The sequence below is a fragment of the Nannobrachium achirus genome, assembly GCF_963921795.1.
Source record: "Nannobrachium achirus genome assembly, chromosome: 3".
NCBI lineage: Eukaryota > Metazoa > Chordata > Actinopteri > Myctophiformes > Myctophidae > Nannobrachium > Nannobrachium achirus.
The window spans coordinates 48,482,389-48,626,567 of NC_137812.1; the positions used below are offsets into that span (position 1 = coordinate 48,482,389).

The 144,179-nt window shown below is 42.7% G+C and overlaps 6 protein-coding genes across 9 annotated transcripts in view; 5 read left to right on the forward strand and 1 right to left on the reverse strand.

The window, feature by feature from the left end:
* Positions 1–8,207, forward strand: part of LOC308281290 (cytoplasmic phosphatidylinositol transfer protein 1-like) — a 104,035-nt gene extending 95,828 nt beyond the window's left edge. The window contains exon 8 of the mRNA XM_080721433.1: positions 1,022–8,207. Coding sequence (XP_080577559.1) covers positions 1,022–1,377 — 356 coding nt within the window. The 3' untranslated portion in view covers positions 1,378–8,207. The remainder of the gene's footprint in view (positions 1–1,021) is intronic.
* A 5,322-nt stretch (positions 8,208–13,529) lies between these two features.
* nol11 (nucleolar protein 11) lies at positions 13,530–27,440 on the forward strand (the record flags this gene model as incomplete). Its single annotated transcript, XM_080721274.1, has 18 exons — positions 13,530–13,679; positions 15,078–15,191; positions 15,633–15,689; positions 16,045–16,193; positions 16,429–16,486; positions 17,038–17,179; positions 18,584–18,790; positions 19,621–19,697; positions 20,606–20,729; positions 20,976–21,067; positions 21,299–21,370; positions 22,214–22,398; positions 23,255–23,380; positions 23,816–24,052; positions 25,302–25,380; positions 25,812–25,904; positions 26,278–26,385; positions 26,876–27,440. 18 exons carry the CDS (start codon positions 13,530–13,532, stop codon positions 26,987–26,989), a joined length of 2,184 nt encoding a protein of 727 aa, XP_080577400.1. The 3' UTR covers positions 26,990–27,440.
* Positions 27,441–39,705: 12,265 nt separating this feature from the next.
* On the forward strand, positions 39,706–103,111 carry LOC308280832 (nucleosome-remodeling factor subunit BPTF-like). Of its 4 annotated transcripts, none has more exons than XM_080720966.1 (36): positions 39,706–40,478; positions 42,383–43,205; positions 45,575–45,626; positions 45,962–46,130; positions 50,249–50,506; positions 50,917–51,126; positions 52,303–52,491; positions 53,842–54,008; positions 55,345–55,524; positions 56,271–56,452; positions 56,653–56,784; positions 58,854–58,983; positions 59,606–59,741; positions 60,223–60,708; positions 61,007–62,987; positions 68,267–68,391; positions 69,466–69,618; positions 70,133–70,283; positions 73,171–73,210; positions 73,925–74,150; positions 76,840–77,037; positions 81,455–81,585; positions 81,686–81,800; positions 82,385–82,584; positions 83,153–83,369; positions 84,434–84,720; positions 85,269–85,388; positions 86,356–86,517; positions 87,563–87,645; positions 90,639–90,864; positions 91,619–91,980; positions 92,742–92,915; positions 93,172–93,364; positions 97,776–97,860; positions 100,164–100,350; positions 103,051–103,111. In XM_080720966.1, exons 1-36 carry the CDS (start codon positions 39,923–39,925, stop codon positions 103,085–103,087), a joined length of 9,123 nt encoding a protein of 3,040 aa, XP_080577092.1. In that variant the 5' UTR covers positions 39,706–39,922; the 3' UTR covers positions 103,088–103,111. The 4 variants fall into 4 exon arrangements, with proteins under 4 accessions (XP_080577092.1, XP_080577089.1, XP_080577090.1 ...); XM_080720963.1 differs by having other exon boundaries at positions 39,806–40,478; positions 69,490–69,618; XM_080720964.1 differs by lacking the exon at positions 103,051–103,111 and adding an exon at positions 102,050–102,937 and having other exon boundaries at positions 39,806–40,478.
* Positions 103,112–110,150: 7,039 nt separating this feature from the next.
* On the reverse strand, positions 110,151–113,713 carry LOC308282304 (UPF0450 protein C17orf58 homolog; the record flags this gene model as incomplete). The annotated part of the gene is made up of 4 exons (XM_080722651.1): positions 110,151–110,338; positions 111,242–111,433; positions 112,260–112,346; positions 113,059–113,713. The coding sequence occupies 4 exons, from the start codon at positions 113,711–113,713 to the stop codon at positions 110,151–110,153; spliced, it is 1,122 nt and encodes a 373-aa protein (XP_080578777.1).
* A 3,377-nt stretch (positions 113,714–117,090) lies between these two features.
* On the forward strand, positions 117,091–124,704 carry LOC308280961 (importin subunit alpha-1-like). The gene is made up of 11 exons (XM_080720997.1): positions 117,091–117,102; positions 117,433–117,536; positions 117,677–117,820; positions 119,498–119,577; positions 120,898–121,166; positions 121,730–121,824; positions 122,122–122,385; positions 122,587–122,820; positions 123,550–123,732; positions 124,279–124,428; positions 124,533–124,704. Exons 2-11 carry the CDS (start codon positions 117,468–117,470, stop codon positions 124,617–124,619), a joined length of 1,575 nt encoding a protein of 524 aa, XP_080577123.1. The 5' UTR covers positions 117,091–117,102; positions 117,433–117,467; the 3' UTR covers positions 124,620–124,704.
* A 3,828-nt stretch (positions 124,705–128,532) lies between these two features.
* Positions 128,533–144,179, forward strand: part of LOC308281630 (E3 ubiquitin-protein ligase SMURF2-like) — a 114,024-nt gene continuing 98,377 nt past the window's right edge. Inside the window, exon 1 of the mRNA XM_080721859.1 lies at positions 128,533–128,989. Coding sequence (XP_080577985.1) covers positions 128,938–128,989 — 52 coding nt within the window. The 5' untranslated portion in view covers positions 128,533–128,937. The remainder of the gene's footprint in view (positions 128,990–144,179) is intronic.

The window sequence follows — 144,179 nt, forward strand, 5'->3', positions numbered from 1 at the left end:
TTAGTTCATTTTGGGAAACCATGAACTTAGTTCAAAATATAGAATTATGAACTATGAAATGAACTAGTTCATTTTAGAAGTTCTGAACTTGAACTTGAACTAGTTCGTTTTTAAAGTGAACTTTCCCAACACTGGACATGACCACATTCACACACATCCACTCACCCTGACCTATGTTGTTTAATTATGCAGGGAGGCAACCATTAAAGACCTGTAGACTGGGAAACTTTGAAATATGTACAGAATGTTGGATCCAACCACCTGGTCTGTCTTTTTCCCCCTGTCCAATTCGTTTTGTTTTCCACATCCTAAGCATATCATACCACCTCTCTCGACTGACAAAGTTTCAAAGTTCTCTCCCGTGTCATCAAAATAGTAGTGTGCTCAGTAAAGCCAGCCTGCTACTTCAGTACACAGCATTACCCATAACCTGATCTGTCCTCACCACAGAGTGAGGTTCTCCTTATAAATCTAGCTTCTATTGGGTTTCTATGTAAATGTGTTTTTATGTGTTCTGTCTGGATGTGATTTGTTGTGTTTTTTTAATGTACCCCTTTAATAGATTTCTGCACATGCAAGCAATGACAGAATCTCTACCTGTTGCTTGCAAGAGGTTGACAAAGTATTTTCAATTAAATTCAGTTATTAGTTTCTCGCCTTAAAACAACATTTGTGTTCAGCATGTGATTATAGTTCCCTCTTGCTTTATGCTGCAGTATTAGCGCTACAATGCCTTTGTTTTATGACCGTTGTCTCCCTCTACCGCAGAGAGGTAATTGCAAAGATGTCTGAACTACCATAAAGATGGCTGTGTCCAATCTAGTGTGCCGTCTAGTCTTGTGTAGCCAGACAATCAGTGGTCTCATATATTCATTACAATGACAAGAAATCTATTATTTGCAATATTGCTTTCTGCATGCGTTGGGCAATGAGTAATATTCTAATAGGCAGCCTTTACCTACTGTATGAAGGTTATGACATTCTCTCATTGTAGCCCCTTTCTATCTCTCTTCAAAATCAGACATGACGATGGATGAGGTGAGAGAGTTTGAGCGCGCCATCCAGGAGGCCACCAACGAGAAGATTGGGATGTTTCCCCCATCAATCTCCATCACCGAGACACCCCTGTCCTCTTGCACCCACACTGGTCCTGCCAGTGCCCCTGCCACCCCTATGTGCACTGACGCGCCTGAGTTCCTCTCAGTTTCCAAGGACCGGCCTCGCAAGAAGTCTGCCCCAGAATCCCTGACCCTACTTGACCCAGTCTCCACTGGTGTCTCCAAAAGCTCCTCTCTGAGCCCACCTGCGTCAAACCACTTCCTGTCAGTCACGCCTCCTCCTGCCGACTCTGACCACGCTCAGTTAGAGGGGGAGTAGAGAGGCCTTGGGATGCTTTCCTCCCTTCTGCTTTACCTTTTTCCTTCGCCCATTGTCTTAGTAGCTCAATGAGACTATAGTCTAACCTCTACACAGCAGTGCCCAGACCTTCCAAGTTCTCTAGCCATATCCCAGGATTCAGGCCCCTCGCACACGCACACGCAAACGCACACTCACACGCACACACACACACACACACACACACACACACACACACACACACACACACACACACACACACACACACACACACACACACACACACACACACACACACACACGCGTGCCAACTTCTAGGTCCAGAATTTCCACACCAGACAGTCTTTATTTTCCACTAACCTTCGCTCTGACCAGGCAGCTGTAGGCTCAGCCACCATGGTGGTTGACTTCCTCTTCCTGTAAATCTAACTAATAAGATTTCTTGTTTTGTTGTGCCACTCATTTAAGCAGTGTTCATTTGTTCAAATAAGTTATAAATTAAGTGACCAGTTCATTTCAAACCACAATCTTTTATTGACTGGTGAGAAAAACATAATTGACTCAAGGAAATAACAATCAGACTTTACAGACTACAGAAGAATTTGAATGACAGAAATCTGTTCATAATTATGTGCAGTCTCGTAATGCAGTGGTTCTCAGGTTCTCAACCTGTGGGTCGGGACCCCCAGGGGTCCCCAGATGATTAACTTAATGTGCAACATTGTTTTCTCACTCAACAGTAAACAAAAACTTTAAGTGTATAGAGGGTATCTGCACATTTCTAAAGTGATAATATAAGGACTTTTTAATACCTCTGAAATGACAAATTAAACTTTGGCCAAATTGTCAAATATTAGAGGCAGAAATTGTGAAAATAGCCGATCTACATGCTCACAATGCCCCCCGAGGCGTTGTGAGCAGTGCTGTGTTCTACCTGTCACGTGGGTTTACGGAGTATGCTGTGATAGACATTTCTTTGAAAAAGTGTATGCCCTCTTGAACCTTTCAGAGTAGCGTATCTGATAGGCATTATGCACTGGCGTAGTGCTGGCCACACGAATAGTCGCGGATCATAGATTATAGTATGCCCTAAAAGAAAGTCTAGAACACACCACTGGTTGTGAGCATGTGGATCTGCTATTTTCACAATAGAACTGTGTTATACAAAATGTAATTTCTCAACTCTTAATGCTCTTAATGGGTGGGGGGGGGGGGGTTCCCCCAAATATGATTATTTTGGGGGTCGCGGCCTGAAAAGGTTGAGAACCACTGTGTTAATGAAGAGCTGCTTTACTTCCTCTAGTGAACCACCTGCAAAGCGAGAGTGTGGCAGTGAAAACTAGACACATTTTGTGCACACTTGTTTGCAATGTATTTTGTATTATCACCGCTGAGCGAGATGTTATCCCGCTTATTACCCGGCTACTCAATAAAATTATTAATTTGACTCAAAACTAAAATCAAAACAAAGTATTTCCATGTTTACAGACTGATGAAACGCCTGAAAGTATTCCACAAGTGTTGCGCTGGGGGCACGCCCAGCGCAACACGGTCGCCTTGGAAAACAAGGAAGTGCTGATCAAATAGAATCCATTTTCTGATACTGCGTCGTCTATTTCTCGCCTCAAATGTTTTGAAAAACATCCTTGAGAGCAACGTTTAGTTGTAAATGACGCTGTGTGTTTGTTTACATGGCTGGCATGTTGGATACGGCACTAAATTCACACAGCGCAGCCTGATAGGCAGCGGTCCGTCATAGAGCTTGACCAATCAGAATCAAGCATTCAACCAAGCCGGGTAATAATACATAATAACAATCTGATTGTCAATTATTAAAAATAGATAAAATAAAAGGTCACTAAATAGGCCTACAACAGGCCTCGCCAGTCTAGTTTTTAGTTGAAAGTAAATTCTAAATTAAAAATCAAACCTCGGTTCGAAGTGGAGCGGTGAATTTGAGCAGCTGTACCCTATGTGAGTGAGTGAGTGAGTGTAAACTGTGCCTGTGAGTGAGTGGTGAGTGTGCCTGGCCTGCACAAAACAGCGCCCCTCCTTTAACTAGTGTGTTGTGTGTGGCCACTCAAGGTATTGCCCAGGCTACGGACAGGGCCAGCCAGCCACCCACCCACCCACCCAGCCAGCCAGCCAGCCACATACCCACGGATATACCTGTTCATTGGGAGCGCTTTCACCGCTCCAAAAATCCAAACGTATTTAGTAGCTGTTGTAAGCTAAATTCACACATTCAAAGCCATGCACACACAGTAAAGTCCTGAATGTTAAGGACATTTCACACCAGGAGCGTTTATAAATTTGCACGGTTAATTCACATGACTTTTTACTGCTGTTTGTGTCATGTGTACATCTATAAATATTACACTGCAGTAAAGCAAAGTAATTACTTTTTTGAATAAAAGCATGTGTATGCATCACCGCCAAATTATAGTCGTGAAACATTCGCATCATCACGCTCCCGGTGTGTAAAGACTTTTTAGGGTCCATTTTATACTATCAGCATTTTACTGTGTTGATACCAATTACATTAATGTCAGCCACACACTGATGGCCCATCCCATTCACACTGGCCTCAGGTCCTTCTCTCATCACTTTCTCATCCTTCAACGTCAGTCAGTACAACAGCCAAACAGAACATCCCATTCTAACTGGCCTCAGATGCTTCTCACATCACATGAACCTTCAACAGATACCAGATCAGTACAATCACTGAATCACCTCAGGTCTCCCTGACTCTATACACCCTGAGTTATACTTGGTTGTGCATACTGTAGTGTAGGTGTTACCCACCGAAAAGCACCGGAAGTATAAATCAGGCTTGTCCAGCTCACACTGAAGACAGGGACTATAACGTCGTTGTCGGGTGGAAACTTTGTATGTCCAAGACCGTTCGTTTTGTATTTATCATTTTAAAAATGAACCAAACTAGTGAAAATAGCAGATCTACAAGCACACAATGCCTCGCACCGCGAGGCGTTGTGTGCTTGTAGATCGGCTGTTTTCACTACTTTTGTGCGACAGCCTTGTATGATGAAGCAGGGCTTTACTTGGTGAAAAAACGTACGATTTGAAACTTGGAGATACAAGGTTTCTGCCCGACAGTGACGATAAGGTATACCATTTACCTTCTACTCCCTCAGCAGACGTTACAACCCAGGAACTAATACCAGGCTACTTAATATTTGAAGGTTTTACAAAACATCAGCACATATGGAACATTTTCATATTAACATTTTAGGTTAAGTTACTGTTATATAAGCTTTTGACAATGTAATGATATCACATCATTGTTACACTGTGTACCACCTAAATTTAAAATGGCCTTACTCTCGTTTAAAATGTATTTTAAAGGTATTGGAAGTGCCCAACAATACTTTGGGGGAAATTTCCAAATATATGATGTACTTACAAAGCTGTGAGAATGCAATATAAGCACAAACAAATACATTTGCACACTCTTACATTGTGTTGTCACTCATACAGAAGTACATGATGCATATGGGATATTTTCAGTGAGTAAATACACAGTCCCAATATAAACATAGTATAGTATTTTTCCATAGGCTAATAGATAGGACATTTACCCTGGAATTAACCAATTGAGGAGTTCAATTAACTTTATCATTGCACATCATACCCAATTTGACAGCGATGCAATTGCAACAGCAAATGAACATACATGTTAACTGAAAAGAATGCTGGGTATTTCATGTGATGTAAATGTAACCCAATCTTATAAAACCAACAAAGAGGTCTAATGTTATGTGTAGGAACATGGCCATTTGGGGGACTTTTCAATTACTCAGTGGTTGCTCCTTGAACCTGTCTGAAGGTTACAGGGAACGTCCATTGGGTGGGGACAGGGCACTTGCATCAAAGTGATCTTATGCTGTCCTTTCTTTGAAGTGCATTGATTGCGTTGTGTTCGCAGGCATGCTGACAATATTGCTTGCCAGTGTTGGTTATATATTATATATTATATATTAAAGCCAGCATTTTTTTTCATTGGCTTAGAAGAATGTGTTTAAAAGAGGACCATACTTTGCAGCATCATTTGTTTGTACTTGGCTTGTTCTGCTATAGCTGCTATCTGAAACCCTATCAGGTAAGCAGACACAGGAGGACAGCATGTATTTCTGTAATGGAAACCCCCCCTCTTTCTTTAACAATTACATCTATCAAAGAAGGGGCTCTGATATGATGCATGGAATGCCCACAGACATACATGATATGTTAAGTGTATGTGTAGATATTGTAAATTGCTGGATGTGTATTTGGTAATGCAAATGTATGGAGAAAGTGAATTCCACCTCTGCAAGCTCCATAGTATGCCTAATTTACACTCTGTAGCATGGCGCTGTCGTGCGATGGAGTATAGATTAAGCTAGTTGTGTACAATAGAGGAGCAGAGTTTGGTGGAAAATGTTAAGCACGTCGCAAGACCCTACAAACTCTCAACTCAGTGCCTCTTGCATGCAACAAATGTATCGTCTATGTATGCCAAACCCTCCGAACATATTTCAGATATGAAAACACATTTTGGTGTTTCACTTAACCTGTCAATTTGTTTTTTAATCAAGAATAAACTAATCGCTTTAACGCATTTTTACGAATAATGGAAATATTCCACCGATTTACATAGCCACGCCTATACTGCTTGATCAAATCCTTCACTCAGTCCTATCAAGTCACATCAATGTAACAGGGATATAGTGTGTTGACGCTGCATTTTGTAATAATGTTAATAATAAACTATTTATAAAGCACTTTTCAAATCAGAAAGGCAAAGTGCAAAGTGCTTTGCAAGATAAATTACAGCCATAAGGGAAAAACAACAGCCAGTTAAAACTCAAATGGTAAAATACACAACAATAAAACAAATAAAATCAATATTCAACATATTGAGTCAAATGTAAAAGTACAGCATGCAAGGAAATACGCGTGGTTAATATAGGCAATAACATTTTTGAAAAGGCCTTGGTGTATGTTTTCAGGAGTGATTTAAAAGATGCCACGACTATGCTAGCCTTGGATTCTCATGCAGGGCATTCCAGACCACAATCACCCAAGGTGACGAGACACGTTTTGGGAACAACCAAGAGAGCCTACATGAGGATCTAGGACACAAATAAACACTTAAAGGAGTAGATTACTTATTTTCTATCAGTTACAAACCCCAGGAAGCCTTGAATTCATGGAAATTGTTTTGTTTTTGTCTCCAGTAGCAGACTCCATTGCAGGTCATTTGAGTCTCCTACCAGAGACTCCACTGGTCATCAAATGATTGACTCAGGAATGCGACCCAAACAAAACAATGTCCATGAATGCAAGGCTTCATGGGCAGGGTTCCCACGGTCATGAAATTCCTGGAAATATTTTGAAATTAGAAAAATATTATTTCAGCACTAGAAAAGTTTGGGAATTGATCAAGGGTCCTGGAAGGTCCTGGAAAAAATAGCTATGCATTGTTTTTGATTATTGATTTTGTTAACTCATTTACTGCCACCATAAATCAACTTTGAGGGTTCCCTGCCACAATTTTTGACTTGGCTTGTGCATGTCCATCGTGCACGATCCGCATGCACGCCACGGTTCGTTCGCAGCGTGCACGCTTTCTTTTTGCTACACTGCCTTTCTTTGGGCATTGCACATAGGAGTAAGCAACTCGTTATTGCTCTGAATTATTGTTACATAGTCCTGGAAATTGAGTTAAATATTCTGGAAAGGTTTTGGAAATTCATTGGTAAAACTGTGTGGGAACCCTGCATGGGGTTTGTAACTTAAAGAAAATAAGTCATTTTTTGGTTGAACATTGAAAATGATGTCCTGAATATTTGTGCAGTTAATATTCCAAACTTGCTCATCAACAAAGTATTGTGACTTAGGAAGGATAAACAGGCCTTCTCCCTGGTAATACCATTGACTCATTGTAAAATGCATTTTGCACAAGTTGACAATGAAGGATTGCGCAACAGCAGAGTGAAATCTAGTTTTGTTGGATCAATGTCCTTCACTTTAAAACAATAACCTAATAGAGCATGTAGAAGGGACAGAGTCCAGCTGATGGTCTAGCCCACAAATATTGTTAAAAAACGCATTTTCACTAGCCGTTATTTAAAAAATAATATATATGCCTCTCTAGCTATTTATTTCCGATGGTAGCTTTTAATGGTAGGTCTTTTTGTTCTGATTTAATTCCTTCTGTTATATGCCACGTTACATTGGCCTGCTGTTTGAATATAAGATCATGTATATTTCTATCTCTGCTGTTGACTATCTCTCTTGACAATAACTCAGAAATCCAGGGACATGTTTGATCTATCATGGGCTATGAAATCATATAATGCAACATATCTAATATAGTCCAATCCAATAGTATAACATCACGCTGGTATTTTGTTGAAAGAGTAACATATTCGATTGTAAATACTGTAGTGGCTTGTATTGGTTTTCTTACATTGTTTTCATTCCAAATAACAATAAAGATGTCACTTGAATTTGTTTTAAAAAACAAGAAATATATCATGATGCATTGTGGTATGGATTATGTAATGTTACATCTTTAAAGGACAATTTTTGGAGACGTGTATTAAATATCGTTTTGTTTTCGCTCAGATCAGGCTTAATTCAGAATGTCACTGAAATGGATCATTGAATGTCATATTGAATCCTCCTCATCTATTTTTGGATATTACGTTCAGTTGAGTTCCCACCAGGGACGTGCTGGGCCCCTGATTCAGCCCGAGAAAAAGAGTTGGAGAGGCCCTAATTATTTTTTAATATATATATTTCGTTGTTGTCAGGTGGAAACCTTATATGTCCAAAACCGTTTCTTTTGTATTTATCATTTAAAAATGATTTTAACTAGTGAAAACAGCCGATCTACAAGCACACAACACCTCGCACCGCGAGGCGTTGTGTGCTTGTAGATCTGCTGTTTTCACTACTTTTGTGCAACGGCCTTGTATGATGAAGCAGGGAAGAAATGTATTGAAACTTGGAGATATGAGGTTTCTGCCCGACAGTGACGATTTACTTTGTTGGCCGCCCAGCCCCCAAAATGGAACGAAGGCCGATATTTTATTTTTAATGTTTTCCTAATGGCCGGCCTGGACCGGCCGGGAATGAACCGGCCGTTCGGGAGTTGTCCCGCTTTTCCCAATGGCCAGCACGTCCCTGGTTCCCACTCCTCGTGACAGCAGTGCACTTTGATTTTCCTGTTGCTTTTCGTAACCCTGCAGGACAAAATAATTTGTAACAGCTGTGAAATATTAAAGCTCCAACAGGGTTACTGCTCTGATGTTTGCTTGCCATGCTGAGTCAGTGGTAATTTACTTTTCTGTTGTGCTTCTTTTTGTAGTAAAACTGCTGTGGTTTGATTTTGTGGCTGCTGTAGCCTATACCATTCAAAAGAAAAACTTAAATCTGTTCATAATAATTATTTCTCTGCATAAAAGGACCAAGCTTTTCTTTTTTGCTCCCTCCCTTGTGTGCTGTCTCAAGTGCCATCCTTGTTCGTCGGCTGCTGGAAGTTGCTCTGGCTGGGTTCTTCCACTTTTATTAACTTTTATTCATATTTGTCATATTTTTACTGCCATTTGACGTTCATTTGGTTGTATTTGTTTCACCTTTTTTTGTTCAAAAATCTTGTAGTAAATAAAGTTTACTTGCTACAGTAATCCATTGTTTGTTTTATATTGAAATATAGAAGAAAACACCATGAGATCCAATCAGTTAAATAGGTGGTGCATGGTTACCAGGTCTAGTCTGATCTTCCACACTCACATCCAACACAGCTGCCTTGTTGAGTCTCAAGTAGGCCTAGATTTTATTTCCATTTCCATTAAACTATATAGTTAAAGTGATCCGCATAAATAATGAAATCATACTCAATACATTCCGTGTAACATGAATCAGCATCTTGCATTAACACCATAAAGATTGGCATTAGAAAGTAAACAATATATAAAGTGCATATAAAACCAGTATAAAACCAGTGCAATCCACAAAAATATATTAAAATGTGATAACAATAAATTTACCCCCATTGATTCCGGATGGTGACCCGTTTCGAAACGGGTCACCATCCGGAATCAATGGGGGTAAATTTACTCAAATCAAAATGTTGTCTTAGGAATGTGACAAAAACCAAAAAATATTATTGAACTCTACTCTCCATGGCCTGAGTAATCAATAGAAAAAAAGTCATTTTGGGGGTGAACTACTCCTTTAAAGGAACAAAATGTGTCCTTTACCATGCAGTTCAATAAGGGACACGTCTTTCAGTTTCCTTATTTCACGAGACAGTTGGTACTGGCAACATTAAACAACTGCACCTGATCAATTTTCTTTGTTTGTTTGTTTGTTTGTTTGTTTCTTTCTTCAGGGGAGCCCTTTGAGAGCAAGCTCTCCTTTTCAAGGACGACCTGAACACAGCATACAAAACACAATTCAAGTAAACGAATCACAGTATGCCTACAATGTTAGTGCAAAATTATAGTTGACAGGGTGACCTGTCCTGTCTGTTATGGTCCCGTAACAACATTGGTTCTCATGGGGTCTGGGCACCCCCAGAGGACCTTGAGGGAGTTCCAGGGGGTCCCCAGCGAAATGATATAATTATAGGAACCAAATGGACCCGAAATTAACATTGATTTTATAATATAAAAATATTGGGGTCTCAGAAATAGAAATACCATTAAATGGGGGTCCGTAGCCTAATTCATGTCAATATTCGGGTCCTTGAAATTAAAATGGTTCAGAATCACTGCTAAAGCCGTAAAGATATTCTCTATGGGGGTCCTTATATAAATACATATATTTTCAAATGGAGCCTGCAGGCTAAAAAGTGTCAATTTGGGCACAGGCCCCAGCCCCCAGGGTTCCTTTACATGAAACAGTTTGAGAACCACTGCGTTACAACGGCTAGTTCCATTCCTTGATTCTGATTGGCTGGTTTCCCTTAATTGTTGTGGTATATGAGACTATAACCCACACTTGAATCAGTTTATATCAAACCCAGTTGTGTTATTTCTTTCCACAGTGTTCCACAGTGCACCTATCTGCACCTGTGTTGTTGGCAAAAGGCTGGGAACTACTTTCTTGTAGCTGGGGACTACTTTCTTTCATGTTGCCATATTGTAACCGTTTTAGAAAAGTAATAAGCCACACGAGGCTTGTGGTTACCTGTATTTTACACCGGCTGAGAGGGTTGGAGACACGAGGCTGCGCCTTGTGTCTCCCTACAGCCCCTACACCGCGGTGTAGTCTTTTTAAGTCATAAAACTACAACATTGCGTCATTACTCGCGGTGAAGAGCTATCCACCGCGAACCCCGACACCTCTCTGTTTTTACTTTCAGACAGATCGACCCATCACCCCGTTCACTGATTGCTCGATCTAGACCAGTCAGTCACAGTGATAGTACTTCACCGTGACTGATGATGACCTCCACTTGTTTTCTCACTTTAGGTGGATAGCTTTACGCCTAAAGTTTGCGGTGATAGGCTCTTCACCGCAGACTCTGATAAGAGCTTACGCCTCTCAGCCGGTGTAAAATACCAGGTAACCACTTAGCCTGGGGCCAGCCTATAATGCAGCTAACTAGTAACTGCGTATAACTAACTAGTAACTTGTTTTAACATGGCTGGGATGTCTAGCTCAGCTAAGCTAGGCTAGTAACCACTCGCCTCTTGTGGCTTATTGCCTCAATAGATGGCGGTAATGCAACGTTACAGATGCTAACTGCCATAAAACCCCAACGTAAGAAGAAGAATGGGCCGATGATGTGTGAATCTCGCGAGATCGGACTGCTCTGTTTTCTCTCCCCTCAAACAGAGGAGCCCCTAGATGCAGACCTATGGGCGTACCTCACCTCGACAACAGGCAGGATGTGACGCACCTCAACGCTTGGCAGGATGTGACGTCACCTCCACAAGGCTCCATGGCCGACTCTCCACACCCTCTAGCCCGACCTGGGACACCCTCCTCGGCCACTTTCCGCCCAGAGCCGGCCTCTATACCTCCGTGACGGAGGGTCCGCGGACCCCCAGAGCACCAGGGCCGACGTGCCGGACCCTCAGCCCGACTTGGGACACCCTCCTGAGGGGGGCGCCACCCAGCAGCGGCATCTATACCTCCGTGACGGAGGGTGTTCCCACTTTGTGCGGGAGAGTTTTTCAAAGGCAGGGACAGGGGAGATCAGCCCAGGGGCTCCTTGGAACGGACCTAGCTCGGGCTAGGAGCGACCGTTCGAGGCGGGACTGGTACCCACGCGTCCGGCTCGGGGCCCCGGAGCCAGCCGTGGTGGAGCGCCGCCTGGCGGACGCACCGCGGTACTGCAGGCGGCGGAAATAAGGCCACAGCTCGGCCCCAGAGCCACCTGCAGGGACGGGGCCGGCTCCCAGGGGGTCCCCGAGGGGTCCCCCACGCTCGGGGACCCCCGCGGACCACCTCGCAGCCCAAAAAAACCCGGCCGAAACGGCCAAACCCAGCCCGTCCACCGCATCTATAGCGGATACCCAAGCTCGTGGCCGTGGGGCTATATTGTATATTTACTGTATGTATACCATTGTGTTTCATGTGTATAAAACATATTGTGCATTCAATAATATGCTATTAAAATAATAGATGAATATGATCATGCTTTTATTTTAAACATGCATGTACCACTGCCATTTATAAACATAGTTTATTAACTGACAACCAATACTATCAATCTAGCACAAACAATCTGCCAATTACACAATAATCATGTAAACAAGCTATTCAAAAGAGGCAGATATTTTATATTTAAAGACAAAATATATTTTTTTCTTTCTTTTTAAAAATACAATACAGATATAGATTTTATATAATTATTATTATTATTGTTCAACAATTTCGGGGACCCCAGTATCCCCGCGGACCCCCTAGGAGTCACAGACCCCCTGTTGAAGAACCCTGGTGTAAAGCCTTTTATATCCATGTGTTACTTCGAAACATGAAGACGAACGGCGCTGCAGGGTTAGCACTATGGGTTAGCAGCTGGACTGGTCCAGGGTCTCCCTTAGCCATAAATTATAACTTCCAGTAGAGGGCGCTAATATGCGGAGGTTACGTCTCTCCTGGAGTTATAAAGCAGAGTCAAATAGCTCTGGCTGGTTGAGCCTCCACGTCCCTAATCGCCTCAAAACATGTTTAAATCATGAAGTTGCTCACCTCATCGTCGAAACAGCTTTATATCTACCTATGAGCCCACTCGTTGGCATGTGTTAGTCCATATGTTTCTAATAAATTAATGTTTACTAAAACTTCTCCGAGACTCGCGTTTCCTCGTCGGAATCCTTCCGCCTTCAGAACGCTTCAGAACTACAGAACGTTGGAATACTTCCGCATACAATAAAACGTCATGTCCTAGTATGAGCGAATCGCAACGGCGATCAACGTCACGTGATGTTCGGCCATTTTTACCCAAGCAGTTCAAAAACAAGGAAAGCGATGAGACTCGGTGAAGTTTTAGTAAACATTAATTTATTAGAAACATATGGACTAACACATGCCATCGAGTGGGCTCATAGGTAGATATAAAGCTGTTTCGACGATGAGGTGAGCAACTTCATGATTTAAACATGTTTTGAGGCGATTAGGGACGTGGAGGCTCAACCAGCCAGAGCTATTTGACTCTGCTTTATAACTCCAGGAGAGACGTAACCTCCGCATATTAGCGCCCTCTACTGGAAGTTATAATTTATGGCTAGGTCTCCCTCATGCTCTGCAAGGAAGCAGCCTCTAACACAGGACCAAGAATTCCACTGCCCTACTAGTGCTACACTCTAGTCAAAATAAACTAAACTACTTCGCTATTCACAAAAACAAAGGTTATTTTGTGTTGTTGAAAGTGTATTCTCGAGAGTGGAAAACCTCTCAGCACCCCATCCACGCTGTAAAATACACTTTATGAGCAGAAAATAAAATAAAAAGTGCGCAAGTGACTTCTTGCCGCTTGTGGAGGTCACGTGATGTCTCTGCCTTGTGGAGGTGCCCTCTTGGCTGTCGTCTCTGCTCCTCTGCCTTGGAGGAATGAGGTCACTTCCTGCCTCCCATTGAGCTTCCTGTCTCCCATTGAGCTCCATGGGCTACAGGAGTCTGCGCTTGGGTGCTCTCGGGCTCAAACAAGCATGGCCGCGCTGTACGAGGGCTACACGTTGTGCGCGCTCACACAAACGCAAAATGTTTCCAATGATTCAGGAATCCAGGGGATCGAAGTGGAGAGGGACAGCGACCACGTCCTTGTCACTGACTCCAGCAGATCTGTCACTCTGTACAAGGTAAACTACACTAATATGGGCTGAGCAGCATGTCCTGAGCTACATGGTAGCTGGGCTCTCGAAAACAAACGTGACAGCACAGCAGATAGCCTACTTAACTATAGCTATAACTATAACTATAACCACTAGGCGTGTGTACTCTACTGTAGCTGTGTCTGCTGCTGTTCATGAAGCAAAGCCCTGCGATCAGCCCGTTCTCCCTGAAAATAAATGCCTTTTGAAAGATCGCAGATTCTCGTTTAATGTTGTGACGACACGACACCGTTATTACCCATACTTTTTCAATGGCGTAGACCGGTGCTCTCAACCAGTGGTCCTTCAGGGTGTTCCAGGTGGTCCCCAGCTAAATAATTCAGAGTTGGTAACCAAATGGACCCTAATAGATCTGTAACTCTTGAGTTACCAAATGGGTTTCATCAAATGGGTTTCATTTTACGCTTTCAAGAGTTAAATTATTGTTTAACATCTGCTGCATTACTTAATTTACGATAAGTCAAATGTATTGTTTATTTTGATCAACGTTTGCCTAAGCCTACCACACCAATAAAGGATGGAATTGTGGACGAAATCTTATCCAACGACAACAAAATATTCAAAGTTTTGGGTCTGAGAGGCTAAATTTCAGGTGCCATGGCATTGGTCCGACTTCTCATTGTTCCTACATCCCATTAGTCAGAATCTGGTGAAAATACTATGCCTAAACCTAACCCTAACCTCAGTAAAACTATGCCTAAACCTAACCCTAACCACAGTAAAACTATGCCTAAACCTATCCCTAACCAAAGTAGGACTAATGAGATGTAGGACTAATGAGATGTAGGACTTATGGGCAGTCCCCAAATCTCAATCTTATAATGGTCCTTGTTATGAAAAGGGTTGAAAACCACTGGCATAGACCACTGAGGGTCAACCCCCACACTGCATAGAGACCCCCCCCCCCTTTCTTCTGTGCATTTCCCCTTCTCTTCCATGATGTTATATTTGACTCTACAGTCTGCAAGCAAGTCATTGGACCAGAAAATCTGGCATAGGTCACTACCTTGATTATGTTCTGTCATGTTGGACCGGGTCTAGGTCATGCTGTAGCATTGTATGGCCTGAAGCTGGTCGACAGACTTAGTTTGGGCTGCCAGGCCAACAAAAGTGAACATGACCGTAATCCAAGTCAATAACATGAATCTCAATTTGATGTGTGTGTTTAGGCTGGTGATATTGATCACTATTCACTAGTAATATTATCAATAGTAATAATGATTATCAATAGTAGTAACAATGATTTATTGTAATGTCCAAAACTAGCACTTATATTATGTTAGTTCGCAACAGTGTCGACTGTTGAATCTGACACCCCTGACACCCCTTTTGATAACCATACGGACTGACTCTTATTCTATTAAGGTTTCAGACCAGAAGCCGCTTGGCAGCTGGACGGTGAAACAAGGACAAACTCTGACGTGTTCAGCAGTTTACAACTCCCAGACCCAGGAGTATGTGGCCGTCTCAGACAATAAGGTAGGATGTTCCAACCTTCCTTGTTGTGACACCGGTTTGTTTGATTGTTTGAATAATTTATAAACATGTTTGATAACTCGTACGGCAGTACAGTCAAGAAAACTCTTCTAAAAGGATGATAGATAAAACCCAGAGGGGCTTGTGGTCCATTGACATTTAACGATTGCTTCCTATTAGGACTGCGCTATATTTCACTTAGGCAGTGGGGTTTCTGGAGACATTATGTCACCCCATGAGTCATCAGGGTTTATCTTGGTCCACTGATGAGATGATGAAGGCTCTCCAAGCTAAAACACAATGGCAGCTGTAGTGTCTTTAATCTTTGCCTGGCCATGTCATAATAAAGGCTTTTAATTAATAATTCAATGCTGCCTATTTGCATTTGTGGCATGATGTTATACTCAGCAAGTAATACACAGTTTTCTGTTTTTCTTTTCATAGGTTATCAGAGTTTGGAAGGAGGAAGACATACACTTAGACAAGACCTTCAAAGCAACTGTGAGTGACGTTCTTCCCTTTCCTACAATGCACACTGCCATTTTCACATTTCTGAACCATAGCAGACCCAGAGGATGGGCTGTAGTCCCAACCAACCATGACAAAAGTGCACAACAAACTCGACTGGATATATTATTCTGTAGGACCCCCTCTAAAATGAGATGCTGCATCTCAAAGGGCAATCCTCTCAATAAATTCCGACCAATTCCGTCAGCCTTGACTAAAACTGAGACGGCATGTTTCAAATTGAAGCAATTACACACATCACACAAACTTTTATGTAAGTGAGAGACGGTGCCACACAACACAGTGCAACTGAGGCTTAACACGCTGCTGTCTCCCTGGACACATCCAGGTGTCTTCAGATGTGTGCAGGGTCCATGCTGCCCCAGGATCAGAGCCAGTGGTTCTGTTCCAGAGAGGTGCGGTCAGACCTTTGGACTCGCTCCTATCAGCTCCCCAGCAGCCCATAGAAGAGGTTCTGGCACAGGAGGAAGTTATCAGGTGAGTCGTGACGTTAGTCAGAGTCCTGTATTTTTCCGGTGTTGTAGAGTCGCTGTGACTTCAATGGCTTCCTTGAAAATCAAATAAACCCAAGTTATGCTTTGGAAAATGTTTGTCAGTAATTTCGAGAAAGTGGGCTGAACATGCAAGACCTCCTCCTGTATGGTGCTTATGATGATACTAAAAAAGAAAATCTCTGTTGAAGTGTTGATGCATTGCCTTTTGTGGCCTTTAGGTGGAGCACCAACATCATGGCAGAGGCTCAGCACTTTGTCATCTTCACAACTGAACAGGTGAAGCTGATTTATCTTTTGTCTCTGAAGGTCAGAGACAGTTTTTGCTCCCATCTGTTTGTCTGTCCGTCGGTGTTTCCATGTGCCCGTGAGCTGCCACTCTCTTGCACAGCTGGACTGATTGGCATGAAACTTTGCACGCACGCAATTCTTTTCCCCCTGGATTCCTTGGGTTTGGATTATGACCCAACTCCCCTATCACTTCTCCTACAGATTTTGTCCAAAACTCACACAAATCAGTACACATTATCTATGTGGTAACATGAACACGATGCACCTCTCTATGCATTACGATTGGCTACTATTGTCTTTTTTTGCAGGAAGTTTTGCACAAAATGCAAATCGTGAACCATTACTACCATTCCTTCGATCATGATGCAATTCCCCATATAGACACCGGACTAGATTTTCTGCCATTTTGTGTTTTCTTCAAAACAGTTTTTGCTACTACTACTCTATTTATGTTTCCCAGACTCAAAGTAATAACTGCATTATGAAATCAGCATTATTTGTTGATTGATTTCATGTTATACTGTTGTGTCTTACTACAGAAGGGGGATCAGTTCCTTTACTTACAAAGATTGAAGCCTAACACACTGCAGAGATACAAGCTGGAGAGAGAGGAGCCTGGTCTCTCCCCACTCAGCTTCTCTGCTACATTCCGGAACAAAAGCATCAGCCTGCTTTATCTCTGTAAGTACAACTGGTTCTAATGACAGCATTTTTCAATATAACATTGTTTTGGCAAACACAGATTAAAGATCCCATGAATGGGTAATTATAATAATCATTACGTGGCCCTCATACCTACCAGTACGTCGCACCTCCGAGCCAACCAATATGCCTATATACCCTGTGGAAAACTATTGGTCCATGGATTGTTTACTTGACCGGAGGGTTATTATTAAATTCACGTTAAGATCAGATTAAGCATGTTGCGCTGTTGCGGCAATCTCCCACCCTCTCAACCCTTCAAGATGCAGAAACCCTAGAAACCAGTCTCCTGTAATCCTGTCTGGAAATCATACGTCTGACTAGTAGTTTTTGATCAGGATGTGAACTGATTTGGTCTGCATTGGGGGCAAGATTGTTTACAATGTGTAAGGGAAATGAAAATGCTTGGCACACTGTCTCTTTCTAGTGGATGGTTCTAGGGCAGGCAGCCTCAAGGCGTAATGAGTTTACATTTTGTTACATACTGTATTACATCACAAAACACAAGAACATCAGCGTCTCTATTTTTGGGTGAACATTTGGCAAGAAATGCTGATCTACAAGCTGTCAACATGTGTTGTGAGATTGTAGATCTTATATTTACAATTGGCTTAGAGGCCACGCCCACTTCAAGCACGGACATGAAGCCTCCACAAAACGGACATGCTTGAAGCCTATACTCACACAGGCACTGAGAGAGAGAGAGAGAGAGGGAGAGGGAAGGGGAGAGGAGCGGGCAGTGTATCGAATTACATTTACAACAGAGAGGGAGGGCTGTGTGTCACACACACACACACACACACACACACACACACACACACACACACACACACACACACCGGAAGTGCGTCCGGCGGTCAAATATGTCCGACCGGAAACGTGCGCTGCGCCACAATAGTTCCGCCACAATAGTTCCGCCACAATAAAACCCCACAATATACATATATATATATATATATATATATATATATATATTTTTTTATTTTTTTTTACTTTTTTTTTTTAATTTATTTTTTATTTTTTTCAAAAACCTTTTTTTTTTTTTACGTTTTTTAGTAAAGAAGCGGGCGTGGACTCTAGATGTGAGCGGCCCGAAGGGCCGCGAACCTCTAGTAGGCTAAAATCAGTGAACAGATTTGGCATAGAGGGGAAAAGGTGAACCAAGTAAAAAGCTCTGGGGGACCCTGGTCAACGAAATAGGGTTAATAGAAGTGTTTATATATTACACACAACACTCTTTTGTGTGTTTTTAAATTAGGAGCAGTATAGCTACAAAGCCAGTCCTATCTGGAGGGACCCTGACATTATGTTCTACAAGCAGCTGATGTTGTCAATGACACATACTGCAGTTGTACATAACTCTATCCATCTCCCTCTACCCAGACCCGAACGGTCATGTGTACCAGAGTGAGGTTTCTGTGCAGGGCAATGCGACTGAACAGGGGGCCCAGGTGCTGGCCCTGCCCCGTAACCTGCTTCTGAAGCTGCCCGTTGGAGAGGGTCTGCTGGGAGCTGCCTCAGCACTGGCCCTGGATGAAGCCCACGTGGCTGTGGTAGGGGTCCCACACCCCTCTGCTGGGGCCGGCAAAGGTAAATATCCTGACTTCAAATATTCATCATCTACTTACCTACTTCAAATATTCATTGAGCACCATACATGATGACCATCCTTTTGAAAGATAGAGGCTCTCGCGTCAACCTCGCTTTCCACCACATAGACCCATAGACATGTGTTATTTCTCCATTGTCTCCTAAAGAGATTTTCCTTCCCCCCCGGTTACGTCATCGACGTGTCAGGTGACGTCCAAAAATAAAACCGAAATAAGTGGTGACCCACAGGCCAGCAAACAGCGCCATCCAGCGTAAAAAGATTGTGACATCTCACTGTCATGATATGTCAGCTATATCCATATATGGTGGATTCATATTCGAGTGATGTCAGCGCTTTAAGTGTCTCCTGGCTCCATATATAGAGCTCTAGATTAACCTGGTCCAGATATGGCGTTTGTGATGTCACACTTGGATAGGTTAGTAAGATATCTATATCCATCTATCTATTGATCGTACCAATATTCAGTGGGTAACTATGGCGACCTATCAAATAGCCACATATGATGTGAGAGTGAGTGAAAGTCTTGGATTACATTCGGTACATACATACTCGGTCTCCATTCTTTCACTGTTGTTACTGTTTCCTTGTCCATCTTCCAATGTAAATGTATGCACTCTCACCCTTGAAAGAACATGTTTCATATAGACACACACACACACACACACACACACACACACACACACACACACACACACACACACTTGTGTTTCTAGACTTGCAAACAAGTTGGTTCAGAGCTTTGTGAATCTTAATATCTCCTGCTAGCACGTGCAGTTTCTGAATGAATTCTCTGTCCTTGTTTCCTAAGACTTCCTGTGCATCTGGAATACCAATTTCCAGACACTTCAGGCGGGAAAGGAGATGGCAGGCAAACTCTACGGACAGGTAGGAATGCTACAATATGAACATGAACAAACTATGGACAGGTAGGAATGCTACAATATGAACATGAACAAACTGTGGACAGGTAGGAATGCTACAATATGAACATGGTGCAGAGTTTGGTTATTGTCTCATTTTTGTTTCCAGTGATATGCTTTTATAGCTGTTTTCTTTCCTTCTTTTTTTTTACCAAATGCAGTCAAAAATGTACATTGGTTCAAAACTTTTGTTGGCTTTGCACACAGATGCGATTTTTCGCACGGAAAAAGCGGACGATTTCATTTTTTTAAAGAAAACAATGATTCTCTATGACCTCATGCACACAGGCTCCGATTTTTTTCTGATCAAACCCAGTTCGATTTGTGCGGCTTTTCGCATGCGGTAAAAACTCATTGCCTGTGTGCAAAGGCTTTTAGGGAGGGAAACCTGAGTCTAATAGAATTGTTCAGTACATTTTAGTGATTTTATTCATCATTATTAAGATTTTAATATTGAAGCCAAAGTTCCCTGTCCTTGTAGCTGCTCTGTGCTAATGAAGGACTGTATGACTTTGGTAGAACATCCCATCTGCTCTCCACAGTGACTGGGCTTGCAGTCCCTCATCACAACTTTATAGCAGTTTACACTATTAAAACACACAGACCCTGCAGCTCTTCATTATAATCTGATCGTCCTCTAGCAGCAATATATTGTTCATTTTTTAGATTGATCGCTTTGTGCCATCGGGGGGGGGGGGGGGGGGGGGGACACACATAAACCATGCCCTTTGTTAGATAAATGAGCTACAAATTACAAAATCATTCCAACTTAACTTTGTTGTTGTCTTATAAATTGTTGACACGTTTTATTTTTGCAGTTTAGTTTTTTACTGTGTAAAGGTTTTTGCATTAATTTGAATTTCTCCGGTTTAGCTGTGGAGTTACTCTGGGAAGCTGTTTATTCCCCATGGGAAGGCCCTCTCTGTTATCCCATTCGAGTGTGCCAAGTCTTCCCTAGCCTCAGCTCTGGGTAAATTAAAGAAGGCTGGGACTGAAGGTAAGGAGACATCATGGCAACATAATGCCAACATCAAAGCAGCTTGACTCATCCAAACATTGGTTCCATGCAATATTTACGCATACTCTACTTCCTCAATCTGTTTGCACAAAATAAATGAGAAAAGATGATTAAAAAAAAAGAGAAATGCTGAACAAATGTATCCAACTCTTTGATCTAGTAATATATTACATGATTTTCTATTGTGTTCATGGGTGGAAATTAAAATCATTCTTTTTATCCTAGAGTCTAAAGCTCCAGTGTTGGTGCCATCTTGGCCATCTATTCTTCATGGAGAGAAGACCCAGCCTTCAAGAGCAGTGGAGACGAGGAAGTCTGTAAGTAACTTTGTCTTAAGTTAAGCGACATGCAAAGTCACACTTCATTTTCAACCCTCCGTTGGCTTCCCTATGGATAATTTCAAGCTAATTTAGAGTTAAGTCCCCAAATAAAAAACGTATGACAACTGTCTCGAAAAAGTCAAACTTCTTCTGACAATCCAAGTTAATTCTAGACAATTTGAAATTTGATAAACAACCCCCAAAAATAAAATGATGCTCTTTTTTCAGAAATTGAGCCGGAAGAGCCAGTCAGCAGTAGCACCTGGCTTTACAGTTGACCAAGTTCTGGAGCTTATCAAGGTAAGAAATGGTTATTGGGTGAAGGATATTCTAACCTGCATCACTTCTTGAAGTATAGCTCTAGTTGGCACAAAATGGATAAAAAAGCGAGAAATTGATTCTGACCTACACTACTTTACTGTTGGATAGCGCTGAGCTTGGTTATTCTTTCATGTTCTTTTGCAGTGAGATTCTGTAATAGCTGTGTTTGTTTGACCAGATGGACATTGGTTCAAGACGTGGTTATACTGATAGGATATTATTTGCTACTTTTAATAGGGGTGAGTTGGGGTGAGAAACCCGAGTCTAATAGAATTGTTCTGTGCGTTTTAGTTATTTACTTGAACGTCATTATTTTAATTGTAATATGGAGGCCAAGGTTCCCTGTCCTTGTAGCTGCTTTGTGCTAATGAAGGACTGTATGACTTTGGTAGAACATCCCATCTGCTCTCCACAGTGACCGGGCTTGCAGTCCCTCATCACAACTTTATAGCAGTTTACACTAACTATTAAAACACACTGACCCTGCAGCAATGTATTGTTCTTTTTTCTTTCTTTTTTTGATAGACCGCTTTGTACTCTCAGCTGGTGAACATCAACAAGTGAATTTAAGACACTTTTAAAGCACTGTAAAATATACATACACAGTTTAAATTGGTTCAGCTCTGTCCAAACTACAATATGGCTTCATTCAGATGTTTGGGGCAGGTACTGTCATTAAGTCACCTGTTCGGTGCTGCCAAGATGTTGTGACACCCTGAACCGAACCGATTTAAACTTGGTTCTATAAGTGAAGTATGCATCAGCCCTTACTTTTCTATAGTTACTGTGCAAGACCTAACAGTGTCTTTTTCTGTTCCTCAGAATGCACCGGCCGAGGAGTTGGAGAAGGAGGTAAAAGGGCTCCTCTCCAGAACAGATATCCAGGACCTGCAGACATCAGTGGGGCTACTGGCCTCGGGCCTGGTGTCGCGGAGCTTGACCGATACAGCCTTCTACACCCCAAGCTCCCTGGCACAGCTGGTTCACACACAGTGCCTCTGCCACAGGTCAGTAAGGTGATAGAGCCCGCTCAACATGCAATTCCAATTTGGGTTACGGTTGATTGGAATGTTGCATTCATGCTCTATGGTATGGTTTTGAAGCCAATTATGGCTAAACTAAAAAGCAGACGAGTCGACATATAGTCATAGAACTGATCATGGAGGACGATGAGTTTGAGAACCTGTCACACCTACCTGGACTACAGGAGGCCATGCAGAGAATACACCCCATCCACATAGAGTAGGCGCTGCAGTGTAAAAGGTCAGCATCACTGAGAAACTCACCTGGGATGTTCACACTTGAATTGGTGTTGGAGAAGGCACAACAACGCCTCTACTTTCTCAGGTGAATGAAGAAGGTCAGCATGGTCCCTAGGGTCCTGCAGGCCTTTTACAGAGGCACCACAAGCATCCTGACTGTCTGTATCACTGCTTGGTATGGGAACTGCACTATCTTCATAACCATAAAGCAATGCAAAGAGTTTTGCAGACAGATGAGTGGATGTGACCTTCTCTCCATCCAAACTTTCTAGGATGAACGCTGTGTCATTCAAATCCTGCAAAATCATCAAAGCTGCAAGCTACCCCAAACACAGACCTTTCAGATGATGCCACATAGGAAGTGGCTACATGGCGTTGTAGCCACAAGGCCACTGGCAGCAGGCCTCCCCACTTCCCAGACAATTTGACACTTGAGCGGAAAATAAATAGTTTTCTTATGTACCTGTACCCAAGATTTAACAAAAGGTTGGGACACATGCGTACGGACACATGCTATTCTAAGCAGCTCACCCCTGGTGCACTATGCTGTACAATTATACCATACGTTTGTGTAAAATGTATCTGTTATGGTATTCCACAGTGTGTGTCCCAGCCTTATTCTGTTGGCCCTGGAGAGGAACGACTATTCCCTATGTCAGAGCTCCCTGCAGCTGTTTCCAGATGTGCCCGAAGCTGTTACCTGTGCTTGTCTCAAAACCTTCATCAGGTAAACTCACATTTTACTGTCTTTTGCACAGACTTTTTAAAGACTTGAAATTGATTTCAGAAAAGAAATAAACGCTTGCACACTGAGGGCTCCAGTGTGACAACTGTGCTTTATTGCACCAAATAAAATAGTTTCGTTTCGAGCACACAGCTCTTCTACAGACTGTGTGCTCGAAACGTCACTCATTTATTTGGTGCAATAAAACACAATTGTGACATTAGAGCCCTCAGTGTGCGAGCGTTTATTTATTTCTTTTCTGTAGTGTAGTCGTTGTTCAGCACCTGCCAAACTTGGGTTAGGGATGTGCATGCATGTCTGCTCTCTTTTTTAAATTGAGTTCAGCAATTCATGCTATTCTACCTTATTATCATATACTGAACATAATTGCTTCTCTATTCCTGAGCAGCCATGTTGCTATGTGTGTTCTCATTGCAGCATTCCAGACAGTGACACAGAGATTGGAGGACTAGAGCCTGATAGTCTCTCCTTCATGGAAACCGTCATTGCAGCGTGTCGAAGCCAAGGAGGCGTGCAGAATGGTTTTAGTCCTGACAGTTCTGATCCCAGCGGTGGAGGCCAAGCTCCAGTGAAGACCACAGCAGATGACAAGGAAAAGACGTCGGGCCAACCAGGGCAGACCTGTCCAGTGGGCCTGCATAAGGCTGTGCTACTGTATCCTCTCCTCTGTCTACATACTGATTCAGGGACAAAGTAGTCTCGCATGGCCAGACGGTTGCCTCTGCGATTTGGTCAAATGCTCCCAGCATACAGTCTGGCAAAGCAGAAAGATAAAAATGAGTGCGAGATGAAAGCGGAAATGAAACCCCCACGTCACTTCCGTTTCAGTCTCACATCACACATATTTATCATTATATAAATAAAAATCATATAAGCATGTTTAACTTTCTGCTTAGCAGAAATGACATTTTAAAATATATTTTCTTGAACGGTAATGCCCGTTTCCATTACTCGCCGTTCGGGAGCTGCTGTTCCAGACTCTATATAGCATTCAGAGATTGTGGAATAGTTGTCTGGCTACGCGAGACTAGGGAGGGACAAAGTGGTTAGGAATTGATTACTAAATTAAATATTGTCTAAAAATGGATATGTTTGATATGCAGGACATTTTTAATAGGTCAAGGCTGTCTACTAACTCTACCATTTTACTTGAGGCCCAGTTCATAATCAGCTAGTCTAGTACACTAGTAAACCTCCCATACACGTACTGTACATATAGTACAGTATACAGTACTAGATAGATGGATACATAGAGCTTTATTGATCCCACAAGGGACATTTTATTGCTATAGCTGTACTGTAGCATTTGAACTGTAGTGTCCAAATAGATGAATAATTAGTGTAAACTACTGTAGATTAACCACATGAACCCCAGTGCGATTGGAAAGAATAGGTGAAAATTCAGGGCAATAACCCATCTACAAGTTCAAAATGAGTCACGTTGCCACGTGTGGTGAGCTTGAAGATTGGGTATTTGGTGTAAACAAGGAGTGGACCAAATATTGGAGTTGGTCCCAAAGAAAATTTGATTGTTTCAGATCAACAGGTGTGTGTGTGTGTGTGTGTGTGTGTGTGTGTGTGTGTGTGTGTGTGTGTGTGTGTGTGTGTGTGTGTGTGTGTGTGTGTGTGTGTGTGTGTGTGTGTGTGTGTGTGTGTGTGTGTGTGTGTGTGTGTGTGTGTGTGTGTGTGTGTGTGTGTGTGTGTGTGAGAGAGAGACAGTAGTATCTAGTCAAAGGTTTTAGTCTGTTGCGTCTTCAGCTGCCACAAACCTGTTTATTTTGTGTCGTTCAAAAACATGACAAACTGCCAAATAAACCAATCTAAGGAAAAATCATGAAATTTACAAACATTAAAAGAGAATATCAAAAACTGTGAAGGTGTTAATGTCTTAACAAAAAAACAGCAATGAGATCCTACAGTCGTCTTACAGTGACACCTTTATCCTCCCACATCTAAAAGACCTCTCAGCTCCTCAAGTCATTGTGAGTAAAATGTGCCTACTTGTGCTCCCTGAATTGTATTGCACCTTCTTAGTTTATACCTTGTGCTAGTCTAGCAATCAATGTTTTTTTTTTTTTTTTTTCAGTTGTGAATAAGTCATTTTTGTCAGTTGTGAATCAGTTATTTTTGTCCAGCAACACACTGTAAAACTAAACATAAATGAGGCTTAAAGGAGTAGTTCGCCACAAAAAATCGTATTGGGCTTAGGAAAAACAAAAATCTCATCTCCATGAATTCAAGGCTTCATGGCGTGTGTATCCATCCATCCATCCATTGATAGATAGATTGATAGAAATTAAGTATTATTATTATTTTAGGTGAACTACTTACGAGGCAATTAACCAGCCCTTTTCAAATTCCCTCAATTCCTACCAGCCCTTGAAATTCCACTCTTTTCCATCTCCCCCTACAGCTTTTTCTCCAGTACCTGCAGTTTCTTTATGTGAAATATTCCCAAGATGCCTTTCCACAAATGCATGGGTTGAGATCACCAACATTGACACAGGTTTGTATCCCATTGGTACTATTTCTACAGAATAATTTCTGTAGAAGGATGGTAATCACATATTTCCCTTTTCATTTCTTCATGTTCATTGCATTATCAGTGGTCTAATCAGAACAATAGAAAAACAAGACTATTAATGTTGTGGCTTCCTTGTGAAATCTGTAGCTATTGATAGCAAGTTACTAGGTGTGCAGTTTGTAAATTGTCATAATGCCATCAATATGATTGTAGCCCAAATATGGAGTTGGGTAAAATGGTGGGTTTCCATGGCAACAACCGATTCAATCTTGAATAATCCTGGGGCACCCGATGTGTTAAATTGATATTCCATATAGATTGAATTATAAACATTTTCCTTTATTGGCTCCTCTAGATCATGGATTGGGTATGCTTGATGTTGGATGCTCATTTCACTATGCTGGTGATGTCTCCAGAGGCCAAAGGCCTTCTAATGAACCTCCAAAGTTTTGTCAAGTCCCAGGTATGTATCCATGTTGCTTATCTCTGTGGTGTGAGTGATTTGATACCCATGTATATTAAGCTGCTAATTGTGGTTATTTTTCTAAATTAGGTCAGTTTGTGTCTTGATTGTACCTAAGGTTGAGTTTAAACCAGGGTAGAATTTGGCCAGATTACTTGCAGATATATGTAACCTATGTAGAACCGTAAAACTGTCCAGACATTGAAACTTTTGCTTTCTAAATACTCATTATGGCAAAAGAACTGCATGTCACTTAATAATTAAACCTTTCACAGCTTATGAGTTATAACATAAATGAAATTACTTGCATTATAACAAGTTCATCAACTACATTCCGTTTATTTAATTAATTAACTTTATTTAGTCTTTGTTCTCATTGTTTGTATTAGAAATATATAAATTGTGGCTATAATTACTTTTTAAATTTTGGTTAAACATACTAAAGCTTCCTGTCTGAAACTTAAATCTTAAACTTCTTATCCCTTTTCAGATGAGACTTTTCTCTGAACTGGGAAAGCTGGAAGGAAGCCTCAAAGAGCTCCATAAGATGAAGGCGCAGAAGGAAATTGGACAATACTCCATCGAAGTTATCGAGCTGTTTTAGGATAATAATTACAGATCATTTTTAATAAAAAAATGTTGACTGTCTCCTCTCCTTCCCACATTTGACCTGCTCAATTTGTGATTGTACAGTGTTGTATTATGTGTACTGTTTTAATTGGCATACATGCTGTACAGTATTTTGCCCACCAGAACGATTCATGAAGAGTTTTATGTAAACAATTGCTTGTGTAATGTAGGCATTGTTAAAATGCAGAACCCCTCAAGTAATTTTTTAGCCTGGTCAGTCTTATCAATAAGTATTTTATCTATACATATGTCTGTCTGTCTATCTCTGTAAGCTTTCAGAGACAGCCCTGTTACATTCAAAACAGTATATAGCCTGGCTCGCTAAGGGCTAATCTTAACTTTGATAATAAACAATTGAGATCTAACTGTACTGTATTGTATGTGTCAAACTAAGAATGTAAATCTATAGATTTGCAGCACGTTTTATGGGATACGTTATGTGTTGCATATCGTATGACACTATTTTTTGTATTAAATGGAAATGTGTTGAAGGGATTTAGACTGAATTTGTGTGACATTTCAGTGCAGAAGGCGTTCCTCTATTGCAGGGGTGCATTTTGCAAATGGATACGTTATATATTATATATTAGTTTAATTTATATACATTTATTCGTGGATATATTTTCTCCATTGACTTTAATTAAAAATAAACTTCCCCAATATGGAGATGACTAACATCATAGATGTCGTGACATCTTTCTAGTTTACCATTTGTTCATGTTAAAGGAGTAGTTCACCCACAAAAAAAAATCTATACATTATCAAGCTCGACTATGCAATTTGTGGGCAGGTGTTGTTAATCACCTCAGGGACGTGCTGGCCATTGGGAAAAGCGGGACAACTCCCGTACGGCCGGTTCATTCCCGGCCGGTCCAGGCCGACCATTAGGGGAAAAAAATATATAAAATGTCTGCTTTCGTTCCATTTTGGGGGCTGGGCGGCCAACCAAGTAAATCGTCACTGTCGGGCAGAAACCTTGTATCTCCAAGTTTCAAATCTATAATTTTTTTTCGCAAAGCACTGCTTCATCATACAAGGCCGTTGCACAAAAGTAGTGAAAACAGCAGATCTACAAGCACTGCTTGTAGATCGGCTGTTTTCACAAGTTTAAATCATTTTTAAAATGATAAATACAAACATACAGACATAAAAGGTTTCCACCCGACAACGACGAAATATAACTCACTGGCTTGTCACTTTGTCACAAATCTTTGAGTAGCAGCAGTGCTATAGAGAGAGATCTCCCTCAATAGCGCACAATGAGGGCCTCTCCAACTCTTTTTCCCGGGCTGAATCAGGGGCCCAGCACGTCCTGTCTGACAGACATCAGAGTGATGGCTGTCTCTGATGCAACGAGTTTGACACTTGTATGACCCAATCAATGTGCACAACCACTTAAGAAGTTCAATGGATCAATTAAGAGTTCCAGGAATCAATAAAGAGTTCAAAAGAAAAAACGTCGTTGTCGGCAGGATTCGAACCTGCGCGGGAAGATCCCAATGGATTTCTAGTCCATCGCCTTAACCACTCGGCCACGACAACATGTTACAACATACCTATTTATTATAATTTTTCAATATTCTTACCGTTAACAACCTCTACTGTAAGGTTATTATATTATAATCAATGAATTGCTCTTATAATTGATACAAAGGTGGCCTACTCAGTGGTTAATTAGCAGATAGACAACAGCTGAGTAGGTTTAGGAGGCTGTTCATAATCATAAGGTCTGTTTTTGATGTTCTGAAAAGAGCTTTTCAAAAGGCGGAAACATACGAGTTACATTTTGTTTACTGCTCGGCGTTGTTGGTATAGAAATGGTTATGGAACGTATTTATTCATTCAACGTCCTTATGTGCATAATGTGACATGCAACTATTTGCTGTATTTATATGTAATGCATATCGATAGAAACTAGTCACTTTAAACCACATTAGATTAAGCCAATGCGTGTTAAGATACCTTTGCATTTCATCAGTTGTGTATATAACTTTATGAATCTTTGCACCAAGTCTAAAATGACTTTAAAGCATGAAGGTTTGCAAAAACAGCTTTCGATGTCATGTCGGACATAATGCTTACGGTATCTTTTGCCTCGCTTTGCAACGACGACGACCAATGGAGGCGAAGTGCTAGTGCTTGTTATGTGACTGGCGGTGGTGTAAAGTAACTAAGTACATTTACTCAAGTACTGTACAAGTACAATTTTGAGGTATTTGTACTTGAGAAGGGTGCCCTCACACCAATCCGCGTTCCACCAATGCATTTCAATGTGAGTGAAGCGGTTTCATGCCAGCAGAGGATTTCTGCAAAAAACGCTCCCTTCTCAGACATTGAAATGCATTGGCGGAACGCGGATTCCACTCTCAGGGTGCCCTCACACCAAAATACCTAGAGTGGAATTCGCCAATGCATTTCAATGAGAATGGAGCGTTTTTTTGCCAGCAGAGGATTTCTGCAAAAAACGCTCCCTTCTCAGACATTGAAATGCATTGGCGGAACGCGGATTCCACTCTCAGGGTGCCCTCACACCAAAATACCTAGAGTGGAATTCGCCAATGCATTTCAATGAGAATGGAGCGTTTATTTGCCAGTAGAGGATTTCTGCAAAAAAACGTTCCATTCTCATTGAAATGCATTGGCGGATTCCACTCTAGGTATTTTGGTGTGAGCCCCCCGGGGCACCCTTACTTGAGTATTTCCAATTTTCAGTACTTTTACTTCTACTCCACTACTTCTCAACCTCAGAGGCAAATATAGTACAAATATAGATCTGCTATTTTCAAAAGATATTTGAAAACTTGTGAAAATGGGACATTCAAGTGTCCACTGGAAGCAACTGTGTCTAGGCACTCGTTTACTCACTTCAGCATTTCCCCAAAAACGGTCTTCTTTAATTAAAATAATTCACTCCAGAGTCCAGACGGTTGTAAAAAAACACACAAAGTTTGTTTACTCTTCAAAAACAAAAAGAATATTCCACAGGTTACAAAGAGGGTGAAAATGAGGGTGACAACAACGATGGTAAGAAAACAGTTTGCTTCCACACTACAAACAGTCTGACACTGACTGACTCTGTCCCACTGTGACTGATCAAAGGAGTAGTGTCTAATCATCATCAATACAGTACACCTGGGGGCGCCTGCTGGCCTAGTGGTCAAGGCGCATATCACATACTAGGGCTAGGCTATGATGCCTGCTGGCGTCGCCGGTTCGATTCCCGATCAGGTGTAGGACATCCACATGTCATTCCCTGGTCATTCCCCATATCTCTCTCCCCATTTCCTGTCAGTCTACTGTCCTATCAAATAAAGGCATAAAAAGCCCGCCCAAAAAATTAAATAATAAAGTACACCTGATCAACACGAATTATCAAAGGTCACCATGGCTTGGATCAATAGGCTACTTGTACATAGAAATGCAATGAAATATATGATCTTAGCAGGGTCAGGGTACTAAAGTATCGTTAGATTTTCAATAGGAATTCAATTTTAAAAAATCATTTTTCTCTCAATTTTCTAATTTTCTAGCTCCCCATAAAATCAAATATTGGTTCATTTTTCCAATTTTCTAGCTTGCAAAAAAATCAGGAAAATGCTTCAATTTTTTAAATGTGTGATTCATATTTGTCATTATTTGATTTGGAACCGACAAAGGAAAAACATCTTTAAAAAAGGTATTTTTCATTTTTTTACCACATTACGAATATCAAAAAATGGACCAATTTTTCCAATTTTCTAGCTTGCAAAAAAATCAGGAAAATGCTTAAAATTTTTTAAATGTGTGATTCGTCTTTGTCATTATTTGATTTGGAACCGACAAAGGAAAAACATCTTGAAAAAGGTATTTCTTAATTTCTTACCCCATTACAACAATCAAAAAATGGGCCCATTTTTCCAATTTTCTAGCCCACAAAAAAATCAGGAAAATGCTTAAAATGTGCTCAATTTTTTGAATGTGTGATTCATATTTTGGCATTATTTGATTTGGAACCGACAAACAAAAAATAGGCCCATTATTAAATTTTCAAGTCCAGGAAAGAAATCGTCATCATGAATGTCACGTGACCACGTGTCAAGTCACATGGTACACAACTTCAAAATAAAAGCTGTAGGCTAGTCTAACATCCAACAAGTAATAGGATCAACATGCAGGCAGGCAGGCAGGGGGTCCATGAGGGGTTTACAAGGGGGTCCATGGCTGGTTCCCAAAGTGTGGTTTGGGGACCCCCAGGGTTTCTATGGCTGGTTCACAACAGCCTGGTACACGTACAGCCATGGCTGGTTCCCAAAGTGTGGTTCGGGGACCTCTGGAGGTCCATGACGGATTTCCAAGGGGGTCCATGGCTGGTTCTCAAAGTGTGGTTCGGGGACCTCTGGGGGTCCCTGAGGGGTTTCCAAGGGGGTCCATGGCTGGTTAGCAATAAGTGTGTTTAATTGCGACCGTAGTAGGTCGCAGTTACTTTTACACTCTCTACTATCCAAACCTCCACCAGCCGTCAACCTGTCCTTCCCTCCGTCACGTCACTCGTCACACGTCACACTTTCCCCCTACTCATATCTCCGCCACCGTTGCCCCGATCCATGCCAAAATTTCCATACAAACTCCTTGCCTGCCAAACTACAACCTCGAAGGACCCCCGGAGCTCCAGGGACCCCCAGGTCCCTGGGGGACCCCCAGGTGTAAAGAATGACCAAATGTGCAAAAAAGACCACCCCAACGGGGCTGCTCACGGGGAATTCCCGGGGACCACCGACTCCTGGTGCTCCAGAACGGATGCAAAAGTGGTGGTGCCCCCAGTGGAGGACCCCCTCCACTGCAGCTCACATAAAATGCCTTAACTCGGGCTAGGAGCGACCGGGAGAGCCGGGGCCGGTACCTATTCGTCCGCCTCGGCGGCGCGGAGACCCCACCTCTCATTTCTCATATGGCCCTCTTCTAGCGCCACCATGAGGCCGATTCTGCAAAACACATTTTTGGACACTGCTCCTAAAATTTTTGCCCTAAAATCACACAAATCGGTACACAGTATGTCTACACTCATGTCATCAACTTGGATCTGTCCCATATAGCGCCACCTTCAGGCCGATTTTTTAAAACACATTTTTGGACACTGCTCCTACAATCTTTGCCCTAAAATCACGCAAATCGCTACACAGTATGTCTACACTCATCTCATCAACATGGATCCGTCCCATATAGCGCCACCTTCAGGCCGATTTTTTAAAACACATTTTTGGACACTGCTCCTACAGATTTTGCCCTAAAATCACGCAAATCGCTACACAGAGACACTGCTCCTACAGATTTTGCCCTAAAATCACACAAATCGCACAGTATCTCTACAGTCATGTAACCAGTAAGACTCCCTAATCGGGAGATAAGCGACCGTAGGTCACATGTATACACAAAGAGGGCTGTAACTGCCATTGGTTCCTAGTTGTGTGGGCAATGTGTAGACATACTGTGTACCGATGTGCGTGATTTTAGGGCAAAATCTGTAGGAGCAGTGTCCAAAAATGTGTTTTGCAAGAATCGGCCTCATGGTGGCGCTAGAAGAGGGCCATGTGAGAAATGAGGGGTGGGGTCTCCGCGTTGCCTTGGCGGACGAATAGGTACCGGCCCCGGCTCTCCCGGACGCTCCTAGCCCGAGTTACGGCATTTTATGTGAGCTGCAGTGGAGGGGGTCCTCCACTGGGGGCGCCACCACTTTGGCATCCGTTCTGGAGCAGCAGGAGTCGGTGGTCCCCGGGAATTCCCCGTGAGCAGCCCCGTTGGGGTGGTCATTTGGTCATTTTTGCATATTTGGTCATTTTTTACATATGGGGGTCCCCCAGGGTCCGGGGGTCCTTGGAGGTTGTAGTTTGGCAGGCAAGGAGCGTGTGTGCAAAATTTGGCATGGATCGGGCCAACGGTTGCGGAGATATGAGCAGGGCAATAGTGTGACGTGTGAGGTGTGACAGACAGAGGGACAGACAGACAGACAGACAGACGGACAGTTTGTGCAGGCTGTGATAGTAAGTAGCGACCTACGGTCGCAATTACACTTATTGCTAACCAGCCATGGACCCCTTTGGAAACCCCTCAGGGACCCCCAGAGGTCCCCGAACCACATTTATTGCTAACCAGCCATGGACGGTCAGGGTACTAAAGTATTGTTCGATTTTCAATAGGAATTCAATTTTAAAAAATCATTTTTCTCTCAATTTTTTAATTTTCCAGCTCCCCATAAAATCAAATATTGGTTCATTTTTCCAATTTTCTAGCTTGCAAAAAAATCAGGAAAATGCTTCAATTTTGCTTCAATTTTTTAAATGTGTGATTCGTCTTTGTCATTATTTGATTTGGAACCGACAAAGGAAAAACATCTTTAAAAAAGGTATTTTTCATTTTTTACCACATTACGAATATCAAAAAATGGACCAATTTTTCAAATGTTCTAGCTTGCAAAGAAATCAGGAAAATGCTTCAATTTTTTAAATGTGTGATTCGTCTTTGTCATTATTTGATTTGGAACCAACAAAGGAAAAACATCTTGAAAAAGGTATTTCTTAATTTCTTACCCCATTACAACAATCAAAAAATGGGCCCATTTTTCCAATTTTCTAGCCCACAAAAAAGTCAGGAAAATGCTTAAAATTTGCTCAATTTTTTGAATGTGTGATTCATATTTTGGCATTATTTGATTTGGAACCGACAAACAAAAAATAGGCCCATTATTCAATTTTCAAGTCCAGGAAAGAAATCGTCATCATGAATGTCACGTGACCACGTGTCAAGTCACATGGTACACAACTTCAAAATAAAAGCTGTAGGCTAGTCTAACATCCAACAAGTAATAGGATCAACATGCAGGCAGGCAGGGGGTCCATGAGGGGTTTACAAGGGGGTCCATGGCTGGTTCCCAAAGTGTGGTTTGGGGACCCCCAGGGTTTCTATGGCTGGTTCACAACAGCCTGGTACACGTACAGCCATGGCTGGTTCCCAAAGTGTGGTTCGGGGACCTCTGGAGGTCCATGACGGATTTCCAAGGGGGTCCATGGCTGGTTCTCAAAGTGTGGTTCGGGGACCTCTGGGGGTCCCTGAGGGGTTTCCAAGGGGGTCCATGGCTGGTTAGCAATAAGTGTGTTTAATTGCGACCGTAGTAGGTCGCAGTTACTTTTACACTCTCTACTATCCAAACCTCCACCAGCCGTCAGCCTGTCCTTCCCTCCGTCACGTCACTCGTCACACGTCACACTTTCCCCCTACTCATATCTCCGCCACCGTTGCCCCGATCCATGCCAAAATTTCCATACAAACTCCTTGCCTGCCAAACTACAACCTCGAAGGACCCCCGGAGCTCCAGGGACCCCCAGGTCCCTGGGGGACCCCCAGGTGTAAAAAATGACCAAATGTGCAAAAAAGACCACCCCAAAGGGGCTGCTCACGGGGAATTCCCGGGGACCACCGACTCCTGGTGCTCCAGAACGGATGCAAAAGTGGTGGCGCCCCCAGTGGAGGACCCCCTCCACTGCAGCTCACATAAAATGCCTTAACTCGGGCTAGGAGCGACCGGGAGAGCCGGGGCCGGTACCTATTCGTCCGCCTCGGCAGCGCGGAGACCCCACCTCTCATTTCTCATATGGCCCTCTTCTAGCGCCACCATGAGGCCGATTCTGCAAAACACATTTTTGGACACTGCTCCTAAAATTTTTGCCCTAAAATCACACAAATCGGTACACAGTATGTCTACACTCATGTCATCAACTTGGATCTGTCCCATATAGCGCCACCTTCAGGCCGATTTTTTAAAACACATTTTTGGACACTGCTCCTACAATCTTTGCCCTAAAATCACGCAAATCGCTACACAGTATGTCTACACTCATCTCATCAACATGGATCTGTCCCATTTAGCGCCACCTTCAGGCCGATTTTTTTAAACACATTTTTGGACACTGCTCCTACAGATTTTGCCCTAAAATCACACAAATCGCACAGTATCTCTACAGTCATGTAATCAAAACGCATCTGTCCCATCCAGCGCCACCATCAGGACGATTTTGGTAAAACAAACTTTTGGCCTTTTTGTGGAGATAAGCGACCAACGGTCGCTTATCTCCCGATTAGGGAGTCTTACTGGTAGTGTAATAGGTGAAATAGTGTAATAGTGCATTCTTATCAAAACCTCCACCAGCTGTCAGTCTGTCAGTCAGTCTGTCAGTCAGACTTTCAGTCACACTTTTGCCCTTCTCATAGTGGTTTTGGCTGCCAAACCACTACCCCATTTCTCCCTCTTCTAGCGCCACCATGAGGCCGCTTCTTGCAAAACACATACTTTTTTGGACACTGCTCCTACAAATTCTGCCCTAAAATCACGTAAAGCGGTACACATTATGTCTACACTCATGTCATCAGCATGGATCTGTCCGAGATAGCGCCACCATCAGGGCATCCTAAAATCACGCTTTGCTGTGATTTTACGCTTTGCGTGATTTTACGGCAAAATCTGTAAAAGCAGAGTCCAAAAATGTCTTTGAAAAATCGCCCTGATGGTGGCGCTATCTTGGACAGTGTCAACCCAGTGTAGACATACTGTGTACCGCTTTGCGTGATTTTAGGGCAAAATTTGTAGGAGCAGTGTCCAAAAATGTGTTTTGCAAGAAGCGGCCTCATGGTGGCGCTAGAAGAGGGAGAAATGGGGGTAGTGGTTTGGCAGCCAAAATCACTATGAGAAGGGAAAAAGTGTGACTGAAAGTCTGACTGACAGACTGACTGACAGACTGACAGCTGGTGGAGGTTTTGATAGTAACTGCAACCTGACGGTCGCAATGATATTATTACACTTATTACAATATTACACTATTACCCTTATTGCGCTATTACACTACCAGTAAGACTCCCTAATAGGGTGATTTTAGGGCAGTGTCCAAAAATGTGTTTTCAAAAATCGGCCTGAAGGTGGCGCTATATGGGACAGATCCATGTTGATGACACGAGTGTAGACATACTGTGTACCGATTTGCGTGATTTTAGGACAAAAAATTTAGGAGCTGTGTCCAAAAATTTGTTTTGCAAGAATCGGCCTCATGGTGGCGCTAGAAGAGGGTCATGTGTGAATTGATGGGTGGAGGTTGTGGTTTGGCAGGCAAGGAGTATGTGTGCAAAATTTGGCATGGATCTGGGCAACGGTTGCGGAGATATGAGCAGGGCAAAAGTGTGACGTGTGACAGACAGACAGACAGACAGACTGACGGACGGACGGACGGACGGACGGACGGACGGACGGACGGACTCACAGCTGGTCGAGGTTTTGATAGTAACTGCGACATAACGGTCGCAATAACATTTATGCTATTTCAATATTACAAGTAATGCACTATTACACTATTTCACCTATTACACTACCAGTAAGACTCCCTAATCGGGAGATAAGCGACCGTAGGTCACATGTATACACAAAGAGGGCTGTAACTGCCATTGGTTCCTAGTTGTGTGGGCAATGTGTAGACATACTGTGTACCGATGTGCGTGATTTTAGGGCAAAATCTGTAGGAGCAGTGTCCAAAAATGTGTTTAGCAAGAATCGGCCTCATGGTGGCGCTAGAAGAGGGCCATGTGAGAAATGAGGGGTGGGGTCTCCGCGTTGCCTTGGCGGACGAATAGGTACCGGCCCCGGCTCTCCCGGACGCTCCTAGCCCGAGTTACGGCATTTTATGTGAGCTGCAGTGGAGGGGGTCCTCCACTGGGGGCGCCACCACTTTGGCATCCGTTCTGGAGCAGCAGGAGTCGGTGGTCCCCGGGAATTCCCCGTGAGCAGCCCCGTTGGGGTGGTCATTTGGTCATTTTTGCATATTTGGTCATTTTTTACATCTGGGGGTCCCCCAGGGACCTGGGGGTCCCTGGAGGTCGGGGGTCCATGGAGGTTGTAGTTTGGCAGGCAAGGAGCGTGTGTGCAAAATTTGGCATGGATCGGGCCAACGGTTGCGGAGATATGAGCAGGGCAATAGTGTGACGTGTGAGGTGTGACAGACAGAGGGACAGACAGACAGACAGACAGACAGACGGACAGTTTGTGCAGGCTGTGATAGTAAGTAGCGACCTACGGTCGCAATTACACTTATTGCTAACCAGCCATGGACCCCTTTGGAAACCCCTCAGGGACCCCCAGAGGTCCCCGAACCACATTTATTGCTAACCAGCCATGGACCCCCTTGGAAATCCGTCATGGACCTCAAGAGGTCCCCGAACTACACTTTGGGAACCAGCCATGGCTGTACGTGTACCAGGCTGTTGTGAACCAGCCATAGAAACCCTGGGGGTCCGCAAACCACACTTTGGGAACCAGCCATGGACCCCCTTGTAAACCCCTCATGGACCCCCTGCCTGCCTGCATGTTGATCCTATTACTTGGATGTTAGACTAGCCTACAGCTTTTATTTTGAAGTTGTGTACCATGTGACTTGACACGTGGTCACGTGACATTCATGATGACGATTTCTTTCCTGGACTTGAAAATTGAATAATGGGCCTATTTTTTGTTTGTCGGTTCCAAATCAAATAATGCCAAAATATGAATCACACATTCAAAAAATTGAGCAAATTTTAAGCATTTTCCTGATTTTTTTGTGGGCTAGAAAATTGGAAAAATGGGCCCATTTTTTGATTGTTGTAATGGGGTAAGAAATTAAGAAATACCTTTTTCAAGATGTTTTTCCTTTGTCGGTTCCAAATCAAATAATGACAAAGACGAATCACACATTTAAAAAATTTAAGCATTTTCCTGATGTTTTTGCAAGCTAGAAAATTGGAAAAATTGGTCCATTTTTTGATATTCGTAATGTGGTAAAAAAATGAAAAATACCTTTTTTAAAGATGTTTTTCCTTTGTCGGTTCCAAATCAAATAATGACAAATATGAATCACACATTTAAAAAATTGAAGCATTTTCCTGATTTTTTTGCAAGCTAGAAAATTTAAAAAATTGGTCAATTTTTTGATATTCGTAATGTGGTAAAAAATGAAAAATACCTTTTTTAAAGATGTTTTTCCTTTGTCGGTTCCAAATCAAATAATGACAAAGACGAATCACACATTTAAAAAATTGAAGCAAAATTGAAGCATTTTCCTGATTTTTTTGCAAGCTAGAAAATTGGAAAAATGAACCAATATTTGATTTTATGGGGAGCTGGAAAATTAGAAAATTGAGAGAAAAATGATTTTTTAAAATTGAATTCCTATTGAAAATCGAACGATACTTTAGTACCCTGACCCATGGACCCCCTTGGAAATCCATCATGGACCTCAAGAGGTCCCCGAACCACACTTTGGGAACCAGCCATGGCTGTACGTGTACCAGGCTGTTGTGAACCAGCCATAGAAACCCTGGGGGTCCGCAAACCACACTTTGGGAACCAGCCATGGACCCCCTTGTAAACCCCTCATGGACCCCCTGCCTGCCTGCATGTTGATCCTATTACTTGGATGTTAGACTAGCCTAGCCTACAGCTTTTATTTTGAAGTTGTGTACCATGTGACTTGACACGTGGTCACGTGACATTCATGATGACGATTTCTTTCCTGGACTTGAAAATTGAATAATGGGCCTATTTTTTGTTTGTCGGTTCCAAATCAAATAATGCCAAAATATGAATCACACATTCAAAAAATTGAGCAAATTTTAAGCATTTTCCTGATTTTTTTGTGGGCTAGAAAATTGGAAAAATGGGCCCATTTTTTGATTGTTGTAATGGGGTAAGAAATTAAGAAATACCTTTTTCAAGATGTTTTTCCTTTGTCGGTTCCAAATCAAATAATGACAAAGACGAATCACACATTTAAAAAATTTAAGCATTTTCCTGATTTTTTTGCAAGCTAGAAAATTGGAAAAATTGGTCCATTTTTTGATATTCGTAATGTGGTAAAAAAATGAAAAATACCTTTTTTAAAGATGTTTTTCCTTTGTCGGTTCCAAATCAAATAATGACAAATATGAATCACACATTTAAAAAATTGAAGCATTTTCCTGATTTTTTTGCAAGCTAGAAAATTGGAAAAATGAACCAATATTTGATTTTATGGGGAGCTAGAAAATTAGAAAATTGAGAGAAAAATGATTTTTTAAAATTGAATTCCTATTGAAAATCTAACGATACTTTAGTACCCTGACCTAGCAGGTATTAATTTTCTTCAATTATTTAGGCTATGTTTGATACTTTAAGAAGTAGCCTAATTTGTTATACTAATACTTTTACTCAAGTACAAGCTGATAAGCGGATTCTGCCAATGCATTTCAATGGGAATGTTAAAATCCGCAAATGGCAGATTTCTCCAAAAATCCGCTCCATTCCCATTGAAATGTTTTGGCAGAATGGTGTAACACCACCGTGCCCTTAAGTTGGCCTTAAGTATTTGCAGTATTGATACTTTTACTTGAGTAAAACCTTTGAGTACTTACACACGACACACTGTCTTGCACGTAGTATTGAACCTGCCTGCGATTCTAACCTCCACTAAACACCATTCTACCACAATACTACGCTACAGCGGGGTGTCAGGTTGGCGTGGATAAACTATTTTTATGAACTAAACAAGGCTATCGTAGAATAGCGTGTCACGTGACCGCCCCGTACGTACACACACACACAAACGCCCGCACACGGGCGCGCGCGCACGCACGGCACAGGCCTCGCTGGTGTGTTTTCAACGGAGGGAGAGCCGAGAAGAAAAAATGGCGTCTGCAGGCGACCCAAAGCGGGACACCGGCCGTTCGGTTTGAGCTTTCCGCCCGAAATCGAGCCCGGGGCTTGTTGGGACTGACCGGGACCCTCGCAACATTGGATATTATTTTCAGCCGTTTTTCCGCGGGTTGCGTCGGGCACTCCTGCAGCGAGATTGAAGCCGAGGAGAAGCCGCTCTCTCCTACAATGAGGGGGAGAAGAGGAAGGCCGCCCAAACAGGCAGCGGCGATGCGGGACGCATCTCCGGGGCCAGTCCGCGGCTCCAGCAGAGGCAGCAGGAGCCGGGGGGCGCGGGGCCGGGGACGGGGCAGGGGCAGGGGCCGGGGACGAGGCGGCGGTTCCGGGGAACCGGAGGTGGAGGTGACCGCCCGGGATAACTTTAATTCGTCCAGGGGCCGCGGGAAAGTTGCAGGCTCCTCCGCGGCGGGATCGCGGGGCGCCAGGGGAGGAGGAGGAGGCAGGGCGAGAGGCCGGGGGTCCAGGGGAGGACGCGGCGGCAGCAGACCGCGGCGGCAGCCCGTGGTGGTCTACGATGACAACAGCGACGAGGAGGAGGACAATATAAGCTACAGATCGGACGACGACGAGGACGAAGAGCTCCTGAACGAGCACCCAGCCTCGTCGGATCCGGAGGAAGAGGAGGCCGACTCTGATAATCTGGAGGAATTAGAAGATGATGATCGTGGCAGCTACTGCTCGGACACCAGCTTCAAGAGCCACAGCACGCACGGCAGCAACACAGGTAAACAACACGGGGGGCTGCAGATGCGTTTGTGTTGGCGATGCACGCCAAAATGCAAGGCTTTCACATGTTTTTAAACTCCATTTGAGAAAGGTTAGCTGCATTGTTCAAAATGGAGATTGCATGGAGAAACGGGCCTTTGTTTACCGTGTGCTGCTCTGCTGGCCGCTGGAGATGGGCACATTCACGCATGCTGCTGCTGTAGCACCAAGCATGTTTCTGTTATTTTGACAGATCAGCAACTTTTTATTTAGCAAAACAAGCCCTGTTAAAGGGCTATGCTAATATACGGCCAATGTTTTTTTTCCTGGGTTATCATACGTGCTGCGCTTGAAGTGTCTTCCTTTCAGAGGAGTATATAGAGCACATTTTCATTTAGTTTCTCGTTCGATATTTCGTTCATTCATTCATTCATTTAGCGCGATGTTTGCCAAACATCAGCCCTGGCTCCATATATAAATATCATATGCACATAAATTAGCATGTTTTTCGTTTGGCTCGACCTACTAGCTTGTAGTTTAGACGGAATTGCAAATGTATTCATGTCTGACTGTTGTCAGACACAATTAATAACAAAGCAGAACAAAGTTAATAGTCATTTAAATGTAACAAGACTTAAATGTTATTTTACCTTGGCTTGATTTCTACCTTGTTGGGCTTGATTTCAGTTTGTTATAAACTTGTTGTTTGCGTAATGTAAGTAATACGGAGTTTGACAGGCCATTGTTTTGAAAAGAGGCGCTATAATTTCACCTGTTGCCAAAGCCCAGCTCATTACAATATTACGTACTGTGTTGCACCGTTACCATGACAATCAGTCTCTTAGATCAAACAGTGTGCCTGTTTATTTATGTTTTTCCCCTTGTTTATCTGACAAGTCAAAACTAATTGTCCTTTCGGTTGTTTAACTTTATTTACACTTTTTTCTTTTTTTCATCAGACCTTTTTTTTTAGAATTTAATTTTTGGATTTAATGAAATGTTTTCAATAAGTTGTTGGAGGCATATGTACAACACACCTCATTTCATTGAACAGACTAATTTATACCTTATCTTGATTTGTTGAGCCACAACTGCTCTGGGCTCAAGTCAATCTTTAAATAGTTTTGGGAAGATTACACAAATATCCTAATAACTGAAGTGGCCAGTCTGTCACGTGCTTTGCTCATAGATACGTGAAAGCATTGTGTCCTGTCTGTGATAAATACACATTATGCCTCGGCTCAAACACATGCACCACTTATAGAGGTCTTGTTAATATGCAGGTGTCCAGGTTCACAAGAAGAGATTTAAAAGTCCTTTTGGAACTCATATCAGAGTGTCTGGGGAGAGGACTATGCTTGTTTTCCCTCCTAATCCCACTTCTCATGTCACTCTCCGGCATTATACATTATAGTCCATTGACAGCGGCTGATTTCGGACAAATCACAAATCAGATGGTCTGCTCGTTCTACGCATCTCAAATGATTCTCGCAGGACACAGTAAACTCTCGAAGTCTTGTTATTTATTTTCACAGTTCAACACGTCTAGTCATCATCCTCAAGAGCTTATTGAGTGTATCACTAATACATTATGATGGAGAGTGAGAATTCCAGCTCATGTAGCTAATAGGTTCAGGCATAAGGCTAACACCAACTGAATACTAGTCATGGTGAGGTATGCAGCTTAATCCGCAATGGTAGACAGCCTAACCCTAACCTCACGAAAACATGAATGTTCCCAAACTACCATATTTTCCCTGATGTCTAAAAGAGAAAATTACAAAAAGTGTACATATTGAAATATCTGCCACTTTTTATAATTTCTTTTTCTTTTTTCTTCAAGAATCATATACTAACAAATTGGATGGTTTGCACTGCACATCACACATTGATCTAATCTTTAATTTTGTGTTTGTCTGTTAGGGCGGAAGCGGAGCCGGGTGCCGCGGCCAATCTCCCCCGTCTTGGAGGCGAAGGACGTGCCTCCTCTCGAACTCCCCAAGTCGTCAGAGGACCTCCTGATCGACTCCTCGCAGCTCCTCAACGTGTCCGCCGTCTACGAGGTCCTCCGCAATTTTGGCTCGGTGCTACGCCTCTCGCCGTTCCGCTTCGAGGACTTCTGTGCGGCACTGGCTGGCCAGGAGCAATGCACGCTGCTGGCGGAGACGCACATCTCCCTGCTCAAAGCCATCTTGCGAGAGGAGGACACATCCAACACCACGTTTGGCCCCGCCGACCTCAAGGACTCGGTCAACTCCACGTTGTACTTTGTGGACGGCATGACGTGGCCTGAGGTGGTGCGGGCGTACTGCGAGAGTGACCCCGAGTACCGGTACACCCTGCCCTGCCAGGAGAGCGAGGACTACCCGTACGAGCCGCTGGAGAGCAAGGTCAAGGTCCTCCAGTTTCTTGTGGACCAGTTCCTGGCCACCAATATCGCCCGGGAGGAGCTGATGTCTGAGGGCGTGGTGGCGTACGACGACCACTGTCGCGTGTGCCACCGGCTGGGTGACCTTCTCTGCTGTGAGACGTGCTCGGCCGTCTACCACTTGGAGTGCGTGAAGCCACCGCTGCAGGAGGTGCCCGAGGATGAGTGGCAGTGTGAGGTGTGTGTGGCACACAAGGTACCCGGTGTGGTGGACTGTGTGCCAGAGGTGCAGAAGAGCCGGCCCTACATCCGCCAACTGCCCATCGGCCATGACCGGCACCACCGCAAGTACTGGTTCCTCGACCGTCGCATCATGGTGTAAGTTGCTTTACTTTTTAGTGTCATACGTTTTCTCTTTAAAAACGTGATGAATCCTGCACTTTCATTTCCTGGATGCAGTACCCCACTAGTTAGATACACTATCACATGGGCATGGAGAGCAACAGTGGTTGGGTGGGAGGCTTTTCAGAATTTTGATTTAGTGACCGAAACATCAGCAGTGCAGGTGTATATAAAGCCAGTTAAGATGGGCTTGAAGCTGGACTGCTACTCAACCCCATGACCATTGACTCGCACTACTGGCTGTTAAATTGTCTAGTGACTCTAGCCTACAGTCAGGGCAGAAGACAAGAGTGCAGGCGAATTGATGTATGTGGCTTACTCTAGGTGGTAAGCTGGTTTCAAGTTCATGGGATGAAAATTGAAAAACCTGTTCATCGGTTCCACTCTGAAAACTGTAAAAGTGGTGATGATTAGCCTTCATTTCGCCTTAAACTGCACCAAACTCACCAAACTATCGTTAGTAGTCACAAAGCCACTTCTCAGTGTGATGGTAGTAGACCTCGAACAGATGGGATGGAGGAATAATGTCAATCTGTCAATTCCTTTTTGAAGAATATCTGTCTGCTTCCATTGCACATTTTATGTAGTGACATACACACTGATACTGTAGTGACATTGATGTCTGTTACCATGTTTGCATGCTTTTATTATTTATTAATACAAACATTTTTACAAGGCTCATTTCTATTCTGAGACCGTTGATTAACTAGGGCACCACAAACACAGAAGCACCCCAAGGTTGAGGTTATTGAATATTACTGAGCCATTTGCATTTGCCCTACATCAGGACTTAATATATTTGCATATTGTCAGTATTTAGACTTATACGTCAGTACTCAGTATTAAGACACCATAGTTCTTCATTTGAGTGGTTAGCTAGCTTCCATTTATAAATAAGATACAAAAAATACTTATAGTTAGTTGGTTAATTGCTTTTGTGGTCTGCTTAGCAACTGAATACTCCACTATCTTCTGTATTGAATAAAAACTTGCATAGACAAACTCTCAGCATGCCCTCTACAAGGTGTGTGTAGCAACGTAATGTCAGCAGTATTGGGTCCATACGTTAGCATATTATCTAGCTATTGAACAGTCCCGGATGGCATGGATGCTGGGTCAGCAGCCGGCAGCCCGCTACATAAACCATAAAAAGGACTGTGGATCACCTCTACAACAGAGGATTTGAACTACTGTGTGTGAGCCCTGGGCTCCTCTATCATTGGTTCTCGCTCCCCTGGCTCCCTCTCACCACCAAATCTCAGCAGGTGTTATCATGTAATAGATCTTCACTGTCCCTGTGGAGAATGTGTACGCATACATTCTCCACTCTCTGTGGCTCTGTTCGCATAAGCACATGCATTTCTGCGAGCACATAACACGCGCGGGTGTAGGAAACGCAATCGTGTATCTGTGTGTCACTGCAAGCGACGTGCACACAGTGGCAGGTTTGTGTGAGTGGGTGACTGAGAGTGCAATAAACGTGCATGCAAGGATGTTGGATACAGGATACAGTAGTACATGTGTGTGTGTGTGGACTGTGTGCCCATGTGTGTCAAGTGAATTCCTGGGAGGATGCTGAATAGACAGTATTGTGAGAAGGTGTCCCTGAGGCCCCGTGGTCCCTGGCAAGGACCACACTGTGCAAAAAGCTGTCAGTGTCAACCTTCCACTCTTGGGAATATCTGTCATTGCACTGGACACACGTTTCTTTAGGCCATGTTCTAAATAAGCATGGATCACCCCTGTACCGCATGCAGTATGCCCTGATGTATTTTCACGCGAAACTGAATGAGTTGTTTGGGTTGCATCTGCAACCCAAACATTTTCGTTGCATATTCCTATTTCCTAGTGTTCTTCACAAATACATTGTTTTTTTATGTGTAATGATGAAAATAAAATGGAGTTACTGTAAAAGCTGAGCATCTGCACATGCATGTGCAGTTATGCACTTGTTCAGATATCGGACCTTTTTATAAATTATTTATACATCTCTATCCATTCCCATCCCCCGCCCCCCAACACACACACACACACACACACACACACACACACACACACACACACACACACACACACACACACACACACACACACACACACATTGTTATACAGTACAGAGTGTTTGGTGTAGCACTAGCAGTGATATAGCTGTAGATAAAGTCGGATAGTGTCGGTTTAAAAATGTACCTGTAGGAACTTTCTGTGGGTAAACTCCACTCCCCTGATTGTAGCTGATGAAACTAAGTGCATACTTTTCCACTCTCTCTCTCTCTCCTCCCTCTTGTCCTCAATTCCTCCCCCCTCTATTTCCCCCACCTGTCCTTTCACTCCTGTCCCGTCTGCAGTGAGGAGGAAGGTGAGCAGGAGGGAAAAGCCATCTGGTACTACAGCACTAAGGTAAGTCTTCTTTTTTACAAACAGTTTCATTTTTAAATATACATGTATGTATTAATTAATAGTGTGTGTGACTGTGTGTGTCCTCGCTGTTTTTTTGTAATTCATCACTTATGCATTGTTTGATAACTCCTCGCTCCTCCCCTTTCTCCACCACCTCCACTCTCTCTGTGTGTCTGTGTGTGTGTGTGTGTGTGTGTGTGTGTGTGTGTGTGTGTGTGTGTGTGTGTGTGTGTGTGTGTGTGTGTGTGTGTGTGTGTGTGTGTGTGTGTGTGTGTGTGTGTGTGTGTGTGTGTGTGTCTCTCCCTCTTCCCTGTCTTTTGTGACCTCCTTTGCAGGTCCAGCTGGCAGACCTCATCGACTGCATCGACAAGCAGTACTGGGAGAGGGACCTGTACGCTGCGCTGGAGGAGATGAGAGACGAGGTCCATGTCCACATGGACATCACAGAGGACCTGACCAACAAGGCCCGTGGCAGCAACAAGTGTTTCCTCACAGCAGCCAACGGTATGTTTGTCTGTAATGGAGGGTGTTGTTGATGATAATGAAGGAGGAAGGAAACTTAGGGAAGCAATGGCGGGATTCAAACCCAGGCCGCGGCACTCAGTTGTGGGTACACAGCAAACTCTTGAGTTGATTAACACTCAGGATTTCACTGCATACATCTGGCTCTGGAGACAAAAGCTCCTCAGCCCCTTTTCCTCACAATAGATCATTGTTAAAGTATCTTCATGAGCGGCTCTGTGTTCTACAACAAGATCCCGGTTGCTGTTTTCTCTCTCATTGCGTCTGAGGCGGCGAGAAGGGTCGCTTTTCTGTTCTCTCAAATACGTTTTCTTTCTGTGGCTATATCCTATCTCTCTCTCTGTTTGTTTCTTTCTTTCTTTCTCTCTGTTGCCAATTGCCATCTATTTTTCTTTCCGTCTCACTGACACACTTCTGCCCTCAGACTCTCACTCACTGTGCTGTGTCTTCTCCCAATACCAATGAATGCCACCCAGTCATAGATACGTAACTGAGCCATAGGAACCAGCACTGCCATTATGTAACCTAAACCCTCTTCCCGGGCTGGCAGCCCTCCAATTACCCCTCAGTCCTCTGCTACTTCCACTCTGCCAGTATCCAGAGCTAGTGAGAAGCATAGCGCTCGTTTCTTTGTGTGATTGTGATTTTTAAATGATTGTTAATAAAGCAGAAATGTTATATTTAAAATAAGTTAACATTACGTTGGAGGGAGGTGGTATTTCACCAAAGTTTCAGGATGGTTTTGATCCGGGGATGTTGCATTGTGATTCTGTCTTACGCGCACATGGCTAGTTAATATCCCCCTGAACACAATGAATGAAAATGATTCTTTTTTGTGCGTCAATGGTGCGTCAAAGTCAAGATTGTATTATGGAACTTGCCAGCCGCCAGACGTTAACTCCAGCAAAAAATAAAAGACGACACCCTTGAAAAAGGAGGAAATCTCCCAAGCACCTGTTATACAATGGACAAAATATGATAAATATTTCCTCCATTCCCTTTGGAAGAATCAACTAGAGAAGTTTGATATCTACTTAAAAACTGCATATCCAGGGTTTGTGTTTTTTGGGACTGTATCCAGCCGTGCGTGCTAATACTTAAGCACTGCATGTTTATTTTGAAGTTGTCATGTAGTGTTGTAGCTGTCAAGTAGCCATCAGTCAAAATGGGATTTAGGCCGCTTCCCCAACCGTCTCTTTGGCAGCTCAGCCATGAGGGTAGATGTCACAAAATCATTTTTTGTCAGTCTGGTTCCACTCGACTGACGAATTTCACACAATGCTCTATGAAGGCTTACACACACGCGCGCACACACACACACACACACACACACACACACACACACACACACACACACACACACACACACACACACACACACACACACACACACACACACACACACACACACACACACGCAGGATTGCATGCATTTGGTTGTGTGTGTTTCATTGTACTGGCAGTTGACATATAGCATGAATTGTATGCAGTATAAGGTTCTTTCTTTTATAGCTTGTAGCTTTATAGCATTTACACTTACGGTAAGTTAGCTTTTTGTTTTGGATGCCCAACTGAGTAAATTCATCCATCCTAGCAAAAACTGATGCATATATTGATGCATACCCTCCCCATGGCCACACACTCAACCACACCCATGATACATTCACCTACCTCTTATCAACTTTGTTTTGTTTTACAACAAGGGTTCATATTTTAGATTGTAATTAGAGAAAAGAAAAGATTAGTGTTAAAATGTTTATTCATTTACTGCTTTCTATTGTTTTAGAGATTTTAACGATTTTGATTTCAGTGGGTGGGCTCATGCGTGCAAGTGGCTAAATGTGTATTTTTAGACACAATAAGCCCATTCCCAAGATGCACCACAATCTTTCATGGGCAGATGTGACTTATGTGAGCTTGTAGTGTTACTGTAAATGGTAATAAAGAAATCACCAGCTTGTTGTGTTTAAAAATACATATTTAGCCACTTGTACGCAATGAAAATGGCTAAAATGGCTAAAACGATAGAAAGCAGTAAATGAAAACATTTGAACACTCTTTATTTTCTTTAATCTAATTACAATCTAAAATATGAACCCTTGTTGTAAAAAAACAAAGTTGTCCTTTAATTCAATTCATTCAACTTACTGTCCCTTCACATACTGGTAATTCTTCTGATCTTAATGAATCTGACACAGGCTCTTACTGATCACTAAACTGTTTCTATAGCAACTTTCAGTACATAAATATAATGTAATTGTGAAAGGGCTTTCCCTACACAGTTAATGTAGCTAAGATAGATATATAGATACCTTTTATTAATCCTGTTGGGGAATTTCAGTCGCCCAGATACAGCACAGCCATTAAGAGTTACAGAGTTAAAGATACAGAGTAAAGAAAGTACTGTTGGATACAGTCTAATAAAAAGGTATGAAATAACAAGAAACTTCATCAATAAACTACAGTATACCCTAGTATACAGCATATACAAGTATACACCTAAAGCCCCGTTTTCACTGAGTCAAACTTCTGGAAGTTTTTTCCAAAATTACGGGAATTTTGAAATTCACACCATGTGAAAACGGCCACTTATTTTGTCTTCCGTGAGTTTTGGTGTCCCAAACGTGACGGGAAAATACCTAGTAATTTTTGATGAAAGTACTGGGAGAATAGAAGTTTCCCCACAGTGAAAACGGCATACCGTGATTTTTACTTTTTTCGGACAAGCAGGTGCACGCAAGGAGCCAATATTAACAGTTAAAGCATTGTAATTGGGATTGAAAGCTTCAGAATCCATATTGCATTCGAATGTTATGTAAGCCTGCCAAACACAGAAGACAGACGTCTATTTCTTTCTACAATCTCCAGCCTATAGGCCTACGATACGGCCGCGGTGCTGAGAAATGCAAGCTTAATGCTAGATCAATTCATGGTTCAAAATTATTTGTAGGCTATTCTATAGCCTATTTGTAATTAAGCTGTGTGGGTTTTGATACAAGTCCGCTCTGGAGACAGGAGTACAGGACGCGATGCACTCGTAATGTGATGAAAGCTTTTGTCTGATTGGGACGCAATGCGCTCATTTGGCCTATGCTGTGATGAAAGTTGGAAGCTACCAACTCAAAGAGCGGCATCATTAGTTAATAGTTTCTCGTCGTAAAGTGTTTTACTGAGTGAGCAGCGAGAGAGTGGATGACCAGCATCCATTGGTGACGCGTGAAGAAAAAAAAACAAGCCCACAATCCCACATGCAACACGTTGCATAAGCGATCCTTTCTGAACCTTATGTGACACATAAGGTTCACATGTGTTGTTTCATGAAGAATATTTCTTGTAACTTGTTAAATCCATTGGTGAGAGAGAAAAGAGAGACAAACAGACGTGAGTCGCTGCTGCTTTAGCAAGCGTCCAGACAGTCAGTGTGGTGCGCACTGGTTGCCATGTCTGCTAATTATAAGCGACTATGGTCTTGATTTCCGTAAAGTTGCTTGTTATATTGATCGTTTCTGGCTGCGTTTTATTTGTTGTGATCTTTTAGATCGGTAATTGTCAAGTAGCTGATGTGGCGATGCTTATAATTTTAAATTGCTTGTGTGGCCTAGATAATATCACTTTTTGGGGCTTATTTTCGTACACCTGGTTGCTTATTTCTCTCGCAAAGTCTGGCAACACGGACTTATACCGCGACAATGCTGTAGTGAAAACGAGGTATTTTATAGCTATGCCAGCATTTTTGCTCATGTGAAAACACCCAAAAAACTAAACTCCCGGCAAGTTGAAAATGATTATGCTAATTATTTTGCAGGAAAAATTCCGGAACTGTAGTGAAAACATGCCTTATACAACTATCCTGCACAATGCATCCTGCACAACACCAGGTTACAGTGTCCTCGTGCAGTATCCTGCCCAAAAGAAAAACTCTGTCAAACCGTGAAACCAGTACACACAGTTTAAAGAAAATTGACCTTGTCCACAGTGCAATCAGTAACTGTGAAATTGTCAGGTCCTATCTGAAAACTGAGTTTTCAAATACATCAAGGTAGTCACACGTATCATGCTCAGCCCTGTTAACATCATCATCCATCTCTCTCTCTGTCCAGAGGAGATCCTGGACAGGATGCGGGCCAAACAGGAGGAGGAGCTGGAGGAGGTAAAGAGGCGTGCAGCAGAAGAGTCCCTAAAGGCACGTCTGGAGCGGGAGAAAGAGGAGGTGGACGTGGAGAAGCAGGAGGATGGGGAGGCCAAGCTAAAAGAAGAGGGACCACAGGCCGAGGAGGAGGAGGAGGTGAAGGAGGAGGCCAAGAATGGAGACGAAGCTGCCTCCCAAGAGGAGACGACGGAGGCCCTTAAGACGACAGGTAACTTTATATTATGACGACTAGATGACAGTGATGATGACAATGGCTTTTAATAGAATTCTTACACAAACCACCAGAAACTGTCTTAATAGTCATTATAATTCTTACACAAACCACAAGAAACAGTCTTAATAGTCATTAAGTAAGATGAAATGATCTCGGTAGATTAGCGTTGGTTTTATGTATAGACCATGTTTAGCGTCTCTCCATAATATCCACAGGAGGAACTGTCCGTAGCAGGTTAACCTGTTTCTCATTCAAAATTATCAAGTTCAGCTCTGGCCTAATTGCATATCTAGGTTGTAAGCAGTGTTTACTGTCTCTGTTGTATCCAAAGGTTACCCATGTGCATTTATTATCAACTCAAGAAAGAATGCCAAATTTATAACATTGATGCCGTTGATCTGTAGTCGGAGAGGCTCCACCTACTGGTCAGGAGGGCAATTGCAGCAATAGTTTGTCAGAGGGATGTAAACCTTCAGCAGCTGCCGTTCCAGCTCCAACCCTCCCCACCGGCGAGAGCCCTAGCCTGGCCGTGGAGGCTCCACCCCACCCTGCCTCAACCACAGAGGCTGTGGGAGAGCAACTTTCTACTGCAAAAGGCATTGAAGAGAGCCAAGGTATACAGGACACTCCAGGATCTGTTGCTTTAGTGGTGAAAATTTGGACAAGTTTACACCAGATCAGCAACGCCATGCAGGATTGTATAAACAAAGATGCACGCTAGTTATTGCCACATGGTCTCTGGCCTTGCTTGTTCTTTCACACTTTTATGTGCTTGGCTGTTCTTTATCCAGTGCCCATCTATCCCCCAGTCTGACCCTAAAGCCACATGTCCCAGCGTTTTCCCGTTCATTCCACTTGGCTGATGTAGTGACGTTCCTTTCATTTCTTTCCTCCTCCAATTTTAGCTGCAACGATTTTGTGCACCTTTGGTTACTCTGCTTTCTTGAGTGCTTGCAACTTTGGCTTTCGCTAAGAACAGACGGAAAAGCAGAATGCATGAAATGTCATTGTCATTGTGGTGAATGGCACTGTGCTTCAGCCAGTTAGGGCTGCTGTAACCTCACCTCACCTGCTGTAATTGTTCCTTTCACACTAACCAAGGCTTTCTTGGTTAGGTTGCTTTCATTTTACACGGTAGCCTCATTGGAGAACAGGAGCCTTGCTGATTCACATCTGTTTTGATTTCATTATTGGCAAGTGAACCTAGAAGCTGCCATCATCTTCCATCATCTTTATACATTGTGACATTTTGAGTGTTAATTTAACACTGAGTTAACACTCTGGACTTTATGGTGTAGTCACTACTGGCATGCTCTGTGTGCAAGTTGCACATGGTGGTGCTTGACGCTTTCAGCCTGCTTGGCTATTTTATTTATAATTGTATTTACTTTAATTTTAATTTGTAATTTAGGCCAGACTCTGTCTGCTTCAGTAGCCCATTGCTTGTCTGACTGTATTTCCTATTTGAGTTGTTGGGTATGTGCACATCTCGCTGCTTATCACTAGGGGGAGCCCCAACCTTACCATTTACTTCTTGAGGCTGTCTCTCTAACTAAGGAGGGAACAACCTCTTCTTGTGCTTGACCTGCAGTTGAGAGGTCATGTTTGGCAGCTAACCTTGTTTGGGTCTCATTCACTGTAATGCATTCATGTCAGTGCATTCATGACATATTGTGTCTTGCTGAAACATTTTTAAAAGAGCCATTAAAGACGCATCAGATGTCGTCGCATGACAAATGACAGCAGCAAGCCAAACTTATTCTGTGTTCTATTCTATCTATGCTTTGCAGCAGAGAAACCGGCGTCGGAGTCGGTCCCACTCAGCGGGGAGGGGGTCCCCAGCCTGAGCCAGCTGTCCCAGCCCAGTGAGGAGAACAGTAACAGCAGCACGGGGATGGGGGCCCACCCCAGGTGCCCTGAGCCCCCTGACCTGGCTGATAAGTCCTCCCAATCATCCATGGCCAGCTTCGATGACACAGGTCTGACCCGTCAGCAGCAACACCCTTCTGTTTTGTCTTGTGGTGGTGACCACTTCTCCCTGTGACTTCACCTTTATAACGCAATGACGCTTTTGTAGAGGTTTGGGTTGTATAGTTATCTTGTCATGATGTGACTACTAGACCAATTGCAGATATCTTGCTCCATTAATTAGAAATTAATATACCTGAAAAAGTCTTCACATTGGCTTACATTGCACGGTGAAACAGCTCTGTTTTGCTTGCATTTGTTGAGGTAATAAGATATTGACTTTGAGAGTTGTTTCCCCGTACAATGCTTGTCAATTAGACTATTTTTGGATTAGGATTTAGAGTTAGAAGATATCGCTGTGGACTAGCCCATTTAGGCCTACGATTATTGACTGCTTTAACTATTGAAACATAGCAGATATACAAGCTCACAGCGCGGCACCGAGTGCCGCGCTGCGAGCTTGTAGATCTGCTATTTTTGAAAAATCATGATATTTCTTTGCAAGTCTTTGAATATATCTATTTAAAAGCGAACATTTGTAACTCAAATATTTGCTTCTGGGTGGTCCCTGGAACAACATATTTTAGATGGGGGTCCGTGGCCAAATACCTGTAATTTGGGGGTCCTTGATATGAAAAAGTTTGAGAACAACATGATTTAGAAGAAGGATTTAGAAGTCGGGTCAAAGATCGGGTCAAAGATATTCAAAGACTTGCACTCATTTTCACGATTTAAAAAAAATAGCAGATCTACAAGCTCGCGGCACTCGGTGCCGCGCTGTGAGCTTGTATATCTGCTATTTTTCTAAAGTTAAAGCATAAAATAATGGTTAAAGTGGTTAAAATCTAACGCGACTCGGGCGCATTCCAGGTATTTGAGAGCTAGTTGCATCATGACAAGGTAACCATACAACCAAATCACACTTCCACCTACTTAGTATTGGCTATAGGTTGAGCTGCACAAAGCTCTCTCCACCGTGACACAAGTGAAAGCACTCGTTACTAGTAATTGAGCGAACAAGTGTATCATCCACTTAACTAATGATCATTTCACAAAACGTTCTTGTGTGCAATATCTTAGGAAAGCACTATATCAACACATCATCAATATTCGGTCAAACATATTGCGATTCATGGCAGTAGTCCAAATATTCGTTTGTGAGAAGTAATTAAAGTGTATTTGCCAATTGCCATGAACAAAGTCTGACAAAATCTTAAGGTTTTTAGATTTGATCAAAGATTCCAAAATAGTGGTTAGCAATTGGCATTGCTTTTAGGAGTGTTGTTGTAGTACACAATAGACCTACTATTATCATGATGTAACAGTTTACGTGACCTGTAAATCTTAACTTGTGCTTCCAGGTGATGGTAAAGACGGAGAGACACCGGGGCCTGGCGGTAAGAGGTCTGCGTCCACGCGAATGGTGACACGACTCAGGAACCCCGAAAGTAAACTGAGCCAGCTCAAGAACCAGCAGGTGGCCGCCGCTGTTCATGAAGCCAACAAGGGCTTCAAGGAGGGCAAGGAGGTGAGAACCATACATCTGGAGCAGCGTGAAGTCATGTATAGATGTTAAAGTAAACTTCCTAAATTGGGGGTGTATACAGTATGACAAGCATCTGTGCGTTATGTTACATCACACTGTGTTTGGCAGGTGGCCCAACGGACTAGGCAATCGCAGAGCAGTTGTCCCTCCTTGCTAAGGGATGTAGTCTATCCTCGTTTGGCCTTACAACTGACTTTAACTGGCCAATCGCAGAGTGGTCGTGCCTCCAGACTTTGGCCTTGCTTGTTCTAAAACGTAATTATCTGTTTGTCCCGATCAAGTTGTCTTTGCTCCTGATTTGAGTAAGTTAAGCGAGTAAGATATCTACGAACAGTCTCAATTCGATATTTAGTTTCCGAGATAATACGGCCATGTACAGCTGCATGGTGTACTGTAAACTTCAAGTAGGCTTCATTAAATCATGTAAAACCACTCCAATTTTGGTAAAATATGCTCGACGCCCCTTGAAACACTCACATTGCAGTCATACGTTGCTGTCAGACTGCTTTCACTTTCGATTACAAAATTACTCAAAACATTTTGTTTTCAAATATGTCATACAACCACTCCAATTTAGGTCAAATGATGCTTGATTCCCCCTGAAACACTTGCATTGCAGACATTATACGTTGCTGTTTCACTGCTTTCACCTTTAATCATCCAAAACACGTTATTTTCACATTTGTCATGCTTGGTCTGCAACACTACATAATATGCTATAATTAAAACATTTTCAAGTAAATAGAGTGCAAAGTACTACAAAGTCACTAGGATAGCAGGCCAAAATCAAACCTATCTATCTAAATATCTATATTTTGTTGCATACGTGAACAAGTTTCCAACATACACTATATCTGGATAACATTACTTGCATATGCATCTTTTTACCGCAAATAAAATCGTCAACCTGTATGAATGAGGCATTGTTTATTCGTCAAGCTCACTTTGTGCAAGGAGGACCTTAAGGGTGTTAAGGAGTAAAGTTTCTGTCCACCACCATGGATACACGTTTGAATCCTCTGAAGTTACAGTACATCCTCCCGGTGAAACCTCTCACTGTCAGCTGAAAAGATGCACTTGGCGATGTCACTTTTGTTGGTGAGACCAAAATCAAATAGTAGGATTCAGCAGTGACTGAGACTACATAGGGGAATTGGCATTGTCCTGACTGAGGGAGAGGGGGGTAGTCATTCATATCTTGAAGAGCCATGAGGGATTAGGCGAGTCTTGGGAGTTTGAAATGATTAAATTAAATTATTTTGATCAATGTTATGTTGTTGTCGAGCCTGCTGTGTTAACGGATGAATTCATCCCTCAGGTGCTGGTAGTGACCCCTCAGGGTGACGTCACGCGGCTCAGCACACGCAGCTCCAAAGAGGTGGTGATGAAGGGAACCATTAGCAACTACTTCAAGTTGGGCCAGGAGGGCAAGTACCGCGTCTACCACAACCAGTACAGTACCAACGCCCTGGCCCTCAACAAACACCAGCACAGAGAGGCAAGCAGGCTGGCTCTCCTACACTATTGGCTTACATATTAAAGGGATAATTCAGGGTAGCTAGTCAGTAGGTACTGACTGGCAGCATGTGCAATATCTGGCCCAAATGTAAAAACCTGAACTATCTTCAATATTATGTTTGATTCATTTGTGTGATTGCTGAATGAAATCTTCTCTTTCCCTCTGCTTCCCTCCTCACCAAAAGACCAAATTACTTTTGGTGTTCTTGTTCTATTGATTTAAAAATTTGCCAACTAAAATAAAGGAAGGTAATTTTACCAGCTCTTTGTGCAGACCCAACTGTGACTAGGGATGGGATGATGAGCGATATTATCGTTTATCGTGATAAAAAACACTCACGATAATCCTATCGTGGAGATTTAATTTATCGTGATATCATCCTCTGTCATGCACTGGGATCAATTCACCTTTTATTTGCCGAGCTGCATATCCGGTACCACTTAAACCTTCTATAATTGGTAAAAGGTACTTATAATATATGTACTTTATACAGTCTTTTTTCACTCTATCAAATGTCTTTTCCAAAAAATAGCTGATCTACAAGATCTTGTAGATCTACTATTTTTTGGCAAATGTTCCGCCCCAGGATAATGGATGTTAGGGATGTTTTGAGTATCGCGATAATATCGTAAATCGCTATTTATGTGGTCACAATCATCGTGATACGACATTTTCATATCGTCCCATCCCTAACTGTGACCCAACTTATACTTCTTTCCGACCAGGACCACGACAAGAGGCGGCATCTCTCCCACAAGTTCTGCATGACGCCAGCAGGGGACTTCAAATGGAACGGCTCCATTCATGGCTCCAAGGTCCTGACCATCTCTACGCTGAGACTCACCATCATTCAGCTGGAGAACAACGTCCCTGCACCTTTCATGCATCCCAACTGGGCTTCGCACCGGTAGGGAAGACAGTGAATTCGCTTCCCCCCCCCCCTCCCTCCTATTGCTGTATACATTTCCAGAATCTAGAACACGTACCATTTACTACTAACTGACTTGTATCTCCTTTATAATAAGAATATAATTGAAACAAGATCGAGGAACAATAAAACCAAAGCTAAGTTGTTGTTTTTTGTTTGTTTTTGTTTTTCTTTGACAGGACCAATTGGATCAAGGCAGTTCAGATGTGCAGTAAGGCCAGGGAGTTTGCCCTGGCTCTGGCCATCCTAGAATGTGCCATTAAACCTGTTGCTATGCTGCCTTTGTGGAAGGATGGACTGGGTCACACCAGGTACACACAAAGAAACTCACTCACTCACTCACTCACTCACTCACTCACTCACTCACTCACTCACTCACTCACACACACACACACACACACACACACACACACACACACACACTCACAAACACTGAACCAAGATTGACTTGCATTTTCTCTATCTCATAACCCTAGGATTTCTTCTTTTTATTTTTTACGAGACAAATTAAATTTAAAAGCAAAATATTTGAAAGCCTTTCAGAGGATGTCTTTTACGTTTTGAGTGCATGGACGGCATTGGACACACACACAGGATGTGTGGCCAAGCAGGGCCAGCTCTATGCAGGCCGAGGTGATCAGTAGCAGATCACATCAAGTAGCCCACCCCCGGCGTGAAGCATAATATTTAGACTAGGACTCTGCTACCTGCACCACCTACCTCCGCCTGTGCTGCAGCCTCTGCACCACACCGCTCCTTTAAAGACCTGAGCCACAATCTACACAGGGTCAGCGCTAAGAGTGTTGTGTGAGCCCTGCATCAAAGCTAATGTGGGAAGGTGTGTGTAAGTTTAGTGAGTCTGGGAGCGCTGTGCATCTCAGTTACGGTATGTGTTAGGGCATTCACCAAGTATTCGAATATTCGAATATTAAGTCACTATTCGACGTTGTTCACCAAAGTCGAATATTCGCTTATTTTTTTTTATTGTTTTCTCTTTAAAAATATATATAGTTTATAAAGCTTGGCTACTAGATAGGAAGTCATAAGAATGAGTTGTCAATGCTCCTGGTGGATGAATTTGTTAATGCTCTATACCAGGGGTTCTCAAACCTTTTTAGGCTGTGACAAGCACTTGGAATTGTAGGTATTACATTTAATGTGACTCGGTTCCTCAGATAAATATTGTGAAAATAGCAGATCTACATGCTCACAACGCCTCACGTTGCAAGGCGTTGTGAGCATGTAGATCGGCTATTTTCACAATGTTCGCCTCTTGCTTACTTAATATTTGACAGTTTGGCCAGTCCTGTCGAATATTCAACTATTCGAATACTTTGAGGTCGAATAATTCGAATACTAAAAATCACTATTCGTGAATCCCCTAGTATGTGTACACCGTATGTGTGTGTACGTTTGATATATTACCTGATTTTTGATCAAGACACACATGCTCAAGAAAGTGCGATTGGAACGTCTTATCAATAAAACAACTATTCATACTTGACTAAGCTAAGGCTCAGTATGTAGTATATTTTAGATTTCTGAACTTGTAATTCTCTCAAATGACTTGTGTTCCCAAGAGGCTCTGGTGATTTGTGTAGGTCATATTTCACATTTCAGGAAAGAGCGAGTTCGGCACTCACCGCAGCATCGTGTGCTGGATGAAAAACATGCTGTGCTCTGTTCAGCTGCATTCAGTGTTTTATTTAAGGGATGCACGGGTGCATTTTGTGCATAATTATTTGAAAGCTGTATGAAACGGGACATTTTATCTTTGTCCAGTCAGAATGGTCAGAATTCAGGACTTCACTGAACTGTCAGGCTTGAGTAGAAAAGTGGAGCAATTGATATATGTTCCACATTACATTGTATGACAATTATGTTCTTTTCCCGCTGCATAGTATGATCTCACATCTCTACCCTCACTATAGCTGTTTAATATATCGATATGATCAGTATTGTGGTATGAGACGAAATGTCCTAAACATTACATTACAGTGATCGTATTTTCTATAGTATTTTCTGATCTTAACCCATTAGGACCTGAGGCCGATTCTGCAAATGCCTTTTAAATCAGTAGTTCTCACACTTATAAGATTTTTCAAAAATGTTCAAAAATATCTGATGTACAAGCTTGTAGCACGGGACGAAGTGGTGCATCACCCAGGTGATGCAACGATACCAAAAACATCCAGCAAACAAAAACGATACCATTTTCAGCCTGTAATACCTATTGTAAATGCCGTCACAGGCTCACAAGAGACATTTTTGTTCTTGCAATAACGCAGAATTGACTATTTGTATGTCCCTAAATAACGCGTATTCAAATCTACCTAATTGAAGGCTGTTCTGATTTTTGCATGACGCCGGCATGTTGCAGGTTACACCGTATGACATCCATAGAGCGTGAGGAGAAAGAGAAGGTGAAGAAGAGAGAGAGGAAGCTGGAAGAGGAGGAGACGATGCAGCAGGCCACCTGGGTCAAATACACCTTCCCCATCAAACATCAGGTAGGATAAGGGACACGCCCTTCCCCATCAAACATCAGGTATGATAGCAGACGTATGTGCAATTATATACATCTTGCCTACGTTGCAGATGGTCACTTTTATCTTCTCCACTCGCCCTGGGAGCGCTGACTTGACTTGGACTTCAAAAGCACTCTGTTCAAATGTAGATGTAGGGCTATTTCAATCCAGGAGTTGGTTCAGACCTGGGAGACTCTCATGGAGTGTTGAGCACACAAACAAGCAGCCATGCGCTATCTTCTGACCCCTGTTTACACATCACACTGGAGCTGCTTTCATGTCCAAGACCACAACCGTACTAGATTTCCCTCCCGACTGAATCCATCCAACATTACTTCTAATGACCAGGACGTGTTTAATTACAGCTTCCTGTGCCCCGTGTGTGTATTTGTATGTGTGGCCTGCGTGCATGTGTATGACCTCTTTCAAGCACGTTGAGTGAACTGATTGATGGTCACTTAACCAGTGTGTGAATCACCTCTGTTCTCTCTTTTCTCCTCACTAACCTCCTTTCATCTGTCCTTCCCCTCTCTGGCCTCTACTTTTTCCACTTACTTACTTTTCTTTTCTTTCTTTTTTTTTTGTCTTTCTCCGCTGTGTGCAGGTTTGGAAGCAGAAAGGAGAGGAGTATCGTGTCACAGGCTATGGGGGCTGGAGTTGGGTCAGTAAGACCCATGTACAGCGGTTTGTCCCCAAACTGCCTGGCAACACCAACCCCAACTACCGCAAAGAACTGGAAGGTTTGTCTCCGCACAAAATGTGGTTTACTATCGTTTCTTTCACTGAAGGTCTCTTTGACTTTACGTGAGTGAATTTGACTCTGCCACCACAGCCGATATGTGTCCCACTGTAAATGTAATTTAAGTCTCCTTAAGCCTGTAAATGTAATTTAAGTCTCCTTAAGCCCCTCTGATCTATGTTGAAATTTAGCCAGATGTTTTTAGGATTAGGAGTCAAGAATCTTGTGGAATATGTCATTATACAAATACTTTATATATTTTAGTTCAATAGTATGGTGTTTAAAAGATACATTTACATTTTGTTTTGATTATTAGTCTCATAATAGGACATTTTATTAGTCAAAATTAGACATAGTTTTATCCTATTTTCATTTTCAGAATTTCTGTAAAAAACTAAACTGATTGTGCTCTGTTATAGTCAAATTATTAGTTTGAACTTGTAATGGACCGATTAAAAAAACAACCCTTACCTCTTCCATAGATGCCAAACTGGGCAAAAAATGTACTCTGCTGGACTTGAGTCGACGGCAAGGTGTGGCAGCAGCAGAACCTCAGGGAACAGCAGCCCGTAGTGGAGAGAAGGAAGATGGGGACTCATTATGCACTTCTAAGACCTCAACAGATGGCCCGTCTGAGGAGAAGATGGAGGACGGAAAGACAGAGGAGGCGGGACGGGAACAGAAGGTGGAGGACAGAAAGACGGAGGAGGCGGGACGGGAACAGAAGGTGGAGGACAGAAAGACGGAGGAGGCGGGACAGGAAGAGAAGGTGGAGGACAGAAAGACGGAGGAGGCGGGACAGGAACAGAAGGTGGAGGACAGAAAGATGGAGGAGACGGGACAGGAAGAGAAGGTGGACGATGGGAAGAAGAAGGCAGAGGAAGAGAAGATGGAGGTCCCGTCAGTGGAAGAGGCAGCTGAGAAGATGGAAGTGGACCCCGCAGACTCAGGACCAGATGAAGGAAAAGGTTTGATGGATTTGATTCCGCTCATCGCATCACTTACAGTGTTTCTTGTTTTTTTTTTATGTTTGAATGTCTAATAATCGTCCCATGTCATTATGAAACTCCCATATCTTATCAACCACGTAGGTTTTCCTGAACATAACCAAGTTGAAGACAACATGTGTATGTGCTCTTGAAATATGTTGCAGACAATGTACAAAGTGGAATCCTTTCCTTCCCTTGAAAATAGTCTCTGGTGGTTAAAAGTACTTGTATCCATAGGACACTCGAAATGAAATCTCAGTTTTTCTCTTCCCACCAGGGACCAAGACGGTGCAAGAGGAAGAATCCATAAAGGCAGAGCACACCGAAAGCTCTGAACGTCCCTTCAACTACGACGTAGTGGACGTCAGCAAAGGCTTCCTCACCCGCATCGCCTACAAGAAGGTGGTCAAGGCCTCCAAGCTGGATGGCTTATTAGAGCGCCGTGTTAAGCAGCATGCCATGGAGGAAAAACAGAGGCTACAAGCCCTGACCTCCAAACCTCAGGAACCTACTCAACCTGCAGGCACTCCGCTTCGGCCACGGCAACTCCTCCAGCCCCGGGCTCTGGTCCCGGAACCGCTCACATCAGGTGTTACCGTAAAAGTGGAGAAAACCTCCACAACGCCTGCCCCTGGGTCAGCCGAGGTCAAAGAGGAGATTAAGGCTGAACTTTCTAAAGTTGTAGACAGGACTACTGTGCCCCCTCTTCCTCGCTCTGTTCCAGACAACACGTCCAACGACACTGCAGGTGGAGCATCATCTTCACCACAGAACCAAACTGCCACAATGCCCCAGACAGAGCAGGGAGACTTGGGGGAAAGGACTACAGGGCCTGCAGGGGATAGTTTGGACACTTCAAGGCAAGAGGTTAAAGAAATAACACCTCAGCCGCCTCACTGTTTGTTAACGCAACAAACAGTTAGCTCACCTTCGGACATTACCAAGTCTTCTAGTTGCAACACGGCGCCCAAGGTGGGCTCCCTGAACTCGGAATCAACGAGTACACAAAACTCAGAAACGATCAGCTCTGAACATCCGAGCACAGAGGAGAATGGCACGGGGCCAAAGGTGAACAATGAGATCACACAAGGCATTGGACAAAGTAGAACTGAGGGCATTAGCACGGGCACTACCCAGCAACTTCCTCTTTGCCGTCAGGTGAATGGGAAAGACACTTTGGAGACCAAAGACATGCTGTCTAAGTCTTTGGTGGCTCCGAACCATGAAGCACTCGACAACAATGCTGATGTCAAGATGAACAACACGGGTAAAGGCGAAGGAGATTGTCTAGTCAGTTCGCCAAAGGACAATGGCCAGCTGAAGGCCTTGGTGAATGGAGACGTGGCCGCAGTAACCGATGCGGTCAGGGTGAAGGAGCCCAACTCGTCTCCCAGGATAGAGGCGGAGAGCAAGGTAATAGTATCAGATATGGATTACCAGCCTCCAGTGAAGGCGGCCAGAGTGGAGAACAATATAGATGCACTTGAAGCGGACACTCGGAGCACGGCTCAGCACAACCAATCGGTATCGAGCGCGTTGTCGGAGACCAAACACACTCCAGTGGTCAAGGTCATTAGAATGCCACCCTCTCCGATACCCTCGGCGGAAGAATCCAGTCTGAGTAACGATTTTGCAGAGGAGAACAGCAACAGTGGCACGACGGACCCCTTCAAAGCCGTCCTCACCCAGGTAACCACCACTATGACCACATCCACCACGACAGTTACCACAGAGACGAAGGTTGTTACGGTGCCGTCATGCTCGTCTGGAGACGTGCCAACGCCCGCGGCGTCGACCACGGAGAGCAGTGCGGTGTCCACCCTCACTACAATGACCAAAACAACCGTGACCAAAATCCGCTCGCCAACGCCCGACAGTCAGTCAGAGGACAGCCAGAGTGAAACGGTCACACAGGAGCAAAAGATGACGCTACTGTCCTCCACCAGTAAGTCAGTCACAGATCCCAATGGGAAAACCTCAGAAGAGCTCTCCTCCTCATTGTCAACCAAGTCTCGCGTGCGCCTCCTCAAGTTTTCACGTACCAAGAAGACGCGCTCGGATACCGCCTTACCATCGTACCGCAAATTTGTCACCAAGAGCTGCCGGAAGAGTATTTTCGTGCTACCGAATGACGACCTTAAAGTGTTGGCGAGGCGGGGCGGATTCCGAGAAGTGCCCATCTTCAGCTACAACGCCAAGCCATCTGCGGATATTTGGCCGTATCCCTCACCCAGGCCTACATTTGGCATCACATGGAGGTAGGCAGTCTCTGTCTCACACAGGCACACACGCGCACGCACACACACACACACACACACACACACACACACACACACACACACACACACACACACACACACACACACACACACACACACACACTCTCACACAAATATATAGACTTTATATTGAGAGAAATATCATTTCACTAAGCCACAGTCATCTGAGGGATGCACAACCCTTTAATCTACAAGCAAATGTAAACCAAAGAGAAAACCAAAAGACATTACATTTTTCTCAGTCTTGGAAGATGCCCTTGATACAAGTATTTGACAGCCAAATAAGATTTGCAAATTAATAAAACGGAAATTAGAGCTCTGTTCATGATCTGTGGCTCAGATAAAAAAAGAAATATGGGCAGCAGTTATGAGAGTTGGAACCGTGAGCACACTCATCGCAACAGTGAATGCTAGCCAAAAGTTCACATTTTAGGAAGTCAACGTTTAAAAATAAATAAATAATAAGAACAAAGAAAATCAAATAAGTGGATGAAATATTGTTGTCAAGCTGATTTTAGACTTGCTGCAGCCGTGAAGCTGTCTAAGTCTAACAAATAAAACATTTTGAGTTTGGTTAACTTACTAAACGGGGATTTTCCTAGTACTAAACGTTTACAAAATAGCATTTGGTTATTCTATTAAATACATATTTTAATTGAGATTTTGTTGCATCCATATTACTGTCATGTCTTAGATGGGTTACTAAAATGTTGCTTTTAACAAGCAAATACAAACGCATGACAATTAAGTTACCGTACAAGGCAAGGGTGATTTGCGGGCCTGTCACTCTGATTTGCACAGTGCTGGTCACCGGCCGCTGGCATGATGTGGCATTGTTCACTTCGCAGTGCAATGAGCGAATTTAGCCTTTTTAAAGCTGAGTACTTTGTTTTGATGGGAAATCACGTCCAATACAAACACCTGGATGTGAATCGCTCATGTTTAGGCCTGGCACGAATCTCTCACGATATGACATTTTACATGACGATTAATTGTCACTCAAATAATTGCGATTAACGATTTGTGTATTTGTCGTTGACAATTACATTTCTGTTTGGCTTTTAGGCTTTGAAGTTGCACATGGCAGATATGACACATAACTTAAATATACAAAGAAATTACTGACAAATGTATCAACTTTCTACTTAAAAAATTACATTGATAGTGGAAATAGCCGATCTACAAGCTCACAACGCGTCGCGATGCGGCGCGTTGTGAGCTTGTAGATCTGCTATTTCCACTATTTCTGAAAATGTTTGTCAATGTATGGACATTTTTCAACATTCACGATTATGACAAAATATTTGCGATTATGTCAAATAATTACGATCAGACGATTATGTAATAATTGTGACAGCCCTACTCATGTTCTTACTGCCTGGCTGCTGCCTCTGTGATCCGCTCGATTTGAAGAAATAATCCAGCGTTTGAGGTGAAAACAAGGAGGATGCAGAGCAGGCCTACGTTTTCAATCACAACTGATTGGCTGAAGATCCAATCCTGCATGACATGTTATGGTTTCAACTTTTAAGGGAAGCTGGTCATTCAGTATTGTGCTTCAAACCAGCTCGCTAGAGTCAGTGACTGTATTATTTGACCTACAGTATGTTTGCACAGCGCACTGGCATGATGTAATAAAAAAAAAAAAAAAGATTTTAAATGGCTTTCATATACTCTTAATATTTTTTTCAAATGAAATTTGCCCTTATATTGTAGATTGAAATGTGCTCAGTTTTGGGCTATTTTCTAGGTGTATTTCAATTAATTAATACATTTTCTGAAATGTGTACACATCCCTAAAAAAGTATTCTTGTCTACTTGGGCTGCAAGTACCTTAGATATAATGTCATCAGCATGTCTCGGTTCCTTTACTTGCCAGTGTACACCACTTTAAAACTCATTTTCCATCTCTTAAGCTTAAGGTTTTAAAGGTTATATGGTGGCTTTGGAAGTTGTCCAAGGTTTGTCGTTATTTAATGTGTCAAAACGCTGGAGAAAAACACCTGCCTTTTTAGTCACAGTGGTGTTAAGAAGAACGATTAATTTTCCACCCGCAAGTCTGAGCCATGTCTAACGGTACAGAATTGATTTACTGAAAAGAAAAGGGGAATGGAAGGGAATTCATCACTAATACCTTAGACTTCTAACCGTCTTAATTATTAGCCGACTGTGAAAGTTCAGCAAGAAAGTGGTTCTTAAATGTTCCCAGGACCTGACTATTATTATTATTATTAATTTTGACCATTCTGTAACACCACATAGCATGGGGCTCTGCTGATTTGTGGTCGTAGAGAATTACACACATGGGGTGTTGCGGTCAAATTGCCTTCCCCATCCACTTTATTTAAAATCTACTGTTAAAAAAGTGAGGTGACAGAGTCACAGAGGGGAGGCAATCCTCGCCCTTCATCGCCCCCTCAAACCCACTGCTTTCACAGCCGCGTCGTGTCGACTTGTTGTCCCGTTTATGTCTTCCTCCTCCCCTCCCCGTCTGCCATCCGTGGCTTTGGCCCGTGGCCGTGTTATTATGGCTGGGAGCCACGTGTCACACAGAGAGACCTCTGGTTCAGCTTGAAAGCGGGGACCTCAAGAGTTCCAGAGCCGACGTGAATCATCTGGCGGTCGGAGAAGTGTCAGGATCGTCCGTGTTGTGCAATGCAGGGCCGAGAGATGTCCTCCTGTCCTCCACTGTCTGTGGTCAGTCGCTGGAAAGGGGATATCTTTTCCCCTTTCTCCCTGTCCCCATGTGTTTATGGATGCTCAACGTGTTTTTAACCCATTTAGAACGGGTACACATTAATGTGTATCATTATTTTATGCTTTAACTATTGAAAAATAGCAGATATACAAGCTCACAGCGCGGCACCGAGTGCCGCGCTGCGAGCTTGTAGATCTGCTATTTTTGAAAAATCGTGAAAATTAGAATTTTGACCCGATTCTATAAGTGTCTTTTGAATCCTTCTAAGATTTTTTGAAAAACCTATGTTTCTATGTCGGCAATCTGGCCAGCCATCGTCAAAGAAAAGGAGCTCAGTTAGTCTGTTCTTGAGAGACTACTATGTCAGTGGTTCTCAAACCTTTTCATGTGAAGGACCCCCAAAATGATATTTATTTGGCCACGGACACCCATCTCAAAATATTAAGTTCCAGGGACCACCCAGAAGCAAAATTTGAGTTACAAACGTTCGCTTTGAAAATACATATATTCAAAGATTTGCACACATTTTCACGACTTTTTGAAAAATAGCAGATCTACAAGCTCGTAGTGCCGCGCTGCGAGCTTGTATATCTGCTATTTTTCACTGGTTAAAGCATTCAATAATTCTAGGCCTAAATGGGTTTAACTGACCATAAAGAACGTCAGGCTCATTGTTGGGACTTGGGACAGTGACCACAGACGAGGAAGGAAGGAATGCGTTCATTTTACCTCAAAGAAATGACTGTATATAATGACTCATTAAAGGATACACTCCTGTCATCCTATTTTATGTTTATTTATTGTATTATTCCTAACGGTTTTGGTAACGCCCTAAAACAGTTTATTGAGTTAAAGCGGCCACATTCATCACTTTGAACATTGTGGAGCTGACACTTTTGTGCCTTTGTCAGTATTCATAAGTAATAATCTCTGAAACCTCAAAAGATCACTATGTAACATGATTTATTAAAGGTGGCAAGCAGTCATTCTATGACTAAATCACAGCCTTGAGTCCAGTATAGTGGTACCTCTTGTTCCAAGGATGACGTTCATCCGTGTTGTCCACACACCGCTGAGCGTAGGTCATCACCACCATGGCGCCAGGACCATGAAACGGGGCAAGAAGTACCCCAATGGACGATACTCCTGAAACGGCGAGATGTGGTTGAGTTATAGCCTGACACTTCAGTCCGCACATCACCCCCCCCTGTTGGTGGGTGGTTTGTAGTGTGGACTGAAGCTGCACATATTTTAATCTATTTCAAACGCGCCTGAAGAGCGGGCGCATTGAATGGGCCAATCAGGGTTGTATGCTTGGGGCACGTGAACTCTATGCTCCGGTCCCAGCCCCCTCCAAACAGAGCTCTTGAGCTCACGTGAGACTCGCTCGTGGACTCTGATTGGTGTCCTCTGCCCACGTGAGAGTCTAGTGGACTCTGATTGGTCCGTGAAAACTGTCATGGCGGAGTCAGACTCGACTCGTATTATTAATAAACTATGAAATAGTGCCGTTTCCTCACGTTTTAATACCATTTTGCACTAACGTAAACATGCAGACATATAATATGTTATGAGAAATAACGTATTTTTGCAATGTCACGCCACGTCGCGTGTGTGTGTGTGTATGTGTGTGTGTGTGTGTGTGACGTCAATAGGCTTTAGCTCGCCCACGCCGAAATAAAATCTGCCCTGGTAATCTCAGACTCTCCCGGAGTGAAACGTAGTGAACGTAGTGTGAGATGTCTGGCGCTCGCAGTCAGGCAAGTTGAGTTAGGCATTAGTTTAGAGATGGTAAATTAGGTTCAGGTGTGGATTTGGTGTGTTTTAATGAATTAGACTTACAGTTAGGCACTGTGATAGTGGTTGCAGGGTTGTTGTTTTTTCTAGGTTTTTCATGTGATGTTTAAGTCAAGTTGATTAAATGACTATGATTTTGTTGGTATAATTAATAATAGTAATAATAATAATAATGTCTGTTAGAGCCTGTACATTGCTGTAGCATTATGACAGCAATGTAGAGTATGTTCTCCCAAACTAAATGTATTTGTTTAAAGGTAGGGTATGTGATTTCTCATACGTTTCAGTTTTCATGTAGGTGACAGGCGGGGGCCTTCCTCCAATCATGATCAAGTGGGCCTTGGTGCGCGTAAGGCCCGCCCCCACTCGACCATGATTGGAGGAAAGCCCCACTCTATCCTGATTAGAGGAAAAACAGATTTTTTTCTCCTCACAGGAGATAAGGCTGAAGTCCAAATATGGACCAAACACTCTAAAATAACTAGTACTATCAGAATATAGACTCCATTTTGTTAATATTTGAATTAAATGAAATTACTTACCCCACCTTTAATTGTCTCATTCAAAGACTCATATCTTCTTGGAATGTTAAACTACAAACGCCTCTTGTCAGTCCAAATATGGACCAAACACTCTAAAATAACTAGTACCGTACAATCAGAATATAGACCCCATTTTTTGCCCTACCTTTAATTAGTCTCATTCAAAGACTCATATCATCTTGGAATGTTAAACTACAAACGCCTCTTGTCTCTGTGTCCAGATATCGTCTGCAGACGGTCAGGTCGCTGGCTGGAGTGAGTCTGATGCTGCGGCTGTTGTGGGCTTCTCTGAGGTGGGATGACATGGCCGTCAAACCCTCCTCTGCGGTTGGCACTACACGCACAGGTAGACCATTACGCCATCCAACCAATCAACATATTCGCCATCTATCTATATATTGTCTCATCTATATATTGTCTCCATTCATCTCCTACCTCCTAAGGATAGTTTCTGTCCTTTTATACCATTATAGTATGTCACAGTGTAATACATGAATCTTATTTTATGTTTTTCATATACCCAGTCTTTATTATTCCCTGGGTGAGCGGCATCTGATATCAGCCCTTGGGCTGATAACGGCAGTAGCTAATAGAGCCACCACCCACCCCCACCACATGATTTCTGACCACTCCCGGCCACGACACTGTTTGCTATTAAAATCTTTCTGCTCCCATCCCACAAGAATGTTAAATGACTGGGTATCTCGCGCAGCCAGACCTCGGTCTCATCTTGTGAGCGTGACAAGATGGAGGTCTGGCTGGCTATGTGAGATTAAATTACCGGGGTTATGTTTACGTCATTGTTGGCCGTCAGAAACGACCGAGTGATGATCAGATTTTGATGTATTTGGTTTGCTGGAGGCAATGCATTTACATGCATGTTTAAGTAATATTATACCTTGTTCTCATATGATTTAGTGTTTCATCCCATTATGCACCAGCAGTAGGGAGTAAAAACTTCCCACACATTGATATCGCGTCCAACGAAAACCCAGTCCCATTGTAGTCCTATAGTAGCCACCATGCACCAAACTGCCATGTGAGCAACCTCTTTTGCTGCTTTGATCAAATTCTTTTTTGTGTTTTGTGTTTGGTATGTGATGAAGAACCTGAACTAATTAATGCCTGGCATTCGAAATCTATAATGTAACACTGACTATGGGAGGTAGTTAACAGTTGTTCAATGTTTTTTCAGTGAGCTAAGTATTTGTAAAATAACAGTTTGTACTTTTGTACAAAATGCATCTTTATGTTGTTGGCACCTACCTTTTAAACATAAAACATATATTTTAGCGAAATAATTACAAAACAACCCGCCTAATTCCAGAAAATGTAGTGGAGTGTGAATTTTCTTGAGTGTTTTGGTAGTGCATTTTCCCTCCATTTTCTTGGGCCTCTCCTCATTGCCATACAAACCCAGCCCTATCCCCACTCATTGCCACAGAGCAATCCGAGACGGAGATCATCACCACCGAGATCATCAAGCGCCGTGACGTTGGCCCCTACGGCATCCGCTCCGAGTACTGCATCCGCAAGATCATCTGCCCCCTAGGTGTCCCAGAGACTCCGAAAGGTTAGAAGACCCTTTTCCACCCCTACAACCAAAGTATATCCACTTGAAAAATGTTTTGTCATTGTTTTTATTTTTTTTCCCTTTCTCTCTCTAACATGCCAATGTCCATCCATGAAAATGTCATATCAAGATTATTGTGACCAAAGAAATCGCGATTTACGATATTATCGCGATAACCAAAATCCATTATCCTGGGGCGGAACATTTGCCAAAAAATTGCAGATCTACAAGCTTGTAGATCGGCATTTTTTTGTCAAAGACATTTGATAGAGAATGGGGAAAAAAGACGTCAAGTACGTTTATTATAAGTACCTTTTACCAATTGTAGAGGGTTTAAGTGGTACCGGATATGCAGCTCGGCAAATAAAAGGTGAATTGATCCCAGTGCATGACGGAGGACGATATCACGATAAATTATATCTCTGCGTTTACGATTATTGTGAGTGTTTTTTTTTTTATCACGATAAACGATAATATCGCTTATCGTCCCATCCCTTCCTGTCCACCCTTCCAGAGACCCACACTCCGCAGAGGAAGGGGCTGCGCTCCAGCGCCCTGCGGCCCAAGAAGCCAGAGCCCACCAAACAGACGGGCCCCGTGGTGCTTGAGACCTGGGTGGCAGAGGAGGAGCTGGACCTATGGGAGATAAGAGCCTTCTCGGAGAGGTCAGAGAGAGAGAGGTCACAACCAGTGTTGATTTCGTCGACTAAAACTATGGCGAAAAATGTTTGTCTAAGACTAAAAAAAAACTAAGACTAAATACAATACAATACAATTTTACAATTTCGTCAACAAAATAAAAACTAGACTAAAAGGGAGGGACTAGTGGAGAAGAGAGTCATTTTATGTTTAGTTGCTCTCGGGTGTTGCGTGCTGAAAATAGCCGATCTACAAGCTCACAACGCGTCGCGCTGCGGCGCGTTGTGAGCTTGTAGATCTGCTATTTTCAGCACGCAACCATTTGTAAAATCAGTCATTACGATGCCATCAAGGCCTGCCAAAATACATCTCAGTTGACTAAATCAACTGTAGATTTAGTCGCCTAAAATCTTATGACATTTAGTCGACTAAAATTAGACTTTTCAGGTGACTAAATTATGACTAAAACTAAATGACATTTTATTCAAAAGACTATGTCTAAAACTAAATCAAAATGTGCTGTCAAAAACAACACTAGTCACAACGACTTAGATTGGTTCAATCTGGCAGCAATAAAAATTACCCCTCAATCAGTATGATACATACTGTACAACATAATCAAATCCATTCAAATCCACTTTTCTAATGTTCCACACCGCCGGGATTTTGCTTACCTTTAACGTGGGCGCGTGCGTGCACATCGTCGTGCACGACGGTTCACGGATCACGTTCGCTCTACGATCCAGCCATGGTAAGCAACAAAAAACAACAGCCCTCCATTATCCATAGCGACAGCGTCTGTATCCTTCGTGTTTGTGGCGTAACGAGGAAGTGAATACGTTCTGAGACGGGATACAGGGGGTTGTTGTCCCGCCCCGGACATCCGGATCCGATTTTTGTGAATAGTGCCTCTCCATAGAAAATTATGTCGGATCGGCGATCATACTTAATTGTTTTATTGTGATTACAGCATATTGAGTTGACAGCTCGTCATTCTGGTCATAGGCGGAACGGACGCATTTATATAGCTCGTCATACTTGTCATAGGCAGTAAATGAGTTAACTTACCTAGTATACAGTAGGTAGCTAGAATCCTCAATTAATATTGTGATCTTTAAGATCGAGAGAAAAGAAAAGTGTTCTATGTTGGAATAATGTCTAGCAACACGTCTTGCTAGCTTGATGTGTGGTGTTTGCCACCGTCTTTATAACTCTAGCTTACTAGCCAAAATATAACGACAGAATGTTGTTTTTTTTTTGTTTGTTTTTCTCCCCATGCTGTGGTCAAATAGTTTTCTCTTTCCAAAATGATTTGTGTGAGGTGAAAGGGATTGTATAAGGTCAACTGTTAAACAAGACATGCCAAGCTTGTGCTGCAAGTAGGGATGTTAATCGACGCATTATTTGCGAATCGACGCGTCGTGGCCGAAAATCAACGCGTCGATCGACTTTTTTCACTTTTTTTCCCGCTAAGCAGCAGCTGAGAGGAGAGCAGCACAACGGTGCATTACTTTAAACAACACAACGTATGCTGCACCCATCAGAACTTGCATCAAAGCCCTAATAATAATGATAATACATAATTGCTCTTCCTTGTTAGCATGGAGTCTGTTCTCTAGAGACTAGAAGCGGAGTGACAATAAGTCCATGGAACGTGCGGGAGCGCTGACCGCTCGCTCTCATATATCCCCGGTGTGTCGCATTAACGTTAACGACGAGTAGTGTGGTTTGTGATCATCGCACACAACGGCGACGCTGCCATTAACAAGCGAGCTTTCGTGTCAAGCATGCATGCAGAGGCAGGAGGTAAACAAAACGCATCCAGTCCATAGAGTCGCACTGCTATGACGCGCGCACAGGGTTTCCTGCAGGAAAAAGTCTGCGCGTGCGCCGAAATTTTTTGATAATTAATTAATTAATTCGAGTAATTAATTCACTTAATTTTTAATATTAATTCTTATTTTTGCCCTATAAAAAACACATGAATGTGCCCATGATGACGGAAAACACAACTACATGCTATCATCCACATTTATTCAACATTGAATAACTTATATTGCCGGTTCGCCACCAAAGGGTTAAAAAAAATAGTGTGCACGCTGGTGTACGAATTTGTGCACAGATGATGCACTATGCATGTACACGCTTTTCACAGCTTTCAAACTAAAAAATTCGCTTGGAAATCCGTTCAGGCATTCAGGAGATACCAGCCCTTATGTTTTCTTCAAATGTAAACAAACATGGCTGCCATGTTTGAAAGATAGGGTTGGTATGGGGGTTAAACATGCAATTTCGCGATCGCGATCATGCCTAGTACATTGTTGGAGGTCCAAAAAGTTTTTTTGAAAAAAAAAAAAAATGAAGATTTTTTTTTTTTTTTTTTTTTTTTTTTATACCCTTGGGGGGGCGGGGGGGTTTTCTGGCCAGGCGGGGCGCCTGGCCTGTAAAGTGCTGCAGGAAACCCTGGCGCATCATCCCGGTCCAGCAGTGTTTCTCAACCAGTACTCAGCGGACCTGACTAGCGCCGCATGCATGCACAACAGTCTCCGACACAGACACACACACCCGGTCCTCTCACATTTGGAAAACATTAACGCTTATAACCTTTTTGAACAACGATTAAAACAGTCATTTTTGGGGGAAAAACTTTATAAAAATAAAAATATATATATATATTTTTCGATTTTTCGACTCTTACTTTTTGAGTCGCGGTGAGCATGAGTCGAGCGACGCGCCGATTTTCGATTTTTTTTTCACATCCCTAGCTGCAAGCCATTCAGTTTCCATTTCTGGTCAACAACTCGATACCTTTATCCTTGATCAACATATGACACTATTCTAGGCTAATTCAATTCAGTAAAGCACATTTAATGTAATGTGTTCTGCATAACTAACGTCCATCTTCTATTCCAGGGTAGAGAAGGAGAAGGCCCAGGCTGCAGAGCAAGCCAAAGTGAGTAGTTTGTGATGTTTTCCCCTCATGTTACACTTTTATTAATCTCTTCAACACTGTTTTAGTGGAGACAGGAGAGATTGACCTCTGTACCTGGACAATATTATTATTATTATTATTATGCAAGGGATAATCATTGAGGAGCAGGTAATTATTGAAAAACAAACCCAACAGGGTGATTAGACGCAAAGCCGAGGAGTCTTTATCATCCTGATCGGAGGAGTCTTTATCATCCGGGGTTTATTTCTCAATAATAACCTGCTCCCCATTTGTTATCCCACTTATTACACAGCTACTGTACTTAGATTTCATTGCTTACGCCTTACGGTAATGACTCTGTTAAATTATGCCAGGTGCGTCCAGTGCAACCTGGTTGGCTCAGAAAACAGGAAGTGTTTAGAATGAATATTCTGTTAAAAAAATCACAACTAGTGTGAAGTGAGCGGTGCTATTTATGAGTTTATTTAGTAATTAAGTGTCACACGAAGCTTGGCCAAATTGACCCTCTGCGCACAACAAACTTTGAGCACTTTGCCAAGATGTAGGCCAGATGTAGGCCACGCTTCAGAGCCCGGACTTTTTTTGGGGCCTGGACAAATATGTTGGTAAACGTAAAATAAGATGGATGAATCCAGTGTTCAAGCATGATTCAATCAAGCCATGTAATAAAGTGTATCATTATTGTTGACTCAGTCTGACATGGACTTGTTGCAGAAACGTCTGGAGCAGAAAACGGTCTCAAGCAGCGCCACTCCCCCGGGGACCCCCACCACAGCAGCCACCACCCCCAAAGTCATAGTTGGCTCATTGTCGGGCCAGGTTGCCCCAGGAACCAAGGTGGTGCTGACCACCAAGATGGGCACCCCTGTCACATTCCAGCAGAATAAGAACTTCCAGCAGTCCTTCGCTACCTGGGTCAAGCAGGGTCAGACCACGCAAGGTATGTGAAAGGTGGCCCAGTGGCCCCAACTGGTTTCCATTTAGCATGATGAGGCTGCGAGGGGGGATTGAGCTGTATTTTCATAGTCCTACCCTTAAAGGCCCGCTGACACGCCCCAAATTATAATTGTATCATCATACAGTTAGTAGGTCACGTGGTCTCTCTGAAAACGGTCCGAAATAGTCTGAAACTCATGTCACAGTATAATCTGCCCCTCGCTCCCCAACAACAGCTGAAGTAGTCTAAGTACAGTCAGTTAATTTGATTGGCTTATAATTGCGCATTCCCACAATGACATCATACAAATATTAACTCATATTTTAAGATGACAGTACCCCTTTAAGGACCAGCAAAACTAAATGTATGCAATGCCATTTTTTCCACCAAAATGTTATTTTTTTCCCTTTGTTCTCTTAAATCTTGTTAAATATCGCGAAAGTGCCAGATCATATTGGCACAAAATTATAGAACCGAACTGCTGTATATCTATCTAGCCTGGAAACGAGACAAATCTGCCATTGCAAAAGACAAAAGTAGTGAGGGACTAATCCGCCCCTTGGAAATGCAGGTTCCACACAGAGATTCCAGACTAATATCTATTCAAATGAAAGGATTTCTGTCATTTCGTCAATAGAAACTTTGTTCTATAGACTGTAAAAAACAAGTGCGTTTGTGAATTGCCTGCAAGTAGACTCTGCCTCACTCTATCATCCTCTCTTGGGCGTGCTGTGTACTGTCCAGAGGCAATACGCAATTATAACTATCCAAACTGATAACAAAAATTGTTTGGGGAAATGGGATTGCTTGCAATCATGAAAAGGCATTGGGGTCTTATAATAGATGATTCTGATGACTTCAAATATATTCTCTTTATCTTTGGATTGAAAAGACTATGGTTGGTTGTAATGTTTACTTGCACACTGTGCCCATAAATATTTTTTTCCTGGTTCATAAATAGGCCAAGCCCTACTGTATTTATTTTTAGAGGCAAATATGACTCACTGTAGAGCCTTTGGTCTCGTTACTACTTCTTGCCCTCGAATCAGGAGAAGCTCTTTATCGAATCGTGCCGTGAAAGTGTTGGACATTGGTGTCTCTACCTAGGTGTCATGTTTCCATCACTGCCAATCAAAGCAAAAAATACAAAATAATGTCACCCACTCCTTTTATACCTGTAAGCCTGTGATGTGACAATAAGGTTGCTTCTAATTCTTCCGATTCTGATACCCATGCCAACTGCAAGTCATTTGTCCTGGGAATGAATGTCGTTCATTAACCTTTACCACTAAAGACTAAAGCCAGATGTTAGTGGGTGTTTTTTGTCCAGTGGGAAAGGCAAAGGGGCTTAACTGTCCACATTTTGGTGATCAAAAGGGTTTTGGGCTGTACATGTTTGAGAGATGTGTTTACATATGTGGCTTGTTTGTTGGTCGACTGCAATAAATCACACCAGGGTTCTAATTTACACAATTTCTCCTTGCATGGAAACCCTTCTTGGAAATGACTTCACTTCCTATTTGCACTTTCTGTGTATATATAATCAGCTTTTCCCTCTGCAGGACTTATTCATAGCTACAAATTACGTTTTCATACCAAAACTCAGCCCATCCTCACCATCCTATCATTTATCACATACAATATTTGTCTGCACACAATTTTGAGATGTGTGTGCAAATATTGCTATTTGTAGTAGTAGCCATATTATCGTATCATCGAAACTGATTATTGATTTATATTTGGTTTATTTTTAAAAGGCCTAGAATTATTGAATGCTTTAGCTATTGAAAAATAGCAGATATACAAGCTCACAGCGCGGCACCGAGTGCCGCGCTGCGAGCTTGTAGATCTGCTATTTTATTTTAAAACGTGATATATATATATTTTTAGCAAGTCTTTGAATATATATTTTTGAAAGTGAACATTTGTAACTCAAATATTTGGGGGGTCCCTGATACAATATTTTGAGATTGGGGGGGGGGGGGGGGGGGGTCCCTGGAACAACATATTTTGAGATGGGGGTCCGTGGCCAAATACATGTAGTTTTGGGGGTCCTTGGCATGAAACATTTTGAGAACCACTGACAGAAAAATAGTAAAAAAATATATATATATTGTATATCTGCTATTTTTTATATTTAAAGCATAAAATATTGCGTAATAACGTGTTCAGGCCTAAATTAATGCAGGGGTGTCCAAAGTGTGGCCCGAGGACACATTTTATACGGCCTGCGGCTTCACTCCTAAATTGTATTATAAACGGCCCACCAGCACCGTCAAACAATATTTTCCCAGAGTACAATTTGTTTGGATTGTTCCTTGTTGTCTTATTCTGAAGGGCTATTCAAAGGGCAAAGAAAGGCTATTTTGTATTTTTTACCTTTCATGACTGATTACATTTGGTAAGGTGAAATAAGGCTGAAAAGAGTTATTTGTGTTTTGTTCAGAGCACACACCTGACAAATGATGATGATAGTTAAATAAAAGTGTTTAAATGCGATGCATATGTATGTGACTTTATGGTCCGAAGGTACATTATGTCAGGAGATGTAGTCGGCCCTTGGGTCTTTTAATATTTTCTAATGTGGCCCCCTTTGAAAAAAGATTGGACACCCGTGTGCTATAGGGTAACAGTATATCATTTGATCATAGTATTATTTAAACGATGGTGGCATTTTGGGTTCTCCTCTTAGGACCTGCTGGAACCGTCACCACCGTATCCACGTCCGGTGGACAGACTTTCCAGATTACCGGAGCCTCTGTGTCCACGTCTGGTGGACAGACCTTCCAGATCACCGGCACCTCCGTAGGGGGCAAGGTTCTGACTGCCAAGCTGCCGCTGCCCGCCAACAGCAAGATTGTAACAGTCAATGTGCCAACCACGCAAGGAGGTATAGTACCTTTTTTAACCCATTTAGGCCTAGAATTATTGAATGCTTTAGCTATAGAAAAATATCAGATATACAAGCTCACAGCGCGGCACCGAGTGCCGCGCTGCGAGCTTGTAGATCTGCTATTTTTGAAAAAGTCGTGAAAATGTGTGCAAATCTTTGAATATGTGTATATTAAAAGCGAACAGTTGTAACTTAAATTTTGCTTCTGTGTGGGTGGTCCCTGGAACTAAATGTTTTGAGATGGGGGTCCGTGGCCAAATACATAACATTTTGGGGGTCCTTCACGTGAAAAGGTTTGAGAACCACTGCCACAGTAGTCTCTCAAGAACAGACTAACTGAGCTCCAGTTAAGTGAAAAGGACCTTTTCTTTGACGATGGCTGGCCAGATTGCTGACATAGAAACATAGGTTTTTCAAAAAATCTTAGAAGGATTCAAAAGACACTTAGAATCGGGTCAAAATTCTAATTTTCACGATTTTTCAAAAATAGCAGATCTACAAGCTCGCAGCGCGCTGTGAGCTTGTATATCTGCTATTTTTCAATAGTTAAATCATAAAATAATGATACACAATATAGTGTACCCGTTCTGAATGGGTTAAACATAGAACATACTGTAAATGTTCAGCTTTTAGCTTTTCCAATGTAGCCTTTTCCTTTCCATCCAACACCATCTAGGGATGTTCATATTGTAGTTTTTACTCCAGGGAGACCACACCTGAGATGGTTCAAATATGTTGGCGCGTCCGATTCAGGTCTGAGATCGATTTCAAGCCGTTTAGTTTGCCAACCTATGTGGCTCTGTAGACGGATGACATCTGTCTGAACTCATTTTCTGAACTTGGAGCTATTTCTTCCAGCCGCTGTAGGCAACACCGGAGACGTATGAAATATTTTTTGAGTCTACAAATTAGGTACAAATTGGACATGCCTCTTTTCCTTGATTGCATCTGTCAGTATGCCAAGGATCCTGCAGCTTCAGAGTGACTTAAATGGTCTTAAATATTGAGCTATGCAAAACAGGCTCCTTTCTTTCTGCCATGCTGTTGAATTAATCAGTGCCCTGGTTTTACAGTTTTGTACAGACTGGCAAGAAATGTGCAGACAGTTTCATACTGTAGGATACACATTCATTTAGTGTTAACAAAAGTAAACAACAACTCATTGCCAATATCTGAACCAAATATCTGATAAAATAAAAAAATGAAAGATTACAGAAGGTCCCTGGTTTGCACCCCGCTATGTTTCACCGGACAGTGTTTTCTGCAGGTCTTTCAGTCCGAGTGTATCAAAGGGTGCGTTCGGAAATGCGCACCGGGTGTGTGCTCAGTGTAGTGAGTGCCTAAACCCGACCCTAATCCTAACCCTAACCTCAGTAAAATTATGCCTAAACCCAACCCTAACCTCAGTAAAACTATGCCTAACCCTAACCGGTGCGCATTTCCGAACACACCCTTTGATACACTCGGACTGAAAGACCTTCAGAAAACACTCTCCCTATGTTTCACAGTGTCCTGCTGCTCAGGGGAGCACTCATCATAACATCTGAGCAGCCGTCAGCTGGGTGAAGCTGAAAACGGAATATCCCCCATGGGATCAATCTACCCCAACAAAATGTAGAACAATGTGGAAGTGCTAGTGACTTGTTTACACACTCTACTCTTCTTATACCTATAAACCATATTGACACTGCTGCTGCAATTTTGCACTTAGATTATGCTCGTTATACCGGAGTATGACGACACTAGTCATACCAGATACTTGTCATGCTCATGACGCAAGAGTAAAATAGCCACCATGTGAATGTAGTCAGTCACTCTGCTAGCATGCACCTTTAGGCCTCCCCTGCAGCCATTGCAGGCAGGGTTATGTCCTTTCTTTTTCCAGTGACCACCAACACAATAAGCACTGTCGGCCCCTGCTCCCACATCAAACACAACCGCTACCGTGGTCCAGTGTGCTGACCTACTGTTCTGCCTCATTGTGGCACGTGCCGTGAGTCAGTGGCTCATCACTGGCTGGTTATGTCCCGTCGGCATGGTAATCTAATAGAAAAGCTGTTATTTTGGTTGGATGGTTTTGTGGACGCTAAAACTTGTGTAGTCTGAGATTCTAAATCCAGACATTGCTTTTGAACTATGGCTCGAGAAGGTAGCTCGCGGCAAAAAAAAAAAAGGAAGTCAATATTGACCCGACGGGTGAGGCGACGGTTCATGCTGAGCACCCGCCTGGGCCTGTCTGTGGTCCTGTCAAGCAACGGGATGACGAATGGCGCATAACACCTGTTAGAGGTGGTCCATCTTGCTAAGGCACACCGTCCAAATTACTGACAGCTCTCATAGAGCTCAGGTTCATCCAATTAATGCTTATTATGTTTTCAGCATCTTAGATGATGCTTGTTTATTTTCAGGGTTAGGGCATTAGCAATACAAGGACGCCATCTACATTACAGTCAAGTTTACTATACCAAATTAAATGACAGGATGTGTAAGTAAGCTATTCCAATGTACAGTTAACTGTTTCCCTCCTATGATGCAGTTCGCTTAGCCAACAATATATTTCGAAGCTTGGCAAATCTGTGCTTAAAGGACCACTTCACCTCTGGGACAACCAGAGGTGAAGTGATGCGTCAGTGATGCGTTTTGCATCATATGATGCAAAATCATGCTGAAATACTAAAATATCTCAAAAAACAGATTGAACACAAACAATAACTCAGGATTGTGTTGATCGTGTCCCAAACAACAATACAATAAGATAGGGTTGTCCCAGAGGTGAAGTGGCCCTTTAAGAACAGGCTCAAAATGTCCCAGATTTTCTACTGTAGGTGATTCAGTGCTCATGCCATAATCAAATATTTTTCATTACACTTTAATGCCTTACACTTTAATGCATTACACTTTAACTAAACTTGTAAAACTTTAGTCGACTCCAGATATTTGGTCAACTAAGACTAGACTAAAACAAAAACATTTCAGATGACTAAAATATGACAACATTTTATTCAAGACTATGACTAAAACTAAAATGGTCAAAATTAGCACTGTTTGGGACAGAGAGAAAGTCGTACCCAAAAGAAAGAAGAAGGGGGGGAAAAGGTCTTTGAAGAGGAGCCTTGCAGTTGGGGCGGAGTGAAACCAGTTAAAGGACATGTATATTTATCCAGCATGACTGTTTGGCCACTGTTTGTTTTGGAAGGCCTTAAGGAAGTTAAGCAGGAAAACAAGTTTACCGTGAGGTCTGCTTCCACAGACAGGTAACCCTCTATGGAGGGATTCCATTTTTCTCCCCCCCCCCCCCCCCCCTTTCCTTTTTTTCTCTCCCCTGCCACTGAATGAAAGTGTGCCACTACACTCGCTACTCTCGCTACTCCATGACTCTCTGAAACAGCTAGTCCATAGAAGTGAGTGTTTGATGTGAGACCAGAGCTGCAAACTCCCCAGGTCTTACGACCGGGGCTTAATGTGCCCTGTTTGAAGAGGGGCACCCTTGATGTTACGGGTTTACCTGCTTGGTCCGTGGTTGAAAAAAGGAAAGGGGCTGTCGGGGGCAGGGGGGAGGTGGGTGCAACACTCTAGGGGCTTGGAGAAGGGTTTCCGTTTCGGGCCTTGGTTCACGTGAGCTCCAAAAGACGTGGAGCCCAGCAAACAAATATGAAATGTGCCCTTTGTCAGAATGAAGTTGAGATGTAGCATCTGAACTCATGCATGATTCATAAGGGCCTTCACACATGATGGGGGCAAAGCAGCCCGACTCTCAGCACACCGTTTGAAGATTTTGTTGACCTGTTCGGCTAATATTTACCGTGGTCACGATCTAAGGCCGGCGGCTTCGAAAGACAGGGAGGGAGCCCACAAATAATTCATTGAGTGGTATCAATACCAGCCCTCCACCCAACCACCACTTGTCCTATGTAAACGTGTTGCCACTTCTTCAAATAAATAAATTGCGTTATGGAGATTCTGGGTGCTTTAGATTTACATTTACGCAAAGACGGAGAGTTCATTTTGAAGTGACTTGATTCAATGTTGATGGATTATAACTTTGGTGAAACTTTGAATGTTGAGATATTTAACATTTTAATTTGAACCAAAAATGAACTGTGTGAAATAGTAAAGTAATGGACCAGTACTACACAGTTAAACATGTCTTTTCAAACACCTGGAATGTGTTATCCCTTTATTTGAGATCTAATGTCAAATATTTGTTCATCTTTGTTTGCTGCATCTGTGACACTCTTTCGTTCCTCTCCTGATCTCTCTCAATCTTTTTATTTTCTGGTAACTTATTTGTCCTCCAACTTGATGCAAAAAGTCCCTCCTACCCCTCGCTTTGACTGTCATCATGACAAATGCTCTTCAGGCTTGTGATGGGACTCTCTAACCTGTCCTTACCGTGTACCCTGCTCTGTCTCAGGTATGATTCAACAGAAAGTGTTGGGGATCATCCCGACCAGTTCGGCAGGCGGTGCACAGACCTACACCACATTCCAGCCCCGCACCACCACACTCAGCATCAGGCCCAACACCCCCGGCTCCCCTCAGCAGGTAACTGTGCTGCTGGAACTTAGCACATTAGCAAAAAATAGCAGGTCTACAAGCTGCGAGGCGTTGTTAGCAGTGGTTTGACTCATCATGTGCTCTCCAGGTGCTGACTACTGGAGGTCAGATCCGTCCTGGAATGACTGTGATCCGAACGCCCATCCAGCAGGCAGGAGCCCTGAGCAAGAACATCCTCCGTACACCCCTAGTAGTCCAGCAAGGTAAACCTCTCTCTCTCTCTCTCTCTCTCTCTCTCTCTCTCTCTCTCTCTCTCTCTCTCTCTCTCTCTCTCTCTCTCTCTCTCTCTCTCTCTCTCCACACTCATAAACCTCTCAACTACACAGTGACATTTAAATATCATACTCCATTATTTTACCCATTAAAACCTTCTAAATCAGTATTTCTCACACTTTTAAGATTTTTCAAAAGTTACAAAATAGCTAATTGTTTTTGAATAGCCATGGCAAAAGAAAATACACTATATTAATGGAATTCATGGAACGTGCTAGTGTAATAATTGCACTAAGCACCGATTAACATAGGTAACCATGGAAACACATTGAACAAGCCATGTAACTGAGTATGAAATGGGGTTTAATGATTAAACAAGTTTGAATTTTAACATTCTATAAGGTAAAATTTTATAACAGCTTTTAACACCCATATGCAGTGCTCTAGTAGTTAGACCTGTTAAATCCTCCTTTGAACCATTTGCTTGGCTTAACCTCATTATTCCAAATAACCTGGCTGTTTTTGAACCTAGATCAGATAATAATTATCTTCTTTCCCATCATGCCATGCCCAGGTCAAGGTGGACAACAGGTGCTTACCCAGATCATCCGTGGCCAGGCAATATCCACACCAATATCTGGTGCCACCACCATTGGCGGTCAGCAGGTGGCGAGCCCTGGCACTGTGGGACAAGCTTCCCCTGGCACACAGCGGACTCAGCCAGGCCAGAGTCCAGCCAAACTGACCATGGCACACCTCACACAGCTCACACAGGTTGGATCATCAGCCCTCTCACACTGTGACATTGTAACGAAGCAACATAACTCAAAAATCATTGGTTTTAACACAACGGCTGCCACCATTCACTTACGCTTTATTTTGAAGAGCCCCGGAAGCACGTGTGTGTACACTGACGATCCAGGAAGGAGATCTGTTTTTTTTACAAACAGTCGCGAAACTAAAACCGACCATCACGGCATAGTGTTGCCGTGAAAACAAGCGGATCTCGGCCTCCTCTGCGTTATTTGCACCTTATTCAGAGATAAAGCCGTTTTTATGTTTCAGCATAGAATAGGAGTCAATGGATAATGGCCGCTCTCCGTTGCTTCTGGCTGCGTTGCGTCATGACATATGCAGTTTTTTCTTTCACCAGCAACCGTAGCAAGCGTCTGAGACCCCCCAAAATAATTTGGGGACCCTCAGGTTGAAAACTACCACTACCTTAAGGACACAGGGAGTTAAACTACCTCTAGCAGATGTGTAATATGCCAATAAACAACCAAGTACAGACAAAGAGATTCTGAGCTGACCACTCGCCTCGTCTCTCCTCTCCCTGACACAGAAGCAAGCTGCCCCAGCTGGTGCCCCCCAGCAGCATCTAACGGTGATGATCCAGGGTCAGGGCCAGACCACTGGCCAGCTGCAGATCATCCCCCAGGGGGTGACTGTGATCCCCGGCCCTGGACAGCAGCTCATGCAGGCCCAGTTACCCAACGGCCAGGTCCAGCGCTTCCTGTTCACTCCTGGTACACCCATTGCTACAACCACCGCAAACACAGGTATGACCACTATCAGAATACCCACATACACACACACACACGTCAATGCAGAAGATAAATACACTGTCTTACAGTCATCCACGTCATGAAATAGTTTGGTAGATGTGGAATCAGCCAAATACTTCATTAAACATGACTGGGATAATCAGATAGCAATCCTGTCACCCTTATTCACATACAAATCTAGGTGTACTGAATGCACCCAGACATTGGGGATAAACACACATTTAGACACTTTTATTGATAGTATAATGCACCAGTATCACTAATCCACAGGTAACATCTATACTATAATTTTGCGAATGTCTGAGTGAGTGAGTGTCTGTCTGTCTGTCACAGCGTTTCTCCTCTGTGGCTGGAGCAATTGATCTGAAATCGCATCACCATCAGCATATGAACACACCTGACATAACTGTGAAGCCCGTTTGTCACTTTCACAAATCGTATGCTGTATATTAGCATTTTTATGGTGTATCTAGATCTACTTAGCCTACAGTACCTTTTGTGACCACACATGTTAAGGGAGGGGCGCTGTTGTTCAGGCCATGCACAATCACACACAAACCCACACACACACACACACACACGGGGGGGGGGGGGGGGGGGGGGGTGGAGTGTGTGTGTGTGCAGGCAGGCGGGCGGGGGGGGGGGGGGGGGGGGGTTCTGGCCCTGTTACAGATGTTGTCCAAATATCATGCAGATCGGTACACAGTATCTCTGTAGCCGTTAAATGGAACGGGTATTTCTTACATTGATGCTCCTACATATTAGCATGCAAGCACCAGTTAAAGTTACTTTCCATCCCTCATATACTGTGTGCACAGTGCACATCCCATAACCCACACACTGCACATCATTTCGGAGCTCATATCTTTGAACGGGTAAGGGCTAGTTAGTGATAACACAACAACACATGATATTGTGCAACTCTAATTATATGGAATTTCAATATGTACACTGGATAATGCCCTTTTATTTCAGATGTTCTGCAGTTTGTGTTCATGGTGTACCAGGGTTTTAATGTTCTCTCTCTCTCTCTCTCTCTCTCTCTCCAACTCCATCAGTTACCACGGCTGCCGGACAGCCCCACGCCGCCACCCCCACCAAGACCCCGGCCCAGCCCGCCCAGCAGGCTGCTGCCCCGGTCCAGGCAGGGGCCACGCCGCTGGCTGCCGCTAGCACCCCTCCCTCTGCCACCCCCCAGGGCCAGTTGCCCCCTCAGACTCAGCCCCACATGCCCATCCAGTCTCCTACGCCGCTGCAGGTGAAGACGCAGGGAGGCAGGACCCAGCTGCAAATCCAGCAGAGCCCACAGGCACAGCTCATCAGTGTCCCAGGGCTCCAGCAACAGGTACTGGTGGGTCAGGAGAGTTAGACTTAGTAAACTGGATCTGAGTTAGCTCTGTACTTAGACCTCTTTTTCCCATCTACACCAAATCTCTTTAGCAGATCTACAAACTGACCAAGCTACAAGTTTGTAAATCTGCAATTTTTTTTGCTAATATGGCTAATGGGTTTGTATTTACGCTACGTTTTTTGGCTAATGTCCCCTCTAGAATATGGATGCTGGGGGGTTCAAGTCGTTAAGTTATCATGCATGTGTGAATAAATACAAATGAAAGTGATACTGCCCACTGGTCCTTTAACCCCATTAAAACCAGGAAAGCATCTGTGTCATTTTTAGATTTTTGCTATTCAAAAATAGCAGATCTACAAGCTCACATTGCCATTATAACATTTGAAGTTGTCACAGCTCGTTATACATTATCTGTTGAAACTAAGTTATTTATGATATTATTGTTTATATTGTAAATAAATATATTGCTTTGTGTTCAAGAGCCATGGTCATGACAAAGTAGAATTGACATGGGTTCTTAATGGTTGTGTTATTGTGTGTAGGTGCTGGCTCAGCTCCAGGCCCAGCAGGGGGCTGGAGGAGGCTCTCTCCCCCAGCAGATCAAACTGCAGCTGCCCTTCCACATCCAGCAACCTGGGACCACCTCAGCTCAGGGAGGACAGGTACTGTTGGCCAGCTGGCTTTAACTGAAGAATCCTGCGTGTCAATTTAACTCCTGAGATTGTAAAATCAGTTAAATGAACACAGAATGTTGCTGTGTATGAATTGTCGTTTTTTGTTTGATTAATTAATAAAAAACAAATTTGGCCTTGATGATGATTTGTAGCCCCTAGCAGCAGGTCTCTGTGTTTGGTAATGGAGGCCAGTCCACCCACCGGTTGGTCTGTCTCGCCGTCCACCAGTTTTGTCCCAAACAACATATTTTATATATTGGCTGTACTGGCTGGATCGCCATGGAATTTGGTCTGCACTCTCATGATCCCTAGGGCTCGACTTTTTTTAAATCCTATTTCTTGGTGGTTCAAAAATCACAAACAGCATTGGGATCACTTTTTATATCTGATTTGTGATCATAGAATTACCTCGGCAAACATTATGTCAATAAGAAATATAAAGATTGACTAATCAAATAATATCTTTAACACTCCAAATCTGATCCACCCGGATAGGGTTTTGAACTCTTTGGTCCAAAGGATGATTCCAGGTGATCCAGTGGCCTTTCCTCTTGCGTCACCCTTTGGCAAAACTTAACACAACTACACACAAGTTAACGCAAAATGTTATGCGGGATTGCCATGCAATGTACTGATTGGACATTGTGCTAACTAAATGTATATCGTCACTGTCGGGCAGGAACCTTGCATCTTCAAGTTTAAAATGTGTATGTTTTTCTTTCGTAAGGTAAAGCCCTGCTTCATCATACAAGACTGTTGCACAAGACTAGTGAAAATAGCCGATCTACAAGCACACAACGCCTCGGCTATTTTCACTGGTTTAAATCATTTTAAAAGTGATAAAATACAAAACGAAGGTTTTGGACACCCGACAACAGCGATATGTACTACGGCAAGTCCTCGTACCGTGTCCTTGTGTTTAGTTTGTTAAATGTTGGTGTTGTGTGAACCTCAGATGGGGAACGTGGTGACCATCCAGACAGCATCTGTCCAGGAACAGCTCCAGAGGATCCAGCAGCTCAGAGAGCAGCAGCAGCAGAAGAAGAGACAGGCAGTGGAGGCCAAGAGGGAGCAGAGCCTCAATGCAGCCAACCAGAGCGACATCATCCAGAAACAGGTGTGTGTGTGTGTGTGTGTGTGTGTGTGTGGGGGTGGGTGTGTGTGTTAGGGCATTCACGAATAGTGATTTTTAGTATTCGAATTATTCGACCTCAAAGTATTGGAATAGTCGAATATTCGACAGGACTGGCCAATCTGTCAAATATTAAGTAAGCAAGAGGCGAACATTGTGAAAATAGCCGATCTACATGCTCACAACGCCTCGCAACGTGAGCATATTTATCTACGGAACCGAGTCACATTAAATGTAATACCCACAATTCCAAGTGCTTGTCAGGGTTCTTATGACTTCCTATCTAGCCAAGCTTTATAAACCATGACGAAATATATATACAGTACTTTTAAAGACAAAACAATATAAAACATAAAAAATAAGCGAATATTCGACTTCGGTGAACAACGTCGAATAGTGATATTTGAATATTCGGTGAATGCCCTAGTGTGTGTATGTGTGCGTGTGTGTGTGTGTGCGCGTGCGCGCACGTGCATGTGTGTTCAGGCAGCCGTCCAGCCAGGTCATTCATCCTAGTACGAGGGTCGGTCTCTCTCCCTGCCATCAGTACATAAACATTCCTCATCCTTCCAACCTCGTCCTTACGCTAGCCTTTATTTTCACAACCTTCTGTCTGTTTGAACTACCACTACTGTGTGTGTAGTTGTTGCTGTGTGTGTGTCTGTGCCATATTACTATATCGTACATGTCTCACTGTCTGTTCCACATATGCCCGATGCTTTGGGTGTGTTTTGGACGTGAATGTCCCACTATGTGTACATACCAGTGCCTATTTGCATGTCATGTCTGTCCATTAGTTATAGTTATGACAGCCCAATGTGCACGTTTGTGCGTGCATGCGCGCGCTTCACGTTGCATTCTTAAATCCTCTTGGCTATCTACAGTACAGAGCCATTCAAGTCACCAAAACTGTCATTAGCATTAAGTCCTCTTGAAGATGATTGATTAAAACAATTAGCTGTTTGTCTGTCTGTCGGTCTAATGTTTTATATTTATTTTTTCCCTTGGCTGTGTGTGTGTATTGTTGTAGGTGGTGATGAAGCAAAATGCTGTGATCGAGCATTTAAAACAAAAGAAGACCATGACACCTGCAGAGAGAGAAGAGAACCAGAGGTAGAGTGTGTGTGTGTGTGTGTGTGTGTGTGTGTGTGTGTGTGTGTGTGTGTGTGCGTGTGCGTGCGCGTGTGCTAGGGCATTCACGAATAGTGATTTTTAGTATTCGAATTATTCGACCTCAAAGTATTGGAATAATCGAATATTCGACAGGACTGGCCAAACTGTCAAATATTAAGTAAGCAAGAGGCGAACATTGTGAAAATAGCCGATCTACATGCTCACAACGCCTTGCAACGCATGTAGATCTGCTATTTTCACAATATTTATCTGCGGAACCGAGTCTCAATTCCATATGCTTGTCAGGGTGGGCGTCCCCTGTTCATTTATTTTGGGGGTCACGGCCTAAAAAGGTTTGAGAACCCCTGGTATAGAGCATTAACAAATTCATCCACCAGGGGCATTGACAACTCATTCTTATGACTTCCTATCTAGCCAAGCTTTATAAACTATATATTTTTTGAAGAGAAAACGATAAAAATAAGCGAATATTCGACTTTGGTGAACAACATCGAATAGTGACTTTGATATTCGAATATTGGAATATTTGGTGAATGCCCTAGTGCACGTGGGCGTGTGCACTTGACGTTTACACACAGAGGTCATCATTGCCACACCCTTTGGCTGCCGACCTCTTGTTTGGCATGTGTGTGTGTGTGTATGTGCACATGCGTGTAGCCCAGTCTGCACACGTGTCCACATGTGTGACCTACATAGCAGCGTCTCCCTCCCTGCGGGAGGGAGCGAGGCAGGAGGTTTACATTGAAGTGGTTGTGGGTCATGGGAATGTTCGGACCTGAGCATCACCACACTAACATGCACTCCCCACACTCACACTGTTCCCAGTGGGAACGATATGATGAGCTTTGAGGAACGTGATCTGCAAAAATAATTGAAAACGCCCATCCCTCAGAGAGCTGACTCTCAACGTTTAAATAACACCCAGGATTTTACAGTGCACCATTTGCCATTTTCCATGTTTTCTCCCCTAACAAAACAAAAAACATCTTATTTTCGATGGGAAAACATCGCCCAAGAATACAGTAATTCCCAACAATGACCTCTTGCAGCAATACAAGGCATGCGCTCACTTATTCTAGTGAATGAGTAATAATAATGAGTAATGAAACGCCATTGTTTCTAGCGTCACTGGACACCAGTTGTTTATGTCATCTGATAGAGATCCAGTTGATTCATCACTTTGTGATATTAAGTAGTTTTGATTTTAGTTGTCTTGGACCCCCCCCCCCCCCCCCCCCCAAAAGGAAATGCAATTCCCTACTTATCCCCTGACAAGAAACATTTACAATTATACTGCCGAGTAAATAAATTGTCGCAAATTACTTGTACAGAAAACCTGTACAAAAACAAGAGCAGAGCTCTCGCCATGAGCCATCCTCTCCTGGATGTGGTGGGCAGGTCCCACCAGCGTTTACCACACAGAGAGGCGTGACCCGTCACCGACCCTGACAACCATGTGTTTGTGTCCACAGCGTGACCATTCACACCAAGCTGAAACAGCAGAGCCAGGCAGCTGTGAGCTCGCAACACCAGCTCCTCATCTGTCTCCTGCCTCATTTGTCATTCTTGTCTCTGCGTGCCCGTTTGGTGCCCTGTCTACTTGTCTGTCTTTAACAATGTCCTCCATTTTGGAAAACCAAAATGAACTGGGTCAAACCAGGGAACATCAATGAGATGGTGTGTGTGTGTGTGCGCGCGCGTGTGCACAGCCACACACACACACACAGATTAGACTGTCTTTTTAATCAGATGGTTACAGTACAATGACAGGTACTGATATAAAAAGAATGCTCCTGGGCCCGACCCATCCGTGACCCTGATAAGAGTGTGTGATTGATAGTCATTGTGACGTCCATTTAACTACTCACACGTAGGTGCGCTCAACAAGCTATTTTGTTGGTGAAGCCAATGGCTGCCAACGTAAACAATCCTACTCTATGTTGGCTGAGAACGTTGGGGTATGTTAGCAAACATACTGTGGAGGGTGAAGCTCAGTGAAGGCTATTCACAACCAGAGCGGCTCTTTTCGTGGAATTACATTTAGTTTTACTACATTGTACTAATGCTGGGTATTATAGGAAGCAAAGTAAAAATGTGCAAATATGTTGTCGACTATGTTCCATAATATCGCATTCTTTGCAGATAATTCTTGCTCAAGTCTGGAGCACCAAGACATTCTTCGTTTTGTTGTTTTACATGTCTGTCTTTCTTTAATCTCTTAGCTGTCACGTGTTTCTCTTTGTTTCTTTGTATAGCTTGCAGTTAGGCATGGAAGTGTTTCCTGCTTTCTCATGTTTATAAGAGAAGAGTGTGGCTTCCCCATTGCTCATTTATCTCCTCGCAATCTCAGCCACCAGCTACCGAGGAGCCTCAGACAGACACTGTCTAAACACTGGGCAAAACAATCCTCCCCCTAACATCTGTCATAAATGTGACCAAATAACTCTCTTTTAATTCACTGTTCACAATGTCACACATCCTGCCATTTGGCATCACTTTTTATTTAGCTCATAACTTTTTTTCTATCAATTACACACCCCATGTCTTAAATTCATGGATTTATTTGTTTTTGTCACATTCCTAAACTAATAAATTGATGACCGGCAGAGTCTCCTACTGTCTGATGACCCAGCCACCACATTATTGGCTTTGGAATGCGACAAAAGCAAGATAATCTCCATCAATTCAAGGCTTCATGGGGTGTGTAATTTATACAAAATAGGACATTTGTGAGGTGAACTACTCCTCTTGCGGTTGAATCTTACGGTTCTGTACATTTGTCCTCTGAATACCAATGTGTTCATTCCATACGTTTAAGACTTTGATCAGTTGGACCAGACCGGAAGTGTTGTGGTCAGTACTCTGTAGTACTTAGTCGTTATGGTAAACTCACAGGTTTGACGCTGGACCCTTATTTTGCCACTCGTTCCGTCTCTAAAATTGCTCTCGCTGTCTTGCTCCTTCCATCCCAGGATGATCGTGTGCAACCAGGTGATGAAGTTCATCCTGGACCGGATAGACAAGGACGAGAAGCTGGCTGCCAAGAAGAGGAAGAAGGAGGAGGTGGTGGAGCAGAAGAGGAGGTTGGCCAACGCCTCCAAGCTCTCCTCGCTCCTCTACCGCCACAAGGAGAGCCTCAAGACGGAGATCCTGAAGAAACGCACCCTGCTCGACAAGGAGCTTCAGCTGGAGGCGCAGGTGCGAGCCTGGGGGGGATGGGAGAAACTGGTTTGGGGAGGTTGGAGAGGAGGAGGAGGAGGGAGCGACCACCCAACACACACAACTGCAGTACTCGGTCTATAGGGGCCTCCCTCACCAACCTAAAGCTGTGGTTTTCAACCCTTTTCATATCAAGGTCCATTATTTATTCGTCATTCGTCTCACCATTTTGATGAGATTTAGCCTCTTGAGGCAAGACTTTGAATATTTTCTGTTGTCGTTGGATAATTTTGTCCACAATTCCATGCTGTATGTTAGTATCATAGGAGAGATACTGTAATAGGCAAAGGTCAAAAACATATTCTACATCCTCTTATTGTGAGTTAGGGTTAGACTTCTTGTAAATTAGGTAATGCAGATGTTTAACATTAATTCAACTCTTGAGAGCGTAAAATGAAACCAAAAGGACCCTTAAGGGTCCATTTAATTTCATTTTATGCTCAAGAGTTAAAGTTCTATTAAGGGTCCATTTGGTTACTAACGCTTCCATCATTTAGCTAAGGACCACTGGTGGTCGACCAGCCCACTGGTTGAGAACCACTGATATTTGTTTCTAAGAGGTAGCTTAGCTTTAGCAGAACACCCACCCACTCACAGAGAGACAGAGACTTATTTTAATAACCTACCTCATATTGCGACAGGATAGAAATGCAGCAACAGAATCGGTACACTAAGAACACCAAACGTCACTTTTCATACGGGCCTGTAACCAAGCCATTCTTCATTCCCTCAGGAGGAGCTTAAGAGAGATCTACTACGCCTGCGGAAGGAGAAAGAGAGGGCTCAGGCCACGGCCTACCAGGCTGCCCAGGCGGCAGCAGTGGCGGCGGCGGCCGCAGCCCGTGGCCAGACGCCGCACAGCCTGGCGCGCGCACACGCCACCGCTGCCCCCCACCACCACCAGCACCACCTCGCCACCACCACCGCCGCCGCCTCCACGGCAAACAAGAGGAAACGGGAGGAGGATCAGCGGGTGACGCCGCCCTCGGCCAAGTCCAAGAAGAAGAAGATGATTTCCACCACCAGCACCAAGGAGAGCAGCAGGAAGGACACAAAGCTCTACTGCGTCTGCAAGACACCCTACGACGAGTCCAAGTATGAGTCTGACCTCCAGTACCGCACCTTAACCCATTTAGGCCTAGAATTATTGAATGCTTTAACCAGTGAAAAATAGCAGATATACAAGCTCACAGCGCGGCACCGAGTGCTATTTTTGGAAAAAGTCGTGAAAATGTGTGCAAATCTTTGAATATATGTATTTTCAAAGCGAGCGTTTGTAACTCAAATTTTGCTTCTGGGTGGTCCCTGGAACTACATATTTTGAGATGGGAGTCTGTGGCCAAATAAATATAATTTTGGGGGTCCTTCACATGAAAAGGTTTGAGAACCACTGACATAGTAGTCTCTCAAGAACAGACTAACTGAGCTCCATTTAAGTGAAAAGGACCTTTTCTTTGATGATGGCTAGCCAGATTGCTGACATAGAAACATAGGTTTTTCAAAAAATCTTAGAAGGATTCAAAAGACACTTATAGAATCGGGTCAAAATTCTAAATTTCAAGATTTCTGAAAAATAGCAGATCTACAAGCTCGCAGCGCGGCACTGTGAGCTTGTATCTCTGCTATTTTTCAATAGTTAAAGCATTCAATAATGATACACAATAATGTGTGCCCATTCTAAATGGGTTAATCTGATAACTATACCATACCACACCATAATATAATGTTCCCGGACCCCACTTTGAGAACCACTGCACTATACCAGGCATACACCATCTGATCACTATGCCACACCCTTATTCTGATTTGTAATAAACAGTGCTAATCAATTGATCCATGCCTTTTCCCCTCCACAGGTTCTACATCGGCTGCGACCTGTGTACCAACTGGTACCACGGTGACTGTGTGGGCATCACAGAAAAGGAAGCCAAGAAAATGGACGACTACATCTGTGTAGAGTGTAAACGAGGCCAAGAGGGCAAGAAAGAGGAGCTGTTCTGCATCTGTCAGACGCCATACGATGAGTCACAGTAAGAAGCTAGGGACAAATCTGTGTTTGTGTGGGGGGGACTAGCAGCATTTATTTTTTAACTGGAGGGTAATTATTAATCATTGTAAAACATTTAATTAACATTTTCTTTTATTGGTTCAATTTTGGTAGCCAATTGTGGACAATTGTGTTGTTTTTCTCCACCCACCCCTGGGGCGTTTTGAGAGTGGGCATTTTTTCCTGTATATTTCTGGCCTCACAGTGTCCTCTCTCACTCTCTCTCTCTTTGTGTCCAGGTTCTACATCGGGTGTGACCGCTGTCAGAACTGGTACCACGGCCGCTGTGTGGGCATCCTGCAGAGCGAGGCCAACCACATTGACGAGTACGTGTGTCCACAGTGTCAGTCCACGGAGGAGGCCATGACAGTCCTTACACCTCTCACAGAAAAGGACTTTGAAGGCCTTAAGAGAATCCTACGTTCCTTACAGGTACATATTGTAGGAGTCACACACACACACACACACACACACACACACACACACACACACACACACACACACACACACACACACACACACACATAAACATAGAAACTTTTACTTAGAAGGGCATCCTTGGTCACTTCCATAGAGTAATACCGGTAGTTCAGTTAACAACCATATATCCACCACGTCTCCTGTTTGAATCTTTGAGTCCTGTGGTGGTTCTCGTTCCTGCCCTTTGTTGCCCATCTCACAATAGTTATTTCAATAATAAAAAATCACACCCGTGTGAACTGAGCGGTGGAGTCTGTGCACGTGTGTGTGTGTGTGTGTGTGTGTGTGTGTGTGTGTGTGTGTGTGTGTGTGTGTGTGTGTGTGTGTGTGTGTGTGTGTGTGTGTGTGTGTGTGTGTGTGTGTGTGTGTGTGTGTGTGTGTGTGTGTGTGTGTGTGCCTTGCCTGTTCTGGCCTGGCCTGAACAACAGCGCCCCTCCCTTAACATGTGTGGTCAGAAAAGGTACTACACTTGAGGCTACATACAGACCCACCCACATACATACATACATACATACATACATACATACAAACAAACAAACATACATACCTACACACACGGCCACGCTATGGAGACGGTGTGACCACCGCTCAAAAAGAGATGCACAGAAAAATAAAGGGCATGGTTTACCCTATGGACGGCCTGTTGGGAGATATAAACACGTGCGCGCGCGCGCACACACACACAGACACACACAAAAAAAAAAACATTGACGTTTCTATTGCCTGTTTAAGACTTTCTATGTGGATTTTATTTGTGTTAACGTAGGGTAAAGTAGGATGTTTTCACCCATGAACAATGGTGGTGTCTGTGGAATATTTTTTTCTTTCTTTTACCGCGATGCGGTAAATTATTTTAACATGGACTCCAATAGAGGCGCATCCCCGGGACCCCAGGACCATGACATGAATGAGTCCCTGGGTGACTTGAATGAGTTTTTGATGCGGGATGCACACGTAATGACATCACTGGAAGAATTAAAGTGAGACCCACACTCTAAAAACAAAAACTAGGCTCTACTCAATTTTATTGGTGAAACATTTTTACACTCAAAAATATTGAGTAAATATTACTGTTATGAAATCAGGTAGATGATACTCAATTAATTTGAGTAAAAGTAACCAAAACTTTTACGTACTTATTAACAACTAAAATTGAGTACAATGACCTAAAGAAATTGAGTAGATATAATTAAATTATTCCGTCAATGCCACAAAAGACTACAAGTAAATACATTGAAATATTAAGTAGATCTAATTGAATATTAGAGTATGATTTAACAAAACAAATATGTCACATTTACTTTATTCATTTACTTTTATTGATTTAATTCATATAGTACCATTTACCCCTTTCATTTACTTTACCTTTTACTCCAGGAGTACATGATGTCAAATGAATACACATGAAATAATTATGCAGATAATTATGTTTTTAATCAACTAATTTTGACCAGTGTAACACCACATCAAGTATGAACATTCAACATACTTTAGTATGTAAATGGCCTGCAAAAACAATATGTTTAAAGATAATGATCAGGAAAGGGGTATCCCTGACACTTTTAAAATTCTGTTTACTAAAGAGCAGTGTGTATTCACAATACTGTATATAAGTACCTCTAATTGAACTGTGCATACTGTAAGTAAGCAGTCTGTCAAACATTATGCACCATAAGAACAATGAGCCCATCAAATGAACAGTAAGTCATAACCACAAAATACATTAAAGACAGTCAGAGGCCATTTGGCATGAAAGAAAATCACAACTTGGAATATGAAATAATAAATAAGCATTTACAGTAGCTCAACATTTAAACATATTGACTATGCACACGTGTAATGTCTATATGCTAAACTGACCTGTTTGCATTATGACTCGAATGCACCAGAAACAAACACTTTACATTAACTAATTACTATCAGCAACAAATACCATTGCAAAAATGCTGTTTTGACAATAAATCCACTTTCAGTAGGTTATACCCACTTTCTGAGAGCATCTTGCTGAACAGTAGTCGGCAAGCAGACATTTTTTCAGTCTCTGAACTTTGGCTGAAAGGTGTCCAGGATCCAACTCAACTAGTACTTTTTGGAACATCTCAAGACCATATCTGAGGTTCTTGGGGTATCTCAGATTAAAGGCATAGAACAGTCCCAACAGATAGCAGCAGACCCCCAAGATTGTTGAGGGCAGTGATGCCCTTAATCACAATACCTACATCAGTAGGTTCATTCATTGAGTCCTCTTGGTTCTGCAGCAGGTAGATCTTCATCTTCTTCTTCATCATCACCTCCTCTGTCAACTTCTCTTCTACTCTGACAGGTGCCCCAGCAGCTTCCTTCCTGCACACATTGTGAAGATAATTGTTTAGAGCTCACTTTCAGGCTAAATGTTACAAGACACACAGACACACATTGAGCAATCCTAGCTGTCTCCACACATGCAGCCCTGGGCATAATCTTGAATCAGTTGGACCAGACATGCAACGGATGCAACAGCCATTCAGCCAATGTCACAACCTCATTCTCTGGACATCACTATGCTGTTCCTTTGCATGTGATGGTCTCATCCACGATGACATTAAAACGTCAAAACATTTATTTTACTAACTCGAAAGTCCTTGATCTTGACACTATCTTCTTCCAGATGGTCGATGAGACATCGGATGATGACCTCTCGTGTTCGTTGATTGGGGATTCCTCTCTGCAGAATAGAAAAATAATTATTTGAACAATAAAGAAAAAGTATGACTGCACTTTCATAACTAACATAAACTTTGGCAATACAATTGTTTCCACAACCCAGTTTTAGCAACGGAAGCTGGGAGACTGTCCTTAGTAGCTATTAAGACATACATTTAGAAATGAATAATCAGGAGAGAGAGAGTTGCAGGGGATAAAGATGAGTTTAGCATAAATTAATATAGTAATTATTGTCATTAGCCAGGTGAAATATAATTAAAGCAGTTAGAGTAAATGAAAGTTTCATACCTGAAGTACAATACTCATTTGTGCCCAAACTGCCCTTCTTGGACTGGAACATGGACAGTAGTTTGGGGGTATAGAAGTCCAACATTGCCATACATTTTGGCTCAAGATTCAGTGTGGTGATCATCCTGAACTCTGCACTAACCTGGAAGACAGAGATGAGGGGAAGAGAGTAAAAAAGAAGACATGTAGATAATAATGTAGGCCTATACCTGTGCATTTTATCTTCATTGTACACACCATTGTATGCAGCTGTGCATAGCTTGTAATAAATTCAAAAAGTCACAATGACTAGAGGGCTTGCACATTCCTCTCACTGTAACCTTAACTAGCTGCAAACCTTTGTAAAGAACATAAGTTATACCCAATACATTTGTGTAGCCTATATGCACAAAGATACAGTAAATCTACTTACCAATATTTGCAAACACTCTCCAGGTTTCTTGTTGAAGAAGATGTGTGCTGCTGCTGTTTGTTGACAGAATGTTCCAGTAGAACTTTCCCATGAACCCTTGTGTACAATTTTGAATCTTAGTCATATCTACTCAATTGTTTAAGTTGTTGTGAGAGATGAAAGATTATTAAGTTGGAATGAATAATAATTAAGGGTCTTTTTAAATTGATCCATATAAGTACTCCATACTCAAATATTATGAAGGAAAATTACCAAAACAAATTGAGTATAATTCATGAATAAAGTCAGTTGGTCAAATACTAATTTATTCTCATGAAATTAACTCAAATAATATATGTACATCTAACTCAAAAAGAACAGTTGGATTTTTACTCATTTTGTTTGGTGTGACCTACGCAAACAATCACATACATGATATTCAGTGATTTTATTGAGTAAATATAACTTTTTCTAATAGTGCTATTTACTCGGTCACAGAATTCTTTCTTAGAGTGCATGTCCCTATGGCTATGTGCGACTTAAACTCACCCACGTGCACACACCTAAGATTTTCTTTAACAGATTTGGGACGTGCAAGGACACACTGAAAGACTCACACCTGCACGTTCACTCACACACATACTTCCTTATGTCCTCTCTTTCCCTCTCTCACACACACACACACACACACACACACACACACACACACACACACACACACACACACACACACACATCCCTAAGTCCTTGTCCCTGTCCATATGATCAGATTTGTTCCTCTCCCTTCAGCTCTTAACGGAACAGCTTTCTGTTATTCTCGTCTCTTCTTCATCTTCTTCTTTCTTTCTTTTTATTTCTTCTTTCTTCCTCCTCTTCCCTCCAGTCAAGACTAGAGATGTCATTTTCACAGTTTTTTCTTTTCTTTTTTTCTTTTTCGTCCATGGGCCTCAGTGTTTTCTCCTCTATTCCCTTTTCCTTCAGGCACATAAAATGGCATGGCCCTTCCTGGAGCCGGTGGATACAAATGATGCTCCAGACTACTACAAAGTTATCAAGGAACCAATGGGTGAGTAGAGGCATTGGTGACTTGTCCACATATACAAAGCTGCATTCAGAATCGAGTGAATACATGGAAATTAATATACCAGGCTTTAGTTCTATATATATTCATATCTGCAATCCCTGTAACTGTATGTAGGCAACACAATTTTGGTGTCTCTTTACCTGTAAATAGGTCATTTTAATTAGGGCTGTCACAATTATTACATTATCGTCTAATAAACAGTGGAAATAACAAATCTAAGAGCTCTCGACACGTTGTGAGCTTGTAGATCGGCTATTTCCACTATCAATGATCTTTTTTAAGTATAAAGTTGTCAAATATGTCAGTAATTTCTTTGTATATTTAGGTTAACGTGTCATATCTACCATGTGCAACTTCCATGCCTAAAAGCCAAACAGAAATGTGATTGTCAACGACAAAAACGCAATTAAATCGTTAATCGCAATTAATCGTCATGTCATAATCGTGACAGCCCTAGTTTTAATAATACTAATAACAATAAAGATTATTAATGCATAGACAAAAACGTCAACTTACACACACTCTCTCACAGCCATGAGTATGACTCTTAAAAGTGTTGAGGCCGGCAAGTTACCAGGAAGAAAAGCCCTCCAACTCAGATCAAACCGGCCGTGTAAATGGGGACTTGCGTCACCAGGGCCTTTTTGAACTTCCACACAAACAAACCGTTAATGAGCGGCTCCGGGCCCTGCCGAGCTCCTGGTGGAAACAGCCCAGAGAGCCTCAAGCATCACAGTCGAGGCAGCCCAGCCAGCCCCACACTCTGCTCCTGTTGGCCTAGTGCTGGAAACTACCCCCTTCTTCCTCCTCCTCCTCCTCCTCTCCCCACCTCTACCTCCTCTTTTTCTACCGCAAGAAAAAGACCTTGTTGAATTAAACCCATTTAGGCCTAGAATTATTGAACGCTTTAACCGGTGAAAAATAGCAGATATACAAGCTCACAGCGCGGCACCAAGTGCCGCGCTGCGAGCTTGTAGATCTGCTATTTTTGAAAAAGTCGTGAAAAATGTGTGCAAATCTTTGAAGATATGTGTTTTCAAAGCGAACGTTTGTAACTCAAATTTTGCTTCTTGGGGGTGGGGGGGGGTCCCTGGAACTAGATATTTTGAGATGGGGGGTCCGTGGCCAAATAAATGTCATTTCGGGGGTCCTTCAAATGAAAAGGTTTGAGAACCACTGACATAGTAGTCTCTCAAGAACAGACTAACTGAGCGCCATTTAAGTGAAAAGGACCTTTTCTTTGACGATGGCTAGCCAGATTGCTGACATCGAAACATAGGTTTTTCAAAAAAATCTTAATTTTCACGATTTTTCAAAAATAGCAGATCTACAAGCTCGCAGCGCGGCACTCGGTGCCGTGCTGTGAGCTTGTATATCTGCTATTTTTCAATAGTTAAAGCATAAAATAATGATACACGACGATATAGTGTACCCGTTCTGAATGGGTTAAAAAAAAAGAGAAAAATGTAAGAGAGGGGCGTCTGGCCGGCGTAGCTGCGGCCCTTCATCGTGTCGGGGGTTTTCGAGATGAAATCAGAAGACAGAGAATAAGGAGGCCTTTGATATATCGGCCGTGAGGTCTCTGAGTCAGGGTGGGGGCCGATGGAGGTTAAGACTCAGGATCTGTTTGTTTAAAACCTGAGCCCCAGGGACGCGGCACGCAGCAAACCACCGCTAGCAGCAGATTATATGAAGAGCCCAACCAGCTCTCTCACTAACGAGCTCAATCTATTCGTTTTTTTCTTCTTGTTTTATTCAACCATATATTTTCTAACGTAGGGGCGAAGTAGAACCATAAAAGATCTTAACTATTCGTTTTTTGTTTTTAGTCAATATTATATTTTCAAGTGGCAAAGTGGAACCATAAAAGATCTTTGTATTCAGTGATGCTTCCGAGGTTTGGTTCATTTGGCAGCCGCTGCGTTCACAGGAACTTCAGTCTAATGACATTCTCCTCAGGAATGACAGCGGGTCAGATGTCGGTAATTGATTTTGACCAGGGAGTCGATTGGGGTTAGGGCTGGCGGAGGCTTTGAATTTTTGCTGTCACATATAAAGTGATGAACTGTACTCCAAAGATGCATATTTGAATGCTTATCAAGCACATGCCACATAGGCTGCAATTACTTTGAAGCAAGTATGCAGAAGTCGATGAGAAAAAATCTGGATAGCCTGCTAGATCCTGTGCTTTTCTTTTCTGCTGCGTATCAGCGTATGTGATGTTTTGTCTTTGGCAAAGAGCTAAATGGTATTCAGTAAGTCCGTCTCTCATCTCCGGTACACAGACCTTTCCACCATGGAGGAGAGGTTGCAGAAGCGCAAGTACATCAAGCTGACAGAGTTTGTGGCGGACATGACCAAAATATTCGACAACTGCCGCTACTACAACCCCAGTGACTCACCGTTCTACCAGAGTGCCGAGGTCCTGGAGAACTTCTTTGTTCAGAAGCTCAAAGGGTTCAAAGCCAGCAGGTAAGATACTGTCAACTGTGACAATGATGTCACTTGCTGCTCACCCTCCCCCAACCCCCCACCTCGGAAAACGGAGAGTTATTGATGCAACAGTGGAGGACTGCACCAGGGTTGCCTTCACTCACACTCAGTGTACTGTCTTTGAACGTACATTCACAGCACTGCACGCTATACAGTAGTAGTTTAAACACACTACCCTGATCACAATTCATGGACCACTTAAGCGTTTAGTTATTATGTTGTCTAAATAAAGGCAAAATAAAAGATTAATATTAAACAACATCAATTATCCAGATTACAGATGTAGAGTTCTATCGAGCAGATTGTTTGTTTGAAATTGTCGTTGCATGTGAGTTGTGACCCTGTGCATGTTTCCTATGACGTCAATGACTCCTCCTCGTCTTTGACCTCTCGTGTCGATCTCCCTCTGATAGTTGGACTCGTCTGCAAATGTTTTGTGCTGTGACTAAATGCTCCCGCAGTCACCAGGCCTCCGCACTACACTCATTCTGAAGACTACTTAATAGACCTTTGACTGAGTGCACTTGAAAAGCCAAGATGTAACACGTTTAGTATTTAGCCAAATATCATATTATAAAACCTGTTGCAATTGAAAGTACAATGCATCAGAAGAATTATGTAGATAGAAAATATAATAATAATAATCCAAATGCTGTGATGGCATCCAAAATAAAGTGCTATTTATAGGAAGCTGTTGTAGGTGCTGCAATGTAAGCGGCTTGGAACGCCTTCGCATTTTGCAGTTGCGTCTTAAAGCTCTGTTTTGCACGACACATACTTTCATCCGTCCTTGTGTTGTCAAGTTTCCTCTCTGTCCTTATAACATTGTTTCTCTGCTTGGCCACTTGATTTCACCTCAACCTCGCCAACTTGTCTACTCTTAACATTGATCGCGCAATGTTGCATCCATGACTGCTGCCATTTCATACGTTCAGCTTAAAGGAGAATTCCGGACTAGTGCTTTTCTTACTGTAATCTGATGTTATTCCATCTATTTACCAATGGTAGAGGTGAAAAGAACAACGAATCCTTCTCTAGTGCACAGTAGCTCTGAGCAGGGAGGTGGGGTCTAGTGGCCGTTCACCTATTCACAGCAGTCCATTAGGGACAAAACTCTGTGGAGACGTCTCCGCCATTATGAAAGACTGATGTAACGGGCGCGTGGTGATTTTCCGATGTCCGAGAGACTTAAAAGCCGAAAGGCTGTTCAAATATGAGAGAGAGATTTTGAAGCTCACTGAAACTGAAACTATAACATGCCGATTTTGAAGCTCACTGAAACTATAACATGCCGCTGTTTACCTGAGAGCCGAGAGACACACACACACACACACACACACACACACACACACACAAAAATCAATCAATCAATCAATCAATCAAAAAAGCCGTAAAAGTAGGCCAAATCAATTAGTGCAGATTTAGCATAATGCCCCAATGCCTGCGGTCAAAGCTGTGGTGGATTCAAGATAATAAAAGAAAAGAGAACTCTACCACTCGTTGTGGGATATCATAACATCAGATTAAGGTAATAAAACCGCTAGTCTGAAATTCTCCTTTAAGTCTCAAGTTGCTGCTCAGTTAGTTGAAATGTGCTTCCAGGCTGAACCTAAGTGTAATGTTATCATGTGCTTCATCTGCATGTATTTACACCATCCATTCTCTCTCTCTCTTGCAGATTGTGATGTCATAACTCCTGGGTGCCGGGGTCACTCTAAAAAATCACACACACAAAAACAGACAATTGGCCTATCCTGGACCTTGCTGTTTTTCTATTTCCGTAAAACAGCAAAAAAAAATGTTTATAAAAAAGTGCATATATTAAAACCACACTATAGGTGTGATTCCATTTGTATTTTAGAAGGAAATGAACCTCAAATAGATAAATAAAATCTTAATGTTCTAATTCTAATAATGGCAGCCATGTTGGTTACACAAAGCAAGGGAAAAATAAGCTTATTTTCGTACAATCCTGGCTGAAGAGATGACTGATATTTTGTTTTGGAAAAGGTTTGGTAATCTCTTAAGTGATATAAAATATTGGACAGAAAACAAAGTATAGATTTTTGATATCGTGATTTCAGATAAGCTCCACAGCACACACACAGATTAAGTTATAATTTGACATAACTTGACAGGGCAAGTTTATTGTATTCACCATAATGGAACATTTTTACCTCAACTAAAAGCTGACTGTTTTAAAAAAGATTGTGACAGTTATTAGTTTTTCATTTTACCGGATGTATCCATGTATATGTTATTTTATGTGCATATTATATCCTTTTGTGAAGGACTATTTTTATGTTCTAAAGGAAATAATGGTAGGACTTGTATAGAGAGGTCAGTGGAAAAATCTAGTTTTAGCTCTCCTGTTGTGAATCTGGTGAGCATGGAAGTGTCATGTTTCATGATGTAATGTGGTCTTTGTATATACACTGTTGAGCTAACGTTACATGACGACACTCAGTTAACATTTCACCAACATGGCTGCTTGGACCTTCCAAAATGTCTGACCCCAATGGCATCCAATACATGTTTTTTTTGTTTTGTACCCCCACCTCTTGTCTAATGCATATTTTTGTCATATTGTCAAGCTTTTAATAAAAAAAAATGAAAGAAAAAACAAATGACAACCAAGTCATCCAACTGTTTCCTCCTCCTCTCTGCCTGTCTCTGTAGGTGTCATAACAACAAACTGAAATCATCAGCCTCTTAGGTCCATTCTAAAAGCTAAATGTCAAAAAGGCATCCTCGCAGTTTGCGCTGAACAAATTAAGCCATGGGGGTTCGATGCAGGCTGAGCCATGTCCACACAAAACCGTCCCTATCTGAACGGAGTGTCTTGTCCCTGTTGAAATGACAACAACACCAACTGATGCAGTGGCTCCCAGCCGGACAAACTCCTCGTCCTCCGTTAACCTCCACTGTAGCGGTTATGGAAGAGAACAGAATTGAAAAGCCCCTTATTATCCAAAGCGTCAGAGGAAAACAACTGCAAACGTGTCCCGGTGTAGATGCTGGGGCCAAGCAGCCCCAGACTCCGTTCTGCAGCCTCCATGTTCCTGGGGCCTATAGCTGCCTTGACCAAGGTGCCCGTCCTATTCAGGCGGACTGTATGGAGGACAGTGGACCGTGTGGATGGCCAGCCTGTGAAGCTAGCTCTAAACGGGTTGGAGGGGCTGTGGAGCGCCGCTGTGGGAACCAGGCTGCAGTAGATGTTTGGAGAGTCGTCTTCATTCTATAGCTGATCTCTATTTTTGTGTATCCTGTATGGCCAGATGTCAGCTCCTCTTTTCCTAGCCTGTGGTGAAACTTTAATTTCATACTGTTACCTTCCAGTTGTCTCAACTTTGCCGCCTCAACTTCTCAATTCAAAGGTTTTTCAGACAAGACCCAAACATACACACACACACACCAGAGTCTGGTGGTATCTTGAACCTGAACGAGTCCGTTAATGTTCCGATTTCCTTATGTTGTGTCACCCCCCTTCACAGCACTGCTGAAATTCTACATTTATAACCAATGGCACTGTATTTTTTTAGAATCATTGTTATTTTTCTGAAAATTGAAAATGGGTGGATGTTTTCTGTCGTCTCCACCAATGGGGATATTGTATATAGACAATAGTGGTGGGGGGGGGGGGGGGACAAGCTTGCGCTTGCTATGTAATAGAAGGCTGTCCCTTTGACGCTCCCAACACCTAAATGTACATTTCTGTATTAATCTGAAAGGGTCACTCACAACAATACTCGCCCACCACACTGACCCACCCTCAGCACCATTCAGAACAGAGAGCCATTGTGAAATTATTGGCAGGTGCGGTTTGGCCCGTGGCCAACTTATTTATGAGCCCTGGTTTTGTGGCTTTTCTTAATTTTTTTTCTTCCTTTTTTCATGTGGAATGTTGATCTGTTGAAGGTAAAGAATGTTGATCCAAAACCTTCACTCGGTGAACTGATGTGAGTGATGTCTTTGATCCTGGCCCTCCCCAGAACCATACCTTCCCTCGCTGTGAAAGTGTGAATGTTCTGAGAGAAGTCGAGGACAAATAGACAGGAAGTGAGTTTGAGGTGAGCTGAATCAAGCATTGGGACTGGAGAATGGCGGTTAAAAACCCTGAAACATCCTTAGAACTCGTGCTCTCATAATTAGGGATGGGTATCGTTCACCTTTTAATCGATACAATACCTTTTTCGATACCTGGGAATCGATACAATACCTTTTTCGATACCATTTTCGAAACTTTTTATTTATTATTATTATTATAATTATTATTTTCCTTTTTCTATGGGCTATTTTATAGACGTTGGATCATTATCATAATAATTAACATTATAGGCTATTCTCTGCTATTTTCACAGTAACGAGTATAGCCTACTAAAGCAGTCATTAAACTTTCAGTGGCCCAACTGTTACAGATGCGACCGGCAAGGGGTGCATTCAAAAGTATCGTAACAAGGTATCGTTCGTTTTTACGTGAACCGATACCGATAGTATCGAAGTCAGTGAATCGATACCATTAAAAGTATCGTCGACGATACCCAACCCTACTCATAATGTACTAACTCCGTCCCTGCATCTTTTCTGTTTCCCATCCTATCAGTGAGAGTCAATCTGTCTCTCTTTCCGCGCTATACTATCTTGCACGGCCCTCCCCTGCCAACATATTTCACTTTGTTTGACAGGTTGGCTCACATGTATCTCTCAACTCGCAGAACTAGACCTCAAAAGCATGGCTCAGTAATTGTATAATGGAGTTTTCCACTCAGCATCAACTCAATTATGTTGTGGTCTGTGGTAGCACGCCTGGGAGTAAAACTTGTATGTGGGGTGGGGGGGGTGTCAGAGCGATCTTTCTACCGTGGGGTTTGTATGACAGTTTTATAGCAGCATTTTTAGCATATTTGGGAAATCTTTTCTAATCAGCGATTATCATATCATTACTGTTTTTGAGGGGAAAGAGGCAATTATGTAGCTCTGTGCGTCTCAGTAGATCTGATGAACATGGACCCCTAAACGAAGGAGTCCGAGTGTCAGTTTGATGGTTTTCTTTGGAGAGGCAGAATTGAGAGATGATGTGATGCCAGTCTTTTTATTTTAATTATTTTGCTCTCTGTTGAGTCTCAACACAAATGTCCCCCTGCTTTCTACACGGGTGTTATCGACTATTTGTAAATTATGGCTGTCTATATATGAAGAGATGAGAGATTTTTAGCTCTTTTAACTGACATTTAAGCCGACTTGTATATTTTAACTGTCTATTTTTTTTCCTCTTTAATTCTCTACGTTTAGGTGAAATTGCCCTTTTTTAATAAAAAAGTGCTGCATATTGTGTGCAAAATGGTTTTGGGTGGGGGGGGGGGGTGCAAGATATAGCATAACTCTTGTCAAGAGTTTTCTTTTTTTAATTGCTAAGGAAAGAACCAGTTCATCATAACTTCTATAAGATTGCGTCTCTTATATTATTTATTCATATCAGTGAATGGTTCTCTTGTTTTTTGGGTGGATAAATGTTGATGAAAGACATGTCCAGGGATACAAAAAAAAAGTACACTATGTTTTTAACAGACCGGCAACAGATATCCTTTTTTTGTACTTGATAGGAAATTTCATCCTAGATAATAAAGAACCGTTTTTTGACATCAGTTTTCCAAAGTGTTGTCGTCTGTCTTTGATGTTTTACTCCTGACCTTGTGTAATTGGAAGGATAATAAGGATGCCCCTGCTCATCAGGTTAAATTAGTATCCCATTCAAACAGCTAAAACCTGGTTTATACATTGTAGCAAAGACACGTTGGTTGGACATAAAATGCATACCTGTTATCTTAAAAGTCTACCATATGATAACAAAGAGGCTGCAAAACAGCCAAACGCGCACATCCAAGGCCAGTATAGGCTGGGTGCTGGACTAAAGAATAATACCGGTATACAAATAGACTGCACACCAATTTATGCTCCCAAGAGTAAGTTTACTTGTGGTAACGTTTCGAGCCTACAGGCTCTTCATCAGCTTAAAAGTCTATCATTAAAACTTAGTGGGAACGTTTTCAGTTTCTGACCACATGTGTAATATTATATGTTCTGATATTGCTACACAGAGCCACGATCAATGATCGGGTCTGTCTTTAAAAGAGTGACCTTTCCTTAAAAGTGCCAATTACTGTCACTTCCCCTTTTATTAAATCCCACGGAAGAGGAGAGTAGGCCAGATGAATGCGTTGCAGGGGTCCAATCAATTATCTCAGACTGCCAGGGGAGAAGGGGGGGGAAAGGCTTTAGTGCAGACACTTCTGGTGAGCTCTGAAGGGCAAGGTCATGACCCTAACATGCTTATGCACACTCTTCCTGTGTTCAAATTAGTAGCAGTACACACAAGAGCAACCTCTACGGCTGACCTTTTCTGTTTCCCCCTCACACCACTCTCTCTCCTCTCCCAAACCTCGCTCTCCCCCCACTCCAAACCGCTAAGTGAATCCAGAAGGTTGCAGGGACACTAAACACACCGCAGATGACCACAAGCCCTCATCTCTTTCTCTCTCTCTCTCCCTCTCTGTGGCTTCACTGGCTTGGGGGCTGTCACACAGGAAAGAACATGCTCCCACCTCCCCCTCTCTTCCCTCGTTCCCTTCCCACCACCTCTTCTCCTTTCCTCCCCATCTCCTTTCCCTTCATCTATCTCTCTCCCTCTCGCTCTACAAGTTGGAATGTCCTCCTGCTGTGATGGTAGCTGAGATGGGAGCGGGCTCCTGTTTCCTGCCCGCCCGCATCTGTTCCCTCCAGCGCTGATCCCAGATAGAAGCTTCCTCCAGCCTGGGAACGGACAGAGCTTAGCCCTGCTGTGTGCCTCAGTATTCAAGTTCCCAAATCATCAACCCCCCCCCCCCCCCCCCCCTCCATCCATCCCACGGGCAGATGGAGCCTATGGTCATTAAAGCTTAATTAGGGACCCTTCTTATGCTATCACTGGCATTGATATTGTGACTCAATGATTCAGCAAGGCTCCCATGACCAAGGTCAGATGGTTGTGATATGCAGCCCATCAATGGGATAACATTTAGTGTTATGCTCGTTTGTGTGTGTGTGTGCGTGCGTGCGTTATTTTAAAAACAATATGCTGCAGGCATGGGCCTGCAATGGTTCGCTGTCCAACATATTCACAAGTTCTGAGACACAAATTCCACATCACACTACTGGGTAAAAAACAAGTACAAATCTTTATTGGGTTCATGTATAATAAAGCAAAGTGTAAGCTCTCAGTGCAAACATTTCATTCAATCCCTTTGGTAAAATTACAGACTAATGGTGAATTCATACTTCACCGAATGACAAAAATGTTTCCAACTTTTTTTCAAAACGTTTTTTGAAAATGTAAACCTTTTGTCATGCGACACAGACATTGATAAACCATAAACTGGCCTTTAAAATGTCAGCTTGTGGCCAGGCTAAAGCCAAGCCTGGGTCTACAAAAAAGAGAGAAGAGAATAGAGGAAAGACAGATTGGATCTATCTCCTTCCACTATTCTCTTCCTCTATCATGGGAGGGAACAGGGGGAGGAGGAAGGATGATTCTGTTCCCTCCCTGTGTCATGTTATACATCGTCGCTGTCGGATCATAAGTCCAAAACTGTTACTTTTCAGGATTCTTGTTCAAAGATAGCAAAAGTAGCAGATCTTCAAGCTCAAAGCGTGTCGCTTCACGCCGTGTTTCAAGCTTGTGGATCTGCTAATACTGATGAGTTTTGTATGACGTAGTATGATCAAGTAGGGGCATTCATCTATACAAAAGGTAAAAAAACAGAGATAATAGGTTTCTGCCCGACAGCAACGATATGTATGTAACCCTTCACCTGGCCCATACCTCCCTCCTCTCAATCAGCCATGCTTAAATGCTTAAATGCCTAAATGCCTCCTTTGAGCCTCAGCCTCCCAAGAGAGGTATGTGGTTGGTTGGTGTGTGTGTGTGTGTGTGTGTGTGTGTGTGTGTGTGTGTGTGTGTGTGTTTTGTGCAAGCAACCAAACAAGGGCCAAAGGTGGCATTAGCCGCTCTACACAAGCCGAGCCGCAACGGAGGCGCTTTTCCGAGTCGTGTGTCCAGGTGCTGAGAGGATCAGATCCCTTTGATTAGATTTATGGCACGCCTCCTACAAAAACACACAACCAGGCCCCTTTTTGATGTCCCGGGCTCCTCAGGCAGACATTTCATCGTGCGCACATAATTAAAGTTAGAAAAATAAGCCTCTCTCGTGACAAGCAAAGGTCCTGTCTCCTGCTGCTTTTCTGGGGTCTTGTTCAATGGCGTCAGTTCAGAAAAAGCTACGGTATGGCAACATGACTGGTGTCTTGCACGCGCGCGACACCAGTCATGTTGTCATACCTTAGCAACAGGCACGATGAAAAGTAAATTTTATTATTTCCCCCTGTAGCCAAGGTATGGCAGCTGCCATAGCTTGCCATACCCAATTGACTCCTCTGGTCTTGTTGCTACTCTTCCAGCCCCCACCCGTCCCTCACCCCCACCCCCATCCTCAAAACAATAACAGTTAGTGCATTTCCTGTTTCCCAATGACAGGGGCACTGTGACAGTATAAATATGTAAATGTTGTTTACATCCTATTGGACAAGCTATTGAAAAAGAACATTGATGGCGGGGGTTACATTATTTTTCAAAGCATTACAGGGTACTGAAAGGTGTAAAAGAAAATGGGATTTGTACAATGACATCTCAAATGTTTCCCCTATGAGCATTTGTATGGAGAACAATGAAGCGTGTTTTGCAAATTGCACGACAAATTTGTGAATAAATTACATCATAATTAAATATACATTGCTTTAACACAGATTTGCATTAAAAACTATTGGGGTTTGATATTGAAGTATTGAATCTTTACCAGCAATACCTAGAGTGGAATGCAATGGATGCTGTTCCAAAGAGGGAAAACTTCCTCTTGTGTGCCAGCTTTGAGCAGAACTTTAAACAGATAGTCTTTCCTTTGTGTGTGTGTGTGTGTGTGTATGTGTGTGTGTGTGTGTGTGTGTGTGTGTGTGTGTGTGTGTGTGTGTGTGTGTGTGTGTGTGTGTGTGTGTGTGTGTGTGTGTGTGTGTGTGTGTGTGTGTGTGTAAACAGGCTGGAGCTGGCAGAGTGTCAAGCACAGGACAAATATGGACTTGATTCACACACTTGGGAAAAAAAGATCTCTGAAACATGGCTCCCTGCTAAATTAAACAGCGTCAAAGGCCAAATAAATTTCCCCCATCTGAGTTCTTCTATTGAACTGCTGAACTCAGGTCATGCTAAATATCAGAAGGGGGTTTACTTCACCTTCGGGCCAAATATTTCCTTTAGAGAAAAGCCAATCAGCGAGCTGCACTAAATTGAACTGAGTGACTTCATGTACCAGACATGAACGTAACGCCCATAATGATGATGACACACGCTTTACTAAAAGAGCTGAAACTTGGGTTATGAGTTCAACTAGAAATGCGGATCCGGCCTCAATAGACGGCGCAAATTTTGCATGTCAGAAAACATTGAACTCGCCACGCTTGTGTCTTCTGTCAAAGAGAACACTAAATTATGCTTTGGGATCTGTAAAAAAAGAAAAAAAGGCTTATGATTCATCACCTTTCCACAAGGAACATATGTTCTTGCATTCTTCAGAAGAACTTCTATCTCCTGCACTGATGGCGGTCTGCTTAAAGGTCAGTTCATATAAGCAGCTACAATGTCTCTTCCCCTGCAGCAGAGGGGGGGTGGGGGGTACAGTAGGCTTGTCTTTGGTTCACCTACACCTGGAGCGGGTGGCCTCCAGGGCTTTCTGATGCCTCCGTTTGTTAAACCTCTTGACGTAGTTGTTGCTTCGCAGGAGGCCGTCCCCCGGCTTCAGTTTACCCCCCAGCAGGGTCAGGAGGTCGTTGGGGAGGTGGCGCCTCCTGTGATAGATCTGACCCATGACAATGTATCTGCTCCCTAAACAGGAGACATTGAGAAGATCTGCTTGAGAAGTGGATACAAGCCAATCATGTCCGTCCGATATATCAAATATAATAATTGTATGATAAATATACAAAATATATAAAATGCATCCTCTAATGTTAGTTATGTTTCCAGCTTTGGATTTTTGACTAAAGCGGATCTCTGATAATGAAATCAAAGAAAAGGACCCTGCACACTGTCAAGAACTTTACTTGTAGCAAAAAAGCGTAGCTTTATTTCGATGTTTCGGTCATGTAGACCTTCATCATTCATCATTCTTTGATTCGATTTAATTTAATCATCAGAGATCCCCTTTTGAATATATGCATTATTGTCCTATGCACCTGTCACCAACCTTTGAGGTGTGCATCAGCCTTGTCTTAAAAAATATGATCTCGCCCAAATGATATCAAATATATATATATATATATATATATTTTTACACAATTCAAAAGGGCTAAAACCATATCATTCAACAACCTGGTATAATAGAGGCAAGAGATATTATTAACATCTGGGAACAGCATCTGTTCCCCATCAACAAATAGGCAACTAGCCTACACAGTCAGGCTAGTTATTAGGGAGGTATTAATTTAACACACTGGATTTAGCTGTGTAAGCAGATTGCCTCCTGACACCCATGTGTGAGCATGCAGCATCTCCACTGGGGGGTTCTGTATATTTCATAGCATTAAATGAAATAGAAAGGATTTTGTTCATTTAAATCCCACATCCAGAAGTCATCTGCTTATCCTAGGAGCTAAAAAACCTTGTGGTCACAACTCACAAGCTTCTCTAACCCATTGATTCTCAACTTGTGGGTCCCCACATGATTAACTAACCCTTTAGCTTTTGCAGCGTATACTATCTCAGAGATACTTGCAGTCTTGCACATACCAAGTTTGAGGTCCGGGCAGGGCTTGCTGCACTTGTAGGTATCAAGAACCAGAAGACGGACTTTGAAGAAGAAGCTGTCTGGGGTCATGTACAGACGACTCATCTTGTAGAAGCCATCGCTGCTCACCATCAACGTTATCAGGCGTATTCCTCGGCGCACCACGTCAATGTCGTGAACAATCCCGTTGACGGCTGTCTCAAGACAAGAGACACATGAAAACGTATCATGAGTTTGTTATACGATTCCCCCCATAATGTTTGAACATAAAGTGTACAATTTATGGAACCCCCAGAATTGTTGGTATGTCTTCTTATGTTCTTTAATAGGAAGACTCAGAGATGGAAAATGTCCCGTTACAGATAGAAATACCACTCAGTATTTTCCCATTTCCAGAGCATTACCAATTATTCTTTACAACCTCAAAACCAGTTTAGCTTTAATGTACTGTCAATGCTATAAGACTATTATTTTTGGTAATAAAATGTCATGAAATGAAAAAATAAGTCAGAGGACAGTGTTACTACAGGAAAAACTATTTTCATGTACGTATCATAGTGTAGGCTATACCATAAGAATCACTATTAGATAGAGTACAATAAAAAAGATATTGGATAGGACGATTTTACTTTGATAGTTCGAAGTAGATCATTGTTAATCACATCTTCAGAGGCTTTGTCCATTGTTGTGAGTGAATAGTGAATAGTGAACAGCACTCAGTAATGTCCTTTCACAATTGTATTTGCCTCTCCGGGACCAGCGACGGATGTGTTTCAGCTCGAACATCCTTCATCAGTGTTGAATGCTGATGAAGGCTGTTTGAGCTGAAACGTCCCAGTGAGGCAAATAAAATTGTGAAAGGGCATTACTCAGTGTTGGCTTCGTTCTCTTTTCACTGTATTCTTTGGCTGTGCACCTGAAAGCCTCTTCATTCATTCTCACTCATTCACACTCTTCGAGTGTTGTGGGCACTGTGGTTTCTCTGCTGTACCTGTGTGAGTGCATGCATTGCCTACGTACCAAATTCACTGTAGCAGTAATACTCTCTCTCTTCCTTCTCCTTCCTGCACTCACTCATACAGAAGGCGTCATGAGTGAAATCAGACTCTGTGAAGAAGACAAAGAGAGCGAGGGATGAGAAGAAGAGAGGGAAAGAGGACAAGAGCGAGTGAGCGTCTACTACTGTGCCAGCACGGAGACAGCAGACTCTCATTCCAGTGTCATTAGAAAGGACAGGGTTGTCATTACAAAACCCAGGCATCACATTCCACCAGCAAAGGACTGGGTGTGGTTCTGCACGGGAGGGGGGGATTTTTTGACCCCCCATAATTACAGTATTATAGCTGATCTCACTTGTTTTGCATTTTCATCATCATAACCTCTCATGTCCCTGAGACTCCCCACAAAGTGACACATTGACAGCAAGATTTGAGGGACGAGTGAGCAATTTGTGGCAGCATAATGCAGTCTTAACGATGCAGACTGACTGTCAACATGACTCCTGTGAGCTGGATGAACTCTTTGTGTGAATGTATTGTTTGTAGAATGACAAATAGGACACTGACTGTAACAACATCTTATGTTATTTAAATGTCTTTATCAGTTGTGAGTACATTGCCCATACCAGCATCTGTGCACACCCCACTCCAACCCTCCACAACTTTGTGACCATCCATCGTAATAAAAAGCTTACCAGCCTGAAAACCATATCTATGAACATATACTGTACAGTTTTGTCTTCCTGTACTATATTAGTGTGTCACTGTGTGTGTGAGTAAGCACTGTCTGTGATTGCATGTGACCAGGTCATCTCACATACCTCGTTTCAGGATATCAAATTGGAAGAGCAGGCTGGATGAACGTCGGTTGAAGAGGACAGATGGGCGGCTGTTATTTCGACCGGCTCCGCCCAAACCTGACTGATAGAGGCTAGATTTCCCTGGACGGTTCTCCTCCGGGTCCAGCCGTCTGTTTGCTGGCTCCCTGCGTGGGGAGGGGGCTGGGGGCTGGTGTGGCGGGGAAGGCAGCAGGGGTTGGTGGGGTTGACCTCTAGGCCTGGCGTTGGGGTGGCCCTCTGCCTCACTCTGCTGCGGGGGGTTGGCGTTGGCATGGGGATCTGTGTTGGGCTTCTGCTGAGTGCGGTTGGTGATGGCCACCGTGCTTCCTGTCAGCTGTGTCTTCGGAAGCAGGCCGGCCGCCTCTGCCCTTGCTTTGTCGCTGTTGTGCTCAACTAGACGGTCACTTTTGGGGCCTTTCTTGCTCTTGTTGTGAGGGCTGTGGTGGCGAGGGATGGGCACCAGGTCACTATGCTTCGGCCAGACGCCAGAGGGTAGTGGATGGAGGGAGTACTTGCTCTCCCCTGTTCTGCTGCTCTTTTCCAGAAGCTCGTTCATGGGCAGGGAGGGCTCCTTAACCCCCAGCCTGCTCTGGTTGCTGTGGGCAGGATCCACCAAGCCACCCTGGCCTTTCTCCATGAGGGTGTACAGCTCTGATTTAGACAGAATAATGTACACACACCAGTTAGACACATCATGTAATGTAATGTAATGAAATTAGACAAATTACTGATAGAATAAATGTTATATCACTCCTAAACATGGTTAGTCTGCCAACCATTTAAAGACAATTCCTTGAGACCGACAGTTGCAGTTCTTAACTCAGGACCTAGCAACCACCATGATAACTATGTGTTTTCCTCTGTACCAATTATTTATTAACTGTGGATCTGCTATATGTTCCACCACCAAACAGGACTGTGATACTTTATTATGGAATAATAAGATTTGACTTTGATATCTCTGAGTTTAAAAAGTGAAACCTGATAAGGATCTTTAGGCAAAACACAAAAACGAAAGATCGTCCTGAGTAGCCTACTCCCCATCATCCCATCAGTCATGAGAAACAATCTGACATACATATCTGATCAGATTGTTCACATAAACTCTTTAATCACCACAAATGTTTTGACCCCTAATAGACTAATAATATAGCCAAACAAACAAACAAACAAACAAAAAAGATCATCTTGATTTGAGTAGCCTATAGGTAGGGCCTATAAATGCTGCAGGGTTATTGTTTTTGAACAGATCTGGCATCTGTGAGGCAGAACATTGGAGATTTGAAATTATACAGCTATGTAATAATAATAATATAATCTGTATGAGGGATGATTGTAAAAAAAAAAAAAGAAGAAAAAAAAGGTTTTAACTATTTATTCCATAAAGTGTTTCTGTAAATCCTTCCTTTTCCAAATAGCCTATAAACCAGAAAGAATAGCCTATAAATAAAAAAAAGAAAAGGATAAAACTCACCATTAACAACATGCTCCTCAGCATTATGGAACGGAACGGCAATAAACAAGAGCAGTGAAATAATCCCTGTCATCCTGAATGGTTCGGTGGGGACAATGTTTGAAGTCTGCCGGAGTGTAGGGATGCCTGGGAGTTTTATATGGACTGCTTGGGAATGGGAAGGGAACTGGATGGGATGGAAAGGAAGGCGGGACGTCCAACCAACCACACCACACAGCGATGTGACATGACATCAGATCAGAGTCATCAGACACTCTTTTCATTCATGAATGTGTTCCAGAGAAGTCTACGTGGAAAATGTAAGCCTCTGCTGTTTACATAATAGTGATATGATAATTATAGCCTACAGGTGGAAAGAAGTTGTTTTGTTTTGTTTTGTTTTGTTTCACCCTTTTTTCTGCTTGGAAATTATGTCTGCTATTGGTATGGATCAGATCGTTTTTTTTTTTTTGCAATAAACAAACGTAAACTCGTTTTGTTTTACTTCAACATATACTCCATGAAACTACACGGTGTGGGAGGACACGATCGAGTAATTGTCAAAACATTCAATGATTTTTAAAATAATTTCATGAATAAAAAAAATAAACATACAAAAATCTAAGAAATTGCCAAAATTTGAAAACAAATGTTTAAGATAGCGTGACCAGACGCCCCAGTTTCAACATTCACTTCAAAACTACTGTAAATCGTAGCCTACATGAAAAGCGAAGCGTGTCTGCGACTCTGCTATCCATAGCGGTATTCTGTTCCGGCTGCGTTGCATTACTGCCCTCTTGAGGACTGAAATTGTAAATGACTGTACACATGAATATTCTGCAAATCCACCTTTAAGTACTGTAGGCTACCTTTTTAGGTATCTGTACTTTACTGGAGTATTTACAATTTATTTTATTTCTACAGTTCTACTCTGTCTCCAATAGGCCTACATCTCGGATCCAAATATTGTAGGCCTACTTTAACTCCGCCACATTTATTTGAAAACTTGACTATAGTTACTTTGTAGATTGATTGTTAAAAAACATACATTAATAACTGCTTCAGCCTTATAAACATTTCGGCAATGCATTGTGAGCTGTCTTGGAGATATTTTCAAATATTTATATACATTAGAAAACGTGTGAAATGGGACATTTTGCATAATGAGTATTTCTACTTTTGTACTTTAAGTACATTTTGATAACAATGCTTTTGTACTTTTACTCAAGTAAATCTTGAATTCCGGACCCTTTCGGGTTTTTACTTACAGAGTATTTATTTCAGTATTGCTATTGATACTTTTACATAAGTAAAACATATGAGTACTTTTTTACACTGCTGCCGTTCGCAGGCTACTTGAAGAGCGACACTGATGCCTTGGTGATATGTTCCACACATACTGGTATGGTATCTCCACTATGTAACCATGCTATTCTGGGTAAAACGAGAAACTAAATACGACCCAGATGGGACTCGAACCCACAATCCCCAGCTCCGGAGGCTGATGCCTTATCCATTAGGCCACTGGGTCAGCACGTTTCCACGTAAGCTAACCTGCATTTATAAAATGTAACAAGCAACGGTCCCACGGCTCATTAAATGCAATCGAAATCGCCATCGTATGCACAATTTCGCTTTTAAAAGTAAAGAGATTCAAAAATTATGACACATTGTTCCGAACGAGCACATTACGCAGGAACATGCACATTTTTAGCTGCCACTCGCTCTCGCGATAACAGAACCGTTGCCAATAACGACGACATTGGTGTTCGTGGTTGAACCCATAGGTTGAACCCGGCATCCATATTCTTGGCGTTAGCCAAAAATTGCTGATCTACAAACTCACAACGGGTTCTGAGCTTCTAGGTCGGCTATTTTTCTTTTGGCGAAGAGAATTGGTGTAGAGGGGATAAAGCATATCCTAAAAGTCTACTGTACAGGGTTGAAATGGTGTCCAATGGGGTGACGCTACCATCAATCTTAGGGCGGTTCCTACGTTACGTCACAACAACTACCAGCCAAGACTGAAATAGACAAGACTCGCTATCTCCGAGGGGAGCGTGTCGCTGTTACTACATGTCATCTTTTCGACACCCGACTCTAACCCTCACCCCTCACCCTAACCTCCGTGTGGAGTGACTCGCTACTAGCTAACCCTCCGGTCGAAATGATGGTCGTTCGAAAGAGCGCGATTTTCCCATTTTTCCTCCCCTAATATCTGTGTGAACTGTGAAGTGGGCGGACGCCTTTTAGGAGGCAAGAAGAGCGAGAGTGAACATGAACACAGTTTCTGAACCATTATTTATTTATCCCCATGGCCATGGTCAGTTGACTAAATGTTGGACCCGATCGTCACAATTCACTCAATATTCCCAACATTTTCATACTAAAAATGCCTTTTTTTCTCCAGAGAGACAAATCAACAGAAAATCTACTTTATTATGGACCTTTTTCTGTCCCAGTAACACACTCTCGCGAGACGCCGGCGGCCAGGAGCATTTTGTAGGATTTGTGGAAAGTGTATCTTCCAACATTAAACATCTTTGTTACCAGTCAGAAGAACCAAGCACTTGGTAAGCGCACCGCATAGCACCGCGTGATTAAATATTCATTTTTAAATAATGTTAATATTGATTGGCGTTTACTTGTTCGGTAGGCAGAGCGCCTTTATTGCTAGCCTAGGTTCTGCTGTGTTTAGGTGAGAATGACCAGTAGAAAAGCTTGGGGTTTAGTGGGCCACATGGTGGCCGTGGACTGAAAGCCGCCCCCGGCAGCTTACTGTTCTGTTCGTTCCGAGGCTCACGGCTAGCTACGGCAGTTAGCTTTTGTCAATGTTTTGAACCATCCCATGACAGAAAGTGTATAACAAGTTGTTTTCTTTCCACATATTGTCTTCGGTAAAGAAACCCGTCGTGTATTGTTCAACAGTCGAACGGAGATGTCTGCTGCCAGCCAAGACAGTGGAGCTCGTCTCACCCAGTTCAAAAACAAAGGAAAAGATGTCAACGTAAGTTCTAGCTGTCAAAAAAGAAGAGCCCCGCGCCGCGCAGCTACTGTAACGTTACTTACAAAAAAGTCAAGTAAGTTACACTTGAGTGACGATCAACCACTAATTATTGTTTGTTTATTTATGTATTATTTGTTTAGGAACTTAGGCGCCGGAGAGTTGAAGTCAATGTGGAGCTCCGCAAAGCCAAGAAGGATGAACAGATCCTGAAGAGAAGGAATTGTGATGGTGGTCTCCTAGATGATCCAACATCTCCTCTCCAAGAGATAGACCCCAATACACAGGTAACTAACCAGTAGTGTATGTGCTCCTAACGTCTTTGAACCTCAGATGTCAGTATCAGGGATGGTGGGAACTTGTCTCCATTCAGACATGTCTCCATTCCGACAGTGACTTATTGTCGGAGTGGCAACAGCAACACTTCCATAGGCATAGAGGTTAAGGTTAGGGTTAGGGTAAGGGTAAGAGATAGGGTTAGTGTCTGAATGGAGACATGTCGAACCCAGGGATGGTATGTTTTTATGGTCCTGGGCGAAGTAGAAGCAGTCAGGCTGCCCCGTCTGCATGCTTTCATAATTGGGTAACAATGATGATGCTTCAAAATAATTCGAAATATGGTTGGCACTTGGCAGTGGTTGGTTATCAGATCAAAAGACTGTAAAATAGAAGTTGCTTGTTTTGGTGTTTTAAGTAGGACTACTCCATGGATGACACCACCTTTTCCATATTGGGAAAGTAGAATGAGTCCAAAGTAGCCTGGACAATACAGTTGCATGTAGAAATGTAGTTCCTGGGACAGCTGCTTATGAAACGGAAAGTTCCGAGTTCGATCCCGGGCTCTCCCAGGGTTGGTGACGAAGTGTCCTTGAGCAAGATGTTGATACCTTGCATGGTTTCCTCTGCTGTCGGACTCGGTGTTTGAATGTGTGGGTGAATGAAATGCACATTGTAATGCGCTTTGTATAAAGGCACTATAAAAACGCACCATTTAATATACCTTAGCCGAATGGGTAGAGCTGTTGACAGCTGACTCTAATTTGGTCAACATCAGCTGTCTGTTATTTTGTACACATGAAAAGATTGAAGTTTAAGATTTGGTGGAAAATATAAAGCAGATGTGCCTTTCCATATAAACTTTGTCTAAAGTTCTGAAATGTCTGCAGTGTTACATGGATGTATTGAGAGGAACAAAGTGTACACATGCTAAAACAACTCTATCCACTCAGTAGATGGGTCACAAATGTCAATGTAACCCCACAGCTTCTTCAACGACACATTTTCACTTTTCATTCAATGGCAAATAGTCACGGGAGGAGAAAGCGGTCCAAATGCACTAGGATAAAACTTAATGGAAACATATTGGTGTGGACATAAATGCACATGTAGTAGTGTTATAACATAATCTGAGATTATGAGATTAGAGATGGTTGGAATCTTATAATCATTGCGTGTTGATTAGATTGTTATTATTATATAATGAACAAGCCTAGACATGTGGCTGTCTACAAAATAACTAGACTGCACTCTGTCGAGGTGCCAACTTGCGCCAAGTGCACAAGTGGCCATATATGGCCTAATTGTGCACCAGCAGAGCATGCACGTACTGCAATCAGTGCTGTTCGGTGCTGTCTGTATGTACAGTAAATACAGTATGTGGGAGGTGCCAGTATCTGCCGAGTATCTGCCGAGTATCTGCCGAGGTGCCAACTTTTATTTATATCAGGTTTAACTTGTTGTTGTTGACTTCACCAAGTTGGTGACTTCACCCTGTGTTTTTTCAAGGGTTTTCCCTTTGGATGATGTATGCACAGACACACCAAACACAGTACTTGCGCCCCTTTGCTGGCGCAAGTAATAAATATGGTATCAATGGGAAATGTTAGAAATTCTTTGCAGATATGGTTTGGTTTATGTTTGGTAAGCAGCAGACTAATTTGCTCTCTTTGTGTGTTCATTTTCAGCATTGGTCGGTGGAGGAGATAGTGGCAGGCGTAAAAAGCCAAAGCCTGGATCATCAACTGCAGGCAACACAGGCAGCCAGGTAAGGAGCTCTTAGCCTGAAGGGCATTACTGTCAAAAGGGATAATGTCGGACATTCTACCTGTCCAGAGTCCAAATAGTCAGGGATTGGGCATACGTAAAAGAGCACTTCACCCATTTTTCAACCTTATCATCATATCATTAGTCTCACTGATGGCTGTCTACTCGCTCTGCGTATCAGAGGGTGGGCTGTGGACAGTTCAAAAGCCTCATTTTTTTAAGCCATGGCCCTGCAGGACTGGCCACAGAAATACCTCCACAATTTCTCCTTTTGATTTTTTAACGTTATAATTTATAGTGGATTTGACTGAAACCTTGCCCAAATTTGGAGTCGTACGTCATAGATATGTCATAGACAACATCATAGATGATTTATGTCACAGGCTGGGCACATGAAGTCTAAGATCCACATTGGAGCCACACAATAGTTATACCAGCAAGTCACATCATTGCTGTGCTGTGACTTGCTAATTCTGGTTATGTTTCAGTCTGCCATGTTTTAGCACATTTGTTCTTTCGGCTATTACCATCAAGGGTTGCCATTGCGGATTATCTGTTACCTTCTTGCTTCTGTTCTCTGCATCTTCCTTGCTTATTCCAGCCACATGCATGTCCTCTCACTGCATCCATAAACCTCCTCTTTGGCCTTCCTCTTTCTTGCCTGGCTGCTCCATCTTTAGCATCCTTCTACTTATGTATTTCTCATCCCTTCTCCACGCAATCTGGCCTCTTGTTTTATCCTCAATCCTTCTAACCTGGGCGAGCCATCTAATGCAGGGGTTCTCAAACCTTTTTATACCATGACCCCATATTATGAGGGATTTCCTTTTTGGCGACACCATCAGGCTGCATGCACGGCAATATCATGTCGCCATCCGATCAATGCGGACCCTGAGGGCTTGTTTTCTTTGCTGGTACATAAAACAGATACAAATTACACAGCGATCCCTGACAGCGCTATTTTGACCAGCACCAGCACCATGCTGACACCCTCTACCATAGAACGCACAGTGTGCGTTGTAGATGCTCAGAAAGGATGTTGTATGATTGGACTGTGTGAAATGCAGAAACATTGCCTTAAATCAGAAGGATATCCATAATCTTCTATGACCAAATAGCAAATACTATGACAACTGATTATCCGTGCATCAGCATGTGACGCACACATGCATGCACAATTTGCACAGACAAAAAGTAATCCCAGCCACACACAGTCACATTTTGATGATTCTAGACCTGCAACCTAAATCCCAAGAGGTCCCTTATTTTGTACAGAGCCCCTTGATTTACAATCTGCATCTCTGATTGCTCCATGTTGCAGAAAGCTCCTATCCAGAGAAAAGCACCCACCAATCGACAGCATCGTCGCGGCCGGCCTCATCCCCAGGTTTGTTAGCTTCCTGGCCCTCAATGAATGCCCCCCCATCCAGTTTGAGGCGGCCTGGGCCCTGACCAACATCGCGTCAGGCGACTCGTTACAGACTACTGCTGTGGTAGAAGCAGGGGCCATTCCAGCCTTCATTCTCCTTGTGACCTCGCCACACCTCCACGTCAGTGAGCAGGCTATCTGGGCGCTGGGCAACATTGCAGGTACACTTCAAATATGACGCTTCCGGTGTGTGTTCTCACACAGTTATTTTAGTTATTTTTGCCAGTGAGTTTTGTAGTAAACCCAGAACTTAAGGATTGAGAAAAGGCTCTGTTATGGAATAATTGTTCAAGCTAACATGGCTACCATAATCTTCTTAGACTTGAGCAAAGTTTTGTGTGTTGGGCCTTAGGAGGCAGTGATTATTTAAAGATTAGTTGAGCGGCGAAGCAATGTGAAACACTTGTAGTGAGGCTGTCGATGTATATCATGCTTTTTACACATTTTGTCCACCAGAGGGTGAAAACAAACATAGATTCAAACATTATTAAGTTGCCCCAAATGAAAGGCGATGAGCCACGTGGCTCAACTATGCAGTATTGCAGTATGCACACCTGTAAGCTGCGGCTGTCAGTTTGGATTTTTAGACAGAACAGTGTCTTCAGCCATGAAGACATGGACAGACCTTGGAAAGGAAATGCAATATGTGTGGCTGACCAGTCAGACAGATTCTAAGTTGCCAGGATCAGTATGTTGACAAAATGACTTTTTGGTACCTACCCAGGTGATGGTTCCAACTACAGAGACCAAGTAATCAAGGATGGAGTTATCCAGCCGCTACTGTCCGTTGTGGGAGTCCCAGACCTGTCAGTGTTTCCTGTGAGTTATCATGCACATGACTGCCTCGTTTCACTGAAACGTTGGCTGTTTGTCATTTGTGAAATTATTATATATATATATATTTTTTTAATATATATATATACAACCCATCCATAAATAATGTCTATTCCTCTATTCAGCATAGTGTGCTGCTTGTGGACCATACGGTGGTCCATATTTATGAATCCACCTGAATCTCTTTAGTAACCAGTTGGAGGCTTTTAAATGGTGCATTACTGTGATTATTGTTAATATTTCACATTTGTAAATGACACTTGACTCTTTGTGTCCTTGCAGTGTGGCTACCTGCGGAACGCCACCTGGACCTTGTCCAACCTGTGTCGGAACAAGAATCCTGCGCCGCCTATGGAGGCAGTGGTGCAGCTCCTCCCAGCCATGGTGGGCCTCCTGTACCACAATGACAGAGAGGTGCTGGCCGACACCTGTTGGGCCGTGTCCTACCTGACAGATGGCCCCAATGAGAGGATAGAGGTGGTGGTCATGTCTGGCCTGGTACCACGCATGGTGGAGCTCCTATCCTGTGGCGATCTCGCCATTTTGGTATACATCACTTTCTCCATCAGGCATTACAGCTCATTTTGACCGATAGATATGGCATCAACAAGTACAATGAAGAACAAAGGCATTGACAATATATCAACTTTTCAAACCAAATATTCATGTTTAGCAATTGTGATTACAGTATTAAGCAATTATGTCATTAGCTGAGAACATCTCGTTTTTTCTTCCATTCCCTCCCAGACCCCTGCCCTGCGGTCGCTGGGTAACATTGTGACGGGGACAGATGAGCAGACGCAGAGTGTACTCAACGCTTGTGCCCTCAATGCCTTCCCGGCCTTGCTGCGCCACGAGAAAAGCAACATCCAGAAGGAGGCGGCCTGGACCGTGTCCAACATCACCGCTGGAAAAGACACTCAGATCCAGGAGGTCATCAATGCAGGCCTTGTGCCCATCCTGGTAGAAGTGCTTCAGCAGGTCAGAAATGGCGAGGGGGGGGGGGGGGGGGGGGGGGGGGGGGTGGAGGATCTGTCTGTTACATGTGTACTTGTATATCTTGGATACATTTCTAATTTATCTGTGGCTACCTTGTGTTGCCTTGACCAAGGATGTCACGACAAATGGCTAAAACACTGATGTCAGGTATCCATACCTGACATGTATACCTAGCTCTGATGCATTAAAATCCAAAAGGATGCAGTAAGCTCATAGTCCGTTTCCATGCGATGCATGCTATTTTTAACCTGATAATATGTACCTATTTCTTCAAGTTAAAACCTTTCAACCTGCATGCATAGGGAAAGTGTGTAGTCATCCCCGAAGGCCTATTCTAAGTACCTTGTTTATTTTGTTTGAATTCTATTTTGTAGACTAGTAGTGTATCATCATGATTAACACATTTGTACTGTAATAATGTTTTCTATGGAAAATTAAGTTTTCTATGGAAAATTAAGTTGTAGGCTATATAATTTTCAGATAATATTAAACACTGTAATTAGTCAAAATGCACATTGCATTTGGGACCCATGCAATTTCCCTACGACTCATACCGCCTGTTAGCCTCGTACCCGCCCCTCTTCCAGAAACCATTTCATTTCTGGAATCCTCCTGGAGAACGGAAGTTGGTCGTTTACTAGGCTAACCGCCTGTAGTTCCCAGGATCCACTACATTGAAAACCTAACGTCACTAAATGTCTTTATGTTCAGGGAGATTACAAGACCCAGAAGGAGGCAGTATGGGCCATTACAAACTACACCAGCGGGGGCACCACAGAGCAAGTGGCCTACCTGGTCCAGTGCAACGTCCTGGAGCCCTTGCTGTGCCTGCTCTCGGTCAAAGACACCAAAGTCATCCGGGTCATCCTAGATGCTGTCACTAACATTTTCATGGTAAGTTGCTAAAACATATTAATATTATTGCATTGGTTGAAAAAAATGTCTCCACATTTGTGCAGTTCTTCCAGAATGTCTCATTAGCCTCATCGGTCTTTTACACAAGTACTGTTGAAATCCATTCGCTTTTTACTACCGCTTGCTTGGGGTGATAGTGTTTTGGTCTTCTAGCCGTTATCGGTCAAGGACAAGGAACTGATGCTCGAGACGTCTGGGAGATAGACTGCTGAGATCAGCTCCCAGTACTTAATGCAGAACTTGATCTATACCAAAACTGTGCTACTCATAGGCTGAGTTGGCAGTGCTCTACCAACTGAGCTACCTGGAATTCTTACAAATAAACTTAAACAAGGAAGTAGGAGAGAAATGCAATTGAAGTCAGGGTGGTTTTCAGCATTTCTACCAGAACTACACAGATTGGTCTTTGTGGATACTTTTCAATGACTTTCACATAATTACATTGTGTCAGGCATTCATCATAGTGTGTGTGTGCATGTGTGTGTGTTCCCCATTAGCCTCAAGTGACAGTGTGTTTTTCTCCAGGCAGCGGACAGAATGGCTCAGACGGAGAAGCTGTGTCTGATGATCGAGGAATGTGGCGGTCTGGACAAGATCGAAGCACTGCAGTCCCACGAGAACGAGGCCATCTACAAGGCCTCCCACAACATCATAGATAAATACTTCTCAGCAGAGGCAAGTAAAGCTGATAAAATCCCACGCTTTTTTACAGCACTCCCATTTACACTTAACTATTCTATTCTATTCCCCTAAACAAATAATATGAATTTGTATTTCAGGATGAGGAGGATGAATCTGTGGCTCCAGACTCCACTACAGATGGCTATGCTTTCCAGGTCGCTGACAACCAGCACTTTCACTTTTAACATGTCAACTGTTTGTTTTAAAACATGTCCACAATTTGGTATTTGTCTTATTTCAGACCTGTACATAACCATACAAAAAATGAACATTTCAATTTTTTTAAGGTCTGTAAAATCTGTAAATAAACTTTCTAAAAAAATGCATCTTAATTATCGTATTCTCACACAATGAGTCTAGTATTATGTTTTATGAAGAGCACTGGGGGGAAAACGGCTCTGAGGATTCTAGTGCATTGAAAAGGAGGGTGGCATTGCATCATCTCACCACCAGGTGTCACTGTAACATTTAATTTGCCCTGCACACTTAAATCCATGGGCAATGGGCATTATAATATCCTTGATAATGAAGATAAGAACTATATAAATACTAATGGATGAGCAACTGTTCACTGACTTGAGTGACATGAATAAAAGGGAATATGGCTGAGGCTTGAGCTCCAATTGTCTGGTCCACCATCCATTCCCCACAATATTGTATAGCACATTTTATACAAAGTAGACTTTGCGTTGCCTACTGTAATATTAAAAGACAATATAAATCTACAAAGTACACTAAACCAGTGCTTCCCAACCTTTTTTAGGTCGAGACCCAAAAGAGAAATTAGACATTTGCCTGGGACCCAAACTCATGAAAACAGCAGATCTACAACAAGCCCATGACTCGCGAGCTTGTAGATCTGCTATTTTCACAATTTCTTAAACATTTGTTTTCTAATTTATGGAATTTCTTAGATTTTTCATTTATTTAATGAAATGACTTAGAAAAATCATTGAATTTTTATATTTAGGAAAATCTTAGCTTTTTGGGGAATGTTTTGAAATGATACAACACCCACACACATAAATTATAAATAAATCCTATGCTATCATCTATTCTACAACATTCATCATCATGTACTATTAAACAAATTGCCCCCGCCCTCAGCCCTTCATTTAGACAACTTAAGTTAGACAAGTTGGCAATAATTGGAGTTTTATGGGTGGGCAATGGGCATGATCATCATCACCCTGTCTACTGCATTCACACCACATTCTCGTGCACGCGCGCTCGTGTGGCGCCGGTGATGTCACCAGCAGAGGCGTCAATATGGGTATGGCAAGCTATGGCAGCTGCCATACCTTGGCTACAGTGGGGAAATAATAAAATGTACTGTAATCGTGCCTGTTGCTAATAGTCTAGTGGTTTTTCTGAAAAATGTGATTGTTAGAGGCATTTTGGGGTAAAAGTTGGGAACCAGTCTATTTAACACAATTCAAGGGTGCTGAATCTGAAAAAAGCTAAAAACCAAGCAAAAAATTGAGTTTTTGACCTTCTAATTTGCATAACAAAATAGCTGCCGAATTGTCAATTTTAAACTATTTCTTCAAGAGATATTTCACTTTCAAAAAACCCTTAGTAATTTTAACGTCTAATCAAGCTTTTGGGAACACCCAGGACAGTTTTTGAGTTGTTTGATTCAGTTTAGATTTAGATATTTGATATTCATTTTATCAGACACGCCCCCTTCCTATACAAACCCATTGTAAATTCAAACTCCATTTTAACCATGATTGATTTAATGAAAACACCCATCCTTTTTTCTGGTGACTCCTGACATCCTCCTAATACGTGAGCAGGTTGTGTTTTGTCAATAACATTTTTCATTTATTTTTAATAATTTCTTAATTGTATTTAATTTTTTTCATTTTCCCAAATAATTATAAAAAATAAACTAAAAAGGTTATCGAAAGAACACTGCCTGTTCGTTTATTAGAAGGGCATCAGGAGTCACCAGAAAAAAGGATGGGTGTTTTAATTGAATCTATCATGGTTAAAATGTTTTATTTTTATTTAAAAGGGATATTTCACTTAAATACAAATACATTTTAACCATGATAGATTCAATGAAAGCACCCATCCTTTTTTCTGGTGACTCCTGAGTCCTGATGCCCTCCTAATACACGAACAGGCAATGTTTTTTCGATAACCTTTTTAGTTTCTTTTTAATAATTATTTGGGAAAATGAAAAATAAATAAATACAATTTTTTTTTTTTAAATACATGAAAGGAGTTATCGAAAGAACAAGACCTGCTCACGTATTAGGAGGGCGTCAGGAGTCACCAGAAAAAAGGATGGGTGTTTTCATTAAATCTATCATGGTTAGAATGGAGTTTGAAGTTACAATGGGTTTGTATAGGAAGGGGGCGTGTCTGATAAAAATGAATATGAAATATCTAAATCTAAACTGATTCAAGCACCTCAAAAACTGTCCTGGGTGTTCACAAAAGCCTGATTATATGATAAAATGATGAAAAGTTTTTTGAAAGAGAAATATTGCTTGAAAAAATAGTTCAAAATGTACAATTCAGCAGCCACTTTGTTATGCAAATTAGAAGGTCAAAAACTCAAAATTTTGATTGGGAACCAGGTTTTTCAGATTCGGCACCCTTGAATTATGTAAAATAGCCTGGTTCCCCACTTTTACCCCCAAATGCCTCTAACCTGCTTATAGAAGGCCTTTTTTCAGAATTTCCGCCTGACTATAAGGTATTAGTCTAGTATCCAGCCCATAGAGCCCCATTGTGAACCCGGACATTTTGAGTACCCTAAAGTTTTATGTTAGAAATGTTGAGTAAGGGTCCCCAGCATGTAGAAACTGCCGGATGCTAACTTGCATATGTTGAGCAATTTTCATAATTAGCATAATTCGATTTAATTCTTATAATCACCTATAATAATGGATAATATGTCAAAAACTGATTGGCTGATTTGAACAATGTTGGAGTGGTTTTGGGGGTTATTAGCCCTATTCACGACCCGCCCACTCAGCATCCCCCGGGTGCTGAAGTCCCGTTTTGAAGGGGTAAATCCTACTAGAGCCTATAGAGTTAGCACATAAATCGCAAATTTAATGCAATTTCCGAATAGTAAAGTATAAAATACGGCTAGCATGACCAAGAACACAAGATAGTAAACGGCACAAAGCATTATAATTTACTTTACCGTTAGAAATAACGATTTGCTGGCTTTAAGTCCAGTATAGTTTCCCCTTCTAAATTGAAGTCAGCACCCGGGGAAAACTGAGAAACGGAAGTAGGTGGGCGGGCCGTGAATAGGGCTAATTGAGGATGCTGAATCCATTTCTGACATTTTCTAAATTCAAAATGGCTGTTTTAAACCGGAAATGGCCATATACCAACTTAAATTGGGATGATTTTGATACTTTTTTGTCGATTTTCCAAATGATGAAGTGACTATTTTTGCTAGGCTATTGTGGCAGTCATTGTTCTAATCATTTTGTGTGGGTTGTCTATATTTGGCTTTTGAAATGCAGATCATGTATAAGCATATAAATAACCACATTTATAATTTAATTCATAATCAAAATCAACAAAAAAGTATCAAAATCATCCCAATTTAAGTTGGTATATGGCCATTTACGGTTTAAATCGGCCATTTTGAATTTAGAAAATGTCAGAAATGGATTCAGCATCTTCAATAACCCCCAAAACCACTCCAATATTGTTCAAATCGTCCTGTCAGTTTTTGACATATTATCCATATAGGTGATTATGCTAATTAAAGCTTATTATGCAAATTGCTCAACATATGCAAGTTAGCATCCGGCAGTTTCTACATGCTGGGGACCCTTACTCAACATTTCTAACATAAAACTTTAGGGTACTCAAAATGTCCGGGTTCACATTTTGGCTACTAGACTATATGGCAACATGACTGGTGTCGCGCGCGTGCAAGACACCAGTCATATCATATTGCCATACCTTAGATTTTTCTGAACTGACGCCGCTGGTCACCAGTGAGGAGCTTCACCAGCAGCAGCCAGCGTGCAGCAGCAGCAGCAGATCAGAAGCATCCTCACCATTCTTTCACACAGATACGCGCACACGCCTGTCCGGATGGAGGAGGAGGGCAAATCCTTCTGTTGACTTTGTGGCTTCGAATCCACCCTCGTTGGATCATCATCACCCGCGATTGGGATGAGAAGCGTTTGCGTTTTTTAATTTTTTTGTATTTGTTTTGTTGCGGAAGATAATTTGTGGATGGGAACATTATGGCACCAGGTCTGTGTCTATGGGAGCCACCCCGCTGTGACTGCTGGTCCTTTCTCCTGTCCTGCATTTAGAGGCAGTGTGATTTCCAATGGTGATAATAACTAGGAGCTGACCCATAGAAGCGAAGCAAGCCAGAGGATTTCAGCTGGAGAAGAAGGGGAGGCGGAGGGTGTCTGTTTTTTAGGAGAAAGCCATACTCTTTATAATAACACATGCATTACACATCCTTTTTATGAGTTTTCGTCAAGCTGGGACATATAAAGGGGAATGTCTAACCAAGGACTGAGGAGAAATGGCCCAGTAAAGCTGCGGTTGACAGGTAGGACCGTTTAAAGCCCCGTCTATCGCTTCTTTTTAGCTTGCTAGCCGGCTAACTAGCCATGCTAACGTGCAGTGGTGGAGAAAGTACTCGGATATTTTACTCTAGTAAAAGTATCGATACTGCAATGCAGAAATACTCATGCAGTTACAAGTATGAGTCTGGAATTCAAAATGTGCTTGAGTAAAAGTACAGAAGTATTGCTATCAAAATGTACTTAAAAAGGGTAGAAGGTAGAAAGGTAAAGGTAGAAAGTACTCAAGTACTCTTGCAGAAAAATCATTTGAAAATAGCAGATCTACAATCTACAAGGCGTCACATCGCGACGCACTGTGAGCTTGTAGATAAGCTATTTTCAAATGGCATTCATGTAATATAGGGTTGAAGTGGGTAATGTATGTTTTGTAATAATACAAATCTACAAATTAACTAGTAACTAAATATCATATAATTGTGTAGTGGAGTAAAAGTACAATATGTGCCTCTGAGATGTAGTGGAGTAGAAGTAAAAGTATTGGAAATACTTCAGTAAAGTTTAAGTACCTCGACATTTTACTTGAGTAAATGTGCTTAGTTACTTTACACACCACTGCTGCTAACGTGTTGCAGAATGTCGCCGTTTGAACGGCGTTTTATTCAAGTTGACTGCTGTGTTCACTGTTCCTGCAAATGTGTCCATTGTTGTCTACATTTAAACCCTATGATGATAAGGTTAACGAACGACGAGATGCACGCACGCGCGCGTACACGTATCTTGAAAGTCAGTCAGGGTATCCCTGCTAACGTTAGCAGTTGTTAGCTCTACCAATGTTGGCTAATGTTGAAAATGTAGCTCAGTCACACAGAGAAATGCAACTCATTATTAGTCTACTCTAAATCAATGGGTTTTAAACTTTTTCATGCCAGGGACACCCAAATTGACACTGAAGTTATAAGCCCACGGACCCCCATTTGAAAAAATATTAATTCCAAGGACCCCCAAGCAGGGACGTGCTGGGCCCCTGATTCAGCCCGGGAAAAAGAGTTGTGGAGGCCCTCATCTCATTGAGCGCTATAGTGAGAGATCTCTCTCCATAGCGCTGCTGCTACTCAAAGATTTGCCATTTCAGATCATGACAAGTGACAAGCCAGTGGGCCAATTACATGAGTTATATTTCGTCGTTGTCGGGTGGAAACCTTGTTTGTCCAAAACCGTTTTAAAAATGATTTAAACTAGTGAAAACAGCCGATCTACAAGCACACAACGCCTCGCACCTGTACTACTTTTGTGCGACAGCCTTGTATGATGAAGCAGGGCATTGCTTTGCGAAAAAAAATACAAATTTGAAACTTGGAGATACAATGTTTCTGCCCGACAGTGACGATTTACTTGAAACGAAGGCCAAAATGGAACGAAGGCCGGGAATGAAGCGGCCGTTCGGGAGTTGTCCCGCTTTTCCCAATGGCCAGCACGTCCCTGCCCCCAAGCCCAGTTTGACTTGCATTAGGCTACGGACCCCACACATTTAATGGCATTTCTATCTCTGAGACCCCAATTTATATTGTAAAATCAATGTTAATGTAACTCTTGAGAGTGTACAAATGGACCCGTTAGGGTCGATTTGGTTCCATTTGTACACTCTGAGTTGCATACCCATAAATAAGTGTCCATTTGGTTCATATCATTTAGCTGGGTGGGGACCCCCTTGAACTCCCTCAAGGACCCCTGGGGCTCCCCGGACCCCACTTTGAGAACCACTGCATTAGTCAATTAAGACATGTTTAAATCATATACAACCTATTTAAATAAAACCTATGATATAATTATCATACTTTGGAGATCTTTTAAAGACCCAATTAAATGACTATTTTGGGTATTTTATTTTGAAGTTTCAGTTTGAAAAGGAAGCCTGTGTGTTTCTGAAGCGTCTAGTCTATGTCCAAGCGTGTCTATGAAGGGAGCGCTCGTTTTATGGTTAGATGTCACAGTTATTGTCCACGACGCTCAGTTATTGTCCACGACATTGCAAGCGGCGCGAAGGCCAGCGGACCTTGGTCCTGCTCTTCGCGCCCGAGCGCTGCAGGCGCGAGTGCCCGCGAAGAGCGGGCCAGGGCGCGAGTTACGAAGCCGTGGTGAATGCAATCGTTATATTTATGCCCAGGCCGTAAGGCCTGGGCAAGCCCACGATAAACGCCACGATAACCTCCTAACGCATTCTATTCCCATCCTCTGCGCGGTCCAAGTGACTACAATGGAGCGCTCCCTACCTCCGGTTCAGCCAATCACAGGGGGCTCGGCGGGGACCTGAACTTGGACAAGCTTGCGTATCAGCCAGACGCGTTTCTGAACCTATCCGAGGGGACCAGCCCTTCAGGCGATGGGATTTAAAATCTGAGTAATGGGAGTAATGGGAGCCAGCAATGGGAAACAAACAGGTGAATCTAATCAAAGGTTCATTTATATTCAAAAACTCTATCTATGTCATCACTTTTTGAATTTCTGTTCACAGGAAGTAATTAAGAATGGCCTATTTAGGGACCTTTGATATAAATATACACAAAAATTGTTTATTTTCTATTTTTTTGGCATCTAGTGTTAGGTATGGCCATATTATCACTACAGATATGCTCTAAAAGTGTGAAAAACATGTTTTTGATTTCACCCCGTCTTTAAGAAAATGGGGGAGGGGGCTTTCCCCAGGTAATCTCACACACCTTATTAGACCTATAAACAAATGTCTTGTACACATTGCCAGCAGGCGAATGGAAGTCAATTCCTGAAAACCACAGTAGCTGTGAAAAGCTTGGATTCTATTTACTATCCAGTGCCCAGATCCTGTCTAGAGCCTACTGTATCCGGTAATTTCCACACATACCAACATGCACAAACAGACCATTTCCGTATGGCTCTATACTGGATCTGCAAACTGCAAAGCATATGGATCCCAGTCAATTATGTCTTGCTTTCAAGACATAATTTTCCCTAATGCTAACGTGTTGCCGTTGCAGAATGTCACTGTGTGAACGGCGTTTGTCTCGTCTTGAACAAAACGGAATACGTTCACTGTTGCTGCAAATGTGTCCATTGTTGTCTGCATTTAAACCATATGATAAGGTTAACGACAAATTGTTATCCTTGTGACTAACAATGCAAATGAAGATATGCATATTTTTGCAGAAACCATGCAATCTGTAATTAGTATTACAAATAAATCTCGCCCTACTACTCAAAATGTAATTTTGCCGTGCCTGATATGTACAGGATGTATTTTTATGGTATACTGTCTTTTACCATTTACATTAATATAGTTGCTATAGTGCTATAGTGTTGCCGCTGCTGTACTGGTCTTACTCTTTGGCGTGTACTTATTCCTGGCCTTTCTGATGGCCGTACTGGTGAAATAACTTGTTGTGTGTATGACCCTCTGTCACCGATCAGACAACTCAAGACAAGTGTAGTGTGAACTGCACAGCTGACTGATGACTTTGAAAGCCATGCCGTGTGTGCTTGTTATAAGCTTTGGAGTTACTTTGGAGCAACAATCTGACCATTTCTTTTCTCGTGAAAAGTGTCAGGCATAATTAGTTTTGTTTTTGTGACATCAGGTAAAAAAAAAAACAGATTCCACTCCTTAACGTGTGAATTTAACCCTGACAGCATAGAAATGTTCCCATAAGAGTCAATTTTTACACTATCAATACCCAGGATTAGATTTTGCAGTGTACTCTGTGTTCGACTGAAAAAAGGTGTTCACAGGGGAAGGAGAGACCGTGTCATTATCTGGGCATACTGTATTACCGTGTCTCTGCCTCTCCTACAGTGGTAAAAGAACTGATAAGATTGCAGCTAGGGGTGTGCATCATCTCTCAATAACAATCGAATATACACACAGAATATATAGCCTCCTGAAGCCCCCTTTCAAGACGGGAACCCCTTTTGGGGTTCTTGTTGCTATGTACAATATATATAACATCATTTTTTTGTAATTTCTGAACAAATATTTTTTCAGAAGGCTTACGTCTTGATTTAGAAGGCGTTTTTTGAATTGGCCTCAGTCCTGAATGGGCTTCATATATGGGCTACATTACAATGATATGATTCAGGGTCAGGGACAATATGGAATGATTCGGTTTGAGTCGATCCAATGTAATACAATACAATCTACAAGCTCAACGTGATGTGTTGAGTGCTTGTAGATCTGCTTTCTTTATTTTACTTGAAAAAAGTGTGAACTTGTTTCAACATTGAAACATTTTAACAACTTGTTTGGTGGGTCCCTGCTGGCTTCTGGTTCTGTGGGTAAATACATGAGGGTCCTGGACATAAATATGTTTGAGAACCACTGAGATAAAGAACTTGGCAGCCCAAGAGTGTCTCAATAATGAAAAACAGGTGCATATGCTATGGGAAATCACACAGGTTAATTAAATCATGATTTATCATCATTCAATAGTTGCATAATCATGCGGTATGTTTTCGTTTGACAGGAAGTATTTTAAGATTTGACTTTTTGGTACTTTAGTCATTCAAATACAGAACAAATACACATGAACACAAAAAGATTCCAATAAATAATCAGCAGGAAGACTTCGGGTTTTTTTAATTAATTTTTGCTGTTAATCATGGAGAAAATGTGTTCGAGTGCTACTGTAGAAAGAAATTAAGTTGCAAACGATAGGATCTAGTCAATGTCATCTTGCCTGCCTGCATGTCCCAAGTTTTTTCCCCCCATATGGGGAATGGTTTTAAATGGGCTGCAGTGGTCTTAAGACGGAATCCCAGGAATGTGGAACCTCAGAGAGGAAATGTGAGTCTCTCCAGATCATAGGCACATCCTCTGTCTCTGAGAATATGAGGGTATAGTGGTGGAAAGGGGCTGGAGGAGTCTGAGAGAGAGAGTTTCAATTTACTGCTCACATACAGTACTGATGAACACCAGTGTAAATGTTGCCTGTTGACCCTGTGTGCACATGTTTTGTTGGAGTCACGTGCCCAAGCCTTGTGTGTTAGGCCTAGCACTACATGCTGAAAGAATTCCCCCATCTTATTCTGTCTGCTGTACAAGAGAAGTTTAGTTTTATAATGTTTTAGATGGAACCAAACACTTCTATCAAAAATGTCTGCAACAGTGAGTGGTTTGAGACATTCAGTAGTCTCCTACTTGCCGGGCATTCTGTCACGAGGCATGCACAGCTATTGGGGAGATTGCTGATTTCTCTGATATGCTATTTTCTAGGAGATGACTCTGTATGTACCAGCCTTCCTGATGGTTTGCTATGGGCTTATGCCTGTACTGAATCCAGAGCCTGAGTGCCCACACCAAGGCAAATCACTGCCATACTGCATTAGCCCTGCTGTCTGGTGCCAGCGCCAACCTGTGGTAACCTGAGGGGATCTCTGTTGCATTTGCTGTTTAGACAGCATTCACACAGTCGGGCAGCTTCGACTGACTGGAATAATTCATTCATCATCATGGTTCCTCTCAGCTGCCATTTTGGACAGTGAATAAGTACAACAGCAACGGGATGGTTGCCATTATCGAAAAAACTAAACGGCTAGCTGTTTGTGGTCATCAGCCATCAAAAGGCAGCAGGGTTCAAATCTGATTACAGTTTGCGATGCATTCTGTTTGTCGAGAGCTTGAGCTGGTAAATCATTCAACGAAAACTCCTCAAGGTTTCTTTTTTTAACATTCTCCTCCAGGGAGGACAAGTTTTCACTCGCTCAGATGTGTCGGTTAGTGGAGTGTGTGTTGGAGAAAGTGCTATTATTGGTTTGCCCATCCTACTGGGCTTTCCTCTCGTCTGCTCTCAGGTGACCAGACTCACCAGAGGTATAGAATCTGTTACGGATGGCATGCTGTAGATTTTGTGGGAGGCAGGATTTTGCCCCAGTTTCATTGTCCCAGGTGCCTGGGTGTGAAATCCTTATCACTACAGACTCTTTGGAGCACCAACTCATCTTTAACATTTTATCTGGGACAGTTGCTCTTTGAAGCTTAAAATAAAAAATGCCATGTGAGTTTTCTGGTAGGATGTGGATCTCATTGCTCCCAGATACCTTGGCGCCAAAGCTTGGTAATTTCTAATGCTGTGGAGAGGTGTTAATTACTGTTGATCCGTCATTCTCACTCTCTCTCTCTCTCTCTCTCTCTCTCTCTCTCTCTCTACGCTGCAGCTAGAGTGGTTGCCTTTTACAAGGACGGTGTTTTCCCCTCACTTTGTTGTCTCCACCAGCCGAAGGCATGGGGGAGAGTATGTTTTCCCCTTCGTCCGTCCGTGTGTCCATCCGTCCGTGCGTGCGTGCGTGCGTCCGTCCGTGTGTCCTCGCAGTTTGTGTGCACCTAATCTCAGTCGCCGTTGGCCCGGTCACTGCCAAAGTGAGCACACACATTCCCTGGATGCCAATCTAGAACCTCTGCCCTAAGGTTTTCAAATGGACCTTTTCTAGCACCACCTAGTGGCCGATGTTCGCAAAACACATTTCTGTGCACTACTCTTACAGATTTTGTCCAAAAATCCTACAAATCGGTAGGCAGTATCTCGACAGTCATGTGATCGACACGGATCTGTCCGATTTTGCATATTCCATCCTGATTGGCTAAGATTGGCTTCCAAAGTTTGTAGGATTGAGCCGTTTTGAACAAAATGCCTCAAATCCCAAACGCAAAGTGCAATTATCATGAAATCGTGCACACACGTTCCCACTAGGTCGAGGAAGAAATGCCACTTCAAATTTTTGAAATCAGCCTCATGGTGGCGCTATAACAGGCTGATTTGTGGTTTTACCTATAACTCCACCGATCAGTTTCAAACTTTGTAAGCGCACTCCCTAGAGGCCAAGGAAAAACCCTTTCCCTGCATTTTTCACATCAGCCTTTTATAGCGCCACCAGGAGGCCGACTTATGTAAAACACAATTTTTCCTATTATTCCTTGAGATTTTATCCAAAAATCATGCAAATCGGTACACAGTATCTCTATAGTCATGTGATCAAGTCCGATCCATCTGATATTTCATATTCCATCCTAATTGGCTAATATTGGCTTCCAAAGTTTGCAGGATTGCTCAGTTTTTGAACAAAATGCTTCAAATCACCAACGCAGCTTGCGATTACCGTGAAATCTGCCACACATGTTCCAACTATGTCAAGGAAAATGCTACCCTTTTCACGTTGGCCTGTTATAGCGCCACCAGCAGGTAGACTTTAGCAAAACACATTTTTGGAACACAATGCCTCAAATCATGCATGCAGTGTCTGATTGCCATGAAGGTCTAAGGTGAAGAACATATGCCAGCCTTTTAACATTGGCCTATTATACAGTAGCACCACCAGGACGCATGGCCTGGTGGAGACCTGTGCTCGGAAGAGCACTGCTTCTAGTTGTCACTGAAATCTATAGTTATCAAGGGGGAGGATAACATGTTTATCCTCATGTCAGCACATAACAAGGGAGGCTAATACATAACAAGGAAGGATAACCTTCCCCCACGTTCTGTTTACGGCATGACTGCAGAGAGAGAGGAGGGTGGGGGGGCATTTGAGATTTGGTCCAGCGCTTATGGGGAGAAGCTGCAAGAATCATGATTATCTGATTCTGCAAGTTTCACCCGATTCTGATGTGTCTGTACTCTGTGTGCAAGCAAACAGTGCCCAGACTGCCCACTCACCCCTTTCAGGTGTGTGTGTGTGTGTGTGTGTGTGTGTGTGTGTGTGTGTGTGTGTGTGTGTGTGTGTGTGTGTGTGTGTGTGTGTGTGTGTGTGTGTGTGTGTGTGTGTGTGTGTGTGTGTGTGTGTGTGTGTGTGTGTGTGTGTGTGTGTGTGTGTGTGTGTGTGTGTGTGTGTGTGTGTGTGTGTGAAGCCAGGAAACTGGTGATTAAGATAAAGAAGCAGGCTGTGTCCCAGTCCCAACATTAGTACTGGGACAGAGTGCATTTCAGGGAAGTTAGTGGGGACCATCGTCTGAGCACTTATGTCTTCTCCCAACAAAATACTGGACTGGTGTGTGTTTGTGTCGCGTACTTGCTTTGTATATATGTATGCAATGTGCAAGTACTCAAAACACAGCACACGCATAACATTTCCACAGGATGTACTGTCAGCACGCAATGCTGAGCTAAATTAGGCCTGTCGGCTTCCTAAAATGCAGGGAATATATTTAGGCATGTTGGAGACAAACTAAAATGGGCCAACAGTTCTCAACCTGGGGACAACACCACTCAGGTTTGCTGTTCCGGCATGGCCTGCAATGAGGAAAAGGGATTTCCAATCCCCCCTTAATAAGTGAAATTACTTGATTGGGGGGGTTAATTAAAGTCCTCACCTGTCGACCAACATTTTAAGTTTGAGAACTACAGAAGTAGCCAATTTGTTCATTAAATTCCCTTTGCCATTCTCAGTTTGGTAGGATTAAGTTGGTAGTAATAACACACTGCTTGACAGTCACAGTATTAACTCTGGGTGTGTATGGTTCCATTTTTACATTTTGTGATAGCAAAATGTCTTTACCTAGCCCCTGGAAGTCACTTTGGCAGTGACGTCAGAATGGAAAGTGGATAAATGTCCCTTGATGATAAACGCGGGCGGTTCTCTCGGCTGGCTCCACGTATTCTATTGAAGTCAGTGGGCGCCGCCCCGCTCAGCGTGTAGATCATGTGGAATCAACTGCTCCTCCTTCCGTGGGCATTGCTAGTCGCTTTTTCGCCCCCCTTCTTTGGTTTGGGAAAGGCGATAAATGTGTCAGAAGGTGGATGGGCGGGCGGCACGAGGCTTTCTCCTCCTATGCAGTGCCCTCGCTATAGCAAATATGTGGAATCGAGCGCCACAGCCCACCAGCCCCCCCTCTTTTGTGCCTTGGTTTCATAGGGGGAGTGGTCTTCCTTTCTCCTCTACGGTTCTATAATATAGCGTACACAGTACACTGTCGTTTTACTCACGTTCAGAGCGATTTTTTGGACTATAGAGACATTGACAGCCAAGAAAAATCCATCAGAAGGACTTCGCCGTCGGAAAGTTCACTTATTATTAAGCACCGATGTGCTCGGATATTTTTAATTTTTCAACGTGTTACACCCATAGAGTTATAATAAGTATAACTATGGGTTACACCACGGACAACCGCTTTTCGCTCGCGTCGCGCGTGTGTGTGTGTGTGAGAGAGTGAGTGAGTGTGCGTTAGAGAGAGCGACAGATACAGACAGCGTCTATAAAAACTGCGTGTGTATGATGTTTTAAGCATTGTTGTTTCCCAAGTACTGGGTCTCGACCCACGGGTGGGTCGCGGAATGGGACTGTGACGTGTGTGTGTGCCAATGTTGTGTATTGTAACTGCGTCTTCTATTGCAAACAGTGCTAAACTCTTCAATCAATCAATCAGTCTATACAACAACCTCGCGAATTTGCCTATACAGCCCCCACCCCCACACCACGCAAAAGTCCTCAATTCAACATATAGGCTACGTCAGTAAAAGTACAAAAGTATTGACTTGATTTCATAGGCAATTAATTGTTAGCCTACTGTCAAATCCTTTGTCCCAGTACAGTTTTTGCTGAAAGACTGTCAGCCCTGACTACACTGGACACCTTACACATGACAGTTCCTGGGTACCCAAAAAATATATGTAATGTCGGTACTGCCTATCGGTTCCTAGATGTGATGCGCAAAAAAAAAAGACAGCACAAACAGCACAAATTGCACAATCCAAGCACCGCGATGCGTCGAAGCATAACGCTGGAGCGTCTCTGTGTTGAAGTTCGGCGGTCCTTCGGGCCACTCACCTCTAGAGTTCGGGCCACTTCTAGAGTTCACAGCAAGATACTGTGTGTGTGTGTGTGTGTGTGTGTGTGTGTGTGTGTGTGTGTGTGTGTGTGTGTGTGTGTGTGTGTGTGTGTGTGTGTGTGTGTGTGTGTGTGTGTGTGTGTGTGTGTGTTGCTAAAATGAAACTGAAAGTGAATTCTCCCCAAACATTGGCAGGCCTATTATAGTAATAATAACACAATTAGGCCATAAATGTGCAATTATGCAACTGGAGACATATTACCTTTTATTACCCAATAAATAAAGAATGTTTAAAAATAATGTGTGTGTATATATAATAAAAAAAAGAAATCTCTATTCAGTTTCAGCTAAAAATATATATTTTTAACCATTTTGGAAATAGGAACCGTTAGGAACCGGAACCGATAAGCAGAACCGGAACCGGAATCGTAAAAATCCAAACGATACCCATCACTTGCCTGAGCACCACTAAACCCCTTATGTTGATCAAATATAGAGCAGTCGTGCCTGAGCGCCCACAGGGCGATCTGTTTTTTTTTCGACCCTGCTGTCCTCTGCCCAGCTCAGCCTCTGGCCGGACACCTAATTGTCCGGTTTTCAGAGTGGTGTTATTGCTTTAATGGTTACATTTACATATCTCTGCTAATCTCCCGTTTCATTGGTATAGAAAAATAGCAGATACACAAGCTCACAGACACACACGTGTGTGCATTTCATTTATAGAGCTCGCTCGGCAGTCATCGCTTACACTGAACGCTCCGGTCCACCGTCACTCCTCCGTCCTCCCACGCTTATTGTGGATGAAACCACGGCGAAAGTAGTTAGATGAACTGCAGCTCAGATTTGCCCAAAAACGCCGAAACGAAACGTCATTTAGCCAACAATGGAGCAAAGTAAATTAGTTAATAAAGAAGCGCAGAATTGACGAGTATTATCATGCACTTTGCAGCACTGTGTGCAGTGGCGTAGGGGAGGGGCACGCAACCCCCGCAATGCAGAGGGGGCCCCCACACAGCACACACCCAAATGCTCCCTACTGCTCCAGTCTAATTCTCTCTCCCCCTCCCCCGCCTGCTGGCCCAGTCTCCACACAGCTGTGTGGAATGTAGTTAATGAGCACTCCTTTAGCTTTCCCTTACCAAGAAAGGAATATACATTTACTGCACCCAGCATTTAGCTAGTGGTCGTGTTGGAGCGCCTCAGTCCGCCAGCAGAGTTCATGTGCAACTTCTTCCAGAGAGATTGATTGATTGAAGACTTTATTAGAAGTTTGCATAGGAAAGGGTACAGTTTCATGACAGTACAGTTCACTGGTACAAGGTCAACTAAAAGGAGATCCTAGTAAGCTTTTCAGCTTATTTACATAGGAAACCTTTATGTATGACTCATATAACATTGAACAGATATAACTCCGTCATCATTTGCAAAAGGGCCCCCACCCCCCTCCTCGCAGGGGGGCCCCACAATTTTCAGGAATGATGTCAGCAAAGAAAAGGTAGAACGCAATGCATGTTTAGGTTTTCCTCTTGTCACTAGTAACAAAATAACTGCAGCTGAGCATAATTATATCCACAAGTCTCCCCTTCTCTTCCCCTCTCTCTGTTCTATTATTTGTGCTATGCCAGTCATGTGGATTAGATTTCTAATGGGACAATTTAACTCAAGAATAATTGCAAAAAAGATACAGTGTAGGGCCATCATGAAATAAAATAATTCATGAAGGGTATTCGGGTGCATAATAAATAAAGGAGGTAGGCTAGTCTTAGTTTCAGGGCCGTGCAGCCCATACAGGCAAAATAGGCAGCCGCCTGGGGCCCCACACAGGCTGGGGGCCTCATGAGATTTTTTTTTTTTTTTAACTAACATGGGCATGGTGATTCAGCAGTGATTCATGGTGGTCCACTGGCTAATAAGCGTCAATTTAGGGGTCCTTGACATAAAAAGTGGTGTAACTTGGAGGGCGCTGGTTTAAGCTTCGCTTGTTTAGCCTTGGATCAAGACAGTCATAGGTCAGTCTTGTTAACTCAAATATTTACTTCTGGGGGTCCCTGGAACAAAATATTTTGGGATGGGCAGGCCATGGAGCCGCTCCGTGGACCAAATACATATCATTTGTGCATTTCCAGGGGTTAGATGACATTTGGTGGGTGAACACTAGGCACAATCATTGTCATTTTGTGCCATACATTTTAGGCAGATTACCCCCCCGGACCCCCTGCGGCTTAACACATTAAGAAAACAACAAGCAACAAAATGTTATTATTGAAATATTCAATTCTAGTTAAAGGAGAGAATGCTCACACTGACACATTACTCACTGTTGTTAGTTCTACAGGGATTTGTAAGTGCACGTGTTGTGTAGTTGATTTAGTTTGTTTCCTCCTTATTTCGAGTATTCAACCATTCTGGGGGCAGTAGGGATGGTTATCATCAGGATCGATTATCATTTCCAGTTCTGCATATTGATTCTGGTTCTAATCGATTCCCTAAAGTAAATTGTATTTACTATTGCTAGTACAAACTGTGTATAGTAGCATTGAGATGGAGCCAATGCTTAAATGTTGGTCCTGAAAATACTGATGTTTAAATTAAGCAAGAAATGGAATTGTCCCTGTAAACTAATCAATAATATTTAAACTTTAAGTTTAAGTAATTACTTACTTAATGAATATAATCTCTCCATGTCAACACAATTGTCCCTTTAAAGTATTATTTTCCTAGGTGGGATGTTACATCAATAAAGAACTTATCAATTAATAGGGATGTGGAATCGGAATGTGTTCCCACCCCCCTCTTTTTACAAGAATTCTACATTATTTCTGGCTTAATAGCAGAGGCAGAAAGAGGTGATAAATGTAATCCAGATTCAAGCCCACAAAATAGAGATGGCCTACTTGGTATGCTGTGACTTAAGCCTGAGTGAGCAGGACTGCCTGATAAGCGTGTCTCTCCGCTCGTCCGCTGCGTGTGCATCCTCGCCTTACATCTCAACCCTTTCACTCTCCGACAGCGGAAAAAGGCCTGTGTAGTCTGCCTCCTCAAGCTGAATATCAATAGAGGTCAGTGGGCAACTGGGCAAAATGTTTGCCTTTGAAGTTTTGAGCGCAGATGCTCAGTGTACTTACTGTAGGCTACGCCTTGGCAATTGCAAGTGTGCATTTAGATTGGGGAAGTGTGTACTTAATTTCCATAGTGCTATCTTCCTTGTCTGCTGTATGGAAGATAGTTGTAGCTCCTGGACACGTGTTGTTTTTCCCTATGTGTCTGTCTGTCCCTGGACAACAACAGCACAACGTTCCTTTGAGAGACTGGAAGTGTGTGAGATCTGCAAACTTAGAGTTGTTTTGTGTGCCAATGTGTGTTATGCCCTGGCCTTGTTCGGCTGCGTGTGCGTTTCTCCTTGGCAGTTTCACACTTGATGTGCTGAGGCAAGAAGAAAGCAACCAACCCATGTGGGTCTCTCTCTCTCAGTGCATCTGCTCCCCTCTCATCTCCCATCCTGTCAGTCTCTCCTTTAATTTTCTGTCCTCTCGTTTCTGTTCTTCCTCTCCTCTCTTCTCTCATCAGGAAGACATGTCACAGACATGTCATTCTCTCTCTCCTTCACGTCTTCACTTTTTCGCTGTCTCCTATGTCACCCATGGAACGCATAAAGCCAAACTGCATGTTACACACCTAAAATACAAGACAAAACCGGGAATGGTGAATTAACTTGGAAGTGTAAATATGGACCTGTAAATTAAAATTCAGATTTAATTCAAAGCAATATTTAGAATTAATTAAATCAACGTAAAAAAGACCATAAAAGGTCTTATTTAAGATGTTCCTTTTAGGCAGGGTGTTTAACTGTACTTGTACTGTACTACATTTCAATTGTATTGACTATACCTGTACTGTTTTTGTCTTGTAAAATAATCAATCAATCAATTCCAAAATTATTCGTAAATATTTTGTCTTTGAAAGTGACTTTCGAATGACTTCCGCTAAACTTGGACTTTTCTTTTCATTATCACCAATTATGTACCTTTTTCGATAATCTGCAGCTGCCATCATTCATATGCAAAACCAAATTCATAGCCAATGTGACTGCCTGGTGCATTATTTAGTACTGACTTGCTTCAACAAGCAATGCCCTCCAGACTTGGAAGGTGAATCTGTTAGCTTAAGTTCCCACCATCAACTTCTCCTAATATCATTCATCATTCATTCATTACCAACCGTAATGTGTTCTTGAAAGGCAGTGGAATTCTACAGTGAACGGTGAAGAAAAAAAAGCTACTATCACAATTGACATTCCCGCACGCACGCACGCACGCACGCACGCACGCACACACACACACACACACACACACACACACACATTACACAAATGGTTGGAATTATGAATCCACATTTGACTTTGTAGTCCGTTCACAAGGATTAGTGTGTTGTACATAGGGTCTCCAAGACTTGTGACTTGTAGCAATTGACATCATTCAAAGCAGTTGTCTGACCAATGGGCAGTTTCAAGATTAATTTGCATCCAGCATTTACTGACCAACCACTCCTCTGCTGTCCGGCTAGTTGGCTTTGGTCAGTTTGCTGTATACAGGGGTGTCTCCTGATAATGTATGTATATTAAATGGACAACATTTATGGAACATAATAACATTCTTGTTGGTCTGTAACGTATCACATTTTCCTTGGCTTTGGGTCGTCAGAAAAACGCTTGCCATCCATCTGATATTAATAGACAGACAAAGCACTGTGACTGCTGTAGGTCGTAGGTCTGCACTTGCATGCATGCCTTTTGAGGACCTGGGGAAGAAGTGAGTTTTGCTCTCTGGTAATGAAGGTGAAAGTAGTCTGTGTGAATGCTGTGGGCCTTGCCAAAGTGCAGGGAACTCTGTCTGTCTGAGTGAATGCAGTCTGTGGCTAGAATAATTAGGCTAGAGCAAGAGCTGCGTTTCACCTGCAGTGAATGGTTCTGTAGAGCCTTGCAGGCGTGGTGCGTGCGTGTGTGCGTGCGTGTGTGTGTGTGTGTGTGTGTGTGCGTGCAAACGTTCATTACTTCAAGTGTGAGGGCCAAATGTCTCCACAAGTATAGTCGAATTTGACTATAATATATATATATATATATCTTATTGGAGAAAATATTTTTACAATCAGGTTTATTATTAGAAAAGATTCAGGGGTTAGGATTAAGCATTTAGAGGTTAGGTTTAGTTTGGAGATTGGAGTTATTGCTGACTAGATCTACAAGCTGATGGTATGCATTGTGCACGCAACTGTTAAAAACAGCAAAAAAGGTAAAAGGGCCTTAATAAAATTGCCATCCTCATACGTTGAGATGGTGTGTGTGTGTCGGTCTGTCTGTCTGTCTGTCTCACCTGTCTGGCATGTACAGTAGGATCACTTGTGTTGTGGTCAGACGTTGTCATACGGCACATACC

Excerpts from the sequence above, each read along its gene's own strand:
- LOC308280832 (XM_080720966.1), top strand. The coding sequence starts at position 39,923 with ATGAGGGGGAGAAGAGGAAGGCCGCCCAAACAGGCAGCGGCGATGCGG. Across the intron at positions 56,453-56,652 it reads CCCAACTGGGCTTCGCACCG|GACCAATTGGATCAAGGCAG; the intron begins GTAGGGAAGACA and ends TTTCTTTGACAG. Across the intron at positions 82,585-83,152 it reads ACCTCACACAGCTCACACAG|AAGCAAGCTGCCCCAGCTGG; the intron begins GTTGGATCATCA and ends TCCCTGACACAG.
- LOC308280961 (XM_080720997.1), top strand. The coding sequence starts at position 117,468 with ATGTCTGCTGCCAGCCAAGACAGTGGAGCTCGTCTCACCCAGTTCAAA. Across the intron at positions 119,578-120,897 it reads CAGGCAACACAGGCAGCCAG|AAAGCTCCTATCCAGAGAAA; the intron begins GTAAGGAGCTCT and ends TCCATGTTGCAG. Across the intron at positions 121,825-122,121 it reads CAGACCTGTCAGTGTTTCCT|TGTGGCTACCTGCGGAACGC; the intron begins GTGAGTTATCAT and ends GTGTCCTTGCAG.